The sequence below is a fragment of the Mesocricetus auratus genome, unplaced genomic scaffold (genome assembly GCF_017639785.1).
Source record: "Mesocricetus auratus isolate SY011 unplaced genomic scaffold, BCM_Maur_2.0 Super-Scaffold_6731, whole genome shotgun sequence".
In the NCBI taxonomy this organism is placed as follows: Eukaryota; Metazoa; Chordata; class Mammalia; order Rodentia; family Cricetidae; genus Mesocricetus; species Mesocricetus auratus.
This window is the reverse complement of record NW_024429185.1, coordinates 1,187,317-1,322,964: the sequence shown is the minus strand read 5'-3', so window position 1 is coordinate 1,322,964 and position 135,648 is coordinate 1,187,317. Positions and strand designations below refer to the sequence as shown.

The 135,648-nt window shown below is 52.8% G+C and overlaps 9 protein-coding genes and 1 long non-coding RNA gene across 23 annotated transcripts in view; 4 read left to right on the top strand and 6 right to left on the bottom strand.

Annotated features, from left to right (window-relative positions):
* LOC101835728 (myocyte-specific enhancer factor 2B) overlaps positions 1 to 9,720 on the bottom strand; it is a 16,048-nt gene extending 6,328 nt beyond the window's left edge. The window contains exon 1 of the mRNA XM_021223046.2: positions 9,658 to 9,720. The gene's annotated coding sequence lies outside the window, so the exon portion shown is untranslated. The remainder of the gene's footprint in view (positions 1 to 9,657) is intronic.
* A 7,526-nt stretch (positions 9,721 to 17,246) lies between these two features.
* On the bottom strand, positions 17,247 to 21,555 carry Borcs8 (BLOC-1 related complex subunit 8). The gene is made up of 4 exons (XM_013125322.3): positions 21,294 to 21,555; positions 19,517 to 19,629; positions 19,080 to 19,144; positions 17,247 to 17,748 (listed from the first exon to the last, which is right to left on the bottom strand). Exons 1-4 carry the CDS (start codon positions 21,328 to 21,330, stop codon positions 17,634 to 17,636), a joined length of 330 nt encoding a protein of 109 aa, XP_012980776.1. The 5' UTR covers positions 21,331 to 21,555; the 3' UTR covers positions 17,247 to 17,633.
* Positions 21,556 to 21,750: 195 nt separating this feature from the next.
* On the top strand, positions 21,751 to 30,488 carry Rfxank (regulatory factor X associated ankyrin containing protein). Of its 9 annotated transcripts, none has more exons than XR_005875961.1 (10): positions 21,751 to 22,099; positions 22,875 to 23,069; positions 25,656 to 25,736; positions 26,154 to 26,258; positions 26,399 to 26,499; positions 26,609 to 26,734; positions 27,090 to 27,157; positions 27,342 to 27,527; positions 28,100 to 28,469; positions 29,350 to 30,488. XR_005875961.1 is itself a non-coding variant. In XM_013125319.3 (9 exons), exons 2-9 carry the CDS (start codon positions 22,883 to 22,885, stop codon positions 28,386 to 28,388), a joined length of 1,104 nt encoding a protein of 367 aa, XP_012980773.2. In that variant the 5' UTR covers positions 21,751 to 22,099; positions 22,875 to 22,882. The 9 variants fall into 9 exon arrangements, 7 of the variants coding, with proteins under 7 accessions (XP_012980773.2, XP_012980774.2, XP_012980775.2 ...); XR_005875960.1 differs by having other exon boundaries at positions 28,100 to 28,882; XM_013125319.3 differs by lacking the exon at positions 29,350 to 30,488 and having other exon boundaries at positions 26,154 to 26,219; positions 28,100 to 28,388.
* Positions 27,788 to 29,992, bottom strand: LOC101825447 (nuclear receptor 2C2 associated protein). Of its 2 annotated transcripts, none has more exons than XM_005086187.4 (5): positions 29,857 to 29,992; positions 29,471 to 29,561; positions 29,170 to 29,275; positions 29,020 to 29,087; positions 27,788 to 28,471 (listed from the first exon to the last, which is right to left on the bottom strand). In XM_005086187.4, the coding sequence occupies exons 1-5, from the start codon at positions 29,892 to 29,894 to the stop codon at positions 28,352 to 28,354; spliced, it is 423 nt and encodes a 140-aa protein (XP_005086244.1). In that variant the 5' UTR covers positions 29,895 to 29,992; the 3' UTR covers positions 27,788 to 28,351. The 2 variants fall into 2 exon arrangements, with proteins under 2 accessions (XP_005086244.1, XP_040597981.1); XM_040742047.1 differs by having other exon boundaries at positions 29,471 to 29,534; positions 29,857 to 29,990.
* An 8,452-nt stretch (positions 30,489 to 38,940) lies between the features above and the next one.
* Positions 38,941 to 63,520, top strand: Ncan (neurocan). Of its 4 annotated transcripts, none has more exons than XM_021223069.2 (15): positions 38,941 to 39,081; positions 42,906 to 42,985; positions 44,099 to 44,497; positions 46,001 to 46,175; positions 46,268 to 46,395; positions 46,710 to 47,003; positions 48,205 to 48,789; positions 49,767 to 50,987; positions 54,178 to 54,294; positions 55,145 to 55,258; positions 55,749 to 55,907; positions 56,302 to 56,384; positions 58,011 to 58,155; positions 58,725 to 58,907; positions 60,067 to 63,520. In XM_021223069.2, exons 2-15 carry the CDS (start codon positions 42,913 to 42,915, stop codon positions 60,207 to 60,209), a joined length of 3,819 nt encoding a protein of 1,272 aa, XP_021078728.1. In that variant the 5' UTR covers positions 38,941 to 39,081; positions 42,906 to 42,912; the 3' UTR covers positions 60,210 to 63,520. The 4 variants fall into 4 exon arrangements, with proteins under 4 accessions (XP_021078728.1, XP_021078729.1, XP_005086204.1 ...); XM_005086147.4 differs by having other exon boundaries at positions 38,942 to 39,081; positions 60,063 to 63,520; XM_021223070.2 differs by lacking the exon at positions 46,710 to 47,003.
* Positions 63,521 to 65,574: 2,054 nt separating this feature from the next.
* Positions 65,575 to 71,412, bottom strand: Hapln4 (hyaluronan and proteoglycan link protein 4). The gene is made up of 5 exons (XM_005086148.3): positions 71,216 to 71,412; positions 70,400 to 70,520; positions 69,846 to 70,208; positions 68,910 to 69,233; positions 65,575 to 67,933 (listed from the first exon to the last, which is right to left on the bottom strand). The coding sequence occupies exons 1-5, from the start codon at positions 71,216 to 71,218 to the stop codon at positions 67,542 to 67,544; spliced, it is 1,203 nt and encodes a 400-aa protein (XP_005086205.1). The 5' UTR covers positions 71,219 to 71,412; the 3' UTR covers positions 65,575 to 67,541.
* Positions 71,413 to 74,062: 2,650 nt separating this feature from the next.
* Tm6sf2 (transmembrane 6 superfamily member 2) lies at positions 74,063 to 80,750 on the bottom strand. Its single transcript, XM_005086149.4, has 10 exons — positions 80,527 to 80,750; positions 79,276 to 79,379; positions 78,285 to 78,382; positions 78,096 to 78,199; positions 77,656 to 77,738; positions 77,017 to 77,141; positions 76,588 to 76,689; positions 76,165 to 76,257; positions 75,648 to 75,767; positions 74,063 to 74,396 (listed from the first exon to the last, which is right to left on the bottom strand). The coding sequence occupies exons 1-10, from the start codon at positions 80,619 to 80,621 to the stop codon at positions 74,187 to 74,189; spliced, it is 1,134 nt and encodes a 377-aa protein (XP_005086206.1). The 5' UTR covers positions 80,622 to 80,750; the 3' UTR covers positions 74,063 to 74,186.
* On the top strand, positions 77,138 to 79,605 carry LOC121139115. Its single transcript, XR_005875958.1, has 2 exons — positions 77,138 to 77,349; positions 77,459 to 79,605. It is a non-coding gene; the product is annotated as an uncharacterized LOC121139115 (long non-coding RNA).
* Positions 80,751 to 82,484: 1,734 nt separating the features above from the next.
* Positions 82,485 to 109,329, bottom strand: Sugp1 (SURP and G-patch domain containing 1). The gene is made up of 14 exons (XM_040742044.1): positions 109,055 to 109,329; positions 103,477 to 103,648; positions 102,085 to 102,185; positions 99,219 to 99,443; positions 95,658 to 95,781; positions 95,242 to 95,342; positions 94,449 to 94,572; positions 89,018 to 89,382; positions 84,988 to 85,094; positions 84,448 to 84,625; positions 84,125 to 84,231; positions 83,107 to 83,252; positions 82,745 to 82,874; positions 82,485 to 82,642 (listed from the first exon to the last, which is right to left on the bottom strand). Exons 1-14 carry the CDS (start codon positions 109,086 to 109,088, stop codon positions 82,616 to 82,618), a joined length of 1,941 nt encoding a protein of 646 aa, XP_040597978.1. The 5' UTR covers positions 109,089 to 109,329; the 3' UTR covers positions 82,485 to 82,615.
* A 102-nt stretch (positions 109,330 to 109,431) lies between these two features.
* Mau2 (MAU2 sister chromatid cohesion factor) lies at positions 109,432 to 134,246 on the top strand. Of its 2 annotated transcripts, XM_040742045.1 has the most exons (20): positions 109,432 to 109,740; positions 115,710 to 115,727; positions 116,235 to 116,300; positions 117,316 to 117,411; positions 118,119 to 118,213; positions 119,921 to 119,948; positions 120,362 to 120,517; positions 121,391 to 121,537; positions 121,605 to 121,695; positions 122,434 to 122,537; positions 122,937 to 123,014; positions 123,278 to 123,343; positions 125,508 to 125,594; positions 126,358 to 126,407; positions 126,890 to 126,967; positions 127,067 to 127,178; positions 127,946 to 128,036; positions 128,360 to 128,487; positions 128,614 to 128,684; positions 134,060 to 134,246. In XM_040742045.1, exons 1-20 carry the CDS (start codon positions 109,447 to 109,449, stop codon positions 134,061 to 134,063), a joined length of 1,860 nt encoding a protein of 619 aa, XP_040597979.1. In that variant the 5' UTR covers positions 109,432 to 109,446; the 3' UTR covers positions 134,064 to 134,246. The 2 variants fall into 2 exon arrangements, with proteins under 2 accessions (XP_040597979.1, XP_005086209.1); XM_005086152.4 differs by lacking the exon at positions 134,060 to 134,246 and having other exon boundaries at positions 125,508 to 125,591; positions 128,614 to 128,906.
* The last annotated feature ends 1,402 nt before the right edge of the window (positions 134,247 to 135,648 follow it).

Here is a 135,648-nt window from a genome sequence, read left to right as displayed (position 1 = left end):
TTTCTAGGAGTCCTGCATACCTAGCAGTGAGGAATACTCTAGCTGGCATAGGTGAGATCCTGTGGGCTAGCCTCTACCCTCTCTGAGCTGGTTGGGTCTGCAAGTCAAGTCCAAGAAGCAGATCAGGAACAGCAGGCCCCACTGCAGCTTCTCTTACTAAATTTAACCCCCTTGCTAGTTTTACCCTTAGCTGGAGTCGGCCTTTCCCAGGGCTGGGATACGTGGTCAGAACCCAGGCAGGTTCCTGGAGGCTGAAGAGGGCCCTGGACCGGAGGTTCTCCCCGCCAACATGATTCCGGAATGCCCCCAACCTGGGGTCTTGTGAGAGCCAGGCCAGGCTTGGACCTGAGTCTTAGAAGATCGAGGGCAGCTCCCTCTGACCTTGGGATGAAGGCAGGGACAACGGTGAAGGGAGGACTGAGGACAGGGTGCCGGTAGCAGGGATGCAGGGGCTCTCTCTGGACAGAGACCTGAGTGCCGGCAAAGGGAAGTGAGCTCGTAGCAGAAAGGACAGTAGGTTCAAACGCCCTGACGTGGGAGGGCAGCTGGAACCCGGGCAGGGCTGGGGGCCTCTGCCGCAAGCACACAGGTGACTTTGGTCCATCACTGAGGGCAGAGAGGGAGTTGTGGAGAAACAGGCTTTTATTTTCATTTCTTGAGAGGCTGTCCTGGATCTCACTCTGTAGACCAGGCTGGCCTCGAACTCACAGAGATCTGCCTGCCTCTGCCTCCTCGGTGCTGGAATCAATGTGTGCTGCCATGCCCAGGTTGGTCTGCAGTTCTGAGGATGCCCTTGAACCTTTGTCTTCCTGCCTCCACGTCCTGAGTGTTTTGTGTGTCTTCATGTGTGTGCTGGGAACTGAACCCAAGTCCTCTGGAAGTGTTCTTACCTGGAAACTCTCTTCAACCCCTAATTTAAAAAATTTTTAATATGTGTTGGTAATTTGGGTTTTTGTGTCAGAGGGTGTCACTGCTAGACATGCTGACCTTGAACTCACAGACAGGTGTCTGCCTGCCCCAGTCTCCCAGAGGTGGGATTAAAGGCATGTGCCACCCCCAGCCTGTGCATGAGCGCATTTGCCTTCATGGCACATATGTGCCGGATTCCCCTGCATGGCTGTTACAGATGATTGTGAGCTGCCACGTGCATGCTGGGAACCAAATCAGAACCTCTTCCAGAGCACCCAGGGGCTCTTAATCTCTGTGCTCTCTCTCCAGTCCTAACTTTAAAAAGTTATTTATTTTGTGGGGACATGTGTGTCACAGAATGTGGGAGCTCAGAGGACAACTTGCAGGAGTCAAGTCTTTCTTTCTACATGTGGGTCCCAAGGGCTGGACTCAGGTCATCAGGATGGTGACAAATATTTGTACCCACTGAATTATCTCCCCAGCTCCAATATTAATTAATTAATTCTTTAATTTTAAGAAATGGTCGCCGGGCGTTGGTGGCGCACACCTTTAATCCCAGCACTCGGGAGTCAGAGGCAGGCAGATCTCTGTGAGTTTGAGGCCAGCCTGGTCTACAGAGCGAGTTCCAGGGCAGCCTCCAAAACCACAGAGAAACCCTGTCTCGAAAAGCCAAACCAAAAAAAAAAAAAAAAAAAAAAAAAAAAAAAGGCCTCATTATGCAGCCCTGGCTGGCCTAGAATTTGCTATATAGATCAGAATAGCCTTGATTTCACAGAGATCCCCCTGCCTCTGCTCCCGAGTGCTGGGGTAAGGGCACAACTGCCACTCCTGGCTGTTTAGTCTTTTTTTTTTTTTTTTTTTGAGACAAGGTCTAGGTTGGCTTGAACTCTTGATCCCCTTGCCTTGGGCTGCAAAGTGCTGGAAGGACACTCAGACTCCCACGGGGAGACGAGGTTGGGGTGGGGGTGGGGCTCTGACCCGGCATGAGGGCCTGAGTTGAAATCCCAGCACCCATGTAAGAAATCAAGGATGTACCCCATGCCCCCTGTGTGTAGGTGAGGGAGGGAGGTGCCCCACCTTGACCTCTGGCCTTCACACAACACCCTTGAAAGAGCTGAGATGGAGCCCCAGCTTCCCTGCACACTTCCTCTTAGACTTCCCCACCCGACACCCTGCCCAGAAATACACGAGAGAATGCAAATCCCCACTGCCTCAGCACGGGTTGGAGACCTGTGTAGCCCAGGTGTGAAGGCCCAGAGGAGTGCGGAGGCGGCCACCACGGCTGGGCAGATCTATTTGTACTTCCATGCAAATTACCCAGCCACAGATTGACCCCAAAGCCTCCGCTCCAGATGTTGGGGTGATCGGAATGTGGGGAGCGGGCAGCCGTTATGAGTATGTCGGGCATATGAGGAGGCTGAGACTGGGCAGACGACCTCCTGGTGCTGTGTGGCCAGGAAGGAGCTGTTCGGCGGGGCAAGTGATGAGGCCAAGATCATCCAAGGCTACACAGGCACTTGCAGGCCAGCCTGGGCTACGTGAGACCCCCACCTCAAAAATAAATAATCAAGCAACTGATAGGAAATTAAAAAATAAACTAGAATGCCTGCACTGGCTCATGGCGGTCACGGGGACCGCATCCATCCAGGGCAGAGTAGTCACCGGGAGAGTGGGCCTGGAGGGGAAAGAAGCCCTGTGCAGCAGTTCGCCTCAGAGTAGGACAGATGGGGACTCCAGGGGCTGGCATGACACATGACTTGGGTGGGTCAAGGGTCAGAGTCTCAGGTCTGACCACTGAGTGGAGGGTTGCTGGGGAAATTAGAGTCTGTGACAGGCAGGAGGTGAGGCAGGAGGATTACGTTCAGTAGAGCCAGTGCAGAGACCCTGAGGAGGGAAAGCAAGGGGTCCACACCTGCTGTTCCAGCAGAGTCAGACACAAGGTGGCCCAGTGGATGAGAGCTCCCAGTGCCCACCTGAGGAGCTGAGGGTGAGCATGGGACCCACACAGTGTCTTCTGCCCTCCACACACTGGTTGTTGCACGCACACACACAAATTAATGATTGTTAATTGTTGTTTTAAAGGCAGGGTCTCACTATACAGCCCTGATGGAACTCATTACATGAACCAGGCTGGCCTGAACTCAGAGGTCCACCTTCCTCTACCTCCCTCATGCTGGTATTGAAGGGGTATGACACCACACCTAGCTATGGATATCACTAAAAAAAAAAGATTTATTTACCTATTATGTATACAGTATTCTGCCATAAGTGGGTACCAGACTGCATTACAGATGGTTGTGAGCCACCATTTGGCTGTTGGGAATTGAACTCAAGACCTCTAGAAGAGCAGCCAGTGCTCTTAACCTCTGAGCCATCCCTCCAACCCCCTGTAATTTTTTTATTAAAATAAAATAAAAGCCAGGCAGTGGTGGTGTACGCCTTTAATCCCAGCACTCGTGAGGGAGAGGCAGGCGGATCTCTGTGAGTTTGAAACCAGACTGGTCTACAAGAGCTAGTTCTAGGACAGGCTCCAAAGCCCACAGTGAAACCCTGTCTCGAAAAACCAAAAATAAATTAATTAAAAAAAATTTAAAAAACATGGGCACACACACAACCTTTAGTCAGATAGGAACTGTGGTTAGAAAAGCAATACAAAAACTCTCCAAAGGTCTTACAAACCACAAATCACCTCCCTAGCTTGGAGAGGCCTCTGGGTTCCTAGGTGATGGAAATGAGGATGACTAGGAAGGATCCCACCTTCCAGGAACCTTTAGCTCTTACCCAAATGAAGCCACGGTTCCCACCCCCAAATGACAACAGCCAAATTTGGACCTCGGGATGTTGAGTGCCAGGCCACATCCAGTCTCCCACTTGCTCCCCCGCGATGGGCTGCACAGGGACCCACAGCCCAGCGCGAGCAGAGAAAGCAGAAGTGAGAGGCAGGTGGGAGCCAGGCCCGCGGGACACGCGGCCTCACGCAACCCGGTCTGCGGTTTCATCACCTGCTCCCAGGACTCCTCATTACCAGGACAGGAAGCGCCCCCTGGAAAACTGGGACCCCTCCCCGCCCTCTCCTGGGGGCCGAGCCGCTGAGAGTGACCCCAGCTGCCCATCTCCCCAGCAGCAGTCAGCGACGCCCCCTCCGCACAGGGTGGGGCCTGAAGGGCGGGGGGCCGGGGGAGCGGGGTCTCGGCCACCGCAGCTCTGATCTGAGCACCTGCCAGGCTGAACAGGTGTGTGTGACCAGGACACACACTCACACACACACATACACACACACTCACACACAGACACACACTCACACACAGACACACACACACTCACACACACACAGACAGACAGACAGACACACACACACACACACACACACACACACACACACACACACACACACACACGCACGCAGTAGCCACAGCTTCATCACCAAAACAGGGAGACAGGGTTAATCTGGACTGCCTGAGGGTGCCTGGCTGCCTACTCCTTTCAGATGACTTCTGGGTCACCTCTCCTCAGCTTCTGGGCAGAGGACAGACCAGTGCTGGCTGGAGACAGGCTTGGACAGAACGGGGGGGGGGGGGACACCCACCCGCACCTGGAGATACATAACAATGCAGCCCCCACACACTCCAGGGTCCTGCCCACAAGTCTTCAAAGGGTGTTGCCCTGGAGCTCAGGAGGTGAGGCAAGAGCATTGCTCTCTGTTCAAAGCCAACTTGGCTAAATAGTGAGTTTCTGGGTAGCCTGGGCTACAGGGAAATCACATCTCACAAAACATATCCCTGAATCCACACAGCTCTGCAAACATTAACTCCCACACAAGACCTGCTCCTGCTACAGAACATCCAAGAAGTGTCAGGCCTGAGAAGTGTGCGGCCTCCACCATCCAGACTGCCACAGACCCAGCCAGTCCCCTCAGACACACAGGGAGACCCCTAAACACTCACCAGCCCCGACATGTCGACCTGTAAACCCATGCTGGTCCCCTTGACACGCAAGCTCCCCTAGACACTGGCGGCCCTGTCCCTGTGGGGCCCCTGCCCTGCTTCCCTGCTGAGGTGGGTGCTCAGCATTTAGCTTGAGGTGCTGAGACATCTGAGGGGATGAGGAAGTCTCATTTCCAGAATTCTAGGGAGGTCCCCAGGGTCCCTGTGTCCACGGTTCCTCTAGTGCCTCTGAGGGAACAGCTACGACCTCTGATCTGCCCAAGGTGGGGGCACAGATGGTGAATTAAGTGGGACAACACCGTGTCAGGAGCCATGGTGGCCACTGGCTAGCTGTCCAGAGCTGGGTCAAGGTCTAACAAATGCTATTCAAGTTGCTTTTCCCTGTTGGGCTGAAGCTCTGTTGACATGCAGGGTCTGGTGTGTGGCAGGCTAGCCCCCTTCTTCAGTCCCATTCCTAGTCCTCAGTCTCCCTTTAAAGACCTCATCGCACACAACACAGACCTGAGACCACAGATGCCTGTGGTCAACGTCAGACCCTGTTCTGCAAGACATTCTCATCCAGTTGGTAGTGCTTTCCCAGCACACATGAAGCCTGGATTCCATCCCCGTCACCGCACGGAAACAGGCATGGTGGCGCACACCTGTAATCCCAGCACTAAAATGTTCAAAGACATCAACTACACAATGAGTTCAAAGTCAGTCTGGGCTATGTGAGACCCTATATTAAAACAAGACACACTTGGTGTGTGGGCCTATTCCCAGCACTGTGAGGCAGAGGCAGGCAGACCTTTGCGTTCAGGGCCAGCCTGGTCTACAGACAGTCCTGGCCAGCCAAGGCTACAGAGTAAGACCTGTCTGAAAACAACAAGAATGAAAAACAAAACAAAAATCCCTACACATAGGATAAAAATCAGTTCTAACAGAGACAGAAGGGGTGTTGGGGGAGAGGTGTTTGAGGAGAGGACTCAGTGCGGAAGGGGTTTACTCATATGGACCCGGGTTTGATCCCCAGACCACACAAGCCAGGCCAACTCTGAGGACTTGATGGCTAGGTTAGCCAGCCTTGCCAAACGGCAAGTTCCATGTTCAGTGAGAGACCGTCTCAAAAGGAAACAGTCAGGTACCCATAGGTGTGATTACCCAGCTGGTAAGGGCCACTGCCCAGGAGCAGGAACAGACCCACGCCCTGAGCCTGACACTGCGCCCCACATCAGGGGTGCTGTAGGCCTCAGACATGTCCCTTGAGCCTCCACAGTGACTGCAGGGACAGCTCAAGATTTCCCTCTTTAGTCCACAGAAAGGTCTTCCCTTGGGAATTGGTCCCCAGAGGCCCAGGCCTCCCTGCTTGGGAAATTAACACATCTGTCAGCACTGGGCGGAAGGGACTCTGCCCACAGCTTCAAAAGCCCCAAGACATACTAGCTAGAAACCTGAGATGAGGTGTGGGGACATCCTGTGTCCTGCTCTGTATGCCCAGAAACGTCAGGGGCACCCAGGCTAGGGGTGGATAAACAATGGGTCCCCTCTGGTCCTCGACAGCAGACAGATAACTGTCTCTGCCAGGTCTGTGTGGAAGGAATGGAAACAACAGCTTGGTCTGGGGACTTGCTCCTGTCTTCCAGCAAATGGAGGGAGGAGGACCAGGAGGCTAGCCTCAGCTGCATAGTGAGTTTGAGGGTGGCCCGGGCTGCCTAAGAGCCTATCCACAGAAGGAGGGACAGAGGGCCAGCCTGCCTGGTGGACAGCAGCCCCAGTGCAGAGGGCAGAGGGAGGCGATGATGAAGCCTGCTCCTAACCAGGACACCTGGGTGTCTTGCCATCTGCCATGGGGGAAGCCCACGCTGCCAGGCTGCAGACAGTGCAGGGCAGGGAGCAGAGCACTAGGGGATGGGTTATGCTGACTCAGGATTCTCAGACTTAGTGGCTGTGGTGGGGAGAAGGTTCTGGGGCAGGAAGCCTAGGCGGCACACAACACCAGGAGCTGTGGTCTGAACACCAGGGCTTCGGGTTGGGAAAGATGAGACAAGCTTGAGCCCACAGCTGGGTCACCAGGGCTAACCACCCTCTTTGCCCCCTTCTCGCCCCTCATCGTGACCTGGGGTAAACTAAGATCTTAAAGAGGATGAGTCGGGGGTGAGCGGCCTCTCCCCCGCCCTTCTGCTTAGAAACAGCTTACAATATCCATTATGATTGAACACCTACTGTTTACCCACTGACACATGACCCAACTCACACAAACAGCCCGGCTACTGAGAGACAGGGTCCTCCTAATCAGAGGAAGTGGGCTTCCCCTCAGGGCTGGATGGCAAGACTCCCCGATTCCCAATTAAGAACAGGCTTGGGTTGAAGCATCAGTTGGCCACACTCCAAACTGGAAAGTGGGCTTGCTATTGTCATCCCGAAACCAAAATCCAGATCTCAGACTGGGTATGTCAGGACAGACACACATGTCCCTGGCAAAGCCAGGTATGGTGGCACATGCCTGTCATCCCAGCTCTGAAATGCAGAAGGATAGAGTTTAAGGTCATCCTTAACTACATAGCAACCGTGAGGCCAGCCTGAGATACTAAGATTGTCTCAAACAAAACAAAACAACAACCCCCAAACAAACAAAACAACAAACCAGGAAGCCAGCCAGGCAATGGTGGCCAATGTTTTTAATTCCAACACTCGGGAGGCAGAGTCAGGTGGATCTCTGTGAGTTCAAAGCCAGCCTGGTCTACAGAATGAGTTCCAGGACAGCCAGGGCTACAAAGAGAAACACTGTCTCAGAAAAACAACAAAATAAAACAAACCCCTAGGAAACCAAGTTTGGGCTCAACTTGCCTTGCTGTGGTCACAAAGGCAGAGAAGAGGAGCTCCTTACTAAGGGTGGGTGGCAGAGGCTAGGTCTCCCTGCCTGCCATAGCTTCTGTTCTCTCAAGGGCCTGGGGATGGTTGTGAGTCCCATCTTTCTCAAGGGCTCTGGGTGTCACCACCCGGCCTTAGGGTCCTTTCCTCTGAAATCCAGCACCATAAGCTGGGCCTGGTGCACGCACCTGTCATCCCAGCACTGAGGAGGTGGAAACAGGAACATCAGGAGTTCAAAGCCAGCCTGGGCAGGCGACACCCTGGCTCAAAGGACAAATTCTTCTGCTGGAGATGCTCTGGGGTTCAGAGAGTTTAGTGCTCTTGCAGAGGACCAAGCCTGGTTCCCAGCACCTGCAGCAAGTGGCTCACTCCAGCTCTAGGGGATCCAATCCAGCTGTTCAGAGGTCTCCTCTCCCTGTCCCATATATAGCAATTAAAGTAATAAAAGTAAACCCTTAAAACATTAAAAAGAGAGGAATCCAAACCAGCTTCCAGGTGGCCCCCAGCCTTAGGTCTCCCAAAATTCTGTCCCCTTGAGGACAAGTTTTGTTCCTCTCTTCATCTAGGGAGTGGGTGAGAGGCCCAGTCTGGAAGGGGCAAGTCCGCTTTTCAGAGGCCCTGCAACCTTCCCAAGCAAACAGAAAACGCGGGCCCTTCTAAATGAAGTAGGTGTCCCACCCCTCTCCGTGCCTGGGAGGGGACTTGCACACACTCCTGGCCACCTCAGATCCTCACTGGTGGATTTTAGTCAAGCGTTCTCCCCAGTCCCTGCCCACTGAGGGCTCTCTTGAACCTGGGTTTGTTCGTATCAACAGTCAGATTTCCTGTACCCAGCCCCATAGGGCCACAGTCCTCAATTTCCCTAGTAAGGACTCCCGGGCAAGCAGGTGGAGGCCTAGACTGTCTGACCTCTGTCCGCATCTAGGGCTGGGGATGGGTCACTGGTATCTACACTCTGGAGATAGAGAGGCAGAGAACTGTCTCAGAGGTTTGTGAGTTTCCAGGAAAACACAGGCATGGGGCAGGGATGACCCCTTGGTCCTGTCTTCTGGGAAAACGTAGGCAATGGATGTCAAGTGGTGTGCACCCTAGGACAGAGGTGTCTCGGCTCAGAGACAACTTCATCACAGAGCCCAAGCTTCAAACACAGCCTAGTGTAGGGACACACCTGTAGTGTAGGGATCCCACATTTTGGAAACTGAGGTAGAAGGACTGATGATAGCTGGAGGCTAGTCTGGGCTACCACAACCTCTCAATCCCCCTCTACCCAAAACAAAGAAAGTCACAAACACAACCATCAGAGGGGACCGTGGCTCTTGGGAGACCAAAGACAGACTGCCATGAGTTCTAGGTTAAAGTTAGCCTGAGATACGGGGGGTGTCGGGTGTGTGTGTGTGTGTGTGTGTGTGCACGCCAAGGCCTTTGTCTGACTTAGGGAGTACTATGTAGACCACGCTGGCCTGGAAAGATCTGCCTGTTTCTACCTTACTGGGATTAAATCATGCACTACCAAGCATGGCTACATAGACTTCTAGGCCAACCTGGGCTATCGAGTGAGACCGTCTCCCAAACTCCCAAAGAAACCCTCAAAACAATGGAGTGTGGTCACACTTGAGATTCCAGGATTTGAACACCCAAGGAAGGAGAGTTTGAGGCTGCCCTGAGCTACATAGTGAATTCTAGACCAGCCTGTACTACATAGTAAAATCCTGTCTCAAACTCCCTCTTCTCAAGGGGAGAAAACCTCCAACAGTTGAGTGTGGTCACGCTGGTGATCCCAGTACTCTGGAGACTGAGGCTGGCCTGCGCGCTACACAGTAACTTCCAGACTAGCTTGGGCTAGACCACCGAGACCCTCCACAACAAACACCCCTGAAGCCCAGGTCCCCTATCTCTCAGGCAGCGCGCACACACACCGCCCTCGGCACCCACCCGCGCCCAGAGCCGCGCACACCTCTGCAGTCCCGGAGTCCGTCCGCCGACCGCACCTGCTGAGCCCCAAGTCCAGGCGCCGACTGCAGCCGCAGCTCTGAGCTCTGCTCCCGCCCGGCCCCAGACGCCTTCCCGCGCAGCCCCGCCCCCGGGAGATGATTGGATGGAGGTGGAGTCATTTGCATAGGGGCGGGTACTTGGGCGTGTCCTGGCTCCTAAGCCCTCGGAACTCAGAGGGACTAGAGAAGATGTTGGGATCCAAAGTCATGAAGACTAGAAAAACAGGGCTTGCAGTGCATGCCTATTATGCTAGTACTCGGGAGGCTGAGGCAGGAGGACTACCGCTACTTCCAGGCCAGGTCTACAGAGTTCCAGGACACCTAGGGCTTTACAGAGAAACCCTGTCTGGAATTACAACAACAAACAAATAAAAAACATTAGAGGAGGTTGGAGAGATGGTTCAGTGGCTGAGAGCACTGACTGCTCTTCCAGAGGATCCATGTTCAATTCCCAGCACCCACATGGCAGCTCACAACTGCAGGCAAAACACGAACGCACATAAAATAAAAATAAATTATTAGAAAGAAAATGTTGCCGGGGGTCCAGTCAAAAACCACTAAATATGGTGCACAGAGGTGAATCCCCACTGCTTGAAGGGTGGAAGGGAAGAGTCCCTGCCAAGCTGTCCTCTGATGTCCCTATGCGGTGGCGCACACCCTGTTCCCACATACATACACAGTGATTTTTTTTCTTTTTCTTTTTGGTTTTTTGAGACAGGGTTTCTCTGTATTGTTTTGGAGCCTGTCCTGGAACTCGCTCTGTAGACCAGGCTGGCCTCAAACTCACAGAAACCTGCAGCCTCTGCCTCCTGAGTGCTGGGATTAAAGGCGTGCACCATCAACGCCTGGCATAAATATGATTTTTTAAAAAGCAGGCAAGGTTGCATGCAAACAACTGGGTTTCTCCTTGAGGATTCAGTGCTCCTGGACTTCACTGTGACTCTGACCTTAATTAGGACCATCCACCTTAGCAGGAGTGGAGTAGAGTTGCCAGCTGGTTTGGTGACAGCCTGTCCTACCAACTACTGCAGCCAGGTTCTGGCCAGTGTGGCATACACAGAGATCAAGGACATCCTGGGCAATTCTGAGGATCTGCCTCTAAATAAAGAAATAAGTTGGACCAGGTGGCTCACGTCTGTAAGCCCAGGAAGTCAGGAGGCTGAGACACCTGTGTAACTGGAACCCTGCAGTTTCGGCACAACCCTGCCGACACCCCGACTTTTTCACTCTTGTAACCCAGGCTCAGAGCAGTCCCCTTGCCTCACCCTCTGAGCATTTGGGTGATAGCAGTAAACCACTTCCCACAGCCATGAACTTTCTCTTCACTCAAAAACCGAAAGCTTCGTGCTGTGCTGAAGGTGGGTCCCCAGCCTGGCCCAGTTGCTCACTCCACATCCACAGGTGTTCCCAGGACACACCGAGTTCCGGGCCAGCCTGGGGGCTTCTGTCTGGGCTCTGAGACTGAAGAACGAGGCTCTTGTAGACGAAGGAGCCTGGGGAGTCCCGGCCCCCAGGGCCCGCTGTTTACCTGGCCACCTCCCCCTGGCTCTGATGCAACCCTCAGGCTCTGGTTACGTGAGGGCATGAGGGCGGCAGCTGCAGCAGGGCTGAGCAAGGGGCACAGGGGGCGCCACCCGCCCACACAAAGCCACGCCCCCTTACCCACTGAGGCTTGCCCCGCTGCCCTGGACCCTTTCAGTCCTATCACTTTCAATGTCCCTGGAGGGGCCATCAAGTCACCATGTCTAGCTATTCAGGTGACGGCGTACACGAGTGACTGGAGCGAAGGATAAGGTCAAAGCCAAGGCTTTTTGCTTCTTGGGTTTTTGTTTGTTTAGTTGGTTGGTTTTTCGAGACAGCGTTTCTCTGTGTAGCTTTGGAGGCTGTCCTGGCACTCGCTCTGTAGACCAGGCTGGCCTCGATCCTCCTGCCTCTGCCTCCCGAGTGCTGGCTTGCACTGCCACCAAGCTCCAAGCTGTTGCTTCTTGGGTTTCTCTCTCTCTCTCTCTCTCTCTCTCTCTCTCTCTCTCTCTCTCTCTCTCTCTCTCTCTCTCTCTCTCTCTCTGTCTGGAACAATCCCTTGTAAGGAGCCAAAATTGGCTTCAAACTATGTAATAATAACAGCCATGAGCCTGATATGGTGACAAATGCTTTGAACACAGCACTCAGGAGGCAGACAGATCTCTGAGTTCTGAAGCAGGGTGGTCTACAGAGTGAGATCCAGCACAGTCAGGGTTACAGAGACCTTGTGTTGGAAACAAAGCAAACCAACCAAAAGAGGAAACCCTAGACTTCTGATCCTCCTGCTTCGAATGCTGGGATGTCAGGTATGAGCCCGTCTGCCTGGCTGTTTGAGATGGCCCCGCTCTGCAGGTTTGGTTGGCTGCACCCAAGCAGTGCCATGATGGCAGGCATGAGCCACCACACCCAGCAGAAAGGTCTGGAAGCTTCCAGGGCCCACTTACCCTGTGGTTAGAAAGCCCCACTCCTGTGCAGAGCTTCTGTGTGACCGCTGGTCACTTACCTCTCTGTGCCTCTCTGCTATAGAAAATGCAGGGACAAAAGTCACGGGTTCGGGGGAACCATTTCTGGTGTTCTTCCCATCCTCTCTGTTTGAGAATCTCCTCCCCAACTCCACCCACGAAATGCTGGTGGACCGCATGCTACACTCCCACTGGGGTGCATGCTGACACCAAAGACTGTTTACACAGGTCTTAAGGCCTGCAGACCCTGGAGACAGTCTGTGAAGAGGAGGGGGCAGAGCCACATTTGGGACACACACAGGTCTGCTTGTGGAGAGAGGGTTTCCAGGAAGTTAGGGGTTAGGGGCAGGAAAAGCAGGAAAGAAAGGCTGACTTGGAGCAGGGAGCAAACCGAGAGCCAGAGGGGCTGTAGAATGGCCCAGTTTAAGAGTACTCTGTCTTGCTGGGCGGTGGTGGCGCATGCCTTTAATCCCAGCACTCGGGAGGCAGAGGCAAGCGGATATCTGTGAGTTCGAGGCCAGGCTGGACCGACAGCCTCCAAAACAGAGAAACCCTGTCTCGTAAAAACCAAAAAAAAAAAAAAAAAAAAAAGAGTACTCTGTCCCTGCGGGGGGGGGGGCTGACCAGTTCCCAGCACTCACATGGGGGCTCACAGCCAACCTTAACTCTAGCTCCAGGGAATCCAGCGCCTCTTCTGACCTCGGTAGAGACCTGTACTCCTGAATACCCACACACATATGCAAAACTAAAAATAAAGTAAATCTCTAAAGTATATAAAAAGCCTCATTTGGACTTGACAGTGAAATATTACAAAGCTAGCATAGCTGGCCTGGTAGTGCTGGGCTGTGATCTCAGCACAAAGGATGGACAGGGTCTTAAGCTCATGGTCAGCCTGGGTTACATAGAAAGAACCTGTCTAAAAAGAAATACATTCAAGATCTGTGAGATGTCCCGTGGGTAAAGGTGTTAGCTGCCCAACCAGGAGACCTGAGTTTGATCCCCGTGGTGGAAGGGTGCCCTGGGCTGTCCTCTGACCTGTGCCGTGATGTTAATGCACCCCTCCCCAGTAAAATAAATGTAAAAGAAGTTTTAAAAGCCATAAGCACAGACCACTATGGGTTCCCTTTTGGCCCTGACAGGCCTGGAGCCTATTTCTCACTCAAGGTCAGCCCCTTCCAGGTTACTCCTAGTCCAGGATTGCTATTCCTTCTCGGATACCCCATGGCACAGAAAGGTCACCACCTGTCTCCAAGTGACTGTGGGGAGGGAAGGCTGTGAGCTTTGGTTGGAGCAGTGTGGAAACTGATGTAAGGCTTGCTGAGTGGCCAGGTGTTGGTGGCGCAAAGACTTTAATCCCAGCACTGGGGAGTCAGAGGCAGGTGGATCTCTGTGAGTTTGAGGTCAGTCTGGTCTACACAGCAAGTTCCAAGACAGCCTCCAAAGTCACAGAGAAACCCTGTCTCAGGGGGAAAAAAAAAGAAAAAGGCTTGCTGAGTGCCCTGGTCCCTTGAAGGTTCAGCTCACTTTCAAAGGAGCAGGAGCCTTTGCCAGGTTTGCGGGGGCAGCACTATGCATACCCACCAAGACTCTGCTCTGGGAGGGGGGTGCAAATGAGATGTAAATTAACCATGTTCCTGGGCGGCCTAGGCAACAGGTGCTGAGGTGGGGACAGACCAGTCCTGCCCTGGAACCTCTGAAAGGTGACAGCTGCCAGGTGAGGGGGCATCCAGGGCCTGGGGGTGTCAAGGAGCCCTGGAAGCACCCAGGCCCATCCCCTAAAGTTCAGAGCACCCAGTTGTTTCAGTGGCTGAGTCCTGGGGATGCTTCTTACATTTAGTAGCATGTGCATCTACGGAAGCAGGTGTGTGTGGGTGTTGCTGGGGCCACAAGCTTTGTCCACATGCCTGGCTTTAATAATGCGGGTGCTGATGCCTGAACTTGGGTCCTCAGGGTTGTGAGGCAAGTACTTAGGTGACTAACATGTCTGGCTGGCACACAGCTGGGTTTGGTGACCCCTCCTGTACGTGGCTTATCTGGGGTCTTAGGCAGGCTGTGATATACTGTTCCTGCTTTGGCAATGTTTTGGTTGGAATTTGTGGGGTTTTTATTGTAGTTGTTTGTTTGGTGTACATGTGATTCTGGGGATGGAACCCAGGCCCAGTTGTAGGCCCATCGTGACCAGGGGATGGGAGCGAGTGGCCAAGTCAGGGACTCAGGTCCTGCCCTGGATGCAGGTGGTAGACAATTATCAGTGGCTCCCAAGAGGCTAGACAGGGAGATGTGTCCACCCCGACCTCAGAGAAGCCAGCACTGAAGCACTCGTCAGAGGCAGGGTCAGGGTCTGTTCTTCAGCTATGTGACATGAAGTAGGTCATGTAACCCCATCACGAAAGAACAATTTCTGAACATTCAATGTATATTCACCAAGATTGCCCTGGGGTGCTGCTGGAAATGATCTTGGTTCATGGTGGGGGTAGGCAATTATGGCTGAGCTAGGATATACCAGACACTGGCCACCTTACTAGCTGTTCAGTGTGGTGTCCAAGGGCCTGCTTCTGAAAGGCCAGGGGTGGAGGTGGGGGCGGGGAGCTAAGGGTCAGAAAGCCAGGATCTGAACCCTGGCCCCTGCAGGCAGGGCAGTAGCTGAGGCGGGCTGTCTCACCACCAAGCCAGTTCCTCTTCTAGACTGTTGAAGGTCGTGGGTCTAGACAGGCAGTGAGGATCTGATCCCATGAAGGCCACTGGTGATCTGAGGACAGTGGCTTTGGGGGACACGGGTGGCAATCCCAGGGAGATGAAGAAGTCTGTAGAGCTGAAACTGGGATCCAGAGGAGCCCAGGACACCACCAGGTGAGCAGAACAGGGGACACGTGCTCAGACATGGGCTGGGGCAGCAATGAGGGGTGTCCAGACACGGGCTGGGGCAGCAATGAGGGGTGTCCAGACATGGGCTGGGGCAGCAATGAGGGGTGCCCAAGTGTGAACTGGGCATGGGGTAAGAGCACACCAGGACTGACAGGATCCCAGTGCGCACACCTGAGAGCCCTTCTAGCATCGGGTCCTCCCAGAGGCCCCATGCGACTCTCGAGTGAAGAACTGCCCTTCTCCTGTGGTGGGGGTGACAGCTGGTGAGTGCCCAGAAACCTGGCACTGGCAAGCTGAGACACTCGGTGATTGGTACCCAATAAGAACTGATTGGTACCCAATAAGTTCTTGCTACACAAGGAGCTTAAGCAATGCTGACAGTACAGGTGAGGTGCCTAATTAATGACCGGTGACCTCACCACCCAATCAGTGGTCTCTTACTGTACTGCCCAGGAAGTGTACTCTGCTGCCTCTGGGCTCTGGGGCTGTGAGGCAGTCCCTACACACCCACTGGGCCTGCACAGCAGAGGATGGTCAGTACCAGTGGGGGCCATGGATGAGCCCCTCTGCTTGAGGTGGTGAGGGAACCCAGGACCCCCACCACCACCCCGCAACACAGCAACAGGCCAAGGCCAGAGGAAGCACCCAACTGTGTGCAGCGTAAAGCAGCATCAGGGGCTGGCGAGTTTACAGTATTGCAAGAGCTGGTGAGTTTACAGTATTGTAAGGACTGGTGAGTTTACAGTATTGTAAGGACTGGTCAGTATACAGTAAGGGCTGGTGAGTTTACAGTATTGTAAGGACTGGTGAGTTTACAGTATTGTAAGGGCTGGTGAGTTTACAGTATTGTAAGGGCTGGTGAGTTTACAGTATTGTAAGGACTGGTGAGTTTACAGTATTGTAAGAGCTGGTGAGTTTACAGTATTGTAAGGACTGGTGAGTTTACAGTATTGTAAGGACTGGTCAGTATACAGTAAGGGCTGGTGAGTTTACAGTATTGTAAGGACTGGTGAGTTTACAGTATTGTAAGGACTGGTCAGTATACAGTAAGGGCTGGTGAGTTTACAGTATTGTAAGGGCTGGTCAGTATACAGTAAGGGCTGGTGAGTTTACAGTATTGTAAGGGCTGGTCAGTATACAGTAAGGGCTGGTGAGTTTACAGTATTGTAAGGGCTGGTAGTTTACAGTATTGGAGGCTGGCGAGTTTACAGTATTGGAAGGGCTGGTGAGTTTACAGTATTGGAGGCTGGTGAGTTTACAGAATTGGAGGCTGGTGAGTTTACAGTATTGGAGGCTGGCGAGTTTACAGTATTGGAAGGGCTGGTGAGTTTACAGTATTGGAGGCTGGTGAGTTTACAGAATTGGAGGCTGGTGAGTTTACAGTATTGGAGGCTGGTGAGTTTACAGTATTGGAGGCTGGTGAGTTTACAGTATTGGAGGCTGGTGAGTTTACAGTATTGGAGGCTGGTGAGTTTACAGTATTGGAAGGGCTGGTGAATTTACAGTATTGGAGGCTGGTCAGTATACAGTATTGGAAGGGTTAGGATTTTGGATGTTTCTCTCTTGCATGGACACAGCTGTCACTGACCACGTGGCTTCAGCTGGATGAGCCATGTTTACATGGCTGAAGACCACATGACAGCTGAGTGGTCAGGGCATGAGAGGCAGGCCTCCACCTCAGGAGGGAGAGGAGGCACAAGAGGCGTGAACAGCAGAGATTCAGAGTAGGACCCTCCAAGACAATCCCCCAGTACCCATCCCAGAAGAGCAGCTAGGGAACCCAACAGTTGGGCAGCAGGTCCCTGCAGGGACACAAGGACACGGCTTAGCTCAGCAGAGTGGCAGCCTCTGCACTGACCTGGTGGAGAAGCTGGTGGCCCAGAGAGTCTTCTGGGGTCAGGGTCAGGCCACAGGAGGGGACGGAACAAACCATTTGGGACGCAGGAGACTGATGGCTCAGCTCAGCTGTGCTGGCTGGCGGTTGCAGTCACACCCTGGTCCCCGCAAGGCCATGGCCTGAGTTCTTGGATCTGCTCTAAGGGTGGGTTAGTACCTACTCCAGAGGCCAGGCCAGGCTTCCTGGACAGATGGGGCTGCAGATGCAGGAGTGGCGAGGAGGGGTCTGTGGTGCTTTCTACAGTGGCTCCTCTCGTTCCAGCAACAGGCCAGAGTTGGTGGAGGCCAGCTAAAGACGCTGACAGCGGTGCAGGGCAGCTATGCGTTTATTGCGTTACACCAACACAAACTCCGAGGCCAGTGGCGCTTTCGTTTCACTGGACCTCACCTGGAGAAACCCAGCCAAGCTCAACTTCCCACTAAATCATCCCTTTTGTTCCTTTTATGGGACCCGAGTGCCAACTCAGGGCCTTGCTCTGGTCACATTCCTGGGGATGCCAGAAGGCTGCTCCTCGCCCACACAGGTCCGCTGACCCGTGTTTCTTGATCACTGTCCCTGTGAGTCTGTCAATCAGGCACTGCTGTGCTCCTCACAGGCAGCTGGGTTACAGGATATTTGTGCACAGATGCCAAGGACAGCTGGACAGCTCACTGGCTAGGGTGGTGACAGAGGCTGGGGTGGGGGCAGGTGGCTGCTACCTGTGGCCCTGGGCGCTGGTGTTCATGTGGTCCCGGATACTGATGGCCTGTTTGAGCAGGCCTTCCACACTCTGGAAGTACACGCTGCTGTCCACCAGGCTCTTCACAGCACTGGAACAGAGGCAGTGAGGATCAGTAAAGGCTACCACGGTCCCTACCCTGGGCACACCAGCAGCCTGGGAGCCCTCACTGAGGAGCTGCGGAGGTGGGCTCAGTCTTTAACACTGTTAACTGTTAACAATTAAAGAGGCTTCATGTTGCCAGGTGGTGGTGGCACGTGGGCAGCAGAGGCAGCCTCCAAAACCACAGAGAAACCCTGTCTCGAAAAACAAAACAAACAAAAGATTTGTATAATTTAGACATGGAGTCTCTCTACAGCCCAGGCTGGCTTCGGGATCCTCCTGCCTCAGCCTCCCCCAGTCCTGGGAAGACAGGCATGTATAACCATGCCTGATCTATACACGTCAAATCCACAAAGCACAGTCATGCAGCCAGCCACCTTATAAACACTGGTAAAGAGCAGCTCCATCCCTGTAAAGCTGCACCCACAGCAGTCACTGGGCTAACAGGTGTCCTTTCCCTCAGAAGGATGAGGTCTCTGGCAGACATGAAACCTCTCCTTTTTAGGGAGGTGGGGAGGAGGTTTCCCGAGACAGCATTTCTCTGTGAAACAGTCTTGGCTGTCCTGGAACTCGCTCTGTAGACCAGGCTGGTCTTGAACTCACAGAGATCCCCCTGCCTCTCTGAAGACATGAAATCTCTTTTTAATTGTTAACACACACACACACACACATGCTGTTGAATAAAATCTCATGCGTGAGCAGAAGTCATGAGGAGAATGACCTCAGCTCCTAGGGAGGCGGAGGCGGAGGCGGAGGCGGAGGCAGAGGGACTGCTTAAGCCTGTAGACACACCAACGCCCAACTCAAAACCAGCATGGCAGGAAGAAGTGGTAGGCATGTCAGTCCTGCTGCCCGGGCTGGGTACTGGAGGGCACAGCTCAGGGTAGAAGGCAACCCTGACCCCCTCAACTGTGGTTCTGTCTCAAGCTCTGTGCTACCCCTCAGCTGGGGGGAAGTTAATTTTTGTGTCTGTGTGGCTTACGTGTGAACACGTGTTTGCGGGTGTGTAGAGGACAGAGGTCAACACTGGGCGTGTTCGTCAAGTGCTCTCCACCTTATTTTTGAGGTAAGCATCTATCAACTGAGTCTTAGTCCCTGAACTAGGAATCTCTCACTGAACCAGGAACTCACTGATGGGACTAGCTGCCCAGGGGAGCTCTAGGCATGCTCCTGCCTCCACCTCCTCAGAGCTGGACTTGCTGGCGCACACCAACTGTCAACAAGGGTGCTTCAGTGGAGCTCCCTGTACAGCAACCACTTTACCCAGTGAGCTACACCCCACCCGGAACAGGGGTCTGTGACAGACACAGGGCGTCTCACCTGCAGGCGTACTCCACGGTGTAGATGGCGCCCTGGCTCTGCTCCTCCCACCTCTGCATGTCAGCCTGCAGGACGGTGGAGCGTTAGGAGGAAGGCTCTAGGGAAACCAGTGTTATGACAGAACCCACTCCTTGCTCAGAGCAGAGACTCCCTCTTGCAGTCCTCTTCCCCTGAGGACTCTGTGACTGGCAGGCCTCAAGCCCTTGGCACTGGCTATTCTTCCTGCCTGGCACACCCTCCCTTGGGCTCTTTCGTCACCGTGCTGGTCACTAACATAGACATGCTGTCTCCTTCAAAAGCCACCCAAAGCCTAAGCTGCCACGGGCCGTCCCACCAGCTTCTCTGCTCTGACTTCAGCCCCTCCGCATACAGCACCACATCTGCTCAGGGGCTTTGCCTGGACTTGGGCGAGATCCTGCAAGGTTGGCAGAACTCACCTTGTGCTGGGCCAGCTCCGGCAGTGAGCGGCGCACGTGTTCCTGTAGCCGGTACAGGGCCACTGACGGCTCATTGGCCAGGACATACACACTCTCAGTGAACTTGTCTGTGACTGGGTTTGATATGGTGGGGATGGGAAGAGGGGACAAGTGTTAGAGCCTTGTATTTACTGTATTTGAACCACGTGTATGTGCGTGTATATACATATAAATGCAGTGTCATGGAGACCAGAAGAGCTGTGTTACAGGTTGTTGTGTGGGCTGCACAATGTGATCGCTGGGAACCAAACTCCAGTCATTTGTAAGGTCATTAAGCACTCCTAACTACCGAGACATCTCTAGCTTCTTTAATAAATTGTTTTAAAAAGACAGGGTCATGTGCAGCCCAGGCCAGACTTTAGCACCGAGGATGACTATGAACTCTCAATCGTCCTGCCTCCACCCGAGTGCTGGGATGGCAGATGCACGGCACCCAGTTTCACTCATGCTAGGCAGGGGCTCTGCCAACTGAGCCCTAGCCCACACTGGCCTCTAGACTGTTCAGTCTTTGAGCCCAACCAGGAGAGGAGCTGCCAGGGAACACTGCTGTAACTGTCATCCACAGGCCCAGGGACAGCTAGAGAGAGCAACGGCAGGGCCTAACTCAAAGGGGCATGAGCACACACTGAACTCACAGTCTTCCCCCCCCACCCCCACCTCCCCACTGGTGAACAGCACTAATGCCACTGAGACCCCTTGACCTCCTTTATAACATCATACAAGAGACCAGTGTGGAACATCATACTGGAATCCAGTAGTTCTGGATTCCCTATAGCTCACTATGCAGACCAGGGTGTCCTCAAACTCACAGCAATCCTTCTGCCTCTGCCTCCCAAGTGCTGGGAGGAGCAGCGTGTACCACCATGCCCAGCTGACCAGAGGATGCAGGACAGGAATGGTGTGGAAGCTCACATCCCCTGCTGTTGGAACAATCTAAGGTATACCCCACCACAAGCCCTACCATAGCAGGATGCCTACTGACACAACCCATCCAAGTTCCCGTAAAGCCCACCTGCTTCCCTTTCCCCCCCGGAACTCAGGTTTCTTCCACAAGTAAACTGCACATAAACCATCATCCCAGAGTAGACTTCTAGCAAGGGCTTTCCAATCAGCCAAGTCTCCAACCTTCTGGCTCCACCCATCAAAGATGCTGCTGCTTCCAAATGACCCCTCTCCAGCCTGTACTACACCAAGTCTGACAACAGTCCCAGCTACAGGCGGCAGATGGCGCCAACTCCCAAGGCAAAAATGACGTACGCCCTGCTTTGTTATCGCCCAGGGCTCCACCAGCCAAAGAGAATTACCTACTTATCCGGTCTTTATTTGTTTTGCAACGTCGGGGATCAAACCCGGAGCCTTGGACATTCTGGGCAAAGTGCTCACATTGAGCCACGGCCCCAGCTCTTCTCGAGTCTTGCCTCGAGTAAAGATTACAGGATCGCGCCACCAAGCCCGCACACTCGTTTACGTGCTCACAGGATAAAAAGCAAATTAAACCGAGCATGGGGTGCACGCTTTTAATTCCAGCTCTCGGGAGGCAGAGGAGCTAGAGGCCAGCCTGGTCTACACAGCGAGTTCCAAGACAGGGCCCCATACTTGTCTCAAAACACAAACACAGAGAGAGCCTTCCCTGGCCCGGGTCACCGTGGCTGTCACGCCACCTCCCGCCGGGAGACACCGGCCTTCCTTTTTCGCCGAGCCCGCACTGCCCTCCAAGCCGCCCGGGGTCCCGCAACACCTTTCTTGCCCTTCAGCTGCATCTCTGGTTCTTCCATCGCGAAGGCGGCCAGGCAGCGCCCCCAAACCGGAACCGGAAGTCGGGAGACTGGGACGTCTGCTTAGACTTTCCGGGTCGAAGCGGCCGCAGCAAACCTCCAGTTCAGTGTTCGCTGACCCTCTTCGCGCCAGCGTCTACTCAGACAGAAAGCAGCCCCAGGCGAGCGTGCGGTAGCATGAGGCTTCTCGAGGCTCTAGGACACCGAGTCACGGACTCCCTGCCGCCACCGTAACCCCGCACACACTGCTATCCCCGTGACACCCGGGCCCTTTAAGCGCAATAAGCCCCGCCCACGAGTCTCCGCCCTCCCAGCGGCGAGCGGCTGCGATTGGGGAAGACTGCGGGAGCGGTGGGGGCGATAAAACGCACCAGAGGCCGTACATGCGCCGTGGACCCCTCCGCCGGGCCGCGCGCCTCCGGCCCCACGGAAGGGGGACGCGCGCGTGCGCCGCTGTGCTTGCGGGCCCCAGCGGAAGCCGTGCCCCTCCCTCCTGGATCGATCTTAAAGGGCTGGAAGCCGCTTCGGGTCTCGGCACTTTTCCTGGGGAGGGGTGCGCAGGCGCAGTGGCGAGTTCTCCGGTCGGACTAGTCATCGCGTCCTAAGTTGCTGCTCTCTGTCCCGGCAGAGGAAGCTAGAGTGCCGAGCGTCCGGTCACCAATTTGCACCTCACTAGATCCACTGGACCAGAAAAGTTTGTGACTAGAGATTCCCGAGTTTTGGGAGACCCAGGCTTGCAGCGTAGGGGGACGGAGGAGGCTGGAGGGAGGTGAGTGGACCTCCTGAGTCGCATCTTTTATTGAGCCCTAAGTCATTTTGGAGGGCCCCGACTCAAATAACCACAGAGGGCACTGATAAGCTTGGTGCTAGTGTCTCTATGCGGCTTTCTGACTCGACCTCTCTGAGGCCTCGTTCCTTCTCCTTACTGAGGAGAAAACTGAGGCTCGGCTTAGTCATAGCCCAGGTTTTCACAGCTTGTAAGTGAGGGGATTTGAACCCAGGCTGCTGCCCGAACTCCGATTTTATTGCCAGCGCAAGTGCCGGGGATTCTGGTGTTAATTTGTTGTCAATGGCAATTATCCAGAGCCTTAAGTTTCCCATCCTCACCAGGCAAGGCTGAGTATGCAGACCATGCCTAGTGTGCGCGCCCGCGTGTATGCGTATAACTATATAAACACACACTACACAACTATGTATCTGTATCGAGATAGGGTCTCTAGCCCTGGCTGTCCTGGAAGTTACTATGTAGACCACGCTGGCCTCAAGCTCAAAGGGATCTGTCTACCTGCTTCTGCCTCCTGAGTACTGGGATTAAAGGTGTGGGCCATCAAGCCCGACCTAACCAGTGCCAGCCACGACAAGAAGTAAAGTATCCCTTTATTTGGGGGTGGGGTGTACTATGGAGCTGGTGTGGTGGCCAGAGGGCCTTTCCCTCCACCGTGTGGGTTTCTGGAATCGATCTTAGGTCATCTGGCTTTGTGTCAAGCTGAGTCATCATGGGGGCTCAAGAGCTTTTGATAATTATTGTCCTGTCTTCCCTCCAGCTCCCCCCATGGAGCCCACTCAGCTTTCAGAGAAGCTCATCCCAAACCAGCAGTCCCCCACGCCTGAACTTGAGGATCCTGAGGACCCCAGAGACGAATTCCCGGACAGCTCAGACACTGTGGTCCTCAGTCTGTTCCCCTGCACCCCAGAGGCTGTGAATCCTGAAGCAGATGCCAGTGCACCCTCGTCACAGGGTGAGGGGGACATCAGGTTCCACATCAAATCTCTGTTCCCCTCCTACCCTCCTAGATTGTGTGTGTGTGTGTGCATGTTCCTGAGGGTAGTGTGCACATGCATGAAGACCAAGTGTTGATGTGTTCTATTATTCATTGACTTGCCCACCATATTATTTTAGTTTTTAAAGATTTGCCAGGCATGGTTGGCACACATCTTTAATCCCAGCTCTCAGGAGATAGGAACAGACAGATCTTTGTGAGTTCGAGGTCAACCTGGTCTACATAGGGAGTTCCAGGAGAGACAAGGTCATTTAGAGAGATCCTGTCTTAAAAAGGTGTGGTGAGGATAGGTGGAGAGATAGCTGGGTTGTTTAGACCACTTGTTTGTTTTTGTTTTTTTTTTTCAGAGGATCTGGGTTCAATTCTCAGCAACGGCAGAGTGGCTTATAACCATCTTAACTCCAGCTTCAATTCAAGTTCCCCCAGAGATGCAATGACTTCCTCTGTCCTCTGAGGACATCAGATACACATCATACACACACATTCATGCAGGCGAAACATACTCATAAAGTAAAATCAGTACATCTCAATTAAGAGGATTTGAAGGGTTTTTAAGTGTTTTTTGTGTTTTGCCTGCACGTATATGCACGCAGTGCCTGAGGGAGCCAGAAGAGGGCTTCTGAATCCATGGACTCCCCAGTGCTGATGCTGCAGATCAAACAGGACCTCTTGAACCCCAGAGAGACATTGCTGCAACCCCTAACTTTCTACACTACATTTATTTAGTCCATGTGTGTATGTTGTGTATGTGCATGTGTATGAACAGGCCATGGCTCACATATGGAGGTCAGAAGGCAATTTGCGGGGCAAGTTCTCTCTTCCTGCCTCATGAGTCCTAGGGATGGAACTCAGGTCCTGAAGCCAAAACCAGGTGTCTTTACCAGCTGAACCGTCTCTCTGGCCTCTACCTGATGTTCAGGACAGGATCTCTGACCAAACCTGAAGCTCACTGATTAAGCTAGTTAATGAGCTCTGAGGCTCTACCTGTCTTTGCCCTCCAGTGCTACTAAGCAGCCAGGGCACACACCTTTGATCCCAGCACCATAGAGACAGAAGCAGGCAGATCTCTGTGAGTTCAAGGCCAACCTGGTCCAAATAGTGAGTTCTAGGCCAGCCAGAGTTCCATAGTGAATATCTCAAAAAAATATTGTGTGTGTGTGTGCGTGTGTGTGCGTGTGTGTGTGTGTGTGTGTGTGTGTGTGTGTGTGCATGCACAGAAGACATTGGTCCTGCTGGAGTTACAGGTATCTGTGAGCTGCCACTGTGGTGCTGGGAACTGAGCTCCAGTCCTCTGCAGTAACAACTGGCACTCTTAGCTGCCTAGCCAGCTCTCTGCCCACCCCCCAGGTTCTTTTGTGCTCTTGGGAATTGCTCCAAGCACCAAGTTTTCATTTGAACTTGGCTGTCGGTTATCCTCAGCTACAGAGAGAACCTAGGCTACACAAGACCTTGTCTCAAAAGCCAGGAAGGTTCCCACAGAGATGACTGGGTCAGATAATGCTGCCCTGGGAACACAGGGCCTCAATCCTAAGCATCCAGAGACAAGGCCGGTATGGTAAAACACACTTGCAGTTCCATGCTGAGGAGGTGGAGACAGGGGGGTCCCAGGACCTGACTGACAGTCAGCCTAGCCCAAATGGTGAGCCCCTAGCCTGTCTCAAAAGAAAAGGTAGACAGCTCCGGAAGGGTACACCTGAGTTTGACCTCTGACCACACAGAGTTGGTCTTTCCTTTCCTCCTCTATTTCCTTACTTGGAATGCTCTGAGTCCAGGCTTCCTTGTAGTCCTTAAACACATCTAATCTGGTATCACAGGAGGACCTGTGTCCTTCTGCATCTCTCCCCTGTGCTTGCTGGATCCACGTGGGGTCACCTGAGCCACCTGCTCTACCATCTTGTCAGAACAGACTTGCTCCTGTCCTGTCTGTCTAGCACCTTCTACCTGCTTTTTCTCTTCCCTTCTTTCTTTTGTGGCAGGATCTCACTGTGTTGCCCAAGATGGTCTCAAACTTGTGATTTCCCCTCCTGCCTCTCCCTCCCCAGGATTGGGGCTATGGGTGTATGCCCCTTAAGCCTATTTGTTCTGTGGCCTTTTTATGTTTTGGTTTTCGAGACAGGCTTTCTCTGTGTAGTCCTGGCTGTCCTGGAACTCGCTCTGTAGACCAGGCTGACCTCGAACTCACAGAGATCCGCCTGCCTCTGTCTCCCGAGTGCTGGGATTAAAGGCTGCACCACCACCTGCCCAGCCTCCTTCTATTTCTTTAACACAGTAGTCGCAACTGACCTGGAATTCGCTGTGTAGCCCAGGCTGGCTGACTTGTGACGCCCGCCCCAGCCTCCTGAGTAGCTGGAATGTGGCCTGCACCATTAGGCCTTACTCCCTTGCCCTTCATTTACAACGGTTGTTTGATTTACTGTTAGCATCCGTGTGGGTGTTGGCGTACACATGGAGATCACAGGGTGGCCTTTTTAAGCTGCAGCGTATGTCTGGACAGGGGGAGACACACACAGACACCAGGGAAACAGCCCCTTCGTCTCCCTGCAGGCAGCTTCTTGAAGCATTCAACAACCCTCACAAACCGGCAACGTGGGAACGAGGTCTCGGCGCTGCCAGCCACTCTGGATTGTGAGTAGTGCTGGAGGGGGAGGGGTAGAGGACTCCTCACAAGCCTGGCATGATGCCCCATGGCCCAGCATTTGGGAGGTGGAGGCAGGGGCGGTCACTTCAAGGTCATCCCTGGCTACTTACTGAGTGGGAGGCCAACCGGGACCAGAAAGGCTACAAGGGATGGAGGGACTGGCTGAGCTGGTGGACTGCCTCAGCAGCATCCCCAGGGTTGAGCTGACCTCAGGCTCCTCATAAACTCACCCCAGCACTCAAGAGGATCAGCAATTCCAGGTCATCCTGGGCTACATAGCAAGTTGCAGGCCAGCCTGGGCTACATGAGACCCTCTCTCGAAAAACAAATAGATCGATTTTGAACAGGGTAAACTGAGCCTGGGGAGGGGATGGAAGGTGAACTCTGCCTGTCTCTGGCCCCAGCCCTGTCTATCCACCAGCTTGCAGCTCAAGGGGAGCTGAGCCAACTGAAGGACCATCTGCAGAAGGGTGCGTGTCCTGTGTGTGCGGGCCTGCACGGGCTGTCTGGTAGGGGAACTGGTTTGGGGAGCGGCTTCTGTGTGCGTGTGTTTTGTATATGTCCCCCTCATGTTCCCCCTGAACCCTGCCCACCCCACTCATGAGAGCTGGCATTGCCATCCCCACCCCATGTCCCTCCCACTTGTCAGGTGACAACCTGATCAACAAACAAGATGAGCGTGGCTTCACCCCCCTCATCTGGGCCTCAGCCTTTGGAGAAATTGAGACAGTTCGCTTCCTGCTAGACTGGGTATGTCCTGGGGACGCAAGGACAGTGGGGCTCAGCTCGGAAACAGCTGTCTTTGAGGTGGGACCCCAAGAGTTCAGGGATCCCATCGCTACCTGGTCTGCTTTCCTAGGGTGCTGACCCCCACATCCTGGCCAAGGAGAGGGAGAGCGCCCTGTCGCTTGCCAGCATGGGCGGCTACACGGACATTGTGAGGCTGTTACTCGAGAGGGACGTGGACATCAACACCTATGATTGGGTGAGGCACTGCCACCCCACCCCCGGCCTGTCAGACCCCTGGCTTCCACTCTGCTCCACATGGGGTCCTGTGAGGTGCCGGGCCTGCCCTGGGCTCTGGGAACGCAGGACAACGGTCATCACGCCTGATAAGAGCTCCCACTGTCTGGAGACAGATGTGCAGAGCCATGAATAGTGCAGTAATGGCAGGAGCCCCAAAGAAGCTAAGTCAGGAGGGCTTCCTGGAAGAATGGGTGTCTAAGAGACACAGGATGGAGAAAGCCATGTGGCAGGCAGGAAGTGGCCTGAATTGGCAGCCAGACGGCAGGGGCAGAGCAGAGACCCAGCGTTGGTTTTCACCTAGTCTTATCCCACAGAACGGGGGGGACACCACTGCTCTACGCTGTGCGTGGGAACCATGTAAAGTGTGTGGAGGCCTTACTGGGTGAGTAGGAGACCACGGGGCCCTTTGGGAATCGTGGACTCCAAGAGTAGACAAGAGGAGGCAGAGTAGTCTGGGCTTTTGTGTTCGGCTGAGTCAGCCATACTGAGCTGCCCCACCCCCCTGCCCCACCCCCCATGCCCCAGAGACTCTAAGCCCTGTCCTTTGTGGGGTGGGCCGACTGCAGGCCTGCAGCTGTACCGTGGGGAGGGCCTCACTGCAGCCCTGCAGTCGCCTGCCATGGCTCCCAATCCCAGAGCAGCCCTGTGCCAGCGCTTGCTCCACCTTGCAGCCCGGGGTGCCGACCTCACCACAGAGGCAGACTCTGGCTACACCCCAATGGACCTCGCTGTGGCCCTGGGACACCGCAAAGGTGGGCTGAAAGGCTGTGTGTGGGGTGGCACAGAGGGTACACAGGATGCCCCTAGGCACAGGGCAGCCCGGCACTGCACCCTGGCTTCTGGCAGGATGGAAGCCACTCTCACAGATACTAATAGCCCCAGGGTAGGTTGTAGATCTTAGTCCTCCTGCCCCAGACACACACCCTGCCTCCTAGTGCTGGATGGAGCACTTCACTGAAGCCACCCCAAACTTCTGTTTCTGTTACTGTAACAGAATACAAGAGAGAGGGTGTTTTGATTTTAAAAAAAGTTGTATTTGGATTTATGGCTCTGGAGGCTAGGAGATCTACAGCTGTGTGGTCATTGGCTGAGGTCTGGTGTTGCTTTGCAAGAGCAGGATAGCGGAGGGGAGCGAGGCAGCCTGGTCTTAAAATAGCCTATTCTCAAGATAGTCCTGCCCCGCCCTGCCCAGCTGTGAAGGGTTCCAGGCTGGACTGAGCCACCCTGGGCCCCCGTCACTCCTGCTCACGGCATGGCCTCCTTTTCACATCTGAGGTTGAACATCCTTTGTAGTCAGCTCACCCGCTCACACCTCCTCCCACAGTGCAACAGGTGATGGAGAGCCACATCCTGAAACTGTTCCAGAGTACTCTGGGGCCTGCGGACCCCGAGTGAAGACAGCCTGTTGGGAACCCAGGCACTCAGGGAAAAACAGTCTCCACAACCGGCTTGAGGCAGCTCCTGGACAGTGGTGGGAAAGGCCCTCCCCAACAGGAACCAATAAATCTGTGAACTTGAAGGGCTTCTGGGTGTCTCCCGGGGCGGGCTTCCTGGAGGAGGTGGCCGCCGGTAGCGCTTACACTGCTTTCTCACCCAGCACCCGCAGGTGGTAGATGACCACACGGCCGAAAAAGTCGGTGGTGTCCTCAAAGGTCAACTTCAGACGGTCCACCTCCACAGTGGGGATGGAGAAGGTGTGATCTCTTGCAGTCAAGGACATGGTGACTTTGTTTCTGACCCCCAATCCCACCTTCCCAGTTCAGATGCCACCCAAACAGACCAGGTGACTCCAGAATCTTGGTGCCTCTCATTCCCAGCAAGCAATCAACAGCATTTCCTCTTCACCCCACCCCACACCCCCCACACACCCCAGGCAGTCTTACTGCGTAGCCCTGTCTGTCCCAGAACTCACAGAGATCCACCTACCTCCCCAGTGCTGGGATCAAAAGTGTATGCCACCACCACCAGGCACCTTACTTTTTTGCCGCAGGGTCCCAGGTAGCCTGGGCTGGCTTCAAACTCACTGTGTAGCTGAGGATGACCTTGAACTCCTGACCCTGCTGCTACCTCTGGAGCACTGAAGCTCCATCCAATGGCTCCTACTCAGGTGCACAAGGCTTTAATTCTTTTGAGACATGGTTACATGGCCAGGCTGGCCTAACATTCTAGATCCTTCACCACAGCCTCCCGGTGCCCGTACCAACACACCCTACAAAAGCTCATACCCCAGGCCAAGCAAGATATTTGAAGGGCGTTTGTGTCCTCGGGGTAGAAGTCCACAATCTTGTTGAGTGTGTCCCCAGACTGTGACCCTGCAGTGGAGAAAGGCAGGCTGAGAGTCAGGGAGCCCTCACAGCCCACCTCACACGCCCACCTCTCCCGGCCTTCCAGTACCTTCCAGGTAGCTGTGGCGACAGGAGAAGCCGCCCTGGAACTGCACCTGCAGCTGCATGACGTGAACACGCTGGGGAAACTCGAGTGTCACCCACTGGGAGGGGCCCTGGAAGCAGAGGGGTAAACTGAGGTACTTGTAGCTGCCGCTAAGGGCCCATTATGCTCTGCTCATCTTTCAAGGTCTGCCACAGCCAGCCCAGGAACAGTGGCATGCCGTCCTTTTAAGTCTCCTCAGTTATCCAGGCACCCCGCACCCTGAATCTGCTTCACACTCGGCATGGAGGGGCGCGGAGGCGCTCACCTGGTCAGAGTTCCAGCATGTCTCCTCGTCCTGGTCAAAAAGATGCTTCTTCCCAAACTGCCGGCTGTTTCGATGGAGCACAGAACTCACCCTGCAGGACAGGAGCAGGGCTGGGAGCCTCCCTCCAGGCCAGGCCGCCCCGCCCACTCCGCTACAGTCAGGAGCAAGGCCGCCAGGCCCCGCCCCCGGCAGGGACGCCACCGCCCGGCCCCGCCCCCAGCCGGGACCACAGCCGCTAGACCCCGCCCCCAGCCGGGACCACGGCTGCCCGGCCCCGCCCCCAGCAGGCGCTCACCCGGCACCGGGCTGGCCCCAGGCGGCTCCCGCGCGCCTCGCCACCACCGCTCATCTGTCACCACCCCGCGTCCCACAGCCCCGAGTCGCACCTGCTCACGGTCTCGGGGCAAACCAAAGACTGGCTCATCTCGGCTCTGCGACGCCTTGCCCAGCGCTCAGCCGAGTTCGAACTCGTGTGCTGCCACTCCCCACTTGGTCCGGCTGCCGGCTCCCCGGTCGCCTCTGCGTGTCAAGGCGGGCGATTCGGGACCCGGAGAGAGACAGAAGCAGCTTCCTAAACTTTACAGCCTAGCCCCAGACCTTCTGCAGATCAGCGGACCCGACGCCGAGACCCGGAATCGCGAGCGGACGGCGCACGCTCCGTGCAACACAGATCCCGCCCCATCCGCGGTGCCAGGGCGGGGTTTGAGGCGCCTTCGCTTGGCCTCTTAAAGAACCCGCACACTGAGGTTTCTGATTCCGTGGAGCTGGAGGGTGAACGCAGACCGACCGTACCCATCGCGGTTACAAAACATTCTCACAGCCTTCCTGTGATCGTGTCCTCTGCGGAGGGCCTCCCTCGTCCTGGACGCAATCCAGCTTACCCCATCAGGGCCTGCTTGGTGGATGCCTGCGGCCTCGGGAGGCTAGGCAGGAGGATTGCATGTTACATGCCAACAGGGACAATTTAACAAGATCTGTTTTTAAAAAAGGATTTTTAAAAATATATATTCCAGCCGTACAATGGTGGTGCACGCCTTTAATCCCAGCATTCTGGAGGCAGAGGCAGGCGGTCTACAAAGCTACACTGAGAAACCCTGTTTTGAAACATATATTCCTTACTTTATTTTGCATGTATGAGTGTTTTGTCTGCATGTATGTTTGTGTACCACATGCATGCCTGGTGCTTGAGTGAGACTCTGTCCTTCTCAAGACCAACAAGTGCCCTTAACCACCGAGCCAACGCTTAAACCCTTGAATATGCTTTTTGAGTCAGGGTCTGGTACAGACTTGGCTGCCTGGAACTTGCTATTCAGATAACAGTCGCCTGTAACTCCCAGAAATCTTCCTGCCTCTGCCTCCTGAGCCCTGGGATTAAAAGGCATGCATCACCATACCCCACTCTGGGATTTAAATGTATTTTTTAAATAAAAGCATTTTATTGTCAGGCAGTGGTGGCTCACACCTTTAATCCCCGCACTGGGGAGGCAGAGGCAGGAGGATCTGTGAGCTCAAGGCTAGCTTGGCCTACAGATCGAGTTCCAGGACAGCTAAGACTATATATACAGAGAAGCCCTGTCTCAGAACACAAAACCAACAAAAAAATTTTAATGTGTGATGAGTGGTATAGCATGCATGTCTGGTACCTGTCCATCCAGAGGACATCCAGTCTTCCAGTGTGGGTGCCGGGAACTGGACGCAGGTTCACTCTCCAGCTCCTAATTTTTTTTTTTGGTTTTTCGAGACAGGGTTTCTCTGTATTGTTTTGGGGGCTGTCCTGGAACTTGCTCTATAGATCGGGCTGGCTTTGAACTCACAGAGATCCGCCTGCCTCTGCCTCCCAAGTGCTGGGATTAAAGGCATGCGCCACCAACGCCCAGCCAGCTCCTAAATTTTTTAAAAAGATTTATTTATTACATATACAGTGTTCTGTTTACACTCCAGAAGAGGGCACCAGATTGAATTGTACATGGTTGTGAGCCACCATGTGGTTGCTGGGAATTGAACTCAGGACCTCTGGAAGAGCAATCAGTGCTCTTAACCTCTGAGCCATCTCTCCAGCCCCAGCTCCTAAATTTTTAATGCATTTATTTGTATAAGTCAGAACACAATGTGTCAGGAGTTGGTTTTCTCTTTACACCATGTGGGTCCTGCTGCAGCCTGAGTTGAGCACTCAGCTACAGATGTAGTTCAGAGATAGAACGCTGCCAGGAAGTGCAAAGTGCTGAGTTCCATTGCCAGCACCAAACCAAGAGAGAAGTCTCTCAGCAAATGCTGTCCTAGCAGGTATGGAAGGCTGTCCAAAGAGTCAGCATGAGGTGGGCTTTCTAGGATGAACAGGAGTTTGCCCAGTGGGAACAAAACAAAGCCAGACACAAACAGCCCAACCTCATGGGTTCAGGTGTGAACCTCGTGGGCAAACAGGCTTAGGAAGCTGGGAGTCCTCCTGAAGGAAGGGCTCTCTTGGAGAGAACATGTGGGTGGCAGGAAAGAGTTCCAGGCCAGGGATTAGAAAAGTAAAGCGGTAGAGTTGGCGACAGACCTGTGGAGCAGCAGCTTTGGGGAGAGGGTGGACTCCCACGTCTGAAGCTCCCAAGCTAGAGCAGCCCCGATGGTCCCTGATCCTTCCTTTTTCACTATGACCAGGACTGCCGGGCATCCTTAATGTCTCCCCAAGCCCACCCCAGGAAGCGGGGCTGGCAGGGTAAGTGGGTCACCATCAGGAGGGCTGCCCTGCTAGCCTGTAAATGCCAGAATGTCCTCGCCAGGACTTCGGTTATGGGTTCCTGCCATCCAAACCCAGCTTAGCTGTCCTCCAAGGGCTATGTGTGTAGTTAAAAGCTTAGCTGTGTGATGTCAGACAAACGTTTGACCTCTGAGCTCAGCTTCCTGTCTGTGAAAAGCAGGCTGTTAGGGTTGACGCCTGGTAACAATAACGTGAGAAATGGGGCTCATAGACAAGCTCTGTCTCCAAGCACAGGCTCATCGTTATCCTGCCCACGCTGTCTGGTGTCACCTCTATGGCACTGAATACAAAAATACGGCCATGATGCCTGAAGAGGCTGCGTACAGTCCCAGCCACCACCCTTCCTATGTTGCTCCTGGCCCTGGCTTGAGGCTGCCTGGCCTCCTGGGACACGGCCAGTCCCCCACCCTCTCCCCACCCCCTCACCCCACTGGCGCCTGGGCATGAAAGAGCCTCCTGTTTCACCAGGGAATTAGTAGTTCTGAGTTCCCAGTGCGGCAGCCAACGTGGTCCATTCATTCGCCTAAATCAGGGAGTGTGTGCACTGCTTCCTTCCCACAGCTCTCTGGGCCCCAAGTCAGGGAGGGTGCCACAGGGACCAGGCTCTTTACCTCCCTCTCTCCAGTTTTTTCTGTTTGTTTGTTTTGAGACATGATCTCACTGTGTAGCTCTGGCTGTCCTGTAACTCGCTCTGTAGACCAGACTGGCTTAGAACACACAGAGATCCTCCTGCCTCTGCCTCCCAAGTACTGGGATTAAAGATGTGCACCACTATGCCCCCTTTTTTTCCGTGTGTGTGTGTGTGTGTGTGTGTGTGTGTGTGTGTGTGTGTGTGTGTTACTAGCCTTGCATAAAGTCATTATGTAGTCAAGAATAGCCTTAAACTCCCAGGCTTCCTCAGGTGTTGGTGGTATTGTGCATGACTATACACGTGTGACCTTGGCCATATTTCTAGAAAATAAGGGAGACACTGCCCCAAGACATGGCTGTCCAGGAGCTTTCTGCCACCCATACGGTCTCTGGGCCACTCATCTCTCCCTCACCCCATCCCCTGATGGCAGCCCCAGGGTGCCTGATACAGAAAAGGCCTTGCAGACTGGATGTAGGAACTTTCTGGATCCCATAGTGGGCCTATAAATAGCTCTTTGAGCCTTACAGATTCCCAGGCAAGGTTCCCTCACCCAAGGCCCTGGCAACAGCAGGTCTGGGCCCTGGGCCAGCTCCTCTCTTTTCAGCCCTGGCTGGAACCCAGGAATGGGGCTGGTGAGGAGCTGGAGGGTCAGCTTGACTCTGGGGCTACAGACTAAGTCTGTGTAACTTCAAGCAGGGCCTCCCATCTCCCTGAGCCTTGGTCTCCCCCAGAAAACTCCAAAATGAGCAACAACTAGATGGTAGCCCTGATGGGTGTGGTGAAGCCCGTCTCATCCAGGCTCTCGGGCTGGAGGTGGAGGATCGGGTCCAAGGTCATCCTCAGGGGACCAAGGTCATCCTCAGGGGACCAAAGTCATCTTCAGCTCTTAATGAGCTGCAGGTCAGTCTGGGCAGACACCTGCTCTTAAAACTACAAAGCAGTAACACACATACACACACTTCTGGTTTATTCTCCCAGCAATCCACGGAGACTACTCTCCTCTGCACTGAAGCACAGGGTGATGAGATCTGGTCAGAGTCGCACCGCTGAATGGTCAAGACAGGAGGTCTTTCCTCAGTCATCTATTCAGAATATCTTTTTCTGTTTGTTAGTTTGGTTTGGTATAGTTTTTTTGTTTGTTTTTTGAAACAGGGTCTCTCTATGTAGCCCTGGCTGTCCTGGCACTCATGTAGACCAGGCTGGCCTCAAATTTACAGAGATCCGCCTGCCTCTGCCTCCCTAGTGCTGGGTTCAAAGGCGTGCGCCACCACACCCAACATAAGATGACAGTTCTTAAACTTTATTCTAGTGCTAAAGATGGAAACAACGCTTCCCATGACAAGCTAGGCCTTCACCCCTCTCCGCTTCTGCCTCAAGTGCCGGGGTTGAAGGCATGTGCCACTGCCACCACCCAACATAATCTTTTCTTCTTGCTGTTGTCTGTTTCAGACTGGGTCTTACTTTAGATGAGTCTAGCCTGGAAATGACTGTGCAGCCCAGGCTGTCCTAAACCAATGACAGTTCTCCTGAAGCATCTCAAGCAGCAGGACGGCAGTCTCAAGTCATGGTACTCAGCCTTCATGGTGATAAATTCAGAAGAGACGTAATTTGCTCTGCTGGGGGCGGGGCATGAAAGGGAGAGAGGGAATGGTTCATCTTGATTTGATTGTCCACGTGGTAGGATCTAGACTCACTAAGAAAACGTTTCCCTAAGGAGCAAACATGTGGGAGAATCTACATTACTGGGAGGACCCACCCTGGGTCTGGTTTTGCCGGGGCTGCCAGACATGCAGCCAGCGCAGTGTGTGAGAGCGGGCGCTGCGCAGTGCATGAGCACATGCTGTATCGGGCGCGTTCTCTGTGTTCACTGGTCAGGCGATGTTGCTGTTTACTGGAGGGAGGTGCGCAGGCCTGGATGTGAGTGTGGAGGTCAGGGGCAACCTGCAGGGCTCAGGTCATCAGGTACTTTTCCTTCTGGGTCACCGGTCACCATCTTAGTTTTTAATTTGATTTCTTTCTTTCTTTTTTTTTTTTTTTTTTCGAGACAGGGTTTCTCTGTATTGTTTTGGAGGCTGTCCTGTAACTCGCTCTGTAGACCAGGCTGGCCTTGAACTCACAGAGATCCACCTGTCTCTGCCTCCCGAGTGCTGGGATTAAAGGCGTGCGCCACCAACGCCCGGCTGCTATTTCATTATTTTAACAGAACTTTTCGCTTGGGTGGTGGTGACACGACTTTAATCCCAGCACTTAGGAGGCAGAGACAGGTGGATCTACGAGTTAGAGGCCAGCCTTGTCTACAGAGTGAGTTCCATAACAGCCTGGGCTACACAAAGAAATCCTGTTTCCAAAAACCAAAATAAAGCAACTGTGTGTGTGTGTGAGTGTGTGTGAGTTTGTGTGTGAGTGTGTGAGTGTGAGTGAGAGTGTGTGCGTGAGTGTGTATGTGTGAGTGTGTGAGTGAGTTTGCTCTACATATTCAACTCTGTCTCACAAGACTGGAAGGCTGGCTTCAGGGCCCTGTGGATAGAGTGCTTGCTTAGTATGCACAAAGCCCCAGCTTCCATCCCCAGCACTGTGTGTATCAGGCAAGGTGGAGTGTGCACCTGAAATCCCAGCAGGAGTTCAAAGTCGTCCTGGAATACTTTGGGAGTTAGAGGCAAGCCTCATTACATGCAAGTTCCAATCAGGCTGGGGTATATGAGACTCTACTTTGTCTTTTAGAGGGGCTGGTGCTGACACACAGGTGGTTAAAAGCACTTGCTGCTCTTGCGGAGGGCTCCAGTCTGGCTCCCAGTACCCTCACAGCAGCTCAAAGCTGTCCATTTTGCCTGCTCCAGGCGCTCTGATTCCTGACCTCTACTCCTTACCTCTGTGAGCATTCACAAGCAGAGACACCCCTAAATGTAAACAGAAGTAAATCTTTGGACCAAACACAAAATAACAGGGCTGGGTGTGGTGGTAACATTGTAACCCCATTGCTCTTGAAGCAGACAGAAGGGCCATTTGAAGTTCAAGCTAGCCTAGGCTACATCATAGCCAGTCCATACCAGCCAGGGTTACCAAGAAAGTAAATCCCTCTCTCAAAGCAATCAATCAACAAGCAAAGGAACAAAACCCTGCAGTTAGAAGTAGAACTCGCTGGGCGTTGGTGGCGCACGCCTTTAATCCCAGCACTCGGGAGGCAGAGGCAGGCGGATCTCTGTGAGTTCGAGACCAGCCTGGACTACCAAGCGAGTTCCAGGACAGCCTCCAAAACCACAGAGAAACCCTGTCTCGAAAAATCAAAAAAAAAAAAAAAAAAAAAAAAAAGAAGTAGAACTCTGCAGTGAGGTGGACTGAAGGGTATCTGCATTTGAGGACAGCTGCCTCTTCTCGTTCTACCTCAGTGTCACTCCCCGAGAGAAGACCACTCCCTCCCTCATAAGTCATTCAATCCCTGTCTCTATGGACTTTCCTGGGACCAATATGATGTGGCTTCTACTGCCTGCCTTGTTTCCAGATTTACCCCTGTTGTGTGTAGAATTTTTCTTTTTTTTTTGTTTTTGTTTGTTTGTTTTTGGAGACAGGGTTTCTCTGTAGCTTTGGAGGCTGTCCTGGAACTAGCTCTTGTAGACCAGGCTGGTCTCAAGAGATCCGCCTGCCTCTGCCTCCCAAGTGCTGGAATTAAAGGTGTGTGCCACCACCACCCAGCTGGTGTGTACAATTTTTCATGGCTACCTAATACTCCACTGCAGAGATCTAGACTTGTTCTAGTTCCTTTGGAGAGACAGTGTTGTAGTCCAGGTCAAATGTGAACTCAGGATCCCTGCCTTAGCCTATTGAGTGCTGGTACCACTTATGTGTCCCCTTGTCTGAGTGAGATCTAAAATCTGTGTGTGTGTCTGTGTGCTCACACATGAGCACAGGGATGTACCCGGTACATGTGAGTGCGGAGGTAACAAGTTGATGTGGAGTGTCTCCCTCTATTTCTCTCCAACCCACTTGTTTACCTGCTCATTTGTTTTTGAGACATGCCCATCATTTTGGCTGGATCAGCTGGCCAGCAAGACACAGGACTCAGGGCTGGGCAGTGGCAACGCACACCTTTGGTCTCAGCACACAGCAGGCAGAAGCAGACGGAACTCTGAGTTTGAGGCCAGCCTGGTCTACAGAGTAAGTTCCAGGACAACCAGGATTACACAGAACGACCCTGTCCAAACAAAAGAACAAACAAATGGGACTGGAGAGATGGCTCAGAGGTTAAGAGCACTGTCTCCTCTTCCAGAGGACCCGGGTTTAGTTCCCAGCACCCACTTGCTGGCTCACAACCATCTGTAATGATACCCTCATCTGGTGCCCTCTTCTGGCCTGCAGGCTATGTGCCAGCAGAACACTGTATAAATAAAAATAATTTAAGCAAACAAAAAAAAAAAACAAAAAGCACCTCCACCCCAAAAGAAAGACACAGACAGACACAGGGCACCACCTGTCTCTGCCCTCCTGTCTCTGCCCTCTGCCCTGGATTTATAGGAATGCCACTGCTCATGACTTCTGCATGGGTGCTGGGAGACCCAGGTCCTCATGCCTGTGAAACAAGCACTTCATTCAGTGAGCCATCTCTCTCTCCCCAGCCCCAAACCCGTTTTTGAGGCTAGGGTCTCATGTAGCCCAGGGTGGCCCCCAATCTGGGCTGAACCTTGAACTCTGGATCCTCCTGCCTCTCCTGCCTAAGTGTCTGCATTGCCTGGTTCATGAGAAGCTGGGGATCAAACCCAAGGTTTCCTGCATGCTAAAGCAAGAATCCTACCTACCAACTCAGCCACATTCCCAGCCCCTAAAATCAAGCATTCCAGTCAAGCTGCACATATACTCCTGCCCAAAGTAGGGGTGTCCTAAACGCATGGTCTCATAGGACCAAGTGAGTGAGCAATGGTGAGCGATGGTGAGTGATGATGGTGAGTCAGTGATGATGGTGAGCGATGGTGAGTCAGTGATGATGGTGATGATGGTGAGTCAGTGATGATGATGGTGAGTGATGATGATGATGGTGATGGTGGTGAGTGATGATGGTGATGGTGAGTGATGATGGTGATGATGGTGATGATGGTGAGTGATGATGGTGAGTCAGTGATGATGGTGATGATGGTGAGTCAGTGATGATGGTGATGATGGTGAGTCAGTGATGATGGTGAGCGATGGTGAGTCAGTGATGATGGTGATGATGGTGATGATGGTGAGCGATGGTGAGTCAGTGATGATGGTGATGATGGTGAGTCAGTGATGATGGTGATGGTGGTGAGTGATGATGATGATGGTGAGTGATGATGGTGATGATGGTGATGGTGGTGAGTGATGATGATGATGGTGAGTGATGATGGTGATGATGGTGATGATGGTGAGTGATGATGGTGATGATGGTGAGTGATGATGGTGAGTCAGTGATGATGGTGAGTCAGTGATGATGGTGAGTCAGTGATGATGGTGAGCGATGGTGAGTCAGTGATGATGGTGAGCGATGGTGAGTCAGTGATGATGGTGATGATGGTGAGTGATGATGGTGATGATGGTGAGTCAGTGATGATGGTGAGTGGGTGGTGTGGACATGGCTGGGTTGCTGGAGCAGTTCTGCAGCTAACAGACCCAGCCTGTGCCCTTGACGACCTTTATTTCTGTGTGGTGTATGTCAGAGGACAAGCGCAGGAGTCGCTTTTCCCCGTCCACCCTGTAGGTCCTGAGGACTGGACTCGGGTCCTCAGGTTTGGCAGCAAAAGCGTTCACGACTGAGGAAAGTTCTGGGTGGCCCAGTGGCTCCTCCAAGCCCATAATGTCCTAGGAATAGCTAACTGTCCTTGGAGCCTTGGGCAGTCGGTTGGAACCTCTGCTCTGCCCTTCCCTTTCTCTTACCTCCCTGGGGCTCGGTCTCCACCTGTAAACTGGAACAGGTGCCCTTGTGAGGCATGCTGGGCATTTAACGGGGCTCCTAAGCGGGCCAGCAAATACAGGCGAAGGCTGCTGTAACAGCCCTGGGCTGTGCTGGAGACAAGAAGGGAATCTCAGGCTAGGCGCCCCCCCACTCCCGCCAGCACAGCGGGAGGCCTAGGGCTGCGCGTGCGCACTGCATCTCTGTGGTCCTTTATAAGTCAGGAGGCTGAGCCTGGCGTGCGGAGCACCAGGCGCAGGGGCTGGAGAGGCACCGGGAGCCGGCGGCGCTGTCCTTTGTGCCCGGACGGTGGGGATGTGTCCGCGCTAAGGAGCCAGGTGTGGGGGCACGCAGAGAGGGGGCCAAGGAATCGGACTTGGGGAGGACTGACCAGGATGAAGGCGAAGCCCCCTCCCGGATGGGGATGGGCAGGGGACGGTGGGGGAGGGAATCCGAGTTCGGGGGGGGGCAGAGCGTATCGGTCTTAGGGGTGTTAGGAACAGAAGGGAGTCTTGAATGAAAAGACACCCCCTCCCCGGTGGGGAGGGTCCCTGGCTGCAGATAGTCCCTGGATCAAGCAGGAGTCGCTGGGAGCTAGGACTAGGGGAGGGGCACCCCGAGTTTGGGAAAAAAAAGACAAGGGCATCCTGCACATGACCCAGGGAATCTTGGGACTGGATAGCCCGGTGTTTTAGCTGAGACTCCCCGGGAATTTGAAGTGGGAACCTCCAATTTACAAGTGAATAGAGGCCTGCGATGGGGAGGGGCCCCCAATTCAAGTGTGTCTGCAGCTGAGTCTCCGACCCTGGGAAAGGAACCCAGACAGGTCTCTGCCCTCTAACTACATGCTGGGTGGGAAGGAGGCTCCGGCCGCCCCATCCTGAGGGGACCTTCTGCTTTCTAACAGATGTGAAGTCCCTGTTCCCAACGAGGGTGCTAATGCTGGGTGTGGGTCCTGGACCCTGCGGGGAGACACGGAACCCCCAGATGTTGCACATGCCCACCCTGTCTGCGTCTTGGTGCATTTAAAATGGTTTGGAGGAGAGGACCTGGTACTGAGGTGTTGAGTGACCCTATCCGTACTCCACAGGGTAGCTTTGTTCATTCTAAGCGTGGCGGGGAGAATCCAGGCTGAGGCAGGCCAGGGTGGGCGAGGGCCCAAGCTGGGCATGTGGGGGTCAGCTAGGACGGGGTGAATGTGCGCACTGTGCCACCCCAGATCCGGCAGTCTCAGTGGCCCCTGGCTATCCCCCAGGGAACAGAGAAGGTTCCCACGCCCCTGTGGGGGCCTTTGTGTGTCAACAGGCCATGAGGAGAAGCATGTCAGGGCTCTGGGGTCCTCTTGTGACTGATACAGCTGCAGTTAGTGTCTTTTGTTTCAAAACTGTGATGAGAGCCACATTACCAGTGGCCATGCATCGGTCACCAAGGCCACATGTATCCCAGTCTGTACTTAGGGCTGGTGTGGCAGCTTGTGGGAGGAGCCAGACCTGGTGGTCGATCCATTGGGGGCTTCAGCAGAGGACTCCAGACTGTGGTGTCTTTGTGTAGAGGCTGCACAACCTACCCAGTAAGCGCCAGCATGGGTCCTCTTTGTTAGTGTCCCTGGAAGTCGCTGTGTGTGTCTCTCCTGGGGTGTGTGTCTGAAATGTGTTTTGTGAATAGAGACAGGTGATCCGGAGCACAGGGGTGCAAGGTTGAGGAGTCAGGGTGGGAGAGGCATGGTGGGGGAGGGGGTCCCCAGCTTGGCTTCCGCTTTCCTCCACAGTATTCCGTATTCATGCTTGTGCACACAAATCCAGTGTGAGACTCACGCGGCACCCACAGTGTCTGCAAATGCACGTGTGTGCATGGAGTGGTCTCTGCCAAGGACCAGAAATCCTCCTGAAGCTCATGGAAATGATGTTCCCATACCACAGGGTACAGACAGTCATACCCTTGCCCAAACACAGCACCACAGATGTACATGAAGTTGTACCCACCTAGTGACACTAGATGATAAATGCCCAACTCCAGCTCAGTGGAGAGACACAAGATGGGGTGCTGTGGGGTGGGTGGGAATGGAGTGAGGACACACAAGCATTTGAATGTGCCTCGCCTCTCCCCTGCAGGCCCCTGCTCACATATTCTTGAGGCTAATGCATCATTCATGAGGGGGCGGGCTCAGACCTCAGGCCAAATGCTGCCACTCACCTCTGGCAGCCCAGGGGAGGAAGTATTTTAAGAGAAGGGTGTGGGTGTGTGAAGATTTGAGGAGAAGGGAGGGAGAGGGTGTTTGGGGAGGGAGAAGCATGAGGCTAACTTAGTGTCTATCACTGTGTTCGGCTACCTTGGGTTATTTTTAGGGTTTCCCCAAGGTTTTGTGTACAAAAAGCTGTTTTTAAATTTGATGTGTTTTCAAAGTGATAACTCACTCCTTATAGATAACTTCAGAGGGTTTGGGCTGTATGAAGTTTATTTTACATGTGGGGAAACTGAGGCCCCTGGTGCACAGTTGCATGATGGGTAAGTAGGCAGAGTGTGACATGGATCTATTTAGGGTTGCTTTTGAAACAAGGACATGCCTTCGCTGTCTTGGAAGTCACTCTGTAGTCCAGGCTAGCCTCGAACTCAGAGATTCACTTGCCTCTGCCTCCCAACCACACCCAGTTGGATCCTTCCTTCTTTCCTTCCTTCCTTCATTTTTTTGAGACTGGGTCTCATGTAGTACAGGGTGTCCTCAAATCCTTAATCCTCCTGCCCCTACCTCCCAAGTGTGGGATGCCAATCTTTGGCCACCACATGCACTTGAACTCACTTATGTAGAGAGGGCTGGGGAGAAAGAGAGAATGAGAGAACACCTGTTTTTCTGCCTGATCCCTCCTAAGATCCTGAATCTCAGCACTAGTGTACCTCACATCAGCTTAGGGTTCCCAGGGGAAGAAATGTGGATTGCCTGGGTTGAAATGAGCCTGTGCTCTGCTGTGCAACCCAAAACAAACAAGCAGACATCTCTGGGTGCCAAGGCAGGCCCGGCTCAGAGCCACTGAGGTACGCCTCAGAGTTCAGCACCAAGGACAGGTCCAAGGCTGGCGAATCCCTTAGCGCCTGTGCTCGTCAAGGTCTCTGGAGACCACACCACAGGCCTGCTCCACTTTAGTAGACTGAAGGGTCGATGATCTGCAAGTGGCCCTCTGACTTTCCCTCCCCAGTCCCCTTGGACCCCTGTGAGGGGCCTGAGTTGAGAGAGGGGCAAAGTTTTGTTGCAGAATCCCTGGGGAATGAGTATATTTCAGGTACCGGAGTAGAATTTGCTCACAGGCACTCAATATGTCGGGTGGGACTTGGCTCCTCTGCAGGGGATAGCACCAGGGCCTAAGAAGCTTCTTCTGTGGGGGAGGACTGGGCTGGGGAAGGACCTGGGACCCACGGCTTCCCTCAGGAGCTCCCAATCCGATGGTGGAAGCTGACATGAAAACCAGGGTTTTAGACTTGACAGTGTGAAGTTTAATGATAATATTAGCCACAGCTAAAATGTTCTCCTTCAAGCCAAGTTGCTCAAAACATTGTGTATAATTTGACTCATCCATCCCTTCCAGCCAACTGTTATCCTCAACTGACCCACAAGGAAAGGGAAGCAGAGAGAAGCTAAGCTCCTTGCTAAAGTCACACAGCAAGGAAGAGGCAGTCCCAGAACTTGCTATGCAGATCATGCCAGCCTAAACCTGTGCAAATTCTGTCTCCACCCCTCCAGGGCTGAGGTGTGAGATCACAGGTGTGAGCCACTAACCCTCCTCCCCACGAGTGACGTCCAAGACTGGCACGCAGCCTCATATGTGCTCAGTAGGCTAGGGTCAGGGGTTAGAAGTGGGGGCCCCACGCGTGTGGCAAGGTCTGGGAAGAGAACCCAAGGCCTGTGTGAGCCTGGAAGGTTCTGGATCAAACACAGGCCCTGTAAGCTCAGCAGGTGTCCTGCCTCACTGCTTGAGTCTAAAGCAAGAATTCTGGGTTCAAATCCTGCATAGCTCCCTGCTCCCCTTGCTCTGTGACCTTCAGTGACATGCTGGCCTTTCTGAGTTCTGGGTCCCAATTCTTGCTGCGGCCATCTGGTTCTGCTATGTCCAAGGTCGGGGGAGGGGTTCTGTGCCGTGACTCACCCTTGCTCCCTCTCCTTTGCTCCTAGCTCCAGTATGGGGGCCACATCTGTCTGGGTTTCAGGCCTCCTGGTGCTGAGGCTGCTGCTCCTATCTGCTGCAGATCAGGGTGAGTGGGGCCTGCACAGGGGAGGGAGGGCAGAGAGTCCTGTCACTCAACAGTTAGCCATGGGTCAGCAGGGTGGGATGAAGCTTTTTCATTCCAGAACATTCTGCTGGCCCTCTAGCTAGGTCTACAAAATAAAACAAGAATAGCTGAAAGCAGTCTGTGAACAGTCAAAGCGAACAAGACACCTGAGAGGTTATTTTTAGTCATAACCAGCAGAGGCTGGAGGCTCCCCGCCTCTCACAGCCTCTCCCTGAAAATATCTGAAAGAGAAAGGTAGGGGACAGCATGACAATAGCACAGGGATTGGTCACTGATGTCTGCCATGGGCGGGACAAGGGAAGTGAGGTCTCTGTGCCTCCCCTGGGGTTTCCCCAATGGTGGGCGAGATCTGGACTTAATGAATCCCTTGCTGATTGCTCTATGGCCATAAGCAAGAAGACGGGCCGTTGCCACCACAGATGGTTATGGGAATTCAGTAACTTGATTGTGCTCACCCGACAAAGGGTGTACCCTTGCGATCCCAGCACTCACCCCACAGAACAGGAAGGTAAGGAGTGCAAGGCCATCCTGGGCTACATAGCAAGTTTGAGGCCAGCCTGAGCTACAGGTGACCCTGTCTGAAGCCAGGAGAAAAAGGAAAGATATTACTCCACAAGCACTGCTTCCAGTGTCTGCCTCTGGCTTAACTTTTGGGGCTCAGAGATGGAAAGTGACTTTCCCAGGGCCACACAGCAAGCCAGTCATAATGACAACTGTAGCTCACCCTTCTGGAGTCTACAGAGAGAGGCAGAGCCACAAGTGGGCTGGCCCAGAGTCCCTTTCTGCACTGACACTGTGCGCGCAGCCTGGCTTCTCCGGCTTAATCTCTGTGGAAGGACGTGTCGGTGAAGCTGAGTGTGATAAACACACCTTTAATCCCAGCACTGGGGAAGCAGAGGCAGCCTTTTCTATGTGGTGAGTTTCAGGCCAACCGAGGTGTACAGTAAAATACATAGACTGTCTCAAAAAGAGAAACAGAGTGAGAGAAAAAGGAAGAAGAAAAAGAACTCACTGAAGCAAGAAATGCTGCTGTGCTGCTGGCTCGCCTCTAACTCAGGTCCTCTTTCCATCCAGACTCACAGGACACCAGCACCACAGAAAAGGGGCTTCACATGCTGAAGCCGGGGGCGGGACCCACCCGTGCTGCTCTGGCAGAGCTGGTGGCCCTGCCCTGCCTCTTCACCTGGCAGCCACTGCCCGGCACCCTTCGAGACATTCCTCGGATTAAGTGGTCCAAGGTTCAGACTGCATCGGGCCAGCGACAGGATTTGCCCATCTTGGTGGCCAAGGACAATGTGGTGCGTGTAGCTAAGGGCTGGCAGGGCCGGGTGTCACTGCCTGCTTACCCCCGGCACAGAGCCAATGCTACGCTTCTGCTGGGGCCGCTTCGGGCCAGCGACTCTGGGCTGTATCGCTGCCAAGTGGTGAGGGGTATCGAGGATGAGCAGGACCTGGTGACCCTGGAGGTGACAGGTGAGTTAGCAGCAGGTAATGGGCGTGGCCAAAGATGAAGGGGAAGGGTTGAGGCTGGGAGGAGGGGCCTGGAATCATTGGGGGTTTTTTTTTTGTTTTTTTTTTTTTGGTTTTCCGAGGCAGGGTTTCTCTGTATTGTTTTGGAGGCTGTCGGTCCAGCCCGGCCTCGAACTCACAGAGATCCGCCTGCCTCTGTCTCCCGAGTGCTGGGATTAAAGGTGTGCGCCACCACCGCCCGGCCCTGGGAGTCCTAAGAGGAGATAAAAAGAAGAAAAAGAGGCTGGAAGAGGGTCTGAGGATGGAGAGGAAGATGCCCAGGACAGACGGGGAGGAGACAGTGAGAAGGGGAGGGGAGACAGCAGGGAAAGCGCCAGGACAGAAGATGAAGGGGAGATCACGGGAGAGGCTAAGACGGAAGGGGAGGCCCGTCATGAAAGAGCCTGAAGAGCAAGGACATTGTAGGACTGAAGGGAAGGGCTGAGGACGGAAAGGCAGGTTAGAACAGAAGGGAAGGGTTCAGACAGAGGGGGCGGTGCTAAGTTAGGAGGGGCGGGCCAAGCCTGGGACCAGCCTCTGGGGTAATCCCATCACTGGGGAGGCAGAGGCAGGCGGATCTCTGTGAGTTCGAGGCCAGCCTGGGCTACAGAGTGAGTGCCAGGACAACCAGAACAACATAGAGAAATCTTGTTTACAAAAACACTTTTTAATTTTGTGTGCATGGTTGCTTTGTATGCATATTGTGAACCGAGTGTGGCCCTGGTGCCACAGAGAACAGAAGAGGGCGCTGGATCCCATGGAACTGGAGTTACAGATGGTTGTGAGCCACCATCTGGGTGCTGGGAATTGAACTTGAGTCCCCTGGAAGAGCAAAAATACTCTTAACTGCAGAGTCATCTCTCCAGCCCCCAAATACGATTTTTTATTTTTTCGAGACACCATCACCCAGATAATACAAACCTTTTTAAGAAGTTAAGAGCCTATCTTTATAATGTCAGTTAACACGTGCATTAGGGGTGAGAGTGTCTGACCAGCTTCCCTGCTACATTCCAGGGTAGTCTCTGTTATCCCAACAGATTAAGAAAAACCAATCTGGGCGAGGGTGGTGAACTCCGAAACGGAAATGGGAGGAGCTCTGTGAGTCAGCCTGGGCTACATGAGAAAATGTCTTTTTCCTGTGTGTGTGAGAGAGAGAGAGAGAGAGAGAGAGAGAGAGAGAGAGAGAGAGAGAGAGAGAGAGAGAGAGAGAGAGAGAGAGAGAGAGAGAGAGAGATTGTTCCTTTTCAGACACTCTCACTGTGTAGCCCTGGCTGTCCTGGAATTCACTCTGTAGCCCAGGCTGGCCTCGAGCTCAGAGATCCGCCTGCCCCTGTCTCCGGAGGGCTGGCTGGGTTTAAGAGCGTGTGCCACGAAGCCTGATGAGACCTTGTCTTTAAAAAGTCTGCACTAAAGGGGTCTGTTCTCTAAAGTTCCACCATCAGCCTCTCTCCGGCCCCTTACCCCCAGGCGTCGTGTTCCACTACCGGGCGGCCCGGGACCGCTACGCGCTGACCTTCGATGAGGCCCAGGAGGCCTGCCGCCTGAGCTCCGCCACCATCGCTGCTCCACGGCATCTGCAGGCTGCGTTCGAAGACGGCTTTGACAACTGCGACGCGGGCTGGCTCTCAGACCGCACGGTTCGGTGAGGGGGTGCGCGGAAGGATGGGATTGGGGTCGCTCCTAGAGAAGGGGCTCCCTGAGCCACACATCTGACCACTCCCCTCGCGCCGGCAGGTATCCGATCACTCAGTCGCGTCCCGGTTGCTATGGTGACCGCAGCAGTCTGCCCGGGGTTCGGAGCTACGGCAGACGCGACCCGCAGGAACTCTACGATGTCTACTGCTTTGCCCGCGAGCTAGGGGGTAAGGCAAGCGCGGCTGGAACCCCGTCACCACCTGTCCTTGAGTGTCCGGTGCTGTCCCAATCCCCGTATTTCCCGAAACCCACACAAATCTCTCCGGAGTCTCAGTGCCCTCCAGAGTGGCACGAGGAATCCAGGCCACCCCTCCCTGAACCTCAGATGATCTCCTATCCCCCGACTCCCGCCAAGTTCCTCAAAGCTCTTCAAAGATGGAGCCAAGACCTGGGCCAGCCGTCCCCTGCGCTTCCCATCCTCAGTTCCGAGTGCCGCTCCTCCTCCCACCCCTTTCTGACCTCCATCCCGTCCCTCTCCCAGGCGAGGTCTTCTACGTGGGCCCCGCCCGCCGGCTGACCCTGGCCGGCGCACGGGCACAATGTCGGCGCCAGGGTGCTGCGCTGGCCTCGGTGGGACAGTTGCACCTGGCCTGGCACGAGGGCCTGGACCAGTGCGATCCGGGCTGGTTGGCAGATGGCAGCGTGCGCTACCCGATCCAGACGCCGCGCCGGCGTTGTGGGGGCCCTGCCCCGGGTGTGCGCACAGTATACCGCTTCGCTAACCGCACGGGCTTCCCTGCACCCGGAGCACGCTTCGATGCCTACTGCTTCCGAGGTGCGTTTCGAGATGCTCCCCCCCAGGGCTGCAGACCACGCCCACCAGAGCCCTTGTCTGGGGCCACCATTCCTGGGTGTGTGTCATCCAGACCGGTCTCCAGTTGGGAGTGTCTGCCTAAGCTATGCCCCAGGTGGTGTCCCTGCCTGACCACACACACACACACACACACACACACACACACACACACACACACACACACACACACACAGAGGCCTGAAAGTATGTACTGAAAACCACGCCTTCATGGGTGTCCCACCATCTGCATTGGGTAGAGCAAACCACATGCCGCCAAATTCCCTTGAACCCAGTCAGGATCATTGGTGGAGGCCACACCCCATACTACATCCCATAACCCTACCAGGACTATTGATTATGGGCATGCTCCATGGACTAGACACAGGCTAGTGAACGCCACACGCCTACCAGCCTTCATTTATTTGTTTTTTTCTTGAAGCAAGGTCTCAATGTGCAGCTCTGACTGTCCTGGAACCCCTGGTGTTGAATTCACAGGGATGTCTTTGCCCCCTCCCCCTGCCCCACCTCCACCCCCAGTGCTGGATTCAGGGTTTGGCCACCACGCCCAGAAATTTTCCTTGGACTACTGCTGTAGCTCAACTGGGAGAGCGCTTACCTTGAGAGCACAATGCCCTGAATCCAGTCCTCATCATCAAATAAAGGCAGGTGTGCGCCTGAGGGCCTGGGATGAACAGGCAAAAGAATCGGAAATATTAACATCATTCTGGGCTACCTAATCAGTTCAGGGCAAGCCTGGGCTACATGAGATCCCAACTCAAAAACCCAGAAACAAAACAATAAAATCATTTTATGCTGATATCTCCATGGAAACCTTGTGACAAGCCACACCCTCGGGGAGAGTCCCTCCCCCTGAGAGGGGTCTTTCCTCTGATGTGGCCACTGCTGGGCTACTGTTGTATCACCCAGCATTTGGAAGGCTGAGGCAGGAGGATTTCTGTGAGTTTGAAGCAAGCCTGGGCTATATATTGATTTCCAGGTTAGCCTGGGCTACAGACAGGACACAACACTAGTGGGCAGGGCCCTAGAGAAGGCTGTACTCTCCCCAAGGGCTCTATTTCCCAAGACTCCTTAACCCTAGAAATCCAGCCTTGGGTGGGACTTCACGCTGTAGGCACTCTCCTAGCTTGCCCGGGCCACCTCAACCCTTTTGCTTTTTCAATAGCTCATCACCTTACACCACAACACAGAGACCCAGAGGCGCCCTCTTCTGGAGATGAGGGGGAGATTGCGTCAGCAGAGGGGCCCCCAGCCCAAGAACTAGAACCCAGACTGGGGGAGGAGAAGGAGGAGGCGCTCAACTTCCAGGAACCTCTCGTGTCTAGTGGGGAAGATGAACCCCTGGACTCAACATGGACACAAGAGCCTCAGAAGCCCCTTGGCTCTACCCCAGGGGACCCCGCACTGGCTTCATGGCTGCTTGCCGGTTCCACGAGTTCCCCAGGCGTCCCCAGCCCCAGGGGCGTGGGAGTTGATATGGCAGAGACAGCACCCTTGGGCACACAGGTGGCCTCCACCCCCACACTGAGGAGGGGCCGCTTCAAAGGGTTAAACGGTCGACACTTCCAGCAACAGGACCCAGATAGCCAGCTGCTTGGGACAGCAGAGGCCAGTGCCCAGCCTCACACTCTGGAAGCTACTGCTGATCTCCAGGAGCTTTCCGCAGCCACAGAAGCCTCGGAGAGTGACCAGAGCCACAGTCACAGTCCCTGGGCCATTCTGACCAATGAAGTGGACGTGCCAGGGGCAGGTGAGTGACCTGGGGAGAGAGGAAGGGTGAATACAGACCATACACTGTTCCGGCACCTACCTCCAATCCTCATTCGTGTGTGTGTGTGTGTGTGTGTGTGTGTGGTGTGTATGTGAATGAGGTATGTGTGTTGTGTGAGTGTGTGCATGTGTTTATATGAGTGTGTGTGGAGTGTGAGTGGTGTGTGTATGTGAATGAGGTATGTGTGTTGTGTGAGTGTGTGCAAGTGTGTATGTGTAGTATGTGAGTGTGTATGGTTTGTGAGTGTATGTGTGTGTGTGTTTAGTATGTGAGTGAGTGACTGAGTGTGGGAATATGTGTGTTTGTGTGAGAGTGAGTGTGGGTGCTTGCACACAAGCTAATGAAGATCAGAGGTGGGCTTCAAGTGCCTTCCTTTATGACCTTCCACCTAGTTTTTGAGGTGGGGTCTCTCACTAAGCCTGGGTCCCCTCTTTGGTGGTGTCAGGAAGCCACCTGTCTCCACTCCCCCTGAACTGGAATTTAAGAATTGGGCTGCTGTGGCCAGCTTTTATGTGACTGCTGGGGATCCTAACTCAGGCCTTCATAGCAAACATGTTACATGAGTTTTGTGTTTTGAGGCAGAGTCTCACTCTATATCAAAGGCTGGCCTGGAGCTCAAAGCAATCCTCCTGCCTTGGTTTCCCAAGCACTAAGATGACATTGGCTTTTATTGTTTGTTTTCTGGGGAGGGGGTGTTAAGACAACTTCTTCTGTAGCCCAGGCTGGCCTCTAACTTCCATGTATCCAAGGATGACTCTGAAGCCCAGATCTTCCTGCCTCCTAACTGCATGAAGCAGGATTGCTTGCCACACCTGCTAAACATGTTTCTGGAAGCTGCACCTCTCTGTAGTGCAGACTGGCCTTAGCTGTTCATCCTCCTGCCTCGGCCTCCCAAGAGCTGGGATCACAAGTGTCTGCACCAGGCCCTGCTAACTACAACTTTTTTGATGTCACAGGTTCTCTTGGCAGCAAGAGTCCCCCAGAGTCCTGGATGTGGCCCTCGTCTATCATCACAAGCCCTGACAGTGTCCCTGGCCTGAAGCCAAGGAAAGCTGAAGCCTCCAGTGTGAAATCAAGCGTGGACCACCTGCCCTGGTCTCCCTCAGAGCCCTCTGCTCCTCCCTTCAGTCCCTCAGAGGCCCCAAGTGTTGTCTTCCATGAGGCGCTCCCTGACGACATCTCTCCGGACTTCCCCATTGTAGCCATGCTTCGGGCCCCCAAACAGTGGCTTCTGCCACACTCCACATTCGTCCCCAATGTGACCCCCATTCCACCCTCCCCAGCTTCTCCACTGCCCTCCTGGCACCCAGAAGAACTAGATAGGGCTATCCCCAGTGCCACACCCATCAGCCTTGGTGCAGAAGACCTGGAAACTCCATCTCAGACCACTGTGGAAGCCCCAGGTGAAGCCAGCTACAAATCTCCTGCTGCAGATTCTAGAGAAACTGGGGGAATTAGCTCCACCCAGGCTACCCAGCACCCCAGCTCTGGCCCATGGGTGTCATTGTACTCCAGTAATGTGACTATCAATACTGTCCCCTCTGATGCCGGCATCCTGGGCACTGAGTCTGGGGTCTTGAACATATCAGGGAGTCCTACATCCGATGGAGAGGGCACTGTGGGCACTTGGTCACCCCTGCCCAGCCAAGGACTGGACTCTGGTTCCCAGTCCTCACCACTGGGAGGGCCTGGAGTCACCGTGAGTGTCACACCTACAGTGGCTTTGGAGGGAGGTGCCACTGAGGACCCTATGAAGGCCACCATGGAGCACGTCCCCAGAGATGCTGATGCCACTTGGGGGTCTAAACCCCAAAGTTCCATTTCTAGAACCCATGTGACTGTAAGTCCAAGCATGGAACAAGAGACCATGGCTGGGACCCAGGGTGTGTCCACACTGACCTCCACAAGCCCCCAAGACCACCCAGAGCCAGACGACCAGATGGTAGCCCAGGGGTTACCAGGGTCTCACAGCAGCCTGCCTTCGCATCCATGGTCATCCCTGGCCTCCAGCATGGATGAAGTAGCCTCAGTTTCCTCAGGGGAGCCCAGTGGACTGTGGGACGCCCCCAGCACCCCAATACCTATGTCCTTGGGCTTGGATGAGTCAGACCTAAATGTTGCGGCCGGGAGTCCAGGATTGGAGGGCTTCTGGGAAGAAGTGGCCAGTGGGCAGGAGGGTAAGTTCTGACTTCACCATCTGTCCTAGTGTGTCCAAGACCTGGGGGCTGGAGACTGGGGGTTCCCTGAGCAGGGGAACTGCCCTGGGAGGACTCTTTCTTTCTTTCTTTCCTTCTGGAGACAGGATTTCTCTGTGGCTTTGGAGGATGTCCTAGAACTAGCTCTTGTAGATCAGGGTGGTCTCGAACTCATAGACATCCACCTGCCTCTGCCTCCGGAGTGCTGGGATTAAAGGCGTGCGCCACCACTGCTGGGACTGTATTTTTCTAACAAAGGTTGATGCCAGAGGCGAGTGAGTTACATTGGGCCTTTCTGGGTTGTGCTGTGCTATTGTTGGACAAGGTCTCTCTTGCAGCCCTGGCTGATATGGAACTGGCTGTGTAACTATGGCCTTGAGCTCACAGAGAGGCACCTGCCTCTGCCTCCCGAGTGCTGGGACTAAAAGTACCTTTTCATCATCTTGTTCCTTGTTCGGCTAACACTGGACACTTCTAACACTCAAGGAATGTAGTTACTGAACAAAGCATGGGCTCCATGAGTCACTGGGGGATTGAATTTGGGGGACCTGGGTTTCCAAATATCCAGATCACTTTGATGGACAGGGTAGTGTGATGCTGGGGGCCTGCCTTCAGCAATTTTGATGTCAGTGGAAGACAGCTAGATCTGGTTGCATCCCAGGCAGGGTAGGAAGGAGAGGACACCGTTCAAGCAGTATCTAGGATGGGCAGGAACCAGAACTGGATTGACTCAGTCGTGGAGATGGCAGGGGCTTGGATGGTGAGGAGAGCAAGAGGCCCGGTGACCGCGAAACCCTGGGTGGCTTTGAACTGGTGGCAGTCCTCCTGCCTTAGTTTTCTGAATGCCGGAACAGCCGGTGTGTGCCACCATACCCAGTGTCTTAGCCACCGTCCCATTGCTGTAAAGAGACACACCGACCACGGCCACTCATATAAAAGAAAACATTGACTGGGCTTGCTTACAGATTAAGAGGTTTAATCCATTGCCGTCGTGGCAGCACAAATAGTCCTGGAGCGGTAAGGAAGTGCTCCCCCCTGGACATAGGCAGAAGCGGAGAACCAGGCCTGTCAGGGGCCGTCAAACCTCCAAACCAGTGGCACACCTTCTCCAACAAGGCCACACCTTCAAGCACTGCCACTTCCTGGTGACTAATTTGAATCTACGAGCCTAAGAGGGCTTGTTTTTTTTTAATTCATTCGTTTATTTTTATTATGTGCACGCAAGTGCACTTGTGTGGGAGTACATATGAACACATGCATGTCCAGAGGTACCTATCCTCAGGTACAGCTCATCTTGTTTGTTTTCTAATTGTCTTCATTAATGTGTGTGCATGCACGCAAATGAATACATGTATGCCGTGGCACTCTTGTGAAAGCCAGGGACAATTTTGGGACTGGGTTCCCTCTTCCCACCATGTGGGTTCCAGGAATCAAGCTCCGGTCATCAGTCTTGGCATTAAGTATGTCACCTGCTGAGCCACTGCGCCAGTCCTCTGCCTCATATTTTGGGGACTGGCCTGTGAATTTGCCAACCAAGCTAGACTGGCTAGTCATCGAGATCCTGGGGTCCCGGAGCTAGGATGGCGGGCACACACTTGCAAGGGTTTTGCCTGCATGCGTGTGCAGAGCATATGTGCCTGCTGCCCGTGTGATCCCTTAGAACCAGAGCGTGTATGTGCTGGGACTCGGACACCTAAGAGCGGTGCTCTGAAGTGCTGAACCACCTCCAGCCGCCTCGATCTCACTCTGTAGCCCAGGCTGACCTAGAGATCTCACCGACCCTTTTGCTTCAGTTTCCTGCATGTGAGGGTCATGGGCATGTGTTCCAATTCCCAGCCAGATCGGTTCAGCTTTGTGACATCTCACGGGACAAGTCTTGTGTGGTTCTCAATTTCCTTGAGGGGAGACTGAGGCACAGGGATATCTAAGCACTTAGCATGTTCACACAGCTGCAGCTGCAGCTGGAATTAGGACAGAAAAACAAATCCAGAAACCAGAGCCTGTGAGATGTGAGTTGGGCTTGGCACACATCTGCACTGGGGAGGGAAAGTCAGGGTCAGAAGTCAGCCTCAGCTAAGAAGTGAGTTCGAGGACAGCCTGGATGACTACACAAGACTGTATAAAGGAGGGAGTGGGTGAGAAGGGAGGCAGAGAGGAGGGAAGTGATAGAAGCCGAAAAGAAGACAGGAAGGGAGAGGCGCCTCCGTCTCTGGCACAAGATGCAGTGCAGGGTGTGTAAGACACACGATGTCCGCCTGCGCTGTCAGGCCCCTAAGAGTGACAACATCTGGAGGAAAGACACACAGGGGATCTGTGGTCAGGACTCTGAGCGGGTCGACTCTGGGTTGCAGAAGGTGACGTGGTAGGAAGACATCAAGACACCCACAGCACAAATGCTAATGAAGCAAAAAATACATCAGCTCCGCCGAGTCAGTGCGAGCCGTGGGCAGGTGTGGTGATGGGGCAGCCTGGTGGCTGTCAAGTGTTGCATGTCACCGTCTGTCCCAGACAGGCTTGCCCAGGGCTGGGGCTTCTGCAGGCACATCACACAGACCGGACGCCCTCTTTCCCAGTGTCACTGCCCCAGAGACAGATGTCTCAGCTATGGCTATCCCCCCTCCCCGTTCAGTCAGCCAGCAGGGTTACATGCCTGCTGTGTTCTGAGCCTTGCAAGCTGATCTCCACAACATTCCCTGAGTGGTCAAACTGACATGTGCCTCATAGAACTGCATCATCTCATTTTAATTAATTTAAGCGTGAGGTGTGGCTGCCATACTAATGTCACTGCTCTCAGAGAGAGACGAAAGCAGTGAGTTTGGAAGGGGCCTGGCAGGGCAATGACGGGGGTCAGCAGGTAAAGGTGCTTGCCACCGAGCCCCAAGACCCACATGGCAACAGAATGAACTCCTGCAACTTGTCTTCTGGTCCCTGGGGAAACTCACTAGACTGGTGAGTCTGTATGACCTGAGAGGGCTTGGCCGTGAGCAGGTCATCCCTCAGACACTATGTGCGGTGCAGGTCTCAGATGTGGTAAGATTCCTGTCGCAAAGCGTGAGAGCTGTTGTTCACTGGGGAGGCAATGGAGGGAGCGTCACAGGCAAGGACTACTTTCTGGATTCAATGAAAGATGGCACGGTGGCCACCGCATTCTCACTGCTTGTCTACACCACAGACCCCACAGACCCCTGCGAGAACAACCCTTGCCTGCACGGGGGCAGCTGTCACACCAACGGCACCATGTACGGCTGTAGTTGTGACCAGGGCTATGCTGGGGAGAACTGTGAGATTGGTGAGTGTCCCAGAGGACAGTCCTGTCCCTTGTGTGTTGAGTATGGGTCAATCAACCGAAGTTAGCTGAGCCCAAACTAGTTAGCTGAGGGGCTGTGCTCTGGGGGCTGTAGCTCAGGACAGCCATTTCTCACCATAAACATGGAGGGTGGGGGGGACAGCAAAAGGGTCAGATGACTCTCAGCAAACAGCTCTGGGAGACCACCCTCATCTAGGTGGACAGCAGTGTAGGCATCACTCAAGATTACAGCACTAAATATAAGTGGTGTCATTCCTCTTTTAAAGATTTATTTATTTTTATCATATATGTGGGGGGTGTATGTGTGTGTGTGTGAGTGTGCGCGTGTGTGTTCGTGTGTGCTTGTGTGTGTGTGCGTGCTTGTGTGTGTGCACACATGCATGTATGCTCGTGTGTGCGCATGCTGCGTGCATGCGTGTGTATGTGCATACATGTATGCTCGTGTGTGTGCGTGTGTGCGCGCATGTGTGTATGCTCGTGTGTGCGCGCGTGTGCTGCGTGCATGCGTGTGTATGTGTGTGTGTGCACATTCGTGTGTGAGGTGACACGGGTTAACTGAATTGCCTGGTTCGGTGATGCTCTGGACCCTTTCAAGTGTGCAAAGGAGACAACGTTAACGTTGCAGTGTTCCTGAATGCCTGGTCCCACTCTTCTGTCTGGTGGCACCTGCTGCCACCCATGCTTGTTAGTGGTCATTCCTCAAAGCCTGTCCTCATGGCTGCAGAGCCACACTGCCGTCCCTGTGGGTGCCCTTGACCGGTATTCCACCTCCCCATAGGCTGGGATGTGAGTGGAGGCTGACCCCTGACCTCTCTCCATTGCACTCTCGCAGACATTGATGACTGCCTGTGCAGCCCCTGTGAGAACGGAGGCACCTGCATCGATGAGGTAAATGGCTTCGTCTGCCTCTGCCTTCCCAGCTACGGCGGCAGCCTGTGTGAGAAGGGTGAGTTCCTGCCCCTGACCCCGAGGCCCATGGGGTGTAAATCAGTTTTATTCTATTAGTTATATTATATAGTTAAAAGTTTTAAGTTATAGCTGGGAGGTGGTGGCACACGCCTTTAGTACCAACATTTGGGAGGCAGAGGCAGGTGGATCTCTATGAGTTCAAGGCCAGCCTGGTCTACAGAGCTACACAGAGAAACCCTGTTTTGAAAAACCAAAAACATTTTTTTTTTTTTGGTTTTTACGAGACAGGGTTTCTCTGTATTGTTTTGGAGGCTGTTGGTCCAGCCCGGCCTCGAACTCACAGAGATCCACCTGCCTCTGCCTCCCTGTCTGGCACCCTGTCTGCTGGAGTGTCTTGCAGGCCATATGTTTTTAATGTAAAATCTTTAATTAATCTGCTTTTTTGTTTGTGGTTGTTGTGGCTGCATCCTGTGTGTTGCACCCCGGGACGTAATCTGCTCCCCTCACATTCCTGTCCCGCCTCCCAGACACAGAAGGCTGTGACCACGGCTGGCACAAATTTCAGGGCCATTGCTACCGGTACTTTGCCCATCGGCGGGCCTGGGAGGACGCAGAGAGAGACTGCAGGCGCCGGGCTGGCCACCTGACAAGCGTCCACTCACCAGAGGAGCACAAGTTCATTAACGGTAGGGGCGGTTCCCTGGGCTGTAGGTGGAGCTTGTGCCAAGGCTGAGCCAGGTCCATAGGGAATGGACTCCAAAAAACCAGTTCGTGCACTCGGTATAGGTCCTGGTCCCTCTAACAAGGCACCCTCCCCCAACAGATCAAGCTCAGGTCAGCTGCCTCTGCGGGTCTTCCCAGCATGGTCTTGACCCCCCTTGTTCATGTGATCCCTCCTCCCTCTCTTCAGCTGGATTCCAGGAGCTCAGCCCAGGGCTTGGCTGCGGATCCCTGCATGAAGGTTCTATGAGGACAATTAGGGTAGTCACTAACCTGATTAAGGGGAAGGCCCTCTCCAGCTCACTCTCTTCTCCTTCAGCCCTGGGGAGGAGCACACTCTCATAGTCCTCCCTCCAACAGGTTTTGGACATGAGAACTCATGGATTGGCCTGAATGACAGGACAGTGGAGAGGGACTTCCAGTGGACAGACAACACAGGACTGGTGAGTGGCAGGTCCCTGTCCTCAGGTTGCTGAACCCGGGGGACCCTGCCCAACGGCCCCAGTTTACTCTCTGGTGAAGCAACCACTGGTGGGCATCATAGGTCCTCAGACCTCCGGGGTGTGGCTTGCAGAAGAGCCCTGTCTAGGATCCTCTAATGATGGCTGGGGGCGTGGCTCAGTCTGACTTACAGCTGGCTCCATCCCAACACTATGAAATATGAAGAAATACACACCATCGAAGTAATGTGGTTGTTGTGGTGCTTCTCTGACACCCCAGCGCTTGGGAAGCTGCGGCAGGGGCATCATTGCAAGCTGGAGCTTTAGCGGGGCTGCAAAGTGAGTTGTAGACAGTCACTGTTACACGCTAGAGACCCTGTCTCAAAAGGCATCAGCAGACTGAGCAACAGGTTAAAGTCATCAGTACCTGACTGCAGAACGGAACCAACAGAGAGGCCGTGGGGTGGGGCAGGGTGGCGTGTGCTGGGAGCCCGGTAGGCAGAATGAGGGATTATTTTTTTCCTAGATTGGTATAGAATTTTGGTTTGTCCCGTGATAAAAATTTCTGAAAACAGAAGCAGTGGTGATGGTCACACAACACAAAGATGGGAGTAACACCATGAACCATGGCTTAAAACCATCTACATGGGTTTGGCATAGCAGTACAAGCTTGTTGCCAAGCCCTGTAATCCAAGTTTGATCCCTGAGGATCAAAGAAAAGAAGGGATGTCCAAAGGAGCCCTCTGACCTCCAAAGGTACGTACTATGTGTATCCTCCTCTAAAATAAATCATTTTCTGAGACAGGGTCTCAGTGTGTAACCCTGGTTGTCCTGGAACTGGGTTGTGTGGACCAGGCTGGCCTGGAACTCACTGAGATTCTCTTGCCTCTGCCTCCCAAGTGCTGGCAATTAAAGTGTGTGCTACCATGCCTGGCTCAAATAAACAGATTCTTGTAATAATTCCCTTATTTATTTAATGTGTAGGACTGTTTTACCAGATGTATGTGTGCCATGTCCATGCAGTGCCCCCAGTGGCCAGAACTGGAGTTACAGACAGTGTCAGCCACCATGCAGGTGCTAAGACTCCAACTCAGGACCTCTGAAAGAGAAGCCAGTGCTCAACTGCTGAGCCACCTCTCCTGCCCAGATTTTTTGAATGTTATAAAAATACCTTTAAAGCCAAGTTTCATAGTATATATACACTGCCACAATTTTTAAAATACCCATTTCCTTTTGCTGCCCATGAGATCTGGCACTGCCCACTCTGCCAACAAGCAGTCCCACCTATCATTGACCCCCTCCCTGCCCCTGGGCCTTTGCACGTGCCGCTCTGTCTCCTGACCTCTGCCTTGGCGCTTCTTGTTCCCGATGGAAGGCCCCTGTACTCCAAGCTGGGGCTAGCATTTTTTCAACTCTTTACCTATGCTGATGCTCATGGGAGACCAGGAAGGCAGGAAAGAGGCAGGAAGAATGGAGGGGCGTCCTGGAAGCGGTCAGCGCCTGCGGTAGAGAGGCGGGCACCGGTTCTCTTGCTGGAGGGTCTGGCCACAGGAACCACACGGGAAGTGCCAGGGGCTGGGATGGCTGGCGCCCCGGCGCCAGGGTAACCTCGGCCCTCTTTTTCCAAAGCAATATGAGAACTGGAGGGAGAATCAGCCCGACAATTTCTTCGCGGGTGGAGAGGACTGTGTGGTGATGGTGGCACATGAGAGCGGGCGCTGGAACGACGTCCCCTGCAACTACAACCTCCCCTATGTCTGCAAGAAGGGCACTGGTACGCACAGCCCCACCCCTTCCCTCCCCTCCCCGCCTGTCCTGCCTGAGCCTGGGGTTGTTTTCCCGACTATTCCCCATTCGTGCCTTAGGGTCGGGGATTTCTTTTTCTTTATTTTTTAAAAAATTTTTGTTTGGTTTTTCAAGGCAGGGTTTCTCTGTATGACCCTGGCAGTCCTGGAACTCAGAGATCCTCCTGCCTCTGCCTCCCCAGTGATGGGATTAAAGGCATGCCCACCCCCTGGCTGATTTCTAAGAACTCTTTACTTATGCAGGAGATAATTCCTGTGCACTCTGCCCACCTTTCCTGAGTTACGGTTTGTGCCCTAGGGAGTGAGTGTGTCCAGAAGATGCTCCCCCCCCAGCTCCTGGTCTGTGCTTGTGCCCTAGGGAGTGAGTGTGTCCAAAGACCCCTCCCCCCAGCTCCTGGTTTAGTAAAAAGCAAGAGACAGGCACAATCCTCCAGCACTCTCTGTGCTCAGAGCTGTGTGGAGGGAGGGTTCCCGTCTAAGGAGATGGGCCACTGCTTATCCTTAGCCGCTTCCGTAACCCGAGTCCCTGTGTCCCCAGTGCTGTGTGGCCCCCCTCCCGTAGTGGAGAATGCCTCCCTTGTCGGCGTGCGCAAAGCCAAGTACAGTGTCCATGCCACTGTGCGATACCAGTGTGACGAAGGGTTCTCCCAGCACCACGTGGCCACTATCCGCTGCCGGAACAATGGAAAGTGGGACCAGCCACAGATTGTCTGCACCAAACGTAAGTGCCATACCCAATAACCCGTCCCTGACGAGAGTCCACTTGTTTACAGGTCCTGGTTATAACATCCTCACTCCACACCACGGTACGTTATCATCTGTAATCCCAGCTGAGGTAGGAAGGTTACAGTTCAAGGCCAGCCTGGGCTATGGTGTGAGACCCAGAGGAGAAAACAAGCTAGGTTGAGGATATGACCCCCATAGGTACAGTGATTGTAGCTCAGTTGCTCGAGCCATTTCCAGACACCTATCCTCCCCGAACTCAGGAAGATCAGGAGTTCAAGGTCATCCTCTACTACGAAAGGCCCAGCCTCAAAAAAAAGTCTTCCTGTGTGCGCACGCCTTTAATCCCAGCACTCGGGAGGCAGAGGCAGGCGGATCTCTGTGAGTTTGAGGCCAGGCTGGACCGATAGCCTCCAAAACAATACAGAGAAACCCTGTCTCGTAAAAACCAAAACAAAACAAATCAAAACAAAATCTTCCTGATAATGCAGCCTTACAAATAAGTGAAAACTCACCAGCCCACCTAGTGCTTTCATTGGTATATTTTGGAGACAGAATATCATGTAGCGCAGGCTAGCCCTGGAAGTGCTGGGACAACAGGTGTACAGTCCCCACTCCAGCTGGTGGGATCCTCAGCTACTCCCAGGTCAGTGCAAAGGAGCTGCAGGTCCCAGGCCAGCCTGGGCTATAAAATAGGACCCACACTAAGCCGAATTTCCGGCCCTGACAAGCTGTTTTTTGTTTGTTGTTGGTTCTTTGTTTTTTGCTTTTGTTTTTGTTTTTTAAGAGAGGGTTTCTCGCCGGGCGTTGGTGGTGCATGCTTTTAATCCCAGCACTCGGGAGGCAGAGGCAGGCGGATCTCTGTAAGTTCGAGACCAGCCTGGACTACCAAGCAAGTTCCAGGACAGCCTCCAAAGCCACAGAGAAACCCTGTCTCGAAAAAAAAAAAAAAAAAAGAGAGGGTTTCTCTGTGTAGCCTTAGCTGTCCTGAAATTTGCTTTGTAGGTCAGGTTGGCCCGGAACTCACAGAGATGTGCCTGCCTCTACCTCCCGAGGCTATCATACCTGCCCTGCCTGTATTTTTCCTCTTCCTATCCCCCTGGGGGCCAGTGACATCCAACCACCCCATGCTCTCTCTTCCCCATCTCTGCAGCCAGGCGGTCACATCGGACGCGTAGACACCGCCGTCACCACCAGCACCGACATCACAAAGCCCGAAAGGAACACAGAAAACACAAGAGACACCCAGCAGAAAACTGGGAGAAGGATGAAGGGGATTTCTGCTGAACATCCAGGCTAAGCACACACATGTTCCCACTTCTCCTGGGGAGCCAGAACCCAGACAGCCACGAGAAAGAGGGTGGAAACACTCTGAGACCCAATCCCCCACAGTCCTCTGTAAAAAGCTCAGATCTCCCCTCGTTCCCTCCTGAGGTTCTCCTGGCAGGGGTGGCTGGAGTGGTCACACAGTGCCTCTAAGAGCATCTCCCAGCCGCGGGAAAGGGGATCCCAAAGTCTGGCTGCTGAGCTTCCGAGGGGGCAGCAGTGTGTCTCTTGGTGTGCTGGAGTGGCTCTCATACCAGAGACTCGGGCTTAGTAAACAGTGGGTCATCTGCAATCCAGGGCAGAGCTTTGTCTAAAACTCACTGGATTTGAGAGTGAAGTCTCAGCAGAAGCCCACAGTGCAAACACGACCTGCTCTGGCTTCACCTGGGACCCCAAAGGGCGGGCTTTGATCGGCTGGCTGGCTTTCTTCTTCCTGCCCCACACCCCCATTTCTCCCATCCCCATAGACTATGCTGGCCCTGATCTCACGATTGTGGCTAAGGATGAGCCTCCTGCTGTGCACCGCCATGCCTGCCTGGTTCATTTGGTGCTGCAGATGGGACCCAGGGTCTCACAGTACAGCCAGTACTCACTCTACTAAGTAAGCCCCAGCCAGCCCTGGTCTAGGTGCATAACTTTAGTGTGGAACTCTCTGTGTACCGAATTTTAGTGATTCTCTTAGAGCCACTGGCCTCTGCCTCTGGGGGAGGCTACTCAGAGTGCTGGGTGAGTTAGTGTGTTGCCGATTCCCCCTGGTCTAGCGCAGTGCAGAGATACAGTGGCCCTGCTTTTTTGTTTTTTTGGGGGGGGTTGGTTTTGGGGGGGTTGAGACAGGCCTTCTCTGTGGCTTTGGAGGCTGTCCTGGAACTAGCTCTTTGTAGACCAGGCTGGCCTCAAACTCACAGAGATCCTCCTGCCTCTGCCTCCCGAGTGCTGGGATTAAAGGCGTGTGCCACCAACGCCCGACGTCAGTGGCCCTGTTTTGAGGCTGCTTTTGTTTTGAGACAGGACTTCACTGCATAACCCTGGCTAGCCTGAAACTTGCTATCAGGTTGGCCTGGAACTCAGTGATTTGCCTGACTCTGCTTCCATAGGATCTCACTCTCTAACCCAGGCTGGTTAGACCACAGCAGTCCTTTCTCAGTCACCTGAGTGCTGGGATGACAGCATACACCATCATGTGTGGCAGTATCGTGGGTTTGTGATGACGATTCTCACCATGTGTACAGAAATGAGATCTCGATGTATTCCTCCCCTCCATCTCTCAGGGAGATAGATAACCTCCTGCCTGGACCAAGATGGTGCCGCACTTTCTAGCCCAGAGCTTGTCCTTACTAAACCGTTTCAGCAAACCTCAGTAAATCCCCTGCCTCAGGCCCCGCCCCGCCTCAGGCCCCGCCCCTGCCCGCCTGTCTCCACATCCTGCAGGTGCACTGGTAGTGCTCACATCCTGAAGGGACCCCTCCTTGTCCTGCTGTAGAGAGAAGAGTGGTGTTAGAAGTCACACACACACACACACACACACACACACACACACACACACACACCCTTCTCTCTTAATTTCACATTCTTAAAATGTGATAGACTCCACCTTACGCTCCCTTTTCTCATTTGCACCTCAGAAGAAACATCCCCCAAGCCAGGGACGAGGCCCCTCACCCAGAGGGGCCAGAGGTTTGTCTCAAGGGCCTCTATCCACTTTTAGCCCCTCCAGTCGGGGTAAAACTCTGTGAATTTGTCTTAAAGCCACAGTGTGGGGCCTGAGCACAGCCCAGCAGGTAAAGATGGTAGCTACGTAAGCCTCAAGAAGTTGGAACCTATGTTTCAGCCCAGAAAAGCAAGGTGGGATGGCGTGGGATCCCAGCGTTAGTGCTGTAAGAGACCAGGCAGGGACAGGAAGCTGGGAGCCAGCTATCTCGGAGGATGTGGCTTGACAGAGCCAACTCCTAAAGGCCATCAGATTCCCACATTCACGCTGCAGCACGAGCGAACCCCCACACAAGCCCAGCCTCCCCCACGACTGCACAAGCACAAAATAAGTAAGAATGTGAGGGAGTTGGTGAGTGGGGGGGCAGCGCACGGATGCATGCTCGCCAGACCTGCACAAGGTCCTTGTGCCATCCCCAGGTCTTCCTAAGTGTGTGTCTGGCTACCCAAAGGGTCAGTGTGGACAGAGCTGAGATCCTGCGTCCCTCCTAGAAGGTGATGAAAGCCTGGGGCAGTCACTGAGCAGAAGCCACCTAAGTCTTTGTGTTGGGCCTTCCAATCCTCTCAGCAGCCCAGGCGGCCCTTAGGCTCCTGTTTCACACAGGGAGGGCGTGAGGTTACAGTAGGAGAGGAAGAGAAGGTTAAAGACAGAAGGATTTTGTTCTGCGCATTGCAGTTAGTGTAAGGTGGTTTTGTTTTGTAGACAGGGCCTCACGCGTCTCAGGCCGGTCTTGAATTTACTGTGTAGCTGAGGATGACCTTAAACTCCTGATTGTCCTGCCTCAGTTTCCCAAGTGCTGGAATGAGAGGTGTGCTCCAATACAGTATCGGGGACAGAACCCAGAACCTTGTGCATATCAATGGAGCTACGGCGCTCTACCCACTGAGCTCCAAGAGCTCTACCGGTTAAGCTACAGACACTACCAACTCAGCCCATTCCCAAATCCTGGTCCTGATTTGTGTTCCAAACTTTGCTTTGTGTATGGGGTAAGAGACTGAAATCTCTTTACCTGAATGTGGTGCATGTGTGCGCGCGCACACACGCACACACAGGCGCGCGCGCGCGCGCACACACACACACACACACACACACACACACACACGCACACACACGTAAGCTTGGGAAATGGTTAACAACAGCAAAGTGGACCTGATACCTCGTGGCCCCTGCTGCAGACAGCTGCTGTCTGCTCTGACTGTGGCTGGGAAGCTGGGACCACATCAGTCTCTTAGAAACATTTCTAGGTTCAGAAGGGAGGAAAGCGTTAGCCAGCTCACAGCAATCCCCAGGCTGGTGGCCATGGCCTGCTGGGTGTGGCCTGCCGAGGCTCAGTGGCTGCTCCCTCCCTGCCCCATTCCTGCACCATGAACTGAGGGGCTTTGGGCTTTTCTGGAGTGGAGACTGTCTTCAGCTCTTTCCCTCCATGGGTCGTGTGTGGCAGGAGTGTGTGCGTGATTGGCTACAGGTTCTGCTGTTTTTTTTTTTCTTGGAGCTTTGATGTTCCGTGGATCTGTGGTATATGACACTGTGGACGTTAATGTACTTCTTAGACATTTTAATAAAAATTTTTAACAGTTTATCTTGCTGTGGCCCTCTCGGACTGTTTCTCATCCAGTCACCTGTGTGATATTATTCACTGAGCACCTGTGTTTCTCATCCAGTCACCTGTGTGATATTATTCACTGAGCACCTGTGTTTCTTTGCAGTAATGACTCTTGTTGCCCAGAATTGACCTTACTGGTTTTGTTTTGTTTTTGTTGTTGTTGTTGGAAACATGGTTTGTCTATGTAGAGCAGAGCAGGCTGGCCTTGAACTCACAGAGATCCACCTCTCTCTGCCTTCGGGGTGCTGAGATTAAAGGCGCACACTGCCATGTTTGGCTTTGTGAATGTTAGGAGCGCACTCTGCCCCAGATGGGCCACAGCCACTGCCGAGCTGTGTCACAAGCTGTGCGCTGTGCCGTGTGCAGAGGGGAAGCAGGGAATGGCAGAGGAAAGAGAAGACACATCCTCCTCTTTATTGGTTTATTTAGCTAGTTTAACAGAGTCTCACTAAGTGTCCCAGGCTGGCTCTGAACTCCCGTTCTCCCTGCACCAGCCTCCCAGGAGTATGCCACCCAGAGCCAGGCAAGGAGGGTGGAGTCACAGCACGAACCAGACCTGTGAGGGGGTGGGCAGAGAAGAGACTGAAGTCACCCTGAAAAATGGTGAGTGAGTTGTCTGAGAATATCAGTGAGGGTCTGGCAAGATGGATCTCTGGTGGCTAAGCCTGGAGCCTGTAGTTATCCCTGGACCACAGGTAGAAGCAGAGAACCACAAGGGGACCAGGGACTGAGTCCTCCCCTCCCCGGATGAAGTAAGAAATGTTACCAACAAAACCAAACTAATGTGAAAAAGGAGAAACAGACGGGGGAGGGGCAGCATTGACCACTGCTTCCTTACTAGGGCACATGGGACCCAGGCCTCATGTTCCTGCCATGGCGACATCCCACTGCGACAGACTGTGTCTTTGAACTGAGAGTCTAATAAACCCTTCCTCGCTTGACTTGCTCTGGCAGCATCTTGTCACAGAAGAAACGTGACCGACACACATGTCTCACAGACATCCCCTGGCCCCAGCACTCCTGAGGCTCTGGCAGGGAGACGGGTGTGGGCCCCATGCGACCCTAAAGCAGGAAAGGAAGACAGTGCTAGCTCTGCCCGCTGGGGAAGGGCAGGTGCGCACTGCCTGCCTGCCTGCCAGTCAGAGGACTTCTGACTGACTGGTGGTTGTCTTCGCTGAAGCCCAGGCTGGTCTGGAGTTCACAGAAATCTTCCTACTTCAGTCCGATGAGTAATGGCTAAGATTGTGAACCCAGCCAGGGATACAGAGAAAAGAACAAAAGAGCTAGGTGGTGGTGGCGCACGCCTCTCATCCCAGCACAGGCAGGTGAGGCCAGCCTGGTCTACAGAGTGCGTTCCAGGACAGCCAGGGCTACAGAGAGACCCTGTCTCGAAAACCAAAAAAGAAAAGACAAAGCAAACTCAGCTGTTAAGAGCATGGACAGCTTTTCCAGAGCACTTGGGTTCAATTCCCAGCACCCACATGGCAGCTCACAACTGTCTGGATCTGCCTCCCTCACACAGACATACACGCAGACAAAACACCAGTGCACACAAAGCAAAGATAAATAAATTACAAAAAAGTGAATAAATAGTTTACAGATAAAAATTAGGGGCTGCAGGAGAGATGGCTCAGTGACTAAGAGCACTGGCTGCTCTTGCAGAGGACCGAGGCTCAAGCCACACCATCCATAACTCTAGTTTTAGGGATCCAACTTCTTCAGGCCTCTAGGGGCACCAGGAACATAAGTAGGGCGGACAAAACACACAGACATTTTAAGTAAAATCTATAGATGGCTACCGCAAATGCAACAACCAGATCAAGACTGAACACATTTAAAATCACAGAATTATTGTTCTGCACACACCCACAATGCACTTGGAGGTCAGAGAGTATGTCATAGGTCTTGACACCTGGTAAACTGCTCTCCTTTCTATGTTGGGGTGTGGGGGGAAGCAGAATGGGAGCTGCTTCCCAGCCTGGCCTGAGGAGCCCACTGCACCAACGAGAGAGGAGCACAGCAGCCTTGTTTCTCATTCATCCAAAGGAACAAAGGTTTATTGAACACGAGCTGCAGGCTGCATTGTGGGACCTCAGCACAATCCTGGCCCAGAGAAGAAAACAGCCTGGGCAAATTCTGTCACTTGGTCAAACATTTTACAACAAAAATTGCGGCTGGAGCCCACAGCTTCCTCACTCAAAGGTGGGTTTGCAGAGATGGATGGGACAGGCAGGAGGGTGCCGGCAAGGGCACTTGCTTCCAAGCAGCACCTCAGAGCTGGGAGCTCCTGCGTCTGGGATGGCTCTGTCTGTGGATGTCTTTGGATGCTGGTCCTGACCCTTGAGCACACACGGGCCCTCAGAAACTGAATTAGACAGTCCACCCTCCTTGATCTCCAAGGAAGAAAAGCTCTGGCCGTGTGCAGTGCCACAACCTCAGTTTCCCCACCTGCAGGGTGATAATTTAAAATGATGGCTGGGGTTGCAGTGGTGGCTTGGGCCCAGCGGCTGCCTGAAACAGAGTTAGCGTGCAAATGAATGGTGGCAGCCAGCTGCTCCAGAAGCAGAGACCTGTTTGGGCCCATCTGAACAAAACATTCATCAGGCCCCTGAGGAACACAGTAGGCAGCTCACTCAGAGGTTCTCTGACCATGGCAAGAAGTTCCTGAGAGCTGCAGGTCAGTTGTCAAGGAGACAGTGATGGTTTCTATGGAGACAGCTGAGCAGGACCGGACCCTAGAGGGAAAGCCTTGGAGGGACAGGTGTTGTTACCTTGGACACCAGAGTTTGGTCTCCATGGCAACAGCTGTGAGATCTAAGCTGTCTGGGGGCGGGACTTAGACAGCTGAGAAGAGCTGGAGGTGCACCTTGGGAAAGGGGCAGCTTGTTTCCATGGAGATTAATGCTGGGTCACCCTGAGGACATTCAGCGGGGGAAGACAGTCTCCATAGTGGTTCATCAGGGTGGGGACAGGCAGAAATGGAGTGGCAGGTGTCTGGTCTCTAGGCCAGAGGAAAGGAAGTGTGGTATCCATGGTTACAGAGGAAAGCAGGATGTGCCATCTCGACGGGTGCGCTAGTCAGAGGACAGGTAAAGCTGCACTAGCGGCCTTGGTTATCTTAAGAAGCCGAGCAGCATGTCTCTATGGCAAGTGAGAACTTCAGGGCTTTTGAGGTTGCGGGAATGATCTCTTTGGTGACAGCCCCAAGGAGCCTGGGAAGGGGCATTCAGGTGAGTCTACTCTCTGGCCAGAGAAATACCTGAGGGGTAGGCATGGCCACTGTTCCTGGGAGCCAGCTGGGGACATTCTCCCATAAAGCCAAAGGTGTTGGGGCTGTCCTCCATAGTGACTGGGGACAAGGCATGTTACCTTGGAAACTTATAAGGACTCTCTGGAAGAGTGGGAATACGGAGTCTCTGGGTCACCTGCCGGCACAGGGCACGGTCACCTTGTGACCCATACACAGTTTTCTGTTTCAATGGACAGCTAGCTGACTGTCCAAGACCAGTGTCCATCTCCTGGGATATACAGGGCTTGTGTGGCCAGTCTCCAGCTAATCCTGGGGGTCCAGCCTCCAGGTGACTGAGGGGGACTGTTTTCCAGAGGGCCACAGAAACCGTGGGGGTCCTGCTGGTGTATTGGGACCCTGGGGGTTGGGGGAGAGCATGGCTCTTCTAGACAAAGTCTGGAAGACGGGACATCCACTATCCAAAGAAGTGGGCTTGGCCACTGTCAGAGTCTCTCAGAAGGCGGCACAGTCAACGGCCAAGGACACAACAGGTGTGTCAGCTTGCAGCGCACTGCAGGGGTAAGTCATGTATCCAGACCTCAGGAGGTGTGGTCAGTGTCCAAAGACCATAGGTAGCTGAGTTAGCCTGCAATGCCCCACAGGCTGTCATGTATCCAAGGGATTCCTGGTGAGTAGTCTGTCTCCAGGGGGTGTGCAGAGCCCCTGGTTCAGCCATCAACATCCACAAACGCCCGTTCTCATGGTTCTAGACACGCAGCGGGGTCCAGGCAGCTGGGTCCCTTGATCCTCCTGCCCAACCTCCTCCGCCGGCCCAGCCCCAGCCCCAGCCTCCTGGGGCCGGGTCTGGGGCACCTGGAGCACGGTAGCAGTAGACGCCGAAGAGGCGTCGGGAGGCGTCCGGGAAACCGAGGCTGCGCACGCCCGGCCGGGGGCCCCCGCAGCGAGTGCGCGGATTCACGATGGGGTAGCGCGCGCTGCCATCGGCCAGCCAGCCTGCAGTGCAGCGGTCCAACAGCTGCAGCTTCCACGCGGCGAACAGCTGCCCAACCTTGGCCACCGTGGCACCCCGAGCTGCGCAAGCCCGAGCCGCCCCGGCCAAGGCCACCGGCCGCAGAGGCTTCAGGAAGAACACGCGACCTGCGGGACCCGGGGGTGTGTCAGCATGGGGCCGGGGCTGGGCCCGCCGGACTGCGGAAGCCGGGAACTCCCAGCTGCGGGTCCATCCCATTCCCTGCCATCTGCTTCTGCCAGTGCGATGCCCGCGCCATGTGGCATTTCACTGCCCCCCTGTGGCAGCCCTGGGAAGTCTCCTTCCTAGTAGCGCAGGGGAAGGGGGGGGGGCTGGTCACATAGGGGCGGGGCTGATGCTCTTGGAGGCAGGAGGCGTGCACTTCAGGGCGATCTCTGTCCCTCGGTCCGCTGGGCAGCCCTCCTATTTGGGCCGGTACCTACGTTTGGGAGGGTTTTCGCCAGTAGCCTTAGGCGGAGGATCTGTGTTCTTGCGGGCAGGGTCTACACTCTTGAAGCGGGCCTCCAACCACAAGGTAGGCCCTACGCATTTCGGTCAGGCCTTCCTCCAGGGGTCGGGGACTATGAGATGGAAAAGGTCTCCTTGTGGCGGAGCCTATTCTGTGTGTGTGTGTGTGGGGGGTCTTTACAGGGATGAGACCTATGCTCTTGTCCATGTGTCTGAGACAAACTTCCCTCCATCTGCCAGGCGCTATGACTAGGTGGTTAGGGCCAGTCTTCTAGGGATTGGAGACTAAGCACCTGGGGTGGGTTTCCTTCTAGAGGGCAGGGCATATGCGCTTGGGGCGGACCTTCTTCTAGGAACTGGGCCTGTGCACTCAGGAGTGGGACCACCCTCCAAGCATCAGGGCCTATCCATGTGAGGCAGGCCTTCAGGGAGGGGTCCTTTGAACTTGAGGGGTGGCCTCCTTCCAGGGAGAGGGAATAACACATAGGAGGGAGGAAAGAGGGAAGGGCTCCCTTCAAGGGGTAGAGCCTAGATATTTATGGGTGGAGCCTCACTTCAGAGACAGGCCTAGACTCTGGTCAAGTATCCTTCCAGAGGTCGGGGCTTAAGCTCTTCTTCTTGGAGGAAAGGACTCACCAGGGAGGTTGGACGTGAAGCAGAAGGCATCATATCGTTCCTCAGCGTTGTGGCGATAGCCATAGTTGCGCACGCCCCCGTTGGTGCCCCCAGCGGCCCCAGGGCTCCCAGCCCCGCCGCAGGGCTCCCGGGCCTGGCTCACTGGGTACTGCACGGAGCCATCCCGCAGCCATCCGGCGCTGCACCAGTCTAGGCCATCCCGCCACGCTGCGTGCAGCTGCTCGGCCGATGCCAGAATGCCGTCCTGCTCAGCGCAAGCGCGCTGCGCTTCCACGAAAGTCATCTTGTAGCGGCCTCCACTCGGGTGATAGGGGAAGACCACTCCTGGGTGAAAACGGATGGGAGTCTGTCGGGTAGGCCGGGTTTTCATGCTCTTACATGAACAGAACATTCAGTCCTCTCTCTCGGACACGAGCACACTTCTGGCCAGCTCGCATGCATTATGGTCCTTCGGTTTTCACTTGGGGCTTGTCCCCTCTCCCTAACAGGCTTACTCATGCCTACTCTTCTGCGGTTAGAGACCTTATGTTTTTCCTACCCTTTCCCACCCTCCGTTATTCCATTCATTCTTCAAAACCCGACGTAAGAAGTGTTTATTTGCTTTTTGAGACAGTGTCTTTCTGTGTAGAGAGACTGTACTGGAACTAGCTTGGTAGACCAGGCTGGCATTGAACTCAGAGAGATCTCTTTCAAAGGGCGATGAGAGTTTCCCCACATCAACATCAGGCGGTTCACAACCACCTGTAACTCCAGCTCCAGGGGACCTAAGATGCCTTGACCACATGCACACACATTCAAACACAGACATAGAAACAAAAGCTGTAATAAGTATTTTTAGACGAACTATTTCCCTACCCAATAAAACCTCTACTGTGCCAACTTGATTCGGTTTGCCCCACACTGTCCCCCAATCTCCTCTGCCCAAGCTTCAGTCACCTTCCAGGTCCAGCTTGACCATGCCGGCGTCATCCTCTAGCTCATTGGTGACCTCGCACTCGTAGCGTCCGTAGTCCTGCAGGGTGACATTTCGGAGGACCAAGGAGGCGTCCCCGGGCCCGTCGTTCTGCAGCTCGGCCCGCCCTCGGTAAGGGCCGAAGGCTCGGTGCTGGGGACCCAGAGCCACGAAGACATCGGCGAAGGCCAAAGGGTCTACGACCTTGGTCCACTTGAGGCGGACGCCGTCGTGGCCGTGGGCGGCCGCCTCGTAACGGTAACGGCAGGGTAAGACGATGGTGCCCCCGCGGTGGCTCACCACCTGCCCGGGCGCCGTCTGCACCACCACGGAGCCGGACTCGCCCTCTGCGGGGCGACCAATCAGGGATCAAAGGTGCGATAGTGGGGGGACCCAGAGAAGGGATGTAGGTCTACGATAGGAAAGGAAAGGAGCTCCGACGAGACTGAGTGTTGGGGACCACGGCAACCCACCACCCCACCGACCCGCGTCCTTCGCTCTTGGGGGGGACCGGGGGACGGGACCGCACAAGACTCACCCAGCACGTGCACGACTTTCTTCCTGCCACGCTGCGCCCCGGCAGGCACGGGGACCAGCAGGAGGAGTCCCCAGGCAACCGCCCAGAGCGCGCGGGGACCGAGGGCCGCCGGAGCGCACGCCTACGGGCACAGGAGCTGCGTCCAGCTGTACCGTCCCGACCCTCCGCAGCTCGTCCTGCCCTCCCCAAAGGGGTCTCAGCCTCGGTGCTGTCCGAGCGTCAGGTGACTCCTCTTGCCCTCCCCCATGTCCCCACCCCCGCTACCGGAGCGCAAGGCGGAGGGGGAGCAGCTGCCCGCATCGTGGCCGCAAGGTTATCCGCGCGCCAGGAGACTGCAGCAAGCCCGGCGGAGTGGGGGGATGGGGGACCGGGGGCAGCGGGACGGGCACGGGAGGAGGGGGGAACATCTGGCGACTGAGCCAGGCCGAGAGAGACAGAGAGGTAGAGACGGAGAGACCCAGAGACAGAGACAGGATCAGAGACGCGGAGACAGGGACACAGAGTCAGAAATTCAGAGAAAGAGACAGAAACCTAGAGATAAACACAGACAGAGACATAGAGATGGAGACCCAGAGACAAAGACGCAGAGAAAGACCGAGACTCAGAGGAAGGAGAGGCTGGTGGGTAGAGACAGGAAAAAGAAAAAGTGAGCACTCTCCCCCTCCAAATAAAGGGTAGACATCGGGGGGCAGAGAAGGGGAAAGTACCGAAGAACGAGAAAGAGGAGGCAAGAGGAAAACAAGAGGAGGAGGAGGAGAGAAACAGAGACACAGGAGAGCAGGAGAGATCAGGAGCCCAGTGCAGCACAGCACTCACCATCCTGGTTGCGGCCCCCGCCGAGCGGCCCCTGCGCTTCCCGACTGCGCAGGCGCACAACGTTCCGGCTAGCCGGTCCCGCGGTCCGTGCAATCCCGGCGTCTGCCTGCAAGGGGAGGAGGACGCGCGGGGCTTTAAAGGAGCCGTGTTCACCGCACGGAGTTGGGGAGGGGGAGGGGCAGCCCAGGCGCCGCTGAGCTGGGAACACGGCGACGTCGCGACCTCCCAGCCACGAGGACTACCTTAGCCAGTGGAGGAGTCTCGCAGGCCCAGTTTGCACTCCACGACTGGTGTGGCTGCAAAGGAATATGAAGGATACAATCACCCAGTGAGCAGATAGGTAAACCGAGGCTGGCTCGCCAAGCCCCGCCCCCCCCACTTTTTTTTTTTTTTTTTTTTTTTTGGACAGGGTTTCTCTGTGTACCAGCCCTGGCTGTCCTGGAACTCACTCTGTAGACCAGGCTGGCCTCCAACTCACAGAGATCCCCCTACCTCTGCTTCCCCATTGCTGGGATTAAAGGTGTGCGCCACTACTGCGGGCTGGCCAAGTTCCTTAACCAAGTCTCCCAGTTTCTGCCAGCGCAGGGAAATCTAAGTCCACCACCCTTCCTGCAGCCCCATACACACTTCATTTTATGGTGGTGACTCAGGACTGTTACCCAAGTACTCCGGGGGGAGGAGGAGAATCAGCAGTTCAAAGTCATCTTCTGCTGTGTATCAAGTCTCAGTCCAGCATGGGGGAGACGGAAAAAGGAAAGAGGGACACGGGATTGGAGCCATAGACGGAAACCTCAGCAAGTCTGAGACTAGCCTGGCCATGCTGGTCCTGGGGCTGAGGCTCAGTTGGAGGAGGGCTCACCTTGCATGCATGAGGTCCTGGGTTTCATCTCTGTCGTCATATAGCAACAGTAGTGGTACATACCTGAATCTCAGCACTGGGGAGGCTGAAGCAGAAGGATTAGGAGTTCAAAGTCATCTTGGGCCAGTTGTACTGGTGCATGTTGGTAAGATATGCTATAGAGGCGGAGGCAGGAGGATCATGAGTTTCAAGCCAGCCTGGGCTACACATTTGGTGCTGTTGAGGTGGCACACAGCACTTGGGATTTCTATGAGTTGGAGGCTAGCCTGGTCTACAGGTGACAGCCAGAATTAAATAGTGAGACCCTGTTTCAAAAAATCAAATTTGGGGAGAAGTTACCTTACACTACATTGGGAATTTAAGGCTTGGGCTACGTAAGACCTTATCATATACAGAGTGAGTTCCAGGACAGTCAGAGCTACACAAAGACCTCAAAACACAGAACAAACAAACACATGGGAGAGCCAGGCATGGTGGCACAGGCTGTGTTCCCAGCACTTAGGATGCTGAGGCAGGAGACTAGCCTGGGCTCCATATCCAGACCCTGTATCAGTTTTCTGAAATGATAGAATGGAGTAAGCTGATAAACTTAGGTCTTCCGTGCACTGGCAGGAGCAGTGGCTTCGTTAAGAGGTTTTTCCTGGCCAGGTGGTGATGGCGCAGGCCTTTAATCCCAGCACTCGGGAGACAAAGGCAGGCGGATCTCTGAGTTTGAGACCACCCTGGTCTACAATAGCTAGTTCCAGGACAGACTCCAAAGCCACAGAGAAACCCTGCCTCAAAAAAAAAAAAAAAAAAAGAGGAGGAGGAGGAGGAGGAAGGAGGAAGTTCTGCCTGCCAGCCTGTTGTCCATCTGCTCACTGGGTAGCCATTCTGGAAACTTGGGCTCCAGCAGACACTAGAGCTGTGAATGTTCTCATAAATCATATTCCAGCACAGGGACTCCGAGGAACAGGTCCAAGATCTTGTCCTCGCTGGCTGTGTTACTCTGGGAGACCTCTCAGCCTGGGTGGGTCTCCAGGCAATGACTGGGTTTTCACCAGAAACCTGGCCAGAGACTACTGGGCCCCAGTCACTCCTAAGCTCCCCTCTTCACCCAGTTTCTAGACTAAAGAACAGGAAATTGAGAACCCTTTCCAATCATTTGTTGCCTAGCTAGCCTCAGTTGTCCTGGAAAGTGAGCCCCGTCCCTAATTCAGATGTGCCTGGGTACCTGTCTTCCTCACCCTCAGCCTTTTATTTGTGTGTTTGAAACAACCCTGACTGGCCTGGAGCTCCCTGTATAAACCAGACTGGTCTGGAACTCACAGAGACCTGCCTGCCTCTGCCTCCTAAGTGCTGGGACTAACGGCGTGTGCCACCACCCCCAGCTTCTACCTGATTTGGAGCAAGGTATCTCACTGAACCTGGAGCTGGCTGGCCAGTGAGCTCTGGAGAGTCTTCCTTCACTCCCTTATCCCAGTGTTGGCCAGTCCCTTATATGGCCGCCACAGCCGTGGCTTCTATGAGGGTATTGGGGATTTGGAATAGAGTTCTTACGTACTTCGCTGACTGACACATTGCCCCGACCCTTTTATGTGTGCAGACTGAGAGTGTAGTCCAGGCTGCTTTCCAGCTTGCTTTGTGCCCACGGATGATCCTGTGCTCCTGACCCTCCTGCCTCTACCTCCCGGTGCTAGGATGGCAGGTGTGCCCGCCACACCCAATAATGTAGTGCACCCAGGGCCCTTATTGGTTCCAGCTCCAAGAGCACTTTACCAACGGTGGCATCCACAGCCCCTGTGGTGCCGGAGCCTCCCCAGTGTGACCTCAATCCTTCTGAGTGTCAGGGGACATGGAGTTGTGCATTCCACTGAGAGGCTGACTGTGAGTGTCCTGGCCCCTCTGACTCCGGGCAGCCACAATGGCTGTGAGCACCCCACCCTTCCCTCATGGGTACAAGAGGATGACCCCTTGCTCCAGCTCCCCGAAACACTCAGACAGTGATGTCCTAGACATCAAAAATGCTTTTATTAAAGGGATGGGGGGGTAAAATCCAGGGGAGGGCATTAGGGTCCTTCTAGACTTTAGTGACATAGCAAGAACATCTTGTCGTGGGTTTCCTGCGCATGCTCACTGCTGCTTCTTGCCTTGGCTCTCAGAAGCCGAGGGCGGCGCCTGCAAGAAGAAGGCAGGCCTCCAGAGGCAGCGGAAAGCTAGCAGGTGCGGACCCAGTGCAAACAGCATGTTGCTCAGGAAGAAGGCCGTCCAGGCGTCCTCGGGCACGCGGTAAGTGAAGGGTGTGCGCAGGTGCATGGAGGCACCCATGTGTGAGAACTGCGCCTGGCAAGGACACAGGGAGGGTGGCAGGTCAGGCGGAGCCCTCAGGCAATGCCCACTGCCCCACCGCCATGTCTTCCTTCCCTAAACAACTGTGTAGCATTGAACATCCCTGCCTCCAACCTGGATCCCATCCTTTCTCCTCAAAGTGTTACGGACTTGCAGAGACTTCGGGGTCCCCCTGCCTGGACTGAATCTAGGCTTTTTCTCTTCCTACCAAAGCCCCAGAAATAGCTGTGGCCCCTCCAGTGCTCAAGCACTCCCATTGCTCCCCGCCTCCCCTCCATGCCCAGAGCCCAGAGTTCAGTCTCCAGCATCCAGCTTGTTTTCATCTCTGTCCCTTGATGTCCTCTTCCCTGCCTTCCTACGCTGTTTCTGTCCACGGATGCCCTTCGCTTCATAGGAAATCTTCCCACTCTGCAACCCTTCTTAGCCCCTTCCCCCGCTTCCTTCCAGGTTCTGTCTGTTAGTTTTGTGGTATTTTTTGTTGTTTTTTTAACTTATTTACTTATTTTTATTACATATACAGTGTTCTGTTTGCATATTTGCCTGCAGGCCAGAAGAGGACACCAGATTTCATTGCAGATGGCTGTGAGCCACCATGTGGGTGCTGGGAATTGAACTCAGGACCTCTGGAAGAGCAGCCAGTGTTCTTAAACTCTGAGCCATCTCTCCAGCCTCAGTTTTTCGTTTGGTTTTTCTTTTTTCTTTTGTTTTTTTGTTTGTTTTTTTTTTTTTTTGGTTTTTCGAGACAGGGTTTCTCTGTATTGTTTTGGAGGCTGTCCTGGAACTCGCTCTGTAGACCAGGCTGGTCTCGAACTCACAGAGATCTGCCTGCCTCTGCCTCCCGAGTGCTGGGATTAAAGGCATGCGCCACCAACGCCCGGCCTCGTTTGGTTTTTCAAATCAGGGTTTCTCTGTTTAACAGCACTGGCTTTGTAGACCAGGCTGACCTAGAACTCACAGAGATCCTCCTGCCTCTGCCTCCCAAGCGCCGGGGTTAAAGGTGTGCGCCACCAACGCCCACTCATTCGGTTGTGTGTTTCCAGTGCTGGGGAATGAAGGCATGCGCTTGCACATGCTGGACAAGCACTGTACCACGGAGCCATAACCCAACATGGTTCTTTCTAGCTCTGACTAGGGGACTTGGAGCTACCTGTGGACTAGGGGTCATGTGCATCCAGCCATCTCCTTCAGGTTAGGGAATTCTGAATCACTGGGCCTGGCGTCCATCATCACTACCCCACCCCTTACCTGCCCAATGGCTCCGGCGAACACCAAGGCCCAGTCCGGCAGCCAGGAGCAGCCAGGGAAGGTGAGGGCATAGGTAGCCAGGCAGTAGAAAGGCAGAGCATAGAACAAATACATCAGCATCTAGGGGAAACCACAGGCTGTGAGAACGCAGGACACAGGCTGGGGTCTCTGTGGGGCTCCTGCCGAGATGGTGCAGGACTCTGACCTGGCAAATTGGAACACCCTATTTCCAATGCTGATACGATTGACAGGGCATGCGATTCAGGCTGGGCTAATCAGAGCCTCAATGAAGCATGTCCTTAAATCCCAGGGTTTGCACAGGGGTGAATGAAACCCCAGTGTGCTTCTGGGGCATGGCAAGAGAGCCTTACTGAGACAGCACAGCCAAGACACATGTTGAACACCTGGATCATGCCACACCCGAAGCCTACGTGTGCATCTGCCTGGCTGGCGTGGACTTCAGGCAGCAGCTTCAGAGAAGGGCAGGGCCACAGCCTTCTCCCACGTGTCCTCTTACCTGCCACTTTGGGTAGGCCACTGGGTCCCGCAGGTATGGCTCATATTGGTAAGTATAGATGAAACAGGCGTCTGTGGGGCAGTCAAGTACCACCTAAGACACACAGATAATCACCATCCATCTTATGGCTCTTGCAAGATTCCTCCCCACTCCAGCTCTCAACCCAAGCCCACACCAGTCCCCCTGGGCGTCTCAGCCCTCCCTAGCTCGCTCCCTTTGGTTGTGGATTCATGGTAAGGGAGCTGAGAAAAGGCTGTGGGGAACAGGCATCTGTCAACAGCCCTTCAGGTTGGACTTGGTGAAGAGCTACCCGGGGTATCAGAGAAGGGCTGTTCTTTTGGCAATGAATAAGGAAGTAAATTTGGGCGAAGGCTGAGGAGGGTGACTGGAGGTGAAGGAGGGAGGCAGCCAAGGCGGACTCACCAGGCCCCGGAAGAGAGCGAAGAATGCAGCAAGAACGAGGTACAAGATGAGCATCAGGTCAGCTGGGCGCTGTAGGAGGCCTTTTTTCTGCTCCTCCTGGACCTGCCCCATTGAGAGGAAGCCGGAGCTAGCCAGAGAGGCCTGGGGTCCAGCACGTGCTCCTCTCTATCTCTCCCAAGTAGACAGTCATTCGCTCTTGAGCTTGTGGAGGTCGAGCAAGGGTTCCACCCCTGAGCCCTCACGTTGAGTCACATTTTAGTCCTTGGAGTTTTGAGACAGTCTTACCATAAAAACCCATGCTGGCCTTGAACTCATGTAACTGCCTCATCTCCCCAGTGCTGGTATGATAGGCGTGGGCCGCCATGCCTAGCTCCACACAAAGCCTTTGGTCCAAAGCCATTCACTAGCGGGGTGTGGAGGGGCACTCACCATGTCAGGGGTGTAGGAGGTTGGTGTACGGGACTGGCTGAAGATTCTCACACCAGCCCAGCATGGGACCAGCATGTACAGGATGGTGAGGAAGAAGGCAGGTCTGATCTCCGAACTGTATTTACCTTCCAGGACAGGGAGAGCGTGTGACTCAGGGAGATTTCTCATGACAGCTGGGCCAAGCAGAAGCCCCGCCTGGACATCCTGAGTTACGCTGTTCTTGCTCAAGCTCTCCTATGCTCTGTGGCTCCCCAGCATGCTCCTTGCCCTGGCCTGACTGAGTTTACTCTAAATACAGACCTGACGCTTGTGAGAATCTTTGCTTCCCATCCAGTAGGTCTCCTTGCTTAGCATTTACTGGGACACTGGGAACAACACTGGGACTTGGGAATCCGCCCCTACCTCCAAAGACCTACTTAACAAGCTTTCACTCTGCCCCCAGGACCCACCCTAAAACTCCCTTCCTGTGTGAAGAGCATGCGGAAAGACGATGACATCACGGACTGGTAGCCTGGAGAGGAAGCAGGATTAATGCCATCTCCCCATCGCTTCCACGAGGAAAGGGAATGGAGGGAGTCTTGGCTGCTGGCCAAAGCATGAGGCTGTTGGGTCTTCAGACACATGGAGGGGTGTCCTTACCAAGGATGTTTCCCGGGAGGAACACCAGGAGGCTCATGGCGAAGGAGCCCAGCCAGTAGAGCCCAAGGTTCCGGTACCTCTTCCTGGGAAGTGATAGAGGGGTAGCTGTGGGCTTAACCCCCAACTCCAAGGCCCTGCAGGGCCTTGGCTTTTCAGTTGGGTTCCTCTTGGGCTTTATTTATTTATGGTAACTGCAGATGGAATGTGGGTCCTGAGCATGCTCAGTATGTGCTAGGATGGCACCTCAGCACTGGGAATGGTACCAGTGGTCCAGATGTGGGTCTACAGCTAGCCACACCTGTTGACAGTCTCTGGAAACGTCTAGTCATCCATATGTGATCATCCCATACCCCTTCTCAAACACTCCTGGCTCCCCAGTGACCCGGGACCCGCCTGAGGAATAACGTCCTCCTGGGTTCCCAGTGTCCGGTGTCCCTCACCTTTTGCGGATGGCACCGGCCATGGCCAGATAGAGCAGGTAGTGCACAGTGCCGTCCCAGTAGCAGATGAAGATGCCGTGTGCTGTGCGCAGGTAGGGCTCACCCTGTGGGCACAAATGGGGCTCCGGAGCTGGCATGATGGGGCCAGGACCACCCCCAGCCGCCCTGCTCTTGGTAGCCACTACCTACCTCCCTGGTGTAGAAATCCGTAAAGCCCATCACGTAGCCATCTTCTTGGAGTGCAATGATAAGGTCCACCACCGAAGTGAAGGCGAGGGTCGCAAAGACTGGGGAGAGTGGGTGGGACTGAGCAGGTGCTCAGGGCTGACACGGGCAGGACGAGGGCTCAGTGTGCCTGTGGCCGAAGCCAGCACAGGGCAGTTTGAGCCTGCGCAACCTCAGGTTCTGTTCTTTTGACACAGGGTATGAGTCTGTAGCACAGGCTGCCCCTGAACAAATGGCAGTCTTCCTGCTGCAGCTTCCCAACTACTGGAATTACAAGCACACAGCACCACACCTAACTTTTAGTTTAACTTAAAACTGGTCTTGAAGCTGGGCAGTGGTGGCATATACCCTTAATCCCAGCACTCGGGAGGCAGAAGTAGGTGGCTCTCTGGGAGTTCAAGGCCAGTCTAGTCTACAGGGTGAGTTCCAGGATAGGTTTGAAAGCTACACAGAAACACTGTCTGGGAAAAACAAACAAACAAACAAACAAACAAAAAACTGGACTTGAAACATCAGGTCCAGGGCGAGGTGATCTGGCAAGGCTCCAGGCCCAGACAATCCATAATAGAAATTCTACAGGTATGAAGGAGGCGGCACAGGCAAGGCCTCGGAAGCCCCTGCTCTGGCTGAGCCTGACAAGGTGCTCTTGATATCACTGCACTCAGCACTCAGATGACAGAGGCAGGAAATCAGGAGTTTAAGGTCAGGCTGGGCCACGAGAGTGCTGGGGAGGACCTAGTCTGATGGGGGAGACATAATTGTTTCTCTCTGCAGTTCCAACTCTGAAAGAGGAGGCCTTTTGAAGTTTTCCAGTCTGATGGTGTTTCAGGCACTCTGAGTTCCACAGTTTAATGGGCATCCTTCAAAGACTGCTTGAGGTCCTTGGTTGGTGCCAAGTCTAGAGTGGAGGCCTTTTCCCGGACAGCCCCGCTCCCCACCACCCCTAATGACTTACCAGCATAGAGGGGGTCATAGGTGATCTCCGCATGAGACAGGCTGTGGATGGCCATGAAGAGCAGTCCCAGTACCAGTACACTCATCAGCACCATACACAAGGGCCTGGGGCGGGACACCAAGGGAGGCCATGCGTGGATGAGACCTCCTAGAGGAGTTACTCAGGAAGGACGCTCGCCTTCCCCAACAGCGGTTTCTCGCTTAGGACTTCTGCCTGACAAACTCCTACTCACCCTTCAAGGTTCATCTATATTGCTCCCCTGGAAACCCTCCCTGATTCCCCTGTCCCTATTATTACTTCCAGTAATTCCATCATTAGCTGACACATTCACTTGGATTTGCTTGGTCAGTCATTGAACAAGGCTCGCCCCTCATGTGGTCAGGCTCAACTCTGATGGGGAGAGTCTCCAGTATTCCTTGAGGCTCCCACTTCCTCCCAGCTAAAGTCCAAATGTCTCCATCTGCCTCACCCTATCCTTGCCCAGATCGACCCTACCTGATAAGACAGCTCAGCTAGTTGCAAAGAGCAGAAACCATGTCTCTGGACTCCCCTTAACACAGTGGACAAACAAACCAAAACCCAGAGAGGGGACTCCACCTGCCTAGTGTCACACAGCAAGGCATTGTCCAGTTCTACACTACCCAGGCCAACATTTCATGCGCCACCAGCAATGCCAAACAAACACCTAATCTTGACACTGCACAGAACTTGTGATCCTCATCCATGACTACAGTGAAACTAGACAGAGGAAGGAACCTGCTCCCAGAGTGCTCTTGGCTCACTCAGATTCCCAGGAGTCAGGTATTGGTACCCAGGGAGTCAGCCCTCCCTATCCCATCATTTGGGTCTGCTGAGTGCGGGGCTTGATGGACCTCCATGCTCTATCTAGAGATAGAAGACAGGAACAGGGGTGGTCACAGCATGTAGGACAAACTGAGACAGAGGCAATGGAACAGGGCATGCGTGTCAGGGGAGCTGGATCAGTAGTAGGGCTTTATCTGGGACAAAACTTTGACCCTAGGCGACTTTGGAACCTGCGCGGGGTGCATCTTTGGAATACCCATAAACTCCCAAACACTAAGGCTCCACATCACCTTTTCCCAGAACCCCACCACAGCATCCCCTTGCCTGTGGGCGACGAGATGGGGATTTCTGCTTACATGGGCGTCCTCAAGGCCCAGTTCGACCCTCCCGGGCTCCGCCACCCCTCATCCTCCCTCTAGCCCGATGGTCCTCGCGGACGAAACGCACTGTGAGAGCGCCGAGACGTGGTTGAGCGCGTAGGACACAGGCAGGGCGCCGAGCGACATCGCCGCGGTCTTGCCAGCTAGCGGCGGGATGTCCATGGCAGCGGCGCCCCAACCCCGGCGCGGCCTTCGGGACAATTGGCTCCTCGACTGCCGCGAGTCTGAGCTCCGGGGTGCCAGGGACCTGCCCCGCGCAAAGGTCGCCCCGTGCGGGGCCAAGCCGCTACCCTTAACCGCGCACCTATTCCTGGACACCATGCGAGGTCCTGCCCCCATGAGTCTCCGCCCATAAGTTCCCGCCCTCAGCCCATTCACCAATTGCACAGGCTTTGATCGCTACGCTCTTTCCCACTTTCAGCGGCCGCACGGCTGTAGCCACGCCCCTTACTTCCACTCAGTTTATAGCCCCGCCCCCAGGCCAGTTGACCTGTAGCCACGCCCCTTCACCTGAGTCCACAATAGCCATCCTCTCTCCGCCCCCTTCACAGTTACTCCTCTCCTGAGGCCGCGCTCCCAGCGGCTGCAGGACTGTAACGACGCCTGCACAGCGCCGGCCCCAGGCCCCACGCACAACCACTACATAGCTGCGGCCAAGGCCTTTGCCTCATTCGGACCACATAGCCCTACCCTTAGCTCCGCCTCGGCCTCTCACAGCTGCCGACTCCTGGTCCTTTTGTGCCCTGCTCCAAGCATGGTCTTCCTTTTGGAATTGGGGGAGGACACTGAGATGAATTGTATGTCTGTATGAGCGCAAAGATCAGAGGAGCAAGTCGGTGGGGTGTCCTGATCTACTCTTTTGAAGACAGGGCGTTTCTTTAAACCTGGAGCTAGGCTGGCAGCCAGGAAATAGTGATCCTCCCCATCGCCATCTTTAACAGTATCTGACTTTTTCATGCATAGTGGGAATAGGAACTTGGGTCCTCATGCTTGCACAGACAGCTCTTACAGGTGTGGACCACTATGTGCCCTCTCTGCACCTCTGACTTCTTAGACCTGAACATGGAGAGGGACACTCCCTTTTGAATTAAAGATGTCTGTGTACATGTGGGCACAGGAGCTGTGACAGGTGTACCTAGAGCATCAAGTTGTGTTCTATTTGACATTTTGCAAGTTTCTCTGGTTGCCCTGGAACTCTGTCTGTAGACGAGGCTGGCCTTGAACTCCGAGATCCTCCTGCCTCTGCCTTTCAAGTGCTGGATTCAATGTGTGAGCCACCACCACCTGGCAACAGTGACTCTTTTAATCCTCTTGTATTTCCATATCATTGTCACCCACAACCTGTTGATCAGGAGAGCATTACGGTACCAGGCAGTGACGGCACACGCTTTTAATCCCAGCACTCAGGAGGCAGAGGCAGGTGGATCTGAGTTCCAGGCCAGCCTCGTCTACAGAGTGAGTTCCAGGACAGCCAAGGCTGTGCCGAGAAACCCTGTCTTGAGAGGAAGAGAGGGGCATAATGGATTCTCACTGAAAGGGAAGCCATGTCTACTTGGATACAGCACGAGAGCTTTCTTGAAGTGACCACAGGCAAGTGTGAACCCATGCCTGGGCATGAAGCTTTGGTGTGTCATTCCCACAGTAGGTCCCATGGCAGTTGTCACTGGCTCAGGAGAACCCAAGGGACTGATACTAGGAGGCCATTTGTTCATCATGGCCTCCAGCTGAGCTCTTGCGGCTCTGCAGTGAGCAGTAGATCAGGTTTTTCAAAGACCCTTGCATGAGCTTCTAGTATGGGACAGCCCCTCCCAGGTCTCTGCCTCCAGATAGCCCCCCACCCCAAGCTATGCCCAGGACACAAAGGCCTATGCACATATCACAAAGTGTTTGGAGGCCCCTTTTCCTTCTGTGCCTGGGGTAAAGTCCTCACTAACTGGCTGGACTTCAGTTGTTGGGACTCAATGATGATCCACACTGTGACCAGAAGGACAAAAGGGGTCTTAGCAACTTCACGGAACAAAATGCTGGGCAGGAGAGCATTGGGACTTTAATACACAGCACAACACTTGTGACAACAGCATAGGCAGAGATGTATGCCACAACATTCCACAGTCCAGGATGGCTAATCGAAAGTAGACTTTGTGTTTCCAGAATATTCAGTAGTAGGGCCGTCTGGGGTTGTTCTGTGGGAGGCCAGAAAAATGAAAAGTGATACTGTTAGTGGGAGACTGCAGGTCCTCTGCTGTCACCTCCCCCCAGCAGCAGGGAGTCAGGAAGGCACACACCAGAGGGTTGGGCCTGAAGCGGTAGGCCAGCATCATCCTCTTGCGGAAGGCTTCGTACTCATCGTCCTCCTTGGAGAGTTCAGCCGGCCGATCAATGCCAAAGCCAGCTCCATCTACTGTGGTGGCACCCCTGGGGAAAGTCGGCTGCCATAAGTAGGGCCCAGATGGGACAGAAGGAAAGGACGACAGGGTACAGCAGCCCTGGGAGGGGTCCTAGATCCACCCAGACTCAGGTCAGCCAGCCCTGAGGTCACACAGTAGTGTGGGGAGCAAGGCTTCACACATGGACCGTTCTCACAGTTTCTGGAACCTTAAGGCCTGGTCCATCTGTGAGCTCCCTGCAAGGCCCCTGGCGCACTCACTTGTTCACTGGGTTCTTGATGCCCTGGCCCTCGGTGCCCAGCCCCTCGCCCTCCTTCCAGCCCATCTTCATGAGCATCTGGTAGCCGATGTTCTCCACTGTCAGCTTGAATTCCTTGTACTCAGAGTAGTCTGGCTCTCGGCCCTCCTGCAACAGAAGAGAGGAAGTTGCCAGCCATGGGGACGGCAGCTGTCTACAGCTGGGTCCCAGCTCTGGTTCCAATGTCGCCCCACCTGCTCTTAGCTCCACTCCAGAATGGGACCACCCATGTGCCCCACTCCCATCAGTGGCAGACTCCACTCAAACACATTAAGGGCTTCTGTTCTCTCCAAGCGCTGAGCTTCCTGGCAGTCAAGTGAAAAGGGCAAGGTGACAACGGACACAGCCCCATTGGGATGTTTATTGACGAAGAATAGCTCATGTTCTAAAAACAATTTGTTCCAATACCCAGCTTGGGGACAACCTATCACACAGAATACTAAACAGCATGGCTATGGGATACAAAGAGAACCCAGTCCATGTCACAGCAGCCCACCGCTTCTTGAGACCACCACAGCAGGAGCAGTACGGAAGGCGGTGCCTCCCAGCACTTGAATGGCAGAGGTAGGATGACCAAGGATCAAGGTCAGCCTGGATTACACAGAGAGTCAAGACTGCACGGCAAGAGCCTGTCTTTTTTTTTTTTCCTCCTGAGACAGAATTTCTCTGTGTAGCCTTGGCTGTCATAGAATTCTCTTTAGACCAGGCCGGCCTCGAACTCACACATTTACGTGCCTCTGCCTCCCGAGTGCTGGGATTAAATAAAGACATGCTCCACCACCACTGGTAAGCCCCTGTCTTGAAAATAAAAAAGAAAGAAAGAAAAGCCCCTCTGCTTTGGAGGTCCTCTGGAGGTATGATTTCTTGTGGCTGGGAAATGCTGCACTGTCTTTCATTTTCTACCTGTTAGCACCTGCCGTGGCACGGGAAAGCTGGGTGTCTTCCCATCAGCTTCCCTAGGTCTGACCCCGGGCGCTCACCTTCAGGGCCTTGAAGGTCTCCATGAACTTCTCTAGCTCATCAGGGGGCAAGAAGTCACCAATGAAGTGCTTGCCCCGACCCATCTGTGTTAGCTGCTCGGCCCACTCTGCAAAGAGGGAAAGGCAAACGGTGAGGGATGGCGTGGGGTGGCACCAATGTTGCCCTTCCTTGACTTGCGACCCTGCCAGTGTTCCACACAATGCAGTGATTGCTCATGGAGGCTCCCCCTCCCCTCCCCACACACTAAGGCAACAGAGGCAGAGGTGACGTCTCTGGGCCATGTGCCACGGCCAGGTTGTACCATCCCCCAAGCCCCGCACACCCCGTGTCTTGTCCATCTCCATTCGCCGCAGCTGGTGCTCCCAGGTGCCCAGCTCGCTGTCCACCTCCTCATCGCTGTCATAGCCATGCTGGTGTTGCTGCAGCGCCTTCTCCCACAGCAGCTGCATGTCCTGCATGGCACGCTTGTGCTGCATAATCATGTCATACATCTGCTGCATCTGTGGATAAGACAGGCAGGGACTTGGTGAGGGCGTCTTCCTGCTCAAGAAAGCAGGGCAGGGCAAGAGCTGCAGCACCTGCCTCCCAGCGTGCAGAGTGGGCACAGCCGTCAGGCTGCAGGCCTATGGCAAGGCAGGGCTGGGCCTGGGCCTGTGACCCACCTGACCTAGACACTGCAGGGAGCTGGGACAGGGAGCAGCACAAGGAGACCTCTCTCTAAGACCCAGTCCACAGGTCCTGGGCGCCGCCCCAAGGCTGCTTCTGGAGACCTGCCTGTCGGGAGTCCTCATGCAGCACTCACACAGGGACACCATAGTGGCCCTTGCGGGAGGGGCAGAGTGAATCCCCCCCGTGGCCTTACCTCTTGCTGCTCCTTCAGCTGCTTCTTCTGTGCATCAGACAGTTCTGTGACACCCACCAGGCCCACAGGCTTCCCCTTCTCGTAACCAAGCCCCTTGAGATCCTGAACTAGAGGCAGAAAACAGACAACAGGACAGTGAGAAAGTGGCAATCTTGTGCCAGGGTTTCAGGTACCTGGTGTCAACTCCCCCACGAAACCCCAGGCAGGGTTCACAACAGAACAGGCCCTCCCTGTCCTAGATGCTGGCTTGGAGAGGCCCCACTGTGGTGGAGGTTGTCATGTATACTAATTGTTCACCTCTTCAGGAGACGTTTCATCCAGGAAGGTTTCAGTCCCTTAGACACAAATGTTGACACCAGGGATCAAAGAGGCTCCCACATCCCAGGATAGAAACCTGGCCGAGTCCTCACTCAGTACCACACTACTAATGGTTGACAGGGCAGGGGCCTGGGAAGGCAACAGGAAGGAGCTGAGCTGAGCTGAGCTGAGCTCTGTGCATGTCCACTGGGTTGGGCTCTTCTGGGAAGACAGCCAGCTATCCTCAAAGCTACTGACATTTAATTTAACATTATCTTTAATTTGGCTGGAACTGCATGGATCCACGGTGAAGTGCTGTGACAGACCATATAGTTGACAGAAGGCACCAAAACACTCCTGGGAAGGGAAACCAGGTCCTTACAGGCTTGCACATACATGCAGATCCCTCCAGGAAGATGGAAAGGGCACAGTCTACAAGAGCCACCAAGGTGTGGCAATTTCAGTCAAGTCTTTGGGGTACCGGCCCCTTCAGGGCGGGGTTCAGAGGCTATGGGTGTCAAATGAGGATGTATTTAGGGCTCAAGAGCTCAAAGTAAAGGGAAGTCAGGTATTTACTGGGGAATTACTCACAAATGAAAAAGCAAGGTGGAGAACCACTAAGTCTTCTGCCCTTAGCCCAGGGCCTGCTACCAGCCCACATGTAGCCTCTGAGCCATGGCCCAAAGGGGCCAGGACCTCAAAGACTATGGGCTGAAAGAATTCCCGCAACAGCACCACATTATAATGGCACAAGCCTTTAATCCCAGGTAGATGCAGGTGAATCTCTGTGAGTCTGAGTTTGGCCAACACAGATGAAACTCTGGGTTTCACCCTTAGCAATGGGCAAACATTTACGTGTGCACGCTCCCTGCCACAATCTATACATAGCTTCTAGTGCACCCTTGGTCTTTCTGCGCTTGAGAGCTTGTAGGAGCACGCAAGACTGCGGGGTACCCATGAGGATGAAGAGAAGAGACCTCCTCCTCTGGCCACTCCGGCGATGACAGAGACAATACAATACCACTGGGATGTGAACTTTAGCCTATGGTTTGGAGCCTGTGTTGCTATTCTGGACCACAGCTCAGGTGCTTTCATCTTCAGGGCTCTGGGTTCTCTGTGGCCAGAAGAAGCACTCAGCCTTGAGTAGCAGGCTGTTTCTAATAGAGCTCCTCGCTTGGCACTAACTATCCTGGCACTCAGGAGTTTCTCCCCTGGACCAAGGAACTGAAGGTCCTGGACTAGATTCTGGCCCTCCGATCTAGACAGGATGCCCACCCACAGGAACCAGAAAAGCAACCTTTCCTGTGGGCTGTGGTGGCTGGCAATGGTTATCCGAGGGGAGGAAACATCAACTCAGAAAATGCCTCCATTTAGAGCAGGCTGTAGCCGGGCAGTGGTGGTGCATGCCTTTAATCCCAGCACTCGGGAGGCAGAGGCAGGCGGATCTCTGTGAGTTCGAGGCCGGGCTGGACCGACAGCCTCCAAAACAATACAGAGAAACCCTGTCTCGTAAAACCAAAATAAAACAAAAAACAAAAAAACAAACAAAAAAGAACAGGCTGTAACTGGGCGTTGGTGGTGCACGCCTTTAATCTCAGCACTTGGGAGGCAGAGGCAGATGGATCTCTGTGAGATCGAGGCCAGCCTGGTCTGAGAGCGAGTTTCAGGACAGCCTCCAAAACAATACAGAGAAACCCTGTTTCGAACGACAACAAAAAAAAAAAGAGAGAAAAGAAAAAGAAAGCCATAAGGAGCATACCAGTAAGCAGCACCCCTCAACCCCTCAATGGCCTCTGCATCAGCTCCTGATTGGAGGTGCTTGTCCTGTGTGACTGAGTTCCTGTCCTGACTTTCTTCTATGATTACAGTGCTGTGGAAGCATAAGCCAAGTCAGTTCTTTCCTCCTCAAGTTACTTTTGGTCATGGTGCTTTATCACAGCAATGGAAACCCTAGTGAAGACAGGGATCATCCTCTTGCCAATGTGAGCAACTGGGGGAGGGAATGGTGGTAGGCAGGAAAGCCAGATGGCAGGAATTCCTCAGGACTGTCAACCCAGAGAGAAGAGCACCCCACACCACATGGGTTTGTGGCAGGAAGTGAGAGTCATGTTGGCTGTCTCAAACTGCTGCGAGGACGAGAGATCAGGGGTGATTGTTGGAACCACAATGGTAGCTATTGTAGCTTCTCACCTTGCATTTCCTGAACTTTCTATGGCTAAAACATAAGCCATGTATTTCAAAGCCTAGGACAGAAAATAGTATCATCTGTGTGACCTTGAGTAGAGGCTGACAGCAAATCAGATAAAGTAGGAACAGATATACCCAGGACACAGTAACTAAGAACCCTGGTACGGTACTAGAGCTCTGGACAAGACTTGCTTAAGTAAAAAGAGGTCAAGAGACATGCTGAGGCAGACAGATCCTTATGAGTTTGAGGCTAGCCTGGTCTACAGACTGAGTTCCAGAAGGGGGGAGGGGTCAGTGTCCAAACTTCAGAGAGATGCCAAGCTTGCCATCTGCAAAAGACAGTCTCACAGACAGAAACCCACTGCAGTCACAGTGTCAACCACATCACATCACCAGCACTGGGAGGTGGAGGCAGGAGGATCAGAGGCTCAGTCAGCCTTGGTCACACAATAAAAATTTGAGACTAGTTTTGGTGATATGAGATCCTGCAGTTAAGAGAGCTGATTGTTCTTCCAGGAATCTGCTTTGATTCCCAGCACACCATGGTGGCTCCTAATACCCTTTTCTGGTCTGTGGATACGACATGCATGTAGCGCACAGACATACATGCAGACACCCAAACACGCAAAACAAAGACACGCAAATGTAGAAGCAAAGAGAACGGGAACTAGCCATGATGCGCCACGCCTTTCACCTCAGCTCAGAGAGCTGGGCTGCAGCTCTGAGAAGCTCAGCATGTTGAAGGCCCTAGGTTTAATACTCAGCATCAAAAAAACACACATTATGTATCATTATTAAGTTAAGTCCTCTACAAAATTTTTGTTGTTGTTGTTGGGGAGACATCTTCACTATGTAAATGTTGCTGGCCTGGATCTCACAATGTAAACCAAACTGGCCTCAAACTCAGAAATTTACCTACCTTTGCTTTCTGAATGGTGGGATTAAACTATGTGCTACCACACCCAGCCCTTTATAACCCTTAATCCTATTTCCTCGCCCACCATACACACCCCCTGGAGTAAGGTACTATTTACTACACTTAGCCAAACATGGCAGAATACATTATCTCAGCATCTAGGAGGCAGAGGATCAGGGTTCTGGTTATCCTGTTACAAGAGACTGTATGAAAACACAGCCCCCAAAACCAAAACCCACAATGAGACTGTTTCAGATGTACCAGAATGGACATGTATGTATGTATGTATGTATGTATGTATGTATGTATGTATGTATGTATGTGTATATATATATATGTTTAGAGACAGGGCTGTCCTGGAACCTGTAATTTCTCTAATGTAGCTTTCTGACTACTGGGATAACAGGGCTCTATGCCACCTTGACTCTGTACAGAAGAAGCACCAATAGTCACAGGCTTTGATGATTGTGTGGGTGCTGGACCCAAAACCCACTGGAGACTCAGGGCTAATTCTGGTTGCATGGTGTCTACACACAAATAATCCAGAATATCCAACCACAGGAGGGAGTGAAATCGTGTCCCATGCTCTTAAACGCCCTCTAGGCCCAACAAGACAAGGTGGTGGCCCACCTGACAGAGGTGAGGGCGCGGCATCTGTGTCCCTCTGCGCTAGCTCAGCAGGCGGCAGCTCCACTTTGTCCTCCTCAGGCCCCCACCGACTCTTGCGCTTCCTCTTCACCACAGTGGCTGTAGTGGTGGGCTTCCCGGGGATGGATGGAGTGGGGTTGGAGGCAGGTGCTGGGGCCACTGGGGTGGGGCAGGCAGTGACGGGGGGCACAGCCCCTGACAGGGCTTCGGGGGCAGACTTGCGCCGCAGGCTGGGGTTGGGAGCAGGAGCAGGGAGGGAGACTGTGGAGCCTGCCTTGGCTTTCCGAAACTCCTCCAGCTTTTGACGGTAGTATTTGTAGCCTTGGCTGTTGGGATCATAGAGAAAACTGCAAAGGAAAGCAGGGGACAACACAGTGGCTTGAGACCCTGCCCTGCTTACTGGGATTAGAACAGATCAGGCTGTATGCACTCAGGGTTGCTGGAGTCACTGTCCAGTCAGGCCTCAGCCAGAGGCAGTATACTGCAGACCTGTATTACGCCCCCTTTAGTCATAAAGGCTTCTGCTGGGATGTGATAGGTACCCTCAGAAAATTCTGAGCTGCTGGAAGACCTTGGGTGCTCCTCCTTCAAATCCAGCTATATCTCCACTACACCCCCGTGGACTGACAGTGCAAGACACAGGTACTGGGCTCCAGCCTCACCTCAAAGGTAAGTGGTGTGGGGGCAGAAGCACTCATCCCCTTTGTCCTTAGCCAGATGGGAGTACAGAAGGACGGAGACAAAAGACTCAGCTCTTCTCCACTGCCTGCTCCTTCTGACGGGTCAGAATGATGTGCCTTGGCCCAGCGTTCCTAGTTTTATGTGGCAAATTCCAAGAAAGACTCAGCTGTGCATACACACAGAACAGGGGGCTAGGTCTTGGATTGAAGATCCAGACCTCCACCGATGAACCTGGAGGTTGGTCCCAGCAGAGCTGTACCACAAAAGAGATCTGTGGCCTGCTGCTATCTAACTCTGCTCAGATGCTCAGTCTGACCTGCATGGTGTAGAATTTGCACACAGCTTATGAACAGCCACCCTGAGGGCAGAGTTCAGCTGTAAGAGACTGAGAATGCCTTCAATGATGTGCTGCATTTGAACATTGTCACCATGGTGCACCAAAGGACACAGGAAATAACAGCACGGGCCAGATACTGAGGCTTCTTTTTGCATGAGCAATAACCTCCCACAAAGTCCACAGACTCAGTCTGTGTGTCCACATGAGCCTACAAGACAGCAGGAAGAATTCTGCTAACACCTGTCATCTGGGGAGGGCAGAACAGGAACACCAGGACATGGTGGTGTCTCCATTGTATTCCTGGGTCATAGTATAAGTATGACCAAGTAAAGGCCACTACTAAAAGAGACAAGGGGGCTGGGGAGACGGCTCAGGGGTTAAGAACACTGACTGGCATGACATTCTGCAAACAAGCCATGTATAACAGAGCCAGAGAAAGAAGGAAACTGTCAGTGACCAAAATAAAAGGCAAAAAGGTAAATGAATTATGTCGGGCAGTAGAGTTTGTTGGATGAGACTAGATTGTCCCTCTGTCTAGACTGAGGGAAGGGGGTAACTTATAGAGTACAAACATAAAATATCTTTTATGTCCTTAAAACCATTATCACCTTGTAGACCTGGGGAAGATTGATGCTATTCTTTGATATTTCTAATGGAGACTTGGTCATGGCTGACTGTATATAGACTGGACCCTGTCTTTTCTTTTCTTTTCTTTTTTTTTTTTTGGTTTTTCGAGACAGGGTTTCTCTGTGGCTTTGGATGCTGTCCTGGAACTCACTTTGTAGACCAGGCTGGCCTCGAACTCACAGAAATCCGCCTGCCTCTGCCTCCCGAGTGCTGGGATTAAAGGCGTGCGCCACCACCGCCCGGCGACCCTGTCATTTTTAATAGATTCAGAAACTATGTAAAAATTTTCCTTCTCAGATCCCTGATAGTATTAATGGTTAGACTGTAGCCAGCTTAATAGCTCATTTAATAAAGTTCTGATAAGCTGGTAAAACAGTGACTACCTGTTGTTCAGTCACAAGCTCAAGGATTTTAGATTTATTTTGGTTGTCATCTAAATATGAACTTAAAGGGCTCTTCATCAGGCACCTCTGTCCAATCTATGCCTGGCTCATTGGACAGAAGAAAAGTGTACAAGCTTCCTACTCAAACCTGTAGGTTTTTTTTAATGTTTATTTTATTTATTATGCATACAGTGTTCTGCCAGAAGAGGGAACCAGATCTCATTATGGATGGTTATGAGCCACCATGTGGGTGCTGGAAATTGAACTCAGGACCTCTGGAAGAGTAGCCAGTGCTCTTAACCTCTGAGCCATCTCTCCAGCCCCAAACCTGTAGTTTTTACTAGGACTCCTGCTGCTTTACAGATACCTGATCTCTGCTTTTTCTACAATGTACATTTTGGTACAGATTGATAATGCTAATGTGTCTAAAACTTTTAAGTCCTTTTATATAATAAAGTCCATATAGGCTTCAGATGATCAAAAGTCATAAAGCTTGGATCCACTTCTCACAGGTCAAAAGAACTCCAAATAAGTACAGCTTTTGTTATCCCACCTATCTGTTCCTAAGGATGGGATTTTCTCCCTTGGTCTTGGGACTCTTGCCCTTCCTGATCACTAAAACTACAGGCCTAAGAGTTCTGATTAAGTATGTAAGTTTTAACTTCTGTTCCCAATTTAAACATGTCTCAAACAGATTTCCACTTCTGGTTTCCACTTCTGGCATCCGAGCATCAGTTGTTGACTACAGCCTGCTTCTAAAGACTGCGAGCTCTAGTAGCTGGGCGGTGGTGGCGCACGCCTTTAATCCCAGCACTCGGGAGGCAGAGGCAGGTGGATCTCTGAGTTCGAGGCTGGGCTGGACCGACAGCCTCCAAAACAATACAGAGAAACCCTGTCTCGTAAAAAAAAAAAAAAAAAAAAAAAAAAAGAAAAAAAAGAATGTGAGCTTTAGATTTGCCATGGATGGAAACCAGTCCAGCCGATGTGAACACTCCCTGTTTCTTCAAGAGTCTGACAACAAGATGCTTCTGATAAATACTCCACTGCCTAAATTCCCTCTTTGCTTTTGACTAGCATTTCAGCCTATGTGGGCCCCTGACTACAACACCCCAAAGTCAGCAGCAAGTAGCACAGAAAAGAATTATGTCTCCCCTTTTCCCTGGTCGAGATGCTAAGTCAAAAAGAAAATTCCCTTACATAGGGGACAAGATAACAATAAAAATTGTCCACTAGCAACCCAGGATTGGGTTATCTATAAGAAGAGGAGGGATGAAAGGAGTAAACTCAAAGGCTTCACTTCTAATAATTTAGAAATAAAGGGACCAGACCCTCACTCAGCCCCTGCTTTAGCAGCCATGACAGGCTACAGAAGAGACATGCAGGCCTCTGACACAAGGAAACTCCAGACCCACCCCCCAGCTTCCTAGATAATTGGTTCCTGGGAACTGTTTAGACACAAAAGAAACTCCAGGGGGTACCAAAACCTCCCCTGTAGTCTCTAGGATATAGTTCTGAAAACTATTGGTGTCTATGTACAACAGGCCACCTGCAAGTAACAAGACAATGCCACAGAAACCACAGAATGTTCCCTCTCAGCACTGACCAATGAAAATAATTGGTACACAGGTATTTCATGCCAAAACATGACTTTGAGAAATGGTCCTAAGTGTTCCCAAATGTCAACCAATCAAAAACCAATCTGTACCTACTGATGTAATCCTGTAACTTTTGTCTATAAAACCTAGCAGTAGACAGGGAACTTGACTCCCTCTGGAGGCTACTGCATCAGCTTGCTAGATGGGGACCCTGTCATGGTTTGATGAACAATCATTAAACCTTGCTTTTGCAGTTTGGTGGGTCTTCCTGGTGGTCTCTGGGAACTTTGCAACTTGGGCACAACAGCCTCACCCCATAAAAGACTAATCTGGAACAGACAGCCAAAATAACCCTTTTCCCCTCAGCTGCTTTTCCATGGCAGCTAGAAACAAAGCAAAGACAGCAAGACTGAACTGTCTATTTCATGGGAAGAACTCACGTGCCTTGTGGATGCCAGACAACAAAAGCTCCATTCTTTCCCCAGTCTGGCAAATCACAGGGATGAATGTGGGAGCAGTCTTGTCAGCCACCCCACATCCCAGGTAGCTGCTCTTGGCTCAGTGACAGCTATCCTGAGGCTAGGCATCCATCTACTGCAAGACCCTTCAAGCAGACAAAGGGCTGGGCAGGAGGCCAAGGGCCACATGAGCCAACTGTATCTCAGTGAAAAGCTGGGTGGGGCTAGACCTTGACCTCCTGAGAAGCAAGGGCTCAGAATAAAGTCCCATCACTGCCCAGTTGTTGTGTGCCAGACAGACCTCCATAGAAAATAGAACATGAAAGTCAATGAGTCCTCACCCAGATGAGCAACAGATTTAGGCTGTGTGTGGTGGCATACACCTGTCACAGCAGACACAATAGAATGAGGGAGGAGAAGCGGGAGTTCCAGGGTAGTCCTTGATGCAGTTAGACTCTACTGGCTCCTTTCAGACCCACAGCATACTGCCCTCTAGACGACAGACCAGACGTCACACTGAGTCTAAACCTCACGGTTATGCATCAGCTCATGGGCAGGTCCAGACTTCTTTGGGACCAGAGTACAGGATGGTTTCCCACTCCCCACACCTTGAGTTCCCTACTGCGCCCTCATCATGAAAAGCATCCAAAGACGACACCCAGTATCACCCTTTGTAAGCCACAAGCCAGCCTCCCCCTGGGCAGCAACTGCCATCTGTCACAGGAAGCAAGGAAAACTCTAGATTGTAAAACACATGGAGAGAGAGACCAGTGTGCCTGCTCAGACCAGGAACTCTGGAGTCAGAAGCTTCCAGGCTAACCTGGTGTGGTGGTGCACGACTTTGATCTCAGCACTCAGAAGGCAGAGGCAGGGGGATCTCTTGAGTTTCAGGTCATCCTGGTCTACAGAGTGAGTTCCAGGACAGCCAAGGCTTTAATAAATAAGACCCTGTCTCAAAATAAAAAACAAAGAAAAAAAAAAAGTAACCCTGAAGATGGTGTTCTAGACCTTTAACTGCATGGACCATAGCCAAAGGGAGCCTTTCTGATGAGCTGAATTTGAAATATCCACTGAACACCTGGTCCCTCTAAGTGGGATACTCTGGAAGGAGCCTTCAGGAAGTGTTCACCAGAGACCCTCTGAGGGCCAAAGTTTGGCCCCTGATCCAAGTGCTTTCTGTTTCCTGGCCAGTGGATACACCAGGACCCTCTGCCAACACATTGTAGGCTCCAGGCTGCCTGCCTAGACACAATGGAGAACAGCCTTGGAGACAGGGGCCAAAACAAACCCTTCCTTCCTGTCTACTGTCCACACGTGCATGCAGAGCCTTACCTGAAGGCCTGATTCTCACGGTTGTTCTGGAGGGCGATGGTCTCCACCTCAGGACCCCCGTCTGCTATGAACCTGGCCAACTTTTCTGCAAGGTTCTTGGCCTCTTCGTCCTCTGGGGGTGAAACTTTAAGCAGGCTGTCAGTACTGAGCTCAACTCACCACACCCAACAGCCTAATTCCTGCTAAAGAGCCCCTCGGGAGCGAGCGGGGCTTGTCTTAGGAACAGTGCAAAGAGAGACAGGCAAATGGGAATCAGATTATTATATGGACCAAAATCAGAAAAATATCACAACTATACAATCCCACCCCACCCAGAAAGTACAGAAAGGGGGGCTCACCCTCCTTTCCTGGGGAGGATAAGCAGAAGTCTGCAGTGATTCAAACATGTTCCACACATCAGACTCCTGCTGTCCACCAGAGCCCTGACCCTGAAACCCATCCCATCCATCTCCTGCTGTTTGTCCCCAGGGCACCTACTTGGCTTCAGGCACCACACCAGCCTTGGGCACAAATGGAGCTAGAGCTAACCAGAATTTGTCAGAATGACTATGGAATGCTTCCTTTGCCCATTCTCATGTTCTAGTGAGCATCTGGACAGACTCCCAGCCCCCAGGAGGCCCCTGACATGCTAAAGTCCCACATCCTAGAGCCAATCCTGGTACTCAGAATCCAGTTAGGCCCTGGGGACCTACAGGTGTGCTGATGCATCCCAAGAGCAACTCCCACTGCCCATGAGGGCACAGGCTTTGACTGCCACATTCCAAAGTGCTCCTTGTCCTCTTCAGCCACTTACCTTTCAGGGCAGCTGCCTGTGGCTTTTGGGCTTCCTTCCTGATCTCAGCTACCTTCTTTCTGTAGTACAGGAATTCCCTGCTATTCTTATCATGTAGAAATCTGGAAAGGGGATTTGGAACATCCGAGATGAGTCTCAGTGGTGTGCGAAGCTGAGGCTCCAATGCTAACCCTCAGCAGGGCATTTAGAACGTGTCCAAGGCTGGGTGTGGCTCAGTAGCAGAGTGAGATCCTGGAGTCCCTCCCAAGTAACAGCAATCATCTCCTTTGGAGCTGGGGTGTGGCTCAGTAGTAGAGCCCTTGCTTAGCACACAAGAAGCCCTGGGTTCCAACCTGAGCTTGAAACAGGTTTCCACACTTGTATGTAAGACCGCAGCAAACGTGTGAGCAGCACGGCACTGCTCCATTGGTACTCACGTGAAGGCAGGGTTATCCTTGTAGTCCTCCATAGCTACTTTCTCTAGCTCGGGGCCTCCTTCCGCCACAAAACGAGCCAGCTTCTCTATCACTCTCCGAGTCTCGGCTCCCTCTGGGGGTGAAACTTTAAGGAGGCTGTCAGTACGGGGCTCCAACTCACATACCCAACAGTCACTAGGTATACTCTATAGACCGCAACGACAGAGGAAAAGAGCAGGAGATGCAGGAGGCTGCCAGACAGCCATGCACCAGCTCTGGAGGATGCTTGGTCTTCAGTCAGACAAGCTGGTGGGGACAGGCTGTCAGGGCCTCTGTAGTGAAAAATTTCTAGGCTAAAAGAGGCCCCTGGGAAATGTATACATTCTCTAGTCTGTGTGTGTGTAAAATTTTTTAAGTATTTTTAAGCATTTATGTATGAGTATTTTACCTGCATGCATATAAGTGTATTCATTACTTGTGTGCAGTATCAATGGAGGCAAGAAAAGGGTTAGATCCCTTGGAACTGGCATTACAGTTGTGAAACACCATGTATGTCCTGGGAATTGAACCCAGAGCCTCTGTAAGAGCAGCTAGTGCTCTAACCATTGTAATTTCTACGGTCCCACAATTTTTAAAAAAAATAATGTATTTAACTTTATGTGCACTGGTGTGAAGGTGTCAGGTCCCCTGGAACCAGAGTTACAGACAGTTTTAAACTGCCATGTGGGTGCTGGGATTTGAATCCAGGTCCTCTGCATAACCTCTAAGCCATCTCTCTAGCCCCCCCAGCCCTACAATGCTTTTGACAGTTTTCAGAGTAAAAAAGTATTTTTTCCTTTGCATTCTTGCCCCCCCCCCCACCTGCAGGACTGTTTTGTTTTTGTTTTTTGATACAGGGTTTCTCTGTGTAGCCCTAGCTGTCCTAGAAAGATCTGTAGGCCAGGCCTCCCAAGTGCTGGGATTAAAGTCCTGTGTCACCACGACCCAGTCTCCAGACTGCTGGGATTAAAGGTGTGTGCTACCATGCAGAGCTGTTCCTTTTATCTTTTTTTCCCAAAGATTTTTAGTTTATGAACATTGGTGCTTTCCTACCTGTATGTCTGTGTTGAGGGTGCCAGATGCCCTGGAACTGGAGTTACAGACAGTTATATGAGTTGCCATGTGGGAGCTGGGAATTGAACCCAGGTCCTCTGGAAGAGCTCTTGACTGCTGAGTGGTCTCTCCAGCCCCCCCCCAACTGCTCCTTTTCATCATCATAGAAGATGATGAATTGTTTTGTGTGTGTATGCAGGTGCAGATGTGAGCAGGTAGACGTGCACTGTGTGTGTGAAGATGAGGCCAAAGCATAACCTCAGAACTGTCCATCTTCTTTCTTTTGCCTTTTTAAAAGATTTACTTAATGTTTTGGGATTTTGTTTTTTGAGACAGTGTTTCTTCTGTGTAGCCCTGACTGTCCTAGAAAGATCTGCAAACCAGGCTGGCCTTGAACTTAAGAGATCTGCCTGCTGGAATTAAAGTCCTGTGTCACCATGGCCCAGCTTTATGTTTTTGAGTGTTTTGTCAACATGTATGTCTGTGTGCCATGTACACAGCTATTACAAATGGTTGTGAGCCACTATGTGAGTACTAGGAACCAAACTGGGGTCCTCCAAAAAAGCAGCAAGTGCTTGTAACTGCTAAGCCAGAGCCCCACCTGTTTTTTTTTTTTTTTTATTTTAATTTCCAATTCAGGGTTTCTCCTGGAACTTGCCAAGTACACTAACCAGGCTGCAGAGAGCCCTACCTGTATCCACATCACCAGGACTGGGATTATAGCATGTGTCACCACATCTAGCATTTTCTTCTTCAGTGTGGGATTTTCGACCAAACTCAGGTCCCCGTGCTTAGGAGCCACAAGGACACCATGCACTTTCCTGACTGAGCTATCTTCCCAGCTCCAACACATCTCCTTTAAAAGTTACCACATGCTCTAACTGAACACTGTGTGGACTTCAGTTCATTGTCTTGAAGCTGGCTCCCAAGCACTCTGGACATGATCCCAGGAGTTTCTGATGAACTCCCTATGATCTGGTAATCTCTTGCACCCACACACAACCAGCCACGCCTAAGCTTGTGTTGGTGGCAGAATGTACTGGCAGCCTGCCTTCTGGGTACCAGGACACCCACCTTTTCAATTCAATCATCATTTCAGAGATACAATACTAAGTTTATGTGTGTGTCGGCCCCCCACCCCTTAGGGTTTCTCTGTATCATCTTGGCTGTCCTGGAACTCACTGTAGACCAGGCTGGCCACAAACTCAGAGATCTGTCTGCCTCTGCCTCCCGAGTGCTGAGATTAAAGGCGTGCACCACCACTGCTCAGCTGTTTTTTGTTTTGAGACATGTATTACAGGCTGTCCTTAGACTAGTTTAAGGCTAGCTTTAAATTCCTGATCCTCCTGCTTCAACCTTCTGAGTGCTGGGATGACAGATAAGCATCACCATGGCCTGCTTAATTTGGAATGAAACCCAGGGAATCTGTACATGCTAGACAAAGTACTATGAGCCACACCCCAGTCTAAAGAATATCCCTTTACAGGTGGGTTAGCTCCCTGTTTGAGGCAGGTGAAGGTTGCTTTTGTATTTCTCCCTGGCCTGATCCTGAGGCTGAGTCTGCTAGTCATTGTATGAACCATGTCCTTTTATGATGTCACAAGGGAAATGGCTCACTGTTGGCTGGCGTTTGGCCATTAGGGCAGACGCTGAGTCCATAGCTAATCTTATATTCCTTGTTGCTTGGTCGCCAGGAAGCACGGGAGCGAGGCAGAGAGGATAAGGGCACATATGACCTAGGCTGGGGCCCATGAGTCCAGGGGCGTTCTGTGCTGGATTCTGCTCCAGCTTCACCTTCCTCCCACATGCACAGTAAGAATCCCACACGACCACTGTGCATAGAAGCAAGTGTAGGGCCATATCAACTGATAACCAAAACAGTTGCCAAGGCCTTGAGATGATCTGGGCCCCTTATAGAGCATTGGTAGAGCAAGGACAGAACACAAGGTGTGCCTCCAACCTACTCTGGTGACCCTCATTCAGAACAGGCTGACACGGCATAGCTAAATGATCAGTTTGATCTGTGTCAGGGTCACAGGGTGTGTGTGCAGTCAGTTCTTCACATGGTCCTGCTGTCACTGAGCCTCGTTCTGAATGATATGAAGCTGAGTCACAACAAGAGAATGGCTACTGTCAGCCTGAGACTAGAGACCACTTTCCCCATGTGGGAGCGCATCCTCCAATATTTACATTCTGAACCTCTGGCCCAAAACATGGATGCAGCCACAGAAGCTCCCACCTCAGTTGACATGAGGTCCTGTTCAGGAAGCCTTCTATGATGGGCTGTGACAGCAGCCATTATTCCAGAATGTGACTAGCGTCCTTGGTAGGGCTGTTCCAAGATTTTCCAGGGTGGCCCACTCTGCTCAAAATCCACAGCCTTATTTGGACATCTGTGGGCTGCTGACCCAACCACAGCACCTTGTGCCAACCCTGGCCATACCTGCCAAGATGGTGGGTAGAAGGAGCCATGGTCATCCCACAACTTACCTTTGATCTCCAGCCACTGCTCATAGTCCTCCTCCTCGTCATCATCATCATCAGGGGACTGGAAGACGCTTGGGCGGTGTGCAACAGGCAGCTGCTTGGCATGTGAGTAGTTCTTCACAGGGCCCAGAGGGCTGCCCAGTCCCAGGCCTGTGCGCTTGCTGAGTAGGAGGGGTTTCTTCAAGGTGCTGGGTGTCGGCATGCTAGGAGGGGCACTGGGGGGTGGATCTGGGGATGGACAAGAGAAAACACACACTGAAGATCTGCAGAAGGCAGTGCTGTGGACACACCCAGAGAGTATGAACACCATGGTTGTGCAGATGACCTAAACCTCTAAAGTGCCACCTCTAGGCCAGGGAAAGTAGACTGAGGCACAGGAGAAATGACTTTCAGGGTCCTACCTGCAAGAGGACATGCCAGCGTCTGGCAGGTGGCAGCTCTTGCTGAATGTGCCTTTGTACACCACACCCAGAATGGAAGGCAGGCAGCTCCTAGGTGGGACACCAGCCTCCACATTCCAGGTCACAGGTTCCCTACACTAGTCCTGAGGGTAAAGGACTTCAACAGTGTGTTCTCCTCAGACAAAGGCTGCTTTAAAGTCTCCTTCAGTAACAGTGACCTCCAACGGGGCTGTGTGGCTTCCCTGTGCCTGGATTTCCACCCACTGGGGCAAGCTGGAAGATATGCTGTGGTACCCATGGCCCCTTTCTTAAGACCCCACATGTGGACAGGGCCTGGGGTTAAAGACCTGTAATTCTGTAATTCAGCTACTTTTGAGACTGTGGAGTTCAAGGCCAGTCTGGGCAACTAGGTCTTGTCTTGAAAACCTAGAACAGAGCTCTTCTGTGTGGTAGAGCGCTTGCTAAGCATGAAATGAGAACCTGGGTTTGATCCCTAGCACTGCAAAAATTAATCACCACCACCACCACAATCATCATCATTATCATCACCATCCCCTGGGTACAATTAAGCCCTTGACAAGGCAGGAAACCAAGTTGCCTGGGGAGCAGTGCTTTAGCACAACTGGGAGGTGCACCACAGCACTAGAGGCTCCGCACTCTAGCCTTAATGTCCAAGCCTCAGTTTCTAAGTGTAAAACAGGGGCTCCTGGCTATGTGGTGCTTCAGAAGTTGAACTGAGCCTGAATCTGCAGGTATCCTCTGGGTCTAAGAGAACCCCCTCTTGCCAGGCAGTGGTGGCACACAACTTTAATCCTAGTATTCAGGAGGCAGGTCTCTGAGTTCAAGGCCAGAGTAAGTTACAGAACAGCCAGGAAGGGCTGTTACAGAGAAATCCTGTCTCGATGATAACACCCTCTCACCAAACAAAAACAGTGCCACACTGCTGAGGACAGGGTGACTACGACTGTCAGGCACATCCTGTCAGCAGTGGGTTCCTAGGAGATACAGGAGGGAAGGGGGCCCAGCTAGCCAGGCTACATAATGAGACCCTGCCTTTTTTTGTTATGTATTTATTTTAGATCTCTGTATGTTTCAGGGTTTTGCCTGCATGTATACCTATGTGCCACGTGCATGCCTATGACTCCCAAGAGGGAGTGTGTTGAAGCCCCTGGGACCCAAGTGGTTGAGGGCCACATGGTGGTGCTGGGAAATGAACCTGGGTCTTCTGCAAGGGCAGCCTGTGCTCCTAACAGCAATTAAAAAAAAAAAAAGGATCAGAGGGCAGGCAGGGCAGTGGTGGGCTCATCTCTTTAATCCCAGCCAGCACTCGGGAAGCAGAGGCAGGCAGAGGTCTGAGTTCAAGGCCAGCCTGGTCTACAGGACCAGGACAGTTCCAGGACAGTCAGGGCTACACAGAGAAATCTTGTCTCAAAACAAACAAACAAAAAGATCAGAAGTAAAAATAATGGGATACCAAGCCTATGGATTCAAATACAAAGATACATGTTCTGTCAGCTTTCAAGAGACAGGTGGCAGCAGGGTTGACAAGAATCTTCTGAGACAGGCGTTGGTGGCGCACGCCTTTAATCCCAGCACTCGGGAGGCAGAGGCCAGCAACTCTGTGAATTTGAGACCAGCCTGGTCTACAGAGTGAGTTCCAAGACAACCTCCAAAACAACACAGAGAAACCCTGTCTCAAAAAAGCCAAAAAAGAGCCGGGCGTTGGTGGCGCACGCCTTTAATCCCAGCACTCGGGAGGCAGAGGCAGGCGGATCTCTGTGAGTTCGAGGCCAGCCTGGTCTGCAGAGCGAGTTCCAGGACAGCCTCCAAAACACAGAGAAACCCTGTCTCGAAAACCCCCCCCCCCAAAAAAAAAAGCCAAAAAAGCCGGGCGTTGGAGGCAGAGGCAGGCGGATCTCTGTGAGTTTGAGAGCGGGCTGGACCGATAGATAGCCTCCAGAACAATACAGAGAAACCCTGTCTCATAAAAAAACAAAACAAACAAACAAAAAAAAAAAAAAAAAAAGAAAGAAAGAAAGAAAAAGAAGAATCTTTGTCCACAGGCTATATGAAGGAAGGGAAAGGGCAGGGCAGCGGCCTGTATGGTGCCAAGTGCAGAAAGCACCGGCTAGAGATGGCACTCAATAAACTCCTGCAAACACCTGATTAGGTAACTTTGTCACTTTCAAGATGCCTCCCTGTCCTGCACCATCCATAGCAGACCTAAATGTGTCATCTTCTGACACAACTTAGCCATCTTAAGCCAGCTTGGTGCTGGAGTACAACCCACCCACACCCCACTGGGAACCCTCTGGGCCCATTATGGGACATGCAGGACCTGAACCTTCTGGTGACAGCCTCTCTGTCATCCCACAGGAGAACAGCACTTAATGGTGAGAGCTGTCACCCACAATGTTCCAGGGAACCTAGGGGACAAAGGCTGGGATGGGAGGTTTGGCTGAACTCACCTGTGTTTGTCTGTGCCTTCTGCAACTTCAGAAATTGCTGCAAGAAGCTACCATCATTGGCAAACTTGTTGGAGATACAGGAGTTATGTGCACTGGCAATTCTAGAACCAAAGCATGGGTGAGAATGAGCTATAGAAGACGTCAGAGAGCCAAGGACAGGGCTAATGCACTAACATTCCTGGCTTCACACCCATCTTGTGTTCTTCTGTTGAGAGAGCCAGACTGCAGCCCCTTAGGATGTTAGGGGACAATGGTTACATGCAGGGAGCAGGCATACATGTAGCAGGCTGGCAGCACTTCTGCCTTGGTGAATGCATATTCTTGGGCTACCTCTGCTTGAGTTCCAGCCCTATGGTCCTAGTGGCCTCCATCAATATGGCTCATGCTCTTTTCCTGGAGAGCACACATCCTACTGGATAAGTATGACCTGGCCTATTGTTCATCATGTATTATAGCTATGTCTAAAGCAAAATGTATGTGTGTGCGGATGTGCATCTTGTGACTTTACTAGGTTAAGTTTTTTTGAGACAGGTTCTAGCCCTGGCTGTCCTAGAACTCCCTCTATAGACCCAGCTGGCCTCCAATTCAGAGAACCACTTGCCTCCACCTCTTAAGTGCTAGGAGTAAAGGTGTGCACTGTCATCACACCCAGCTTTATTGTTTTAATTTGCTTGCTTTTGGTGCAGGGTCTTATGTAGTCAAGGCTGGCCTTTAACTTCCCATCTTCCTGACTATACCTCCAAGTATCAGGATTGCAGGTATGTGCCACTAAACCTGACAGCTTGTTTTCTCTCCTCTGTCCTCTTCTTCCTCTCTCTGTTTTGGAGACAGGGTTTCTCTGTGTAACCCTAGCTGTCCTGGCACTCACTCTGTAAACCAGGCTGGCTTCGAACTCACATATATCTGCCAGCCTCTGCTTCTGGAGTGCTGGGATTAAAGGCGTGCGCCACCACTGCCAGGCTGTTTGTCTCTTAAAGCTGTGTCTTACTACTCTGGGCTGTCCTAGAACTCACTACATAGCCCAGTCTGGCCATAACCTTGCAAAGATCTCTTGCTTCATTCTTCTAAGCACTGGGATTTGTACAAGTGTTGCCATACCTGGAATTAATCCATGTCGCCCACATATGCACACACTCACAGAAAACACCCACAGCAATGCCTGGGGAGACCTGAAGGGATCCGCCATGCATTGTGTTGTGTTGGCTTGCTCCTTAACATAAAGCCATGAATGAATCCAATTGGGTATGCTCCTGCCTTTCACTCCCAAGCTCTGGGTGATGAAGTATGCAGCACCACACCAGAGACTCTGCACAGCATCCACTTGTACCGTCACGCCATCCTGTGTCCTGGCACACTGAGACTATGCTTCCCTAAGCCTCAGAATCTACTTACTCCCCAGGATGAGGGGGCTGCGGACTGGAGGCATGACTCTGCCTGGCCTTCTGTTCCATTCTGGCCTCAATCTCCCGTTTCTTCTGAGCGATGAGCTCTTCCTGGTGGAGGATATTCATATTCATCTTTCCAGACTTGGGCTGTGCCATCCCAAACCACCGATTAGCCTTTCCTGGGGAAGAAAAGTTGGAGATCAGAAAACACCTTTGCTCCATCAACACGCCTAATGGCAATGATGGACCAGAAAGCTACAGATGCTCAGAGGACTCAAATGGTCATTTATTTCTTTCTTCAACAAATGCTTTCAAGAATATCTACCACATATGTAACATTGTGCTAGGCTCTAAACAGAAGTGATGAGGACCTGTCCAGGTGGACTCACCTTTGACTGAGAAGGCAAGAGACACTTAGCATGAAAAGTTAGCCGCCATGTTGGTAGCAGGCTAAGAAAGGTCAGACTCATCTACACAGTAGTAAGATCCTGCTGCAAGGCTGGGAACATAGTTCAGTTTGTGGACTGTGTGCTTACCATGAATGCTTGGGTTCCATTCCTACAAGTGTAAAAACAAGGCATGCTAGTGCACGCCTACAATCTCAGCTCTCAGGAGGTTAAGGCAAGAACAGAAGTTCACAATTGGGGCTGGAAAGATGGTTCAGCAGTTAAGAGCACTGGCTGTTCTTCCAGGGGACCAAGTACCCATAAGGAGGCTCATAAACATTTGTAACTCCAGTTCCAGGGTCCCTGACACCATCTCTTAACCTCTGTGGACACTGTAAGCACATACATAGTTTACACCCAGGTATCCACACAAAACACACAATGAAACAGAGAAGCTCAAGTTCATCCTCTTATACACAATTTTTAGACCAGCCTGGTGCATTTGAGACCTTATCTCAAGGAAAAAAGTTGTCCTATAATTTTGACACTTGCACAGAGGCATAGCTATCCTCACCCACAGTGCTATGATAAGTAATAAACTATATTTTATCTTTTAGTGTGAAGGGTGCAGATAATATGGAAAGAACGGGCAGAGGACAACATCCAGTATTTCAGGAACCAACTGGGAATTCTGTCAATTTCTAAGTTTATCTGTCCCAATTATACATTCTAGGACTAGGGAAATAACCACAGGATGAGTTCAGGGACCCACTGGACCTACTGTGAGTCAGACTTCAGCCAAAACTCTATTATCACCTGACCTCCTCCATAAATCCCTACTTTAGCTGGAGGACCACAGTGTTTTCTGGGATCTCGGAGGATCACTGTCAATTCTGAACTAATAGAACCCAGGTAATCCAACAGACCTTGGAAGGTTTGATTGTTCCCTTTTCCCCAGGGTACAGTTTACCTAGTAAAATGCTGTAAAAAGGGTGGAAGAAAGACCAACAGTAAAACTCTTAGGTCCTTCCTCAGGGAAACTGGCTCAAATCTGGCAACTGGTTCACTGGCTGAGATTCCCTCTGCCATGATCCAGTTCTTTCCTTCTACCACGTAGGTCCAGGAAGCAAACTCAGGCTACCATGGTTGGCAGCGGAGAACTTTATCCGCTGAGCCATTTGAGAGAAACTTCAAATTATGTTAAGAACTAAGCTAGAAACACAAAGAGATATAGAACAGTGGCTATCTATCTACACTGGTAAGGTAGTCTAAAAATAACCACTAGAGGAGACACAGTTCAGCTGGAAGAGAACTAGTTGGGAACCAGGATCAGAAGAGCCATGTAAGTGGGTCTCAGGAAGAGAAGGAGCAGATGCCAAAACCAGAGTCGGGAAGATGCACATCTGAAGACCAAACACCATCCAGCTGGGCCAGAGGATCCACTCAGGATTGGGCAGAGGCTATGTGTGACAAGGGTTGTGGATTTTACTTTTAGGGCTTTAGGAATTCATGATATAGTATTAAGTAAACAAGTAACAAGATCCAGTGAAACTTTTGTAAGGTGCACAAGCATGTAAGTGTGAGCACAAGTGTTTCACAGCTCCACCACATGGTCAGAGGACAACGTGGGATGCTGGTTTCTGTCTTCCACCTTGAGACATAGGCTCATGTTGCTCATAGCTGGGCATTCCAGGTTAGGTACCTGCAGGCTTCCAGGGAGCATCCTGGCTTTGCCTCCTGTCTCCTGTAGTAATAGGACTACAGAAGTGTTCTAAGGCACCCAGCTTCTCATGAGTTCTAGGAATCAAGCTCAGGTTCTCATGCTTGCATAGTAAGCACTTTATCCAGTGCTCATCTCCTCAGCCTTCCATAGGTCTTCTCATTTGCATTCATTTATTTAGATCTCATATAGCCCAGATTTATATGAAACTCACTGTATAGCGAAGAATAATATTGAACTCCTATCTGCGCCACAAAGCAGTGGTTCCAACCTGTGGGTTGTGACACTTTTGGGGGTAGAAGAACCCTTTCACAGGAGTCACATATCAGATTTTACATCATGATCATGATGCATAACAGTAGCAAAATTACAGTTATGAAGTAGCAACAAAATAACTTTACGGTGGGGGTCAGCACAGCATAAAAACTGTATTTAAGTGTCACAGAATTAGGGAGGTTGAGAACCACTGTCTAGACCATCAACATGAAGAACTGTACTAATGTGTCGAAGCATCAGGAAGGTTGAGAAACACTGCTTTAAAAGTGTTTTGAAGCCGGGCGATGGTGGCGCATGCCTTTAATCCCAGCACTCGGGAGGCAGAGGCAGGCAGATCTCTGTGAGTTCGAGGCCAGCCTGGTCTACAGAGTGAGTTCCAAGACAGCTTCCAAAGCCACAGAGAAACCCTGTCTCAAAAACCCAAAAAAAAAAAAAAAAAAAAAAAAGTGTTTTGATTACAAGTGTGGGTTGCCTCAGTCAACTCGTTTTTGTTTTCAGTTTTTTTTTTTTTTTTTTTTTGGTTTTTCGAGACAGGGTTTCTCTGTATTGTTTTGGAGGCTGTCCTGGATCTCTCTCTGTAGACCAGGCTGGCCTGGAACTCACAGAGATCCTCCTGCTTCTGCCTCCCGAGTGCTGGGATTAAAGGCGTGCGCCACCAATGCCCGGCTTTGTTTTCAGTTTTAATATGACCTTGGAGACAGAGTGATCACTGGGTTCAAGCAAGGATGGCAGTGCCACACGCAGTCATCCAAAGTCAGGAGGCTAGCGCAGGATGGTCATGCTTTATAGACAAGCGTGGACTTAGTGAGACTTTGCCTCGTTAAAGTAGGTGTGTAGCTGGGCATGATAGCACAGCCTTTAAATCCCAGCATTTGGGAGGCAGAGGTAGACAGATCTCTGTGAGTTTAAGGCCAGACACAGTCATATGAAGAGCCCCTGTTGTAGCTCAAGGGTTCTCAGGAAAAATTCAATTTTTCCTAATCAATTTTTTATATTTATTTTTTGCTGGGTGGTGATACTCACCTTCAATCCCAGCACTCAGGAGGCAGATGCAGATTGATCTGTGAGTTCGAGGCCAGCCTGGGCTACAGAGTTAGAGTTGCAGGACAGCCAGGGCTGTTACACAAAGAAACCCTGTCTGGAAAAGGCTAAATAAATAAGAAAAAAATTAATTTGAGACCAACCTGGGACAGCTAGAACTACACAGAGAAATCCTGTCTCAAATTTTTTTTTCTTTTTTAGGTTTTGTGTATGAATATGCACCACCTGAGTTGCTGAGGGTTGTATAAGATTATGAACCAATATATGGATGCCAGGAATCAGATGCAGGCCCTGTGCAAGAACAAGCACTTTTTAAGTTTTTCAAGATGGTTTGTGTAGCCTTGGCTGTCCTCCCATTAGCTCTGTAGACCAGGCTGGCCTCAGAGAGATCTGCCTGGGGTTCATGGCGGGCCGCCATCCGACCTAACAAGCACTCTCACTTCCTGAGCCATTCACCAATCCTGTTTTCTTCCTATGTAGACCAGATTGGCTTCCACTTAAACAAGTCAGCCTCACCTCTCACTCCCCAGTGCAGATCAAGGCATGTGCCATCACCCATGCTTAAACACATGTGGTGTGTGCATAGACGCATGTGGAAGCCAGAGAGTGACATCAGGTGTCTTCTTTTTTTGTTTTGCTTTTGGTTTCTTGAGACAGGGTTTCTCTGTGTAGCTGACTATCCCGGAACTCACAGAAACTGCCTGCCTCTTCCTCCTGAGAGTTGGAACTAAACGTGTGCTACTAACCGGCCTTTCTCGTTTTTTAAAGACAGTCTCAGTTTGTACGGCCCTGGCTGGTCTTAAATTCAGAGATCCATGTGCCTCTTTGCAAGTGTTGGGATTAAAGGTGTACACCACTGCTCCTGCTGGGACAGCAGAGCTCCCTGTTTCAGCTAGACAGCTGCCAATGAGTCCCAGGACCACCTGTCTCCAACCCACAGTACTGTAGTTACAGGAACACTACACTGTATCTGGATCTTACATGCATGCTGGAGATGGGAAGCCTGGTCCTCATCTTTGGACAGCAAGCACTTTAAGCACTGAGATGTCTCATCAGTCCTTAAATTTAAATGTTGAAAGCAGCCGGGCGGTGGTGGCGCATGCCTTTAATCCCAGCACTCGGGAGGCAGAGGCAGGCGGATCTCTGTGAGTTCGAGGCTGGGCTGGACCGATAGCCTCCAAAACAATACAGAGAAACCCTGTCTCGAAAAACCAAAAACAAAACAAAACAAAAAAAAATGTTGAAAGCAACACTGACTCCCCAGGCACTATCAGAGCTGGTTTCCCCAAGCATCTCCATTTCATTCATGACAATCTCCAAAGGGACAATTCCAGGCCATTCCAAGGCCTATCCAACCTCTGGGGGGGGGGGGGGGGCTCCTTTGCCTTCCCATAGACGGCATCTACTCATTTCCAATGTCTGGTGTTCGAGTAAGGCCTTTCACGGAGTTGGGGAGATGGCTCACAGGGTAAGAGTGACTGATATTCTTGCAGGGGACCCAAGCTGAGATGCCAACAAGCATCCAGGTGGCTTACTGTAACTCCAGTTCCAGGGGATCTGAATTTCTCTCTGGCGTCCGGGAACCCACACCCACACAAATAAAAAAAACTCGGAGCCTTCCCTGAGATTCAAGCACCCAACCCAGATCTCATGTCAGCAGAACTACTTCTTTGCAAAATTTGCTCCCGGGTGCTTGGCACAGAGGAATTATGGAAGCATATGGTGAATGGAGGAATGCATCCCGTCCTCAGCCCGCGTCCAAGTGCGGTTCAGGAGCCGTGGGAAGCCGAGCTCTGACTGGCCTAGAGCAGCTCCGAAACGCAGATTCCCCACACACAAAGCAGGACCCACGCCAGAGGGGACCCGAAGGGCAGCGAGGCAGTCCCCGCCCGAGGGCAGCTCTTTGGGACAGCGCGCGCGGGGCCCACCCGGCGCCTAGGCTTCGGGGACGACGCGGAGCTGCTCGGCCCCGGGCGGGGGCGGGAGGCGGCGGAGTCTGGGGTCTCGGGAGGCGAGAGCGATGCACACGCCGTTACTGCAGGCGGCCGAGGGGCTGAGGCCGGGAGTCCGCGCGTCAGGTCCGCGACAGAAAGGAGGGTGAAGGGGGCCGTGCAGGCGCGAGGACCCGGGCAGGCGCCGGAGGGAAGGCGGGGGGCTGTTACCTGCAACATCCCGGTTGTCCATCTTGAGACTCATCCAATCCCACAATGCTCCGGCGCCACCTGAGAGCAGGGAGACGGTGTTGTCGTGCGCTTGGTCTGGTGGGAAATGTAGTCCTCCTCCGTCAACCGTGTCCAACTCTGCTAGGCCACCGAGCGTCGTCTCCACAGGAACGCGGGCATCAGCTCACGGAGGTGCGCCACTCCCAGTCGCGGCGGTGCAGCGGCGTCGCCCTCTCCTCAGACTCTCCCGCAGGCTCAGGCGCGGCGACACACACTATAAATCCCAGAGGACCTTGCGCAGCCGTTCTCGCGAGAACCGCGGAGACCCAGGCCCCGCCCTCCGAGGCGCTTCCGCCTCTCGGTGGAGGCGGCTTGTTGTTGTGCAGGCCAAGATGGCGGCACAGGCGGCGGCCGCGGCGCAGGCGGCGGCGGCGGCGCAGGCGGCCGCGGCGCAGGCAGCGCAGGCCGAAGCGGCCGAGTCGTGGTATCTGGCTCTCCTGGGCTTCGCCGAGCACTTCCGCACGTCCAGCCCGCCCAAGATCCGCTTGTGCGTTCACTGCCTGCAGGCCGTGTTTCCCTTCAAGCCGCCGCAGCGGATCGAGGCCCGCACGCACCTGCAGCTCGGCTCGGTGCTCTACCACCACACGAAGAACAGCGAGCAGGCGCGGAGCCACCTGGAGAAGGCGGTGAGCTGCGGGCCGGGCGGGCGGGCGGGGAGCCGGGGGCGCGACGCTCTCCGCCTCCGTCGAGCCGGGGGCCGGCGGAGGCCTCGCCCTCTCCAGCGGTGACAGAGGCGCCACGCCCTCTCGCCCCTGAGCCTGGGCCCGGCTCCCGCACCGGGGACCTCGGGCCGGGCGGCCGCGGGGTCAGCCCGGGGGCGAGTGGGGAGAGCCTGGGAGATGCGGTTCCCGGCAGCTGTCTGGGCGTCCGACGCTCGGGTCTCTGGGGCTCGGGTCTCTGCCCTTGGTGGCAGGGGCGTTGGGGGGGGGTGAGACCCTGAGTCTGGGCCTGGACGGGATGTCTTGTGAGCAGCGAAGGGTGTGCGCTCCGCCGGGGTCCGGAGGGCGGTCTCACCCTTGATGCCACCTTCTCCCTCCGTCTGTCCTTGAAGGAGTCCCGGCTTCCCCGCCAGCTGTGACATCTTGGGGCTTCACAGAATTTGACGAGGCAGTTGTCATTCCTCCTCTTAATAGATTATGTGACTGTAGACGCGTTCTCATTGAAACCGTTCACTCCTTTTATACCTGTCTGTGTTGGGACTGAAGGAGCTCCTCGAGTCGTCTCAGATGTTTAAATGCACTGGCCCGTGCTCAGTCTAAGTAAGTTGCTTTCAGGAAGGTCTCAAAACCGTTGTTTCCCAGGCTGTGCAGTTAGCGCTGCTAATCGGCACTAACCAGCTAAGTTACTCGTTTCATGGCTTAGCGCCGTGAAGTGAGGTTTTGTTTCTGTTTTGCTCTTTTTTGTTTTGTTTTGTTTTTGTTTGTTTGTTTTTTGATGAAAGTCTTACTGTGTATCACAGAAGGACCTCAGGATTCCTAGCGACCACCCAAGAGCTGGGATTACAGCCACTGTTGCACATGCCTGGTAGAGGAAGGAGATAATAAACACAAGGCTAGCCTGGGCTACACAGCAAGAGTGCCTCAAAGACAGAAAGTAGGTCTGGCTAGAAGACCTGGTGGGTAAAGGCTTTTGCAGCACAAGCCTGGTAACCTTCGTTCAAGCCTTAGAACCCAAGGTGAAAGGTGAGACAGACTCCCAAACATTGTTTTCTTACCTCAGTGTGTGCCTGCACGAACTCACACACTCACACACACTCACACTCACTTGCTAAAGTTAATTTTAAAAATAAAGTGAAGATCAGGTGTAATGGTGGGTGCCTCTCCCAGCACTCAGGAAACAGGCAGACATATCTTTGTGGGTGTTGCAGAACATCCAGGGCTACATAGAAGACCCTGTCTCTAAAAGAAATGATGAAAACAAAGCAATTAAAACAAAAAAATCAAAATTTTTGGTTTTAAAAAAGATGTAATTATTTTTCATTATAATCGGGTACATGCACATGAATGTTGTGCCCACTAAGGTCAGAGGCCTTAAGTCCCCTGGAATTAGAGTCAGAGTCCTATGTGAGCTGCCAAGATGGCAGATGCTGGGATCAGAACTTGGGTCCTGTGCTGAGCAGTGTGTGCTGTCAACTACTGAGCCATCTCTGTAGACCCCTCGATTTAATGATCACCAGTTCCCATACTAGAACAAGATATCATTGTGTCAGTGAAGTTTTTTTTTCTTTTGTTCTTTTGCTTTTGCTTTTTCTTTCATTTGTCAAGGAGATTCTTGTTCCTCTCCAACCAAGTGTTAAGCATGTTTTGGGTTCTCTGGGTATTAGCTGACTAGAACAGTCCCTGCCCACAGAAGCTTTTTCTCTCATAAGGCTGTTAGTGCAAGAGTTGTGGACACTGGACCAGGGGACGGTATAGCGTTGATGTCAGGCTAATTGGAAGAATGGGAATGAAGGACTCCCTTTTTTGTATGAGTGACATTTGCATGGTGTGAGCTAATGAACCACTCAGGGAGTGCCTGTGGCCATCAGTGCATTGGAGACATCAGGGCAGTAGTGAGTGAGGCGACCCTGCCAAGTGCCAGGCTTCAGTGTAGGTGCAGACTGGAGGTGGCCAGGGCCTTGCTGCTTCTGAAACTCTTCTTGCCTGTTGGAGGCAGCTAACCCACCACCACCCTCACTCCCTTGTCTCCGTGGGTGTCCTCATGTTTCATCTGCTGAGCTCTGTGTAATCATGCCTGCAGTTGCTGTTTTAGCCCTTGGCTTTGAGAACAGTAACTGAAACCCTTCCTCTTGTGAAGTGCTTTCCCTTGGTGTAATAGAGACCTGACTCCTGAGGTCTTCCACAGAACCACAGCGTGCCCTCCATAGGCCACCCCAGCTCAATTCCTGGAAAACCCTGTTCACCTCAGCAGCTCCTCCACTCAAAATCGGAGTGAATTTCAGTAAAGTGGCATGTGTAGCCCCTTTTTTTGTTCTTGGAGTGACTCTAGGACCCTGTACATAAACCACTTTCTGCTGCCATGCTGTGTTACCAATCCCTTCATTTATTCTTATTCTTATTGCTCTTGCCCCCAAAGCACAGCTATGAACTTTTACTCTCTCCTCTCTTGGACCCACTCAGTAAAGAATCATGGTGTGAATCAGCATAAACCTGTAGTCCCAGCTAGAGTCCTGAAACGGGCATTCAGCCAGCCCAGGAATTCCAGGCTAGCCTGAGCCACAGGGCACGATGCTCTTTTCTTTAAAAAACTAGAAGCAGAATGCCGGGATGAGGGTGAGCACCACCTGGCTGGTTGGTTCTGTCCACTCCTTCCCGTGCTGGCCTTCGTCAGCATGCATACACTGTGGATGACGCCTCTGTTAGCCAGCTACCGTGAGCTCCCATCAGCAGGTGTCTCAGGTGTCAGGTACAGTGTGCAGTGCTGTGGTCAACAGCTCTGAAATGGACGCCTGATGTCTAGTCACAGTCCTGTGTCATTCAGTCTCCTTAGCATATAGTATAGCAACTCTTACCACAAATAAAGTAGGGTAAGTCCAAACTGTAAGGTACTTTGAGAAAGAGACCATGACCCATACTATTTGGTTGGGAATGTGGGGACGCTGGGTGATAGTGTTGGTCTTTTTGCTTTTAGTGTGGATGGGTGTTTTGCCTGCATGTATGTCTGTGTGAGGGTGTCAGATCCTCTGGAACTGGAGTCATGTGAGCTGCTGTGTAGGTGCTGGGGATTGAACCCCGGGTCCTGGAGTAGCTGCCAATGCTTTTAACTTCTGAGCCATCTCTCCATCCCTGGGAGCCTTTGTCTGGTGCTGGCTTCCTAGCAGCACTTGGAGTCTTAGGAAATCCTGTAAATAAGAGAAGGCCAGAAATTTAACACCAACACCCCCAACCCTGTGTCTGTGTGTGAGAGAGAGACAGAGACAGAGAGGGGGTGTGTAAAGCCTTCCCCTTTAGAATCTTTGCAGGATGTGGACATGTGGGAATTCTCACTGCTCAGAAACGCTCCAGACCATTGCTGCATCTAGATTCCATGCGGTACACTCCTGGACTAGAAACCCATGCCCAGGCCTTGGCCACAGTTCAGAGCAGCTCCATGAGCTACAACCTGCGCTTCTTCCTGTTCTCCTTTGTGCTTTCTCCTCTCTCTCTCCCTCCCTCACCTCGACTTGAAGAACTAAAGTCAGCGTCGCCTTTCATTCTGACTCGCCCCTGCTTGCCTCTCCCAGTTCGTCTTGTCTTCAGAACACTGCTCTGTTGTCACTAGATCCTCAGCAAACCAAAGACATAAAGGTCTTCTGACTTGGTGTTTCACATTGTTTGATATGTGCACGTATGTACACAGCACGTGTGCAGGTCGCAGGACAACTTGTGGGAGTCTGCACACAGCTCAAGCTTGGTGCTAAGCACCCTCTTACCCATCCTGCTCACCCCTCCTGATTTCCTTATGCTCACACTCAGGTGTTGGCTGCAAGCTGTTCCAGAGCCTTGGCTGCCCATAGCAGGACATTAGGGAAGCTACCTTTGTTTCCAGTCATGGTTGTGGCAATCAGTAGCTATCTCTACTCTGGTTGTTAGGAGACCTGTTTCTTCTTTTTCTTTTTTTGGTTTTGTTACTTTGTTTTCTGTGAATAAGAATCCTGTAAACTGGGTGTGCTGACTCATCCCTATAATCCCTGCTCTTTGGAGGCTGAGACAGGAAAAAGAAATGCTACTAGTTCAAGGCCAGCATGACCTTGCCTCAAAAAACAAAAATCATGAGGCTGGGCAAAGCTCAGTGGGTGAGAACTGTAGCTGTTGAAGAATGAGGACCTGGGTGCGGATCTCAGTCTCTATGTGAAAGATCTGGCCTGTGCACATAACCCCACGGGAACCCCAGGACTGTGGCTGCTGAGGAGAAATAGGGCTTGGTAGCTGCTAGCTTACCCCTATCTCAAGGGAATAACGGAGAGAGTGACAGAGCATGATGGAAAGAACTGGCCCCTTGCTGAGCAGTGGTGGTGCTTGCTTCGAATCCTAGTACTTGGGGAAGCAGAGGAGGTGGAGCTCTGTGGGTTTGAGGCCATCTTGGTCTACAAAGGGAGTTCCAGGACAACTGGAACTGTTACACAGAGAACCCTGTCTTGGAAAACAAAACAATAATAATAATAATAAAAAGAGCTGACTTCCACAAGCTGCCCTGTGATCCACATCCACACCATGGCCTGTTGAATGCCATAGAGTTTTTTTAAAAATAGCCTAAGAGCCGGGCAGTGGTGGCGCACGCCTTTAATCCCAGCACTCAGGAGGCAGAGGCAGGCGGATCTCTGTGAGTTCGAGGCCAGCCTGGTCTACAGAGTGAGTTCCAGGACAGCCTCCAAAACAATACAGAGAAACCCTGTCTCGAAAAACGAAAAAAAAAAAAAAAGGTGCTTTGACTCTTGTCCACCGGGTCAGGCTCCACATCCAGGGGTGGACTCGTGGACATCACTGCTGCATGAGTGGCACTAAGCCACCAGCCTTGCAGCCCTCGCTAGTCTAGGTCTTGGTCCCTTTCTTACTAGCTGTGCTCACATCCTACTCTAGTCTTCAAAGCCCAGGGCCAAGTGCCCCATCTTGTGTAGCCCTTTGATGCAGTGGGTGGCCAAGACCCAGTCCACCAGGCTACACCTGTCGGACTCTCTCAAATGTTAGTGTTTTGGTTACTGTTTGTTGGACCCTAGGTTGGCAGGTCAGTGTTAGGTGTGTTCTTAGGAAGTCCCTGAAGATCCCAGTGACTGCGCTTTGTGTGGCACCCTAGCTAGAAGCCTGTTGGGACATGTAGCTTGAGACACAGTGGTTCCCTGAGTCAAAGCTGGCCCTCTGGATACTTTTATTTATTTACTTATTTATTTGGAGACAGCGTTTCACTTGTTTAGCTTTGGCTAGCTGTGTAGACCAGGCTGGCCTCAAACTCAGATCCACCTGCTTCTTTCGGCCTCCCCAGTGTGGTTAAGATTAAAGATGTGCACCACCATGCTTCTGTTTGTGTGTGCACCTGAAGTAGGTGCCTGTGGAGGCTAAAGGCGGTGAGAAGCTGGCGTTAGGGATGGTTCTGGGAACCAAGCATGAGTCATCTGCAAGAACAGTAAACTCTTGGAACCACCGAAACGTGTCCAGGGCTTTCTGTTGTTCTGAGGGTGTTTGGGTACACTCCCCTTCTAGGGCTAGCTCTACCCCCTTCAGGCCTCTTTGATATGCAGCTTCCTCAGCAGGGACTCGTCCCTGTACACCAACCTCTTCCCCAAGGGAAGCTTTGGGCAAAGCTTTGTTGAATGTGTCAGACCATCATCAGCCTTGCTGAAGCATGGAATATGGCAAGATTACCCTGGGGTTCCCTTCCTGGAGTATGTGGGAGTGCTAGCTCCTTGTTTGATGTTAGAAGAAGTCCCCTCTTTGTTAGGCATCTACTAAGTGCTCTGCAGCTTCCATTCCCCCTGGCCACATTGCAGGAAGAGCAAGCGTGTGTACTTTCCCACACTGCTCTTGGTGGTGGGCACACTGTGCTAGCCCCAGCATGAACGGCAGAGCTAGATGCCAAGCATAGACTCAACACTAACTAATCCTTTTTCTTTCTCTTTCAGTGGTTGATATCACAGCAAGTATCCTTTTCCTGTGTATGTTGGGGGGTGCCTGTGCTGGCGATGGAGCCCAGGACCTGGGGCATGCTAATCAAGTGTTCTGCCACTTAGCCATACTCCAAGGCCCTGTACTGTACTCTTGAAGGAATGTTCTTTTTGAATGAAAATCTGGTAAAAGCTAGAAACATCCCCCTTCCCTGGCATACCATGTGCCTTAGCTGCCCTGGAAGCCAACCACCACTCTGGGCAGCAAGGCCCTCATCCTACCCCAAGTTGATCTCCTCTGCTTGTCCTGCAGCATGGAGGGGAGAATTCACTTGGAGCTGTGGCCATTTTTAAAAAGATGTCTTTGCACCTTTAATCCCAGCACTTGAGGACAGAGGCAGACAGATCTCTGAGTTCAAGGCCAGCCTGGTCTACAGAGTGAATTCCAGGACAGCCAGGGCTACACAGAGAAACCCTGTCTCCAAAACCAAAACAAACAAAGAAATTTCTTTGCATTATACTTCCTTACCTGGACTTCTCCAGATCCCACAGTTTGAAGATGTTAAATTTGAGGCAGCAAGCCTATTGTCAGAGCTGTATTGCCAAGAGGTGAGAACATGTTACTAGTTCTGAAAGCTGAGTCTCTCCCTGTTTCCTGGGCCTACCAGGAAACTGTGGTTCCCAGATGGGTAGAGGTTCACATTGTATTCCACCCTCAGACCCTCGGAATTCACAGTATGATTGTTGCAGCACCAGAGTTAGGCAGTGCTCAGAGTCCTTCTGTGGAGTGCTGCAGCCTGCGTCAGAGCCCTGCGTGGCTCACTCACACTCTGGTTTCTCTGTTTATGAACTCAGGCTTAGGGATAACAGCTCCTCACTAGGACTAGACAGTGTCACTGAGCTCTGTCCTGTCCCTTTGCCCTCCCGGTCTATGCCACCTACTATAATAGAAGTGACTCTGCATCATTGTCCAGTTGTTTTTGTTTTCGTGGGGACGGGAGGTGGGTTTTGAGAGTTTCTCTGTGTGGCCCTGGCTGTCCTGGAACTCGCTCTGTAGACCAGGCTGGCCTCAAACTCACAGAGATCCGCCTGCCTCTGTGATTAAAGGTGTGTGCCACCAATGCCCGGCTGAGACTATAATATTTTATATTCTAAAATTTTGGGTTTTTTTTTTCCTGAGGTTTTGTTTTTTCCTTGTTGTTTTGCTTTGTTTTTTGAGACAGGATCTCTCTACACAGCTTTGGCTGTCCTCCGACTCACTCTGTAGACCAGGGTGGCTTCAAGCTCAGAGAGATCCGCCTCATTAATGCTGAGATTAAAGGCATGAGCCATCATACTCTAAATTAAAACTTTTTTAAAAACTTGCAAGTGTACCTTAAGCTGTAGCTTAGACTGACCTTAAACTCATAAGCAGTCCTGCTTCAGACTCCCAAGCATTGATTGATAAGGCAGGTGTGAGCCACCACACTTGTCAAGAAGTAATTTCAGAAGCCATCAGGACTCTCCCCAAGTAGCAAGCACTAGCATTCCCCTCCTACCCCGTAAAGTGGCAGCAGCTGCTGTGGCAGGGCTCAGCTCCTGCCAGCACGTCCTTCTCCTTGAACTTGAAACTGTCTCCTTTCAGAACTCTGTGGATGCAGCAAAGCCGCTGCTGCGGAAAGCCATTCAGATCTCACAGCAGACGCCATACTGGCACTGCCGCCTGCTCTTCCAGCTCGCCGTGAGTATGGGAGTGAGCGAGACTGACACACAGGTTCCCCTTGGGGGCCTCCTGGCTACCATAGTGGGACAGGCTGCTCCACTCTGTCAGTCACCTCTTCTTTCCTGTACCCTGTCTGCATCTTTTTCTCGGGCACCTGGATGACCTCTTGCTGGTGTTGCCTGCCCTTGACCTGGCCATCTGTCCTGTTCCCTGTCTCCTGTGATGCAGTGCTATCACCCCGCAGCAAAGATGCCGGGCTTCAGGGCCTTTCCCCAGGAGATCCCCTTAGGCTTCCAGCTCACTTTGCCTCCTTGCATCCGGCCATGTGCTGTTAGCAGCTGAGGGAACGGGCGGGGCAGCTACATGAGGCTGTGTGCCGGGGAGCTGAGCTCTGTCCCCAGGATCTGCATGTGCCTTCCAGGGATCTGCCAGATTTGGTCTCTTTGTTGTTCGGGCTTCCTTACTCTCTTGCTCCTGAGGGAGTCCTTCCTACTAACCCACCTGGTGTGCACTGGGTCTGCTGAGAGCCCGGAGTGCTGATTCAGTGCACCAGGGAGCTGAAGTGCACTTGGCTGTAAACCTAAGGGTTAGCATTGATGGCTGCTTTGGTGCTTGAGCTCCAAACCAACCCTGCAGTGACTGAGCTGATGTAGGCGGCTCAGCCACACTGAGGCAAATTGAGGACGGGCGTGGAAGCCATAATCATTGCTTTTTCTTCTCTTCAGCAACTGCACACACTGGAGAAGGACCTGGTATCAGCCTGTGACCTCCTGGGCGTGGGGGCTGAGTATGCCCGAGTGGTGGGATCTGAATATACACGGTAGGCTCCTCCCACTCCTTCCCTCCTGCTCTCTAACTTAGAAAGAGCTCTGCTGCTGACCCTAAGCATAGTGCCTTACTGTGTGAAGGTGGTGTAGTGAGCCCTGCAGTTAATCCTAGCAAGTGGCCCATCAATTCGTGAGACATGAGTGGCTGGCTGGGAAGGCAGAGGCAGCGTCTCACTTGGAGAGTTCGTACTGACAGTTCTTTCACTGGTATTTCTCAGACAGACTGTCACTGCTATAGCCCAGGATGGCCCAACTACTTGCTTTAATCCTCCTGTCTCAGCCTCCCCCTGGGATGACAGGTTTGCACTTCTTGAAATGGAAAGCGCTGGTAGGATTTGCTCAGCCACAGGCTTTATTGCACAGGTGCCTTCTCAGCAACCAGGTGTGACTCAGTGTCCACCGCCTGCACGCTGCACTTGGTAAGGAATGCGGCAAAATAAAGTGGACTAACATTGGTCTGAGAGCAGACTGCCCTGTGGTAGGGAGTCCCTGTCCTCAGTTTCACCATGTATATACATCTGCTTGGGAAAGTCCAAGAGGGGGCTAGGAGAGGCCCTCGACACCCTGGTGAAGGAGGAGAGGGGAGGGCATGGACTTGCCTCCATTGTTACAAGTTCACACCCTTAATCCTGAGAGGGACCTGGGTGGGGAGGACACCAGTTCACAGGTGAGGCCCTGGGGCGGCGGGGTGGTGGCCTCCCGAGGCAGTCTGTTTCATGCATCCTTTGTAGCAGGCCCACATGTGCTGTGTGGGAATGTTAGGGTGGCTGGAGCGCCGTCTTCTGCTCTGCCATTTTGTAATGCTCTCGGTGTGTCTGCCCTGTGTGAGACAGTGGCTGCTGGAACTGGACTGTGGATCAGTGGTTAAGAGCAATCCAAACCCGGACCCATTCCTCAGCACCTACATCTGGAGAGTCACGGGTCCCTGTAACTCCAGTTCCCAGGCATCTGACAGGCCCTTTCCTGGGCCAGCACCTGGATGCAGGCAGGACGCTTGTGCATGTAGGCACACACATAGACATAAACAAAAGCTTTTTTTTTTTTTTCTTTTTTGGTTTTTACGAGACAGGGTTTCTCTGTATTGTTTTGGAGGCTGACGGTCCAGCCCAGCCTCGAACTCACAGAGATCCGCCTGCCTCTGCCTCCCGAGTGCTGGGATTAAAGGCGTGCGCCACCACCGCCAGGCAAAAGGATATTTTTATACACACACACACATATTTGAGGCAAGGTTTCTCTTGTGTAGCTCTGGCTGTCTGAGAATTCCATTGTGTAGACCATTATGGCCTTGAACTCACAGGAATCCACCTGTCTCTGCCTTTTGAGTACTGGGATCATAGGTGTGCTCCACCATGCCCAGTTAATATGGTTTGGGTTTTTTTATTTTATTTTTTTAAGTTCAACGTTAAGCTGGGAGTATAGTGCAGTAGCAGAGTGTAAGACCCTAAGTTCAATTCCTAGCATGCCCACCCCCCTGAAGACCATGTTCATGGTCATCCTCAGCTGCATACTGACTTTGATGCCAACCTGGGTTACAAGGGAGCCAGCCTCATGTCCCCCACCCCCATCTGTATAAATCAGAACAAAATGCAGCACTCTAAAGAGCTCTACTATTAAGCATACCTGGGGGGGGGGGGCGTGCAGCCTTATTGACTCCAGGATTCCTGGTGTCTTTCAGACCTAACATCTTGTTTCTTTTCCAGGGCACTGTTCCTGCTCAGCAAGGGGATGGTAAGTCAAGGCTGGATGGGTGCAGCCTTACTGCAAGAACAAAGCCACCTTCGGGGACTTGGTTACACAGTGTGTTCTCAAGAACAAGGGTTCTGCTCTGGCAGGCTTCATTGGGGTCCTGAGGTTACAGGTGGCAGGTGTGCTGCTGTGGAACCCTTTGTACGGCTGCTTTGTTGTATCCAGGTCTGTTTGCTCGAGACAGGGCTTCTCTGTGCAGCCCTGGCTGTCCTGGAACTCTCTCTGTAGACCAGGCTGGCCTCAAACTCTCAGAGATCCGCCTGCCTCTGCCTCCCGAGCGCCGAGACTAAAGGCGTGCATTGTCATTCCTGATGTCATTGCACACAGCCTGGCCCTGGTGTGGGGTGTCCTCAGGGTTAGGCTGGTGACAGTGACCCCCTCACCATCCCTTCCAGTTGCTGCTGATGGAGCGTAAGCTGCAAGAGGTGCACCCGCTGCTCACGCTGTGCGGGCAGATCGTGGAGAACTGGCAAGGCAACCCCATCCAGAAGGAGTCCCTGCGCGTCTTCTTCTTGGTGCTGCAGGTGACCCACTACCTGGATGCTGGGCAGGTGTGTGGCCTCCCTGACAGGAGAGTTGCTCATGATATGGTCTCTGTTGCATGCTTGTGAGTGCCGCAGCGTAGATGCTCCAGCACAGGTGCAGCCCCACCACACGTCATTACGTAACTCAAAGGGAGGAGTTGCTCAGAGGTGCCTTGTTCTAGTGGTTCTGTTCTGTTTGAGTGCGAATGTGTGGCCCCACATCCGTTGAGTGCACACATGATTGAAGGTCTCTAGAGCAGCTATTGGAAGCCATGAGAACAAGAGGAAGTTGTGCAGCGGGCTCCCTTTCCTTAGCTCACAGCACTTTGTGAGGGTCAGTAGGGACCTTGGTGTGGCTTCATGTCTGCATTGAAGACCCGACACCTGAGTTTGTGATGGCTTCAGCCTATGGTGAATGGGAGCCACCTTGCCTGCCTTGGCCTTGGCCTGTTCCTGTGGGCTCACTGGGTACACTCCCCTGTGCGGTACTGGGCCAGTGATAATGAGGAGCAGGAGGTGCTTGGTGAACCTGGTGTTAGTAAGGGCCTTGTGCTCTTGTTGGACCCAGTTCCTCACACACATGGAAAAACATGGCGGGTGTGGGTTGATCGTGACTGCTGAGAGCCACAACCATCCTGAGAGACTCAGGATGGCCGACAGGAGGGTTGGTACAAACTACAGTGCCAGCAGGGCTTCTGTTTCTTGGAGGCTACTGCTGGGCCTCTTCTGGCCTCCTTGAGTGAGGCCTGGCTGCTGGGAGGCCAAGTGTTCCCTGCCAAAGAGCTAGCCTGGACGGGGGTGGGGGGTGGACTTGTGCAGTAGGAGGGGAGGCCTCATATGGGAGCTGGGCAGGATTGCTAGGCCTCCTGGGGTGTGGTGCTGAGGCGCGTTGTGCTGCAGGTGAAGAGCGTCAAGCCGTGCCTAAAGCAGCTGCAGCAGTGTATCCAGACCATCTCCACGCTGCATGATGACGAGATCCTGCCCAGCAACCCCGCCGACCTCTTCCACTGGCTGCCCAAGGAGCACATGTGCGTGCTCGTCTACCTGGTGAGTCCTGCCACCCTGGGCCTGGGATGAGAGAGGGCCCCGTGACCACTGCCCACTCTCCTTACAGGTCACAGTGATGCATTCGATGCAGGCCGGCTACCTAGAGAAGGCACAGAAGTACACAGACAAGGCGCTCATGCAGCTGGAAAAGCTCAAGAGTAAGTGCCACCTGAGTGGGAACCCAACAACCCTATCAGCTCCAAGCTGTCCTTAACAAGACAACATGTCCACACCCAGGGAGGCCAGGGTCAGGACCTAGCTCTCATTCACGTGCTTCAGTCCTCCTGAGTATGGACTCTGTGTGCACACTTGACTTTCATGTGTCCTGGGATGTATGTGGCCTTACTTAGTATTGATCTAAATCTCTTTGTCCCTATGCCCCCCTCAGCACTGCTGCAGGGAGAAGTAAGCTGGGGACACCAGAGCCTGTAGAATTGCCTCTCATTCCCTTAAGCTGGATTGGGCAAGAACTAAGCCCCATTTTCCCACCCAAGGAGAGCTGTGCAGGGTTGCCAGAAGCTGTCTGGGGTCCCCATAGCTTGAACAGGCATGCACAGTTCAAGACATCTTGGAGAACCCACTCAGCAGGTTCTTGAGTTCTTAGCAGGGGTGGCAGCTGTACCAGCCACTGTAGAGCTAACCTGTGTGTAGCATAGTGCTCAGCCCAGAATATCCTGTGGTTTTGGTGCTTGGGATCCAGGCCAGGACCTGTCCTTGCCAACCCCCTGCTTACCTGAGCACCACTGAGTGGGGATTTCTCTGCCTTGGGACACTTCACATTGGCCTTGGCTTGAGCTTATGTCCTTATCTAGATGAGAAGAGGTTGTAGCAGGGGTAGTGTGGGGAGGGCCCTGTGGGACTATGCCTGTGTGCTTACCCCTGCCTCCTGTTCCCAGTGCTGGACTGCAGTCCCATCCTGTCATCCTTCCAAGTAATCCTGCTGGAGCATATCATCATGTGCCGTCTCGTCACAGGCCACAAGGCCACCGCACTACAGGAGGTATCAAGCACAGAGTGACAAGAGGGGAGGGTACAGGGACCTCATTGTCACTGCGCTAGCATGCTGAGCTGTAGAATTTAATGTAAAGCCAGTAGTCTAGCTCCCTAAAACTTGCTTGCTCAGGGAACATTGTAATGTGACTAGGATCCATGTCACCAAAATGTCCACCTTCCTGAGAACATTGGGAAGGCACTCTACAGCCTGTAGCCAAGGTACTCAGTTGAAGCTGGGCCACTGGTCAGCAGGGCAAGGAGAAATGAGATCAGGGTCAACCTCCTCCCTGGGGCAGCTCTTCCTTTGAGGACTTTGATCCTAGTATGGCAGGCATGTCTTCCAGCCTTGAGACAGTTCTCCAATACCAGGTACCAAGGAAGGCAATGACCTCTGTTCTCTCCTCAGATCTCTCAGGTCTGCCAACTGTGCCAGCAGTCCCCCCGGCTCTTCTCCAACCATGCCGCCCAGTTGCACACACTGCTGGTGAGTTTACCCTGGGTGCTGGGTCTCACTTTTGTCAGAATCCTGAACCCAGAACATACCCAGCAAAGAACGTGATCGACCCTGAAAGAACAGTTCGCATCCAGATATTCCCAGTGAGCACTGCTCTGTTGTGGGGGCAGGTGGCCCTTCACAATAGCATGAAGTTCATCCCAGAGGCCCATTGTGCTTGTCTAGGGCCACCGTGTCTGACCTGAGTCCCAGCAGCCTTGAGAGCTGCCCTACACCTGTCCCTGTCCTTGCAGGGCCTGTACTGTGTCTCCGTGAACTGTATGGACAACGCAGAAGCCCAATTCACCACAGCCCTTCGGGTAAGGCTGGCTCCCTGAGTAGCAATATGATGTCAGGTTGGCTACGCCCCAGGGAGGATGGAGACCAGCTTAGGTCTGCTGCTAGAGCGGTAGGCTTTGAGCCCACAGTCAGCCTGACACTGACCATGACAGTGACACAGCTCTTGTTGAGGTGGGAGCAGCTGGGGTGAAGGGTTCCTGGATACCCCGGGCAGATATGAGGGAAGGACATATGTTTCGGGCCATAGGGACACTGGGTGCCACTTGGACACCTGGTAAGTGCCAGAACACTCTCAGGCTGTGTAGACTTGTGGTGTTCCTGAAGTTAGGATGGGTTCTGATGTTTGGTAGAGTCACATTGTGTGGGGGACCAGTGACTGAGACCTAAGGAGGTAAGTGTTCAGGGATAGGATGGGTTACCTCAGGGAAGAGCTCCCCCACAAGGTATCCGTGCCCTTAGGCTACTGACCTCCTCCAGGCTCCTGATGTCTGGAGGAACTGGTCCATTTCCACTAGAGTGGTTCATGTGCCTCTGGGCAGCTCACCTCCCAGCTCTGCTCATCTGGCCAGGATCAGGAAAGGCTCCCTTGACCTCAGTATCCTTGAGGAAAGGGAGGCTACTGACCCATTCCTCAGGGAACCCCACCCCCACCCCTACCCCCAGTAGAGACTTGGGTGAGAAGGATTCTGTTCTGTTAGCAAGGTGGCTAGGGCATCTCTCTGACAGAGGTGGGGGTTCCTTCCTTGGTGTTCTCTGTGTCTGTGGGTGCTGGGTGAAGAGCCAACTGACTGCCAACTCCGCTGGTTCTACCCTTGTCTCCCTGGGCCTCAGTCCATCCTGCTGAATGCCAAGGCCCTTGTGCAATGCCAGGAACCTCACATTCTTATTGGTTGTTTTTTTGTTTGTTTGTTTTGTGTTCTGAGACAGGGTTTCTCTGTGTAGCTTTGGAGGCTGTCCTGGAACTCACTCTGTAGACCAGGCTGGCCCCCAACTCACAGAGATCCGCCTGCCTCTGCCTCCTGAGTGCTGGGACTAAAGGTGTGTGCCACCAACGCCCAGCTCTTATTGGTTGTCTTACTTTCTTCGTGTGCCTTTGGCTCAGCAGCATATTGCTGAAATCATGTGCAGAGGAGAGTCTATTGGAGAATCCATGAAAGGGAAGGAGCTAGGACAGACACAAACCTCACCCTCAAACTCAGGATCCTCCCGTTGCCCACAGCTGACAGCCCAGTGCTGCTGCAGCTCAGGTCAGGAAAGGGTACTCTGGACTTTTGTGTGCCCAGACAGCCTGTTCACAAACCCTGTACTTCACCGGACATGCCCACTGCAGGGCCTGGGCTCAAAGGGCCAAGGCTGTTTAGAATCCCATATTCTTCCCTCCTTCCTTCATTCCATCCTGGAGATTAAACCCAGAATTTCACACATGCCAGGCAAGTGCTCTACTGCAGTTTCTGCTCATGGTTTTTAAGAGGATATCTCAGTTGCACAGGCTGGCCTTAAATTCTGATCTTGCCAGGCTGGGTGTGGTGGCGCACACCTTTAATCTCAGTGCTGGGGAGGCAGAGGCAGGCAGATCTCTGTGATTTTGAGACCAGCCTGGTCTACAAGAGCTAGTTCCAGTACAGGCTCCAAAGCTACACAGAGAAACCCTGTCTCGGGCAAAAAACCAAAAGAAAAAGAGTTCTTTGATCTTGCCTCAGCCTCCCAAATGCTGGGATGAGCAGCCTCTACCACCACAACTGGCAGTTAACTCATTCTCTTGACCATCTCCCGTCCCGCGATCTGTAGCTCAGTAGCAGAAGACATGCCTAACATGCTTCAAGGCTTGGGTGTACATCTGTTGGCTTCAAACAAAAAAACAAGCCAGGGTAGCTGTAGGCCTGTTATCCCAGCACTCGGGACGCTGAGGCAGAATGATAGAGAATTGCAGGCCAATCTGGACCATGTGTTGAGACCACGTATTGCCGTTATGGGCATTGATAGGATTGGGATGGCTAGCTTTTCTGTTCACTTTCTAAATTCCCAAGACACAGTTGGTGGAGGAACAGCTCACCTCCACTTTGTGCTTGGGTTTGGAGGGAGCCGGGTGAGTTAGAAAGGAGCCCTTGAATAGCTAGCTCTGGGTCCAATCAGGCCCCAGCAGTGTTCAGGCTGGCATCCTAAATGCCCTGTCTTCCATTCCAGCTCACCAACCACCAGGAGCTGTGGGCCTTCATTGTGACCAACCTTGCGAGTGTGTATATACGGGAAGGAAATAGACACCAAGAGGTAGTAGGTGACATGCTTCATGTTCGGTATCTTTCCTCCATCTCTTGCTCAGGGACCTATGGGTGTCCTGGGCACCCACAGGCCTTAGAAACGCCCAAATGTTTAGCTTTCTATAAGGGTGCAACTTTTGAGGGGTCCGGACAGGGACTGGGGTCTCGTTCCTGCATCCATGTGGTCTCTGTCCCATCCTAAGCCACTCAACTTCATTGGCCCCACATTGTGCTTTTTAAACAAATTTGTGCCGGGCGGTGGTGGCGTACGCCTTTAATCCCAGCACTCGGGAGGCAGAGGCAGGCGGATCTCTGTGAGTTCAAGGCCGGGCTGGACCGACAGCCTCCAAAACAATACAGAGAAACCCTGTCTCGTAAAACCAAAAAAAAAAAAAAAAAAAACCAACAAATTTGTGATGCTAGGGTACAACCCGAGGGCTCTTCATGCTGCCAAGAGTTCTGCCACAGAGCAACACCCTAACCCCAGATCAAGGGGAAGAGGTTTTATATGAGTGGACCTCTGCCACCCTGATTGTCAGGGAGCTGAGGCAGAACTCTTGGGTCACAGGGATGCTATCCCACCTAATGTCCCCACTCTCCTACATGGTTCCCTCAGTTGGACAACCCCATCTCGAGGCTGTTCTTGGCTGGCATGCATGCTATATATTGTGATACTCTTCCCACGGAATGGAGAAAGCCCTGTCCCCTGTAGCATGTTCAGGGCCTGGCCTCCTGGGGCGGAGCTCAGGCCTGACTGACTGACATTTCTCCACCAGCTGTACAGTTTGCTTGAGAGGATAAACCCAGATCACAGCTTCCCAGTCAGGTAAGTAGCCTGTACCCAACACAGACATTCCACGCCCCCATTGCTCATGGGATGGTATGTACTCCTGTGGGCCCTGATGAAATCTTTCTACGCCCCATAAGCCTCTCTGCTGATGCAGCAATCCAAATCAGACCAAATCAAACCGGATTAGAAAAAGCTCATGTTTAATTCATACAACACTCCTGGATGGCCAGAAAGGAGACTGGAAAGGAAGTCTGGAAAAACCACAAGTCTGTTTTTTAGGAGACAGTTTAAATACCCTGTGGGAATGGTGGAGGAGGGATCGTTATTTGGCGGGTTTTCTGAGATGCAGCAGGGTTTGGAGAAGCATTGTGGGCAGGGCGCTTGGGTGGAACATCCACCAGAACACCTTGTCTGCCTCACAGGCTCGACAGGGCTCCTACCCATCCTTCAGACAGTGTGTAGCGCCCCTTTGGGAGCCCTTTCTCCCTCCCCGCTGTGACTCTGCTTCCTTCCTGCAGTTCCCACTGCCTTCGAGCGGCGGCTTTCTATGTGCGGGGACTCTTCTCCTTCTTTCAGGGCCGCTACAATGAAGCCAAGTGAGTTTGGGTTGGGGGGCGCCTCTCCTCCCTCAGGCCACCTCTGCTTCTCTGTGACTGATATGCCTGCAGTGTGTCAGCATCTGTCCCCTTGTGTAGGCGATTTCTTCGAGAAACTCTAAAGATGTCGAATGCAGAGGACCTGAACCGCCTCACAGCCTGCTCCCTTGTACTGCTGGGTCACATCTTCTATGTGCTGGGGAATCACAGGGTAAGTTCTTGCCTTGCCAATGGGCAGGTGGAGGCCTGGGGAGCAGCACTGTGCAGCTTGGTACTTCCTGTCCTGACACCCAGGAGAGCATACTGTGGTATACCACACTCTCCCAGCACGCAGGGAATGGGAGGCATGGGAGCCTGAGTGCTGGGTTATATTTGTTTTTGTTGTTCGAGACAGGGTCTCTCTATGTAGCCCTGGCTGCCCTGCAACTCACTCTGTAGAACAGGCTGGCCTCGAACTTACAGAGATCATCCTGCCTCTGCCTCCCGAGTGCTGGGAGTAAAGGTGTGCGCTACCACCATCCGTCATTTCTTACTGTGGGTCCAGAGCTGTCTTTTTCTCTGGCTGGCAAGAGGCACACTATGGCCAATCATTGCATCGTGTGCAGAGCAGGGACAAGGATGCTTAGTTTGTCATTTTCAAGGTGGACAAGAATACTTTAGAGGAGCTGGGGGGGGGTGGGCGGCGCACAGTGCACACCTTTAATCCCAGCACTCAGGAGGCAGAGGCATGAGTATCTCTGTGAGTTTGAGACCAGCCTGGTCTACAGAGTGAGTTCCAGGACAGCCTCAAAAGCTACAGAGAAACCCTGTCTCAAAGCACCACCCCACCCCCCCAAAAAATACTTTAGAGGACCATTTTAGGTAGGCTCTGAAGTTGGAATCGGAGTTTGCCCAGCAGCTAAGGAACATACAGTAGGTGTGTGAGGTCAAAGCCACTCTTCCAAAGCTGCCTGTTCATTCTTAGTTTTTGATTGGCAGGAGAGTAACAACATGGTTGTGCCCGCCATGCAGCTGGCCAGCAAGATCCCAGACATGTCTGTGCAGCTGTGGTCATCTGCCCTCTTGAGAGGTAAGAGTGAGCAGGGCCCCAGGCATGGTTGTGGGGCCCTGATGCCATTTGAGCAGGGGTGCGTCTCCAGGGCAGTTTTAGTTTTTGCTTATTACAGACAGGGTTTCCTTATGTAGCCCTGGCTGGCTGGCCTGGAATTCTATGTAGACACGGCTGGTCTTGAGCTCACAGAGATTTACATTCCTTTGTCTGCCGAGCCACCATGCCTGCTTTGTGGATTCCTCTGTGTTTGGATTCCTCAGGGCAATTCCTGTCTGCTCTGGGTGGTATGAGTTTGGCTACCCAAGCAATGAAGTAGACAATGACATCTGCCCCGTCCTCAGATCTAAACAAGGCATGCGGGAATGCCATGGATGCCCATGAGGCCGCACAGATGCACCAGAACTTCTCACAGCAGCTGCTGCAGGACCACATTGAGGCCTGTAGCCTCCCAGAGCACAACCTCATTACGGTATGCTGGGTGGGAGGCAGACATGGGGGTGAGGGACTCCTGCTCCTCGGGTGTGGAGGGCCTATGTCAGTTGTCCCTCTCTCTTGTAAGGGCCACCAGGCTTACCCATGTGTGTTCTCCTCACAGTGGACAGATGGCCCACCCCCTGTGCAGTTCCAAGCTCAGAATGGACCCAACACTAGCCTGGCCAGCCTTCTGTGAGTCCTGTATGGCCTGTGTCCCCAAGTTGGACCCAACACTGGAGTTCTCTGGGAACAAAACCACCAGGGTATCCACCAGCCCCCTCACCATTGTCCAGAGCTGAGTCCCAGGAGTACTGGAGCCATCATCTGCCTCTGAGGGCAACAGCCAGTCCTGCCTGTATCAGGACTCAGTGGCATCTGTTGGAGGGGACTGATAGCTCATCTGTGAGGAGCAGGATGACAATCTGTGTCCAGGGGCATCATCAGGCTGCTCAGCCAAACCTTGTGCCCACTTCCTAAGTGCGACTGCACAAAGTGGCCTGCAGTCCAGGGCCAGCTGCGGGAGAGCAGTGACCCTCACTTTCCTGCTGTTCTTCCAGTGTCCCTGCGCTCAGGGACTTCTGAGGACCTGGAAGTCAGCCTCTCAACAACTTCCTGGAAGGGGACCCCAGTGTGGGGGAGGAGCCTGGGAGAAGGTGTGCATGTGCAGTTGATGTAGCTGAGACCTTGTGTCCCAAAACGCCCTCGGCAAGCTCCTTGCTCATATTCATCATGGCCTCTTGACCCTGCCAGGGCGCTAGGCAAAGTCCCACTGGACCTGAGTGCAGGAGCTTCCTTCCTGGCAGCTACGTGGCCTTTTCATAGAGGGCAGCTGTGAAACCACCTCAGCTCCTCCTCTTGGCTTGAGGGCTGCACCAAGGGTGGCACAGTGGTGTCAAGGGACTGACTATACAGCTTGTGGTACCTGGGCAGGTGCTCTCTTTGGTGGCAAAGGTGGTGCTTGGGAGCTGTCACCCAGGCACCAAGAAGACCGCTTCTTGGAGCTTTGGAACCCATGACTGAAGGGAGAAGGCTCCAGGGCCTTCGTGGACATCCTCATTAAGCCATGTGGCAGTCACCGTCCGTGGCCAGGGGCCCCCAGCCTTTCCGTCTTCCTCCAGCCCCTTTTGTCCCAGGGACCTTCTCAGTGTCTGCATACAGCCCTGCCTATTTATTTAAGGTCTTTTGTTTTTTTTTTTGTTTGTTTGTTTTGTTTTTGTTTTTTTTGCTTCTAGGGCATTTTGTACATAGAGCAATTCAAACAAGAACCTTGCAACTTAACATTTGTCCTGATGTTAGAGTGCTTTTAGTGACTGTGTGTCAGGCATGGGATGGAAGCTAAGGATGGGATCGTGACAAACTCCACGTCTGTGTTATGGGCTCCACTGAAGTGAAGCCTCCCTGACCCTGGCATAGTCACCACAGTGTCCACTAGCTAAAGATTGACAGAAAAGCCCAAAAGGACCACATGGACATTATGGCCTAGGAGGTGCCAAGAGCCAGCCACAAACCCCCAGAGAGCCAGTGTGGGGTGTAGCCCTGTACATGAAGTCACCCCTTGAGCCACAGGTGACTGTTAAGAAAGGCGGGGCATGTGTGTGTAGACAAAGGTTTTAACGTGGCGGCATGGCCTGCTTTTAACAGTCTATGCGTTTAATCAAGAACTTAGCGTTGTCATGGAAGAGCTGTGGGAAGTCTGCCCGTGTTTGCTGGTCTCTTCCTGCGGGAGCACCCTCCCACCCTCCTGCCTGTCTTCATTGTGAACTGCAGCCCGGGGACAGGCACAGCCCCTCTCTGACTCAGCCTAGTGGGAAGCTAGTCCACAGCCCTTTCTTCAGTTTGATATTGGGTGGTTGCTTGATTTGTTTCTTTGTTTTGAGGCTCTGCAATACAACAGTGGCCAGCCTGAGTAACTCAACTGTCTTGTCTCAGCCTCCCAAGTGCTGAGATTACAGGCAGATTCCACCATGCCTGGCTCTTTTAGTTTCACTATGGGGATTTGATTGGAAGGAGGGAATGTTTGAAGCTTTTTGTTTTTTGAGTCAGAATCTCTTGTTTACGAATGACCCTTAACTCTTATTTTCTTCCCTCCACTCACCTAGTAGGGTTTGATAAGGATTTGCTGCCACCCCTGCTTTAACAGGAGCTGCTAGGCCGGTGGTCTGCCAGCTGAGCTGTAGCTGTGTCCCTTAGTCCTCTGTCTTCCTTCATACATTTGCTTTGGACCCACTGAAAGGCATCCCATCCTGCAATTCCAGCACACAAGCCTCTAAACGAGCTGGCTCCTATCCCCAGGTGTCCCTCTGGTCTCCAAGTTCTTAGACGGCAGTGACCAGTTGAACACGGTGGCTCACACCTGTCACCCCGCATTTGGGAGGTTGAGGTGCCTGTCAGAGCAGCACAGTGGAGCGTGAACACACCCAGGGTGGGGAAGGCTTTTGCTTTCCATGGGATTGGTTGGTTTTGTTAGTTCAGTTCTAAGTTTTGAGTTGAAATCCATATAAAATTAGATGGATTTTGTTGATAGGGTTTTTTTGGTTGACTGATTTTGACGGAATTTTACTGTGTGGTCTTGAACTTGCAGCTGTTCCTTCAAACATCTCAGCCAAGGGTAAGGTGTGAGCCACCACTCACAGTTTTAGACTGTTTTGTTTTTGTGGTTTGGTTTCAGGATCTCCACCACTAAGCTTAGGACACAGAGATCCACCTGCCTCTGCCTCCCGAGAGCTGGGATTAAAGGTGTGCACCACCACCCCCAGCTTTTTGCCTAGAACATTCTTATGCTTCAACCCTGAGTTTCTGAGACATAGGTTGTACCCTACTATGCCATGTCTGTAGCCACTTTTTTGTGCTTTGTTGGGGGTGTGTGCCAAGCATACCTTCCACATTGAGCTGCCCTGCAGCTGCTCCCCCAAATCGCTGTCAAAACCTCTCAAGACCCCAGGGCTCAGAGGTCCCCAGGACAGCCTCCCTCCACTGCCATTGTGTGTTCCCAACCACTGCCCACCCATCGTCCACAACTACCTTCCCCACTCCGTCCTCAGCAAGCAAATGTCCTGCCTTCCCCACCAACCAGTGTGTGTCTGTGACCAGTCCACAAAGGAAAAGCTTCCTGTGGCAGTAGGTGTTCACATCTGGGAGGTTTGAGTCTGTCATCAGCCTGTTCTACGCTGTTTGAGAAGTTACCCCAGAGGTTGAGGGGTGACTGCAGAGGGTTAGCTACTCATGAGGGCGGTCTTCCATATCCAGTGGCAGAAACCTTACAGCCAGGCAGTGTGCTGTATACTTATGACCTCAGCACTTAAGAGATAGAGGCAAGAGGAGTTCAAGGTCATCCTTAGGCCAGTCTGGGCTACACAAGACACATCTTAAAAAATGAGACAGGTGCCGGGTGATGGTGGCGCACGCCTTTAACCCCAGCACTGGGGAGGCAGAGGCAGGCGGATCTCGGTGAGTTTGAGGCCAGTCTCATCTACAGAGTGAGTGCCAGGATAGGCTCCAAAGCTACGGAGAAACCCTGTCTCAAAAAACAAAAAGGAGCTGGAGAAGTAGTTTAGGAGTTAGGAGGATGTACTTGCTCATCCAGAGGACAGAAGTTAGTTCCCAGCATGCAGGTCAGGTAGCTCACAACCACCTGTAACTCCAGCTCCAGAGGCTTGAACACTTACAGCATATGCACATAATTAAGGATAAATCTATAAAAGGCCCTAGTCAAGTCATTTGTTCCATACCCAGAACCCACATAAAAAGTCAGGTATGAGTTGACGATGACTCAGAGTAAACCTGACAGCTGAGTTTGTTGCCAGAAGAGAAGGGGAGAATGAACTCCCGAAAATTGTCCTCTGATCTCCACATGCAGACCCGCAATTACACATGTTTAAAAAATCGAGACAAACAAGCAAAAACCAGGCATCATGGCTTAAGTTTGTAATCCCAGCACTGAGCACAGACACAGGTGAATCCCTGGAGCTCACTGGCCAGCTGACTGAGACTGGAGGTCCTCTGCCCTGACAACCTCCACACACAAATATACACCAAGAACCTTAAGTGTCTACTAGCTCTAGAGACTGAAGCTAGGTGTTGTGTGAACAGGGTTTTGGCATCGGGTATATAAACAGCATAATTGCCGGGAAGTGGTGGCGCACGCCTTTAATCCCAGCACTCGGGAGGCAGAGGCAGGCGGATCTCTGTGAGTTCGAGGCCGGGCTGGACCGACAGCCTCCAAAACAATACAGAGAAACCCTGTCTCATAAAACCAAAAAAATAAATAAACTGCATGATTGCCCCAAGGTGTGGTTGGGAGAGGTTTTTGTAGCTGAGGGAGAGTTCAGAGCAGAGGGAAGCTGTAGATGGAGAGCTGCCAGCAGACTGGACAGGACCACGAGAGGAGAGGTGGACAGCGCGGAAGGGAAGGCGACAGAGACACGAGAGGAAGACCATAGAGGACCAAGAGTATGAATATCTAAAGTGTCAGGGTTGTAAGGAAACAGAAGCCCATGACCGGGGAAGTTCAGGGTGGGAAGAGTTCCAGGTTGTTATAACACTGCGTTGGTATGCTGCAGGGTTTGTTGTTTGTGTCTGTTTTTTGACCTAACCGGGATAGTTAGCACTTGCCTTTAATCCCAGCACTTGGGAGGCAGAGGCTGGTGGATCTCTGATTTGGAGGACAGCCTCCAAAACAAAACAAAGAAACCCTGTCTCGAAAACAAACAAAAAAAGGCTTGTCTGGTCTACATAGTTCCTGGGCAGCCAGAGTTATATAGTGAGATCCTTTCTCAAAACCAAAATAGCATCCGGTTGCTCTGCACATCACCCAAGGCTGTGTCCCCACCCGAGTTCAGCATCTCACCTCCAGAGCACACCTTTAGAGCTTCACATAGCCCTGGTGACGGGTCTTCGCTCTTGCCCTAAAGGGTTAATCACAAACTGTTCCAAAGTGTAGCTGTGACCTGGAAGCTTCTTTCACTGCCCTCATCTGCATGTTTGTCCCTGGGGGCAGGGAACATGGTCCTACATTGGCCACCAGAGGTCAGGACAAGCCCAGGAGTCAAGACAGCTCAGACAAGCCTGCCAGGCTGAGGGTGGAAAGGGAGGGGAAGAAATGGAGAGAGGAATGCTGGCATTCTTCCAGTGGGGTTTCCAGGAGTGGTGGTGCAGCCTTCAACCCCAGCACTCGGGAGGCAGAGGCAGGCGGATCTCTGTGAGTTCGAGACCTGCCTGGTCTACAAGAGCTAGTTCCAGGACAGCCTCCAAAGCCACAGAGAAACCCTGTCTCTTGAAAAAAAAAAAGGAAAGGAAGGGGGGCAATCTTGGGGATATGAGAAGGGAAAGGAACTTGTCACTCTGGAATCTGAGTGAGGCCTCTTGCCAATAGGAAAGGAAGAATTCCACCCCAATTACTTCCTCCCTTCCCAGCTATAGCCTGAAATTTTTTCAGGATCTGATTTACAGGGAAAGGACTTGTATATGTACTGACCCCTGTGCAGCTCTGATGGCCCTGGTTTTATTTTATCAGATTATAATCTCATTCAAGGTCTCTGCACAGCCAGCCACCTCACATTTCCTTTCAGATGAGCGAAAAGCCTACAAGATGGTTCAGTGGTTAAAGATTAAAATGCAACAACCAACCCAGCCCACCTAAGTCCGATCTCCAGGACCCACATCGTGCATAGAGAGGACCGGCTCCTGCAACTTGTCACCTAACCTCTGTGCACACTGTAGTAGACACACACATATAAATAAATTAATGAAATGTAAGGTGTTCTGCTTTTTTCAACAGTTTTACCATGTAGTCCTGGCTGGCCTGGGTCTCACAAGATCCCCTGGCTGTTTCCTGGGTAAGGGCTTAAAGATGTGTGTCATCACACCCAGCATTGAAGGTTTATTTTTATTCTTACTCATGTATATTTTTGTGTCTGTCGTGTGTGAGTGCAGTGTTCCAGAAAGCCAGAAGAAGGCATCAAATTCCTTTGGTGTTGGAGTTCTAGACTGTTATAAACCAAAATCCCATGCCTTTAATCCCAGCACTCGGGAGGCAGAGGCAGGCGGATCTCTGTGAGTTCGAGGCCAGCCTGGTCTACAGAGCGAGTTCCTGGACAGCCTCCAAAACAATACAGAGAAACCCTGTCTCAAAAAACAAAGAAAAATTTTAAAAATAAACAAAACAAAAGATAATAAGCTAAGTCCCAGTCCTCCACACTGCCTACCTGACACTCTCCTGTCTGTCCACTCTGGAGGGACCAGCAAGGGGATAGACTACCAGCCCTGCTTCTGGTGTTTGTGGAGGGCGAAGGCTCCCATCACCTTGCATGTTATTGACGTGTAGAGAGGGGCATCTGAGAGGACAGAGGGCTGGGATGGGACTGAAGGGGTGGAAGGAACATCTGCAGCCTCTATCCAGAACCCTTCCATGCTCTGGTCCCCAGCTTTGGAGCCGTGCCCAGGAAGTGGTGGTGGCATGTCCATGTCATACGTGTGGCTGGCAGGTGGGTCAGAAGGGGACAGAGCTGAGTTGGTCCCAACCTCTGAGACGTGTAATCCCAAAGCGTGGATCCAGACAGACACCCACGGGGATGTGACCTGAGCTATTTCCCACCAAGAGCAAATGCACACAACGCCTCAGGTGGGTCCCCAAGCCACATGCATCAACCCTGTCCCTGTTTCCCCAGCCTTCCCCATGGAAACAGACTTCATCTCTCCAGGAAGCTCCACCTACCCCCAGAACCTTCCTCTCCAGAGCATTCTCTGGCACTCACAGAAGGAAGTCCCTATTGGACCACACCCGAGTCACTCACATGACTGATTTCTCTCACCAAGGAATCCTTCTTAGACTCCAAACCTAGATGACAAAGTATATTTTCCCAGAGCCCAGCCTAGGTCATGTCTCAGGATAGCTTTGGGTGCATGAGACTGAGTAGCTTTTGCATACAGACTGACCAGAGACTGCATCAATGTGATCCTCTGAGGTGATTTATGGCCTACCTGTTTCATTTTTCTAGAATTCTTCAAGATATTGCCTTAATATAGCCAGTGGGGACCTCAAGTGCTGGACATCCTCCACCCCTAAACTCCTGGGCACAAGCCTGTTGTGCCAGCCCCTTAAGCTGGGGCAATGGTGTGTTGTGGGTTAGTTACTTGTTTGAGATGGGTGGGATTAGAG

Coding starts and splice junctions, on each gene's coding strand:
- Borcs8 (XM_013125322.3), bottom strand. CDS start 21,330: ATGGAAGAACCAGAGATGCAGCTGAAGGGCAAGAAAG. Junction 19,630..21,293: donor GCAGCTGAAGGGCAAGAAAG/GTGTTGCGGGAC, acceptor TATCAAACCCAG/TCACAGACAAGTTCACTGAG. Junction 19,145..19,516: donor CGGAGCTGGCCCAGCACAAG/GTGAGTTCTGCC, acceptor ACCGTCCTGCAG/GCTGACATGCAGAGGTGGGA.
- Rfxank (XM_013125319.3), top strand. CDS start 22,883: ATGGAGCCCACTCAGCTTTCAGAGAAGCTCATCCCAAACCAGCAGTCC. Junction 23,070..25,655: donor CAGTGCACCCTCGTCACAGG/GTGAGGGGGACA, acceptor GTCTCCCTGCAG/GCAGCTTCTTGAAGCATTCA. Junction 26,220..26,398: donor GAAGGACCATCTGCAGAAGG/GTGCGTGTCCTG, acceptor CCCACTTGTCAG/GTGACAACCTGATCAACAAA.
- LOC101825447 (XM_005086187.4), bottom strand. CDS start 29,894: ATGAGCCAGTCTTTGGTTTGCCCCGAGACCGTGAGCAG. Junction 29,562..29,856: donor TGCCCCGAGACCGTGAGCAG/GTGCGACTCGGG, acceptor CCTGTCCTGCAG/GGTGAGTTCTGTGCTCCATC. Junction 28,472..29,019: donor AGGACACAAACGCCCTTCAA/ATATCTTGCTTG, acceptor GCAAGAGATCAC/ACCTTCTCCATCCCCACTGT.
- Ncan (XM_021223069.2), top strand. CDS start 42,913: ATGGGGGCCACATCTGTCTGGGTTTCAGGCCTCCTGGTGCTGAGGCTG. Junction 44,498..46,000: donor GGTGACCCTGGAGGTGACAG/GTGAGTTAGCAG, acceptor CCTTACCCCCAG/GCGTCGTGTTCCACTACCGG. Junction 46,396..46,709: donor CTTTGCCCGCGAGCTAGGGG/GTAAGGCAAGCG, acceptor TCCCTCTCCCAG/GCGAGGTCTTCTACGTGGGC.
- Hapln4 (XM_005086148.3), bottom strand. Junction 70,209..70,399: donor GAAAGTCGTGCACGTGCTGG/GTGAGTCTTGTG, acceptor GTCGCCCCGCAG/AGGGCGAGTCCGGCTCCGTG. Junction 69,234..69,845: donor GGTCAAGCTGGACCTGGAAG/GTGACTGAAGCT, acceptor GTTTTCACCCAG/GAGTGGTCTTCCCCTATCAC.
- Tm6sf2 (XM_005086149.4), bottom strand. CDS start 80,621: ATGGACATCCCGCCGCTAGCTGGCAAGACCGCGGCGATGTCGCTCGGC. Junction 76,258..76,587: donor TCGCTCTCTTCCGGGGCCTG/GTGAGTCCGCCT, acceptor TGTGTGTCTTAG/GTGGTACTTGACTGCCCCAC. Junction 75,768..76,164: donor TGGCCTACCCAAAGTGGCAG/GTAAGAGGACAC, acceptor GGTTTCCCCTAG/ATGCTGATGTATTTGTTCTA.
- Sugp1 (XM_040742044.1), bottom strand. CDS start 109,088: ATGAGTCTCAAGATGGACAACCGGGATGTTGCAG. Junction 103,649..109,054: donor GGACAACCGGGATGTTGCAG/GTAACAGCCCCC, acceptor TTTCTTCCCCAG/GAAAGGCTAATCGGTGGTTT. Junction 83,253..84,124: donor AGACCTTCAAGGCCCTGAAG/GTGAGCGCCCGG, acceptor CTTCTGTTGCAG/GAGGGCCGAGAGCCAGACTA.
- Mau2 (XM_040742045.1), top strand. CDS start 109,447: ATGGCGGCACAGGCGGCGGCCGCGGCGCAGGCGGCGGCGGCGGCGCAG. Junction 119,949..120,361: donor TCCTGCTCAGCAAGGGGATG/GTAAGTCAAGGC, acceptor CATCCCTTCCAG/TTGCTGCTGATGGAGCGTAA. Junction 121,696..122,433: donor GCAGCTGGAAAAGCTCAAGA/GTAAGTGCCACC, acceptor TCCTGTTCCCAG/TGCTGGACTGCAGTCCCATC.